Source organism: Meriones unguiculatus, chromosome 4 (assembly GCF_030254825.1).
Source record: "Meriones unguiculatus strain TT.TT164.6M chromosome 4, Bangor_MerUng_6.1, whole genome shotgun sequence".
Classification (NCBI taxonomy): Eukaryota; Metazoa; Chordata; class Mammalia; order Rodentia; family Muridae; genus Meriones; species Meriones unguiculatus.
In genome coordinates, this window is record NC_083352.1 from 137541697 (window position 1) to 137683925 (window position 142229).

Sequence of the window (142229 nt, forward strand, 5' to 3'; positions counted from 1 at the left end):
CCACAAACTGGTAAGTGTCCTTTTGTCGTTGTTCTAACGAAGGTAGCAGATTAAGCGCTGTCAGTGACTCCCCTACTACTTTCTCCTTTGGCTGACATTTAGGGGGACCTCTGTCTGTCTTCCCTTGCACAGTGGAAAGTGCAACAACAATCAGAAACTTCCGAAGACCTTTGTTGACACGCCCCCACTTCAGGATTTCAACACCTGCAACTCAACAGTAACACAGGGCAGCACTCGCCATCTTGGGCTCCCACTGGGAGCAGAGAACAGTTTTGATTGGTTGACCATTGTATTTGTAGCACCCAGGAGTGTGCCTGCATATAAACCTAAAATAGGATGCCTAGCTGGCTGCCAAGGTCTTTCAGACATTAAAATAACAGTTATCCCTAATAATACCAAAGGAAGAAAACACGGGATTATGAAAGGGGATTATGAAATAACATGAGGAAATGAGCTGCTTCCCTTTACCTACAGAGCTCTGCTGACACCAATTACACAGGAAGTTTCTTTAGAGCAGCACAGTCTTCAACGCTCGGCACTCTGTAACTCTATCCAATTCTGCTGGCATCTACCCAGAGATATGCTGACACTCTAAACTGAAAGGCAGTCCTCCAAGACCTTTCTGCCTGCAGACGTGGCCATCGGACACCAGTCAGGTTACTTGTACTTTCGTCCGACCTGACTACCTCGCTTCTCACAGGCGCTGTTTATACAAGTCAGTGAGACATCTGCTTGCCAGTTCACTAAAGTATATCGCTGAGGAATCTTCCAGATCTCAGCACTTACAATTACAATCACCCCAAACAGATGCCTAGCCACCAGTGTAAACACACAGTAACAGCCAAAACAGTATGTCCCCGTGGATCCCAATAACTCTACCACGGGAGGCCTGAGAAATGCAGCATAGCTGAAGCCAGGGCAAGAACCTTAAAATAGCCGTTACGAAGATGACGGAAATCCTTAAAGAGGGAGGAATAAAACAGTTCAAGACCTGAAATGGAAATAGAGCCAATAAAGAAAGCCCAAACTGAGGGAAATATGGAAATGAAAAATTTAGAAACTTAGGCTAAAGAGATGGATGGCTCAGTAGTTAAGAGCACTGTCTGGTCTTTCAGAGGTCCTGAGTTCAGTTCTCAGCAATGACATGGTGGCTCACAACCATCTCTACTGGGATCTGATGCCCTCTTCTGGCATGCAGGTGTGCATGCAGATATACATAAAACAAATCTTCACAAAAAAATTATTGTAAAAAAAATTAGAAATGTGAACAAGAACCTCAGAGCCAAGCCTCATCAACAGAAATAAGAAATGGAAAAGAAAGAGACTCTTCAGGAATTAAAAACAAGACAGAAGAAATAGATAGATACCTAGGTCAAAGAAAATGATAAATCAAAAAAATTCTAGACACAAAACATCCAGAAAATCTGGAACACTATGTAAAGACCAAAACTAAAAATAATAGAGGTAGGAGAAGAAACCCAGGTCAAAAACACAGAAAATCTTCTCAACAAAATCATAGAAGAAAACTTACCTAACCTAAAGAAGGAAGTACCTATCCAAGTATGAGCAGCGTACAGAATATCAAATAGACTGGACCAGAAAAGTAAGTCTCCTTAGCACACAATAATCAAAACACTAAACACAGAGCTTCAAGCAAAAAAGACCAGGTCACATATAAAAGCAGACCTATTAGAATAGCATACTTCTCCCTATCGGGTCTCCTCACCACTGTCTGGATCCTCTTTCTCTGTGTCGTAGTAAGGCCACCTCACCAGGGGGAGGTGATCAAAGAGCAGGCAACCAAGTTCATGTCAGAGGCTACCCTACTCCCCTTACTAGGGACCGCATGAAGACTACATCAGTGCAGGCTACATCCGTCTAGGTTCTCTCCATGCATGGTCTTTGGTTGGAGTATCAGTCTCTGCAGGACCACCCCCCCCCCCCAGCCAGGCCCAGATTTCTTGGCTCTGTTGTTCTCTTTGTGGAGCTCCTGTCCCCTCCAGGTCTTTCTATCTCCCCTTTATTCCATAAAACTCCCTGCGCTCTGCCCAAAGTTTGGCTATGAGTCTCAGATGGTAGGGGAGGAAGACCTCCCCTATCAGGGGGATAGGGGAGGGGCGTAGAGGGGAAGGAGGAGGAAGGGTGGGCTTCTGGGAGGATATGGGGGTGACTCTATCGGAGGCTCCTAGTAGCAGGGGTCATGGAGACAAAAACGAACACCCTCTAACTAGACAGGACTTCTAGTGGAGGGAGGGGAACACCGACTCACCCACAAAAACTCCAACATTGCAATCCTTAACATCTATACACCAAGTTCGTAACAGAAACACTACCAAGCTTAAATCATATATTGACCCTCACACAATGACAATGGGTAAATTCAGTACCCCACTCTCACCAATAGACAGGTCATCTAGACAAAAACTAAACCAAATGTACCTAACATATCTACAGAACATTTCACTTAAACACAAAAGAATATGCCTTGCTAGCAATTCAAGGAACTTTCTCCAAAACTGACCACATACTAAGACATAAGAAAGTCTCAAAAGATACATGAAAATTGAAATAACATCCTGTGTCCTATCTGACCACCACAGACTAATGCTGGATATCAAGTATGGAAACAACAGAAAGCTAACAAACTCCTGGAAACTGAACAACTAACTCACTCCTGGATGAAAACAAAACAAAACAAAACAAAACAAAACAAAAAACGGTCAAGACAGATTAAAAAACTTTAAACTACTTAGAACTGAATTAAAATGAATACACAACATACCCAAACTTATGGGACAAAATAAAGGTGGTCCTAATATGCAAGTTTACAGCACTAAGTACCAGAGACGGCCACCTGCAGCCAGGGGCCCTTCCAGCGGAGGGAGGACTTCCTCATTCAAAGCGGCAGGTGATAGAATGGGAAAATATTTTTATCAGCTACACACCTGATAGAGGGCTAAAAAATAAAATATATAAAGAACTCAAAAAAAAAAAAAAACAACTAGATGTCAGAAAAAGAATCCAATTAAAAATGGGGTATGCAGCTAAACAGAATTTTCAAAAAAAGAAAACTCAAATAGCTGAGAAGCACTCAAGAAATGGTCAACATCCTTAGCCACCAGGGAAATACAAATCAAAACCACTTTGAGATTTCACCTTACACCTTTCAGAATGGCCAAATAAACAATAGCTCGTGCTGGCGAGGCTATGGAGTGAGACACCAGACAGTGCTGGGGGGTGCGGACAGTGCTGGGGGGTGCAGACGACAGTGCTGGGGGGTGCGGACAGTGCTGGGGGGTGCAGACGACAGTGCTGGGGGGTGCGGACAGTGCTGGGGGGTGCAGACAGACAGTGCTGGGGGGTGCAGACGACAGTGCTGGGGGGTGCAGACGACAGTGCTGGGGGGTGCGGACAGACAGTGCTGAGGGTGCGGACAGACAGTGCTGGGGGGTGCAGACGACAGTGCTGGGGGGTGCGGACATGCACTTCCCTGTGGAATCAGAGTGGCGGTTCCTCAATAAGACGGGGCTCCATCCACCTCAGGGTCCGGCATACCACTCCTGAGCATATGCCCAAAAGATGCTTCATTTTACCACACAGACATTTGCTCAATCATCTTCATTGCTGCTCTATTCATGACAGCCAGACATTGGAACAACCTTGATGTCTGTCAACAGATGAATGGATAAAGAAAATGTGGTATATTACTCAACCATTAACAAAATGAAATAATGAGCTTCACAGGTAAATTGATGGAACTAGAAATCATCCATAGGGTGGTAACCCAGGCCCAGAAATACAAATATGGCATATATTTGCTTATAGGAGGATGTTAGCTGTTAAGTCAAAGACAAGCAAGTCACGATCTACAGAACCACAGAGGTTAGGTATAGAGGAACTGGGGGAAGGGACAGATATCCCTAGGGAAGGTAAGTAGAGTTAGTTATCGATAGATGGGAGGGGGACCAAAGCAAGTGGATCAAAGGGGGGTGGGGGAAGGGGATGAAGAAAGTAATATGGAAGAGGGAAAGCTAAAAGCAAGGGCCATTTGAAAGGCTGTATGGAAATCTAATACAGTAGAAGCTTATGAAGGAAATCCAAATGAAACTGCCAAATAACAGGGGAGACAGAGCCCCACCTGGACATCCCTCATCAACAAATGAAGCTTCAGTACCAGGGAAGGATACACTGTTATTGGCCAAAAAGGTCTCACTGGAACTTCCAAACAACCCAGACCATTGCAAAGACCATAGCCTCTCCATAAACTGGTAGCAAGGCTCTATTGATGAAAATAACACCCATTGAACACAAAGAAGCTGAAGTGTGCCTTCACAGAGCCTCCACCCCCAATGGCTGGTGTTTTGGTACAGGAAGGTGCTGTGCGTGCTACTAAAGGAGAAATGTAAAGGCCAACTCATCTGTAAACCCTATAGTCCACCACAGTGTCCCCATGCAAAGTGCGTTCTTGCAGTGGAGGCACGGAGCTTGCAGAAGTAACCAACCCCTCCACGGGATGAACCCATGCCCAGCGCTGCTTAGGTGACCAAGCATCTGACACTGGACAGCCAGGGACCTAAGAGAAAACCAAATACTACTGTCCTACCCCTAATGACATTCTGCTGGACTGGATCACTGTCATGCTCGGCCATCGTCAGAGAAGCTTTCTCCCGCAGCAGAGGGAACAAGCACAGAGCCACAGCCAGACAACATGCACCGAGTTAGACCTCAGGCCTAAGTGGGATGTCGCTGTCAAATCCCTCCCCGAGGGCTCAGGGAGCCCAGAGAAGAGCCCGAGGGGATGAAGGACACCGAGAAAACAAGGCCTTCACAACACAGAAGCACAAGGGCACCGAGGACCTCGCAGACGGAGGGGCCTGTGCAGCCTTGTGGGTCTGCACTGGATGGGGTCCTAGAGCTGAAAATGGAGCGGACTCCAGGGGGTCTCACTGAGGAAAAGACCCTATTCTTTAGGGTGCCTGCATGCCTGGTAGAAGATACACAACAGAAAAAGCAAACTCAACAGCACCACTGCAGGTCCCTTGTCTCCTAACGTCATGTCGGGGCTGTATTTATTGATTGTTTTACTCACTTTTTACCCTTCGGCTTTGCATATATATATAACACTTCCAGCTCCCTGCTTTTACGGCATTCAAGAATGTGTCTTGGGCCTTAGGCAGGGATAGGGTGGAGGGCTCCTTCTGCTTGTTTTTGTCCTACTTCAGTGTGTTTGGTTTTTTTATTGTATTATATTTTGTTATTATCCCTTACATTCTTGTTTGCTTTCTAATAAAGACAGGAGGGGTATTGATCCAGATGGGAGGAGAGGTGGGAGGAACTGTAATCAGAATGTATTGTATGAAAAAAAAACTACTTTCAATAAAAAAAAAAAAAAAGATTGTTCTGGGAGAGAAAGACAGCATTGAGGAAATAAACAAACTGATGAAAAGTAAGGTTATTGATAACTAAACCATTTATATAAGTTATAATAGAATAAGCCATCTAAAAGTGACCCAAATATATGTTATAGTGCTGGTGTTTCAAATCAATGCAGAATTAGTTTTTATCAGTTTGTATGGGGTAGCCTGCTAGAAAAAAAAAAAAATCAAAGTTTTACCTCAAAATTTTTATTAGATTCTAGAGAGGCAAAGATTTAAACATGATAAACTTTAATAAACATACATTAAGTTCAAAGACACAAACAGGTTTAAAGATAAAATGTTAGAAGAAAATATGATAATTCAAAAGTAACAAAGCAGCAAAAATCGTGGAATAGCTATCAGACAAAATATTTTACATTAAGAAAAGGAGGAGAGGAGTAGCTCAGTGGTAGAGCACACACAAGGCCCTGGTCTGACCCCAGTACTGAACAACAGTAACAAGGAGATAGGAGGGCATTTTATAGTGGAGCAATCTCCTAGGCAGCTACAGCTGTTACAAACATAACAACACATACATGAAGGGACAGCTGACCAAGCGAAGAAATGGAAGATGCAACAGTAGAAACTGACCGTTCAGGGCCCCACTTCCAGCAGCAGAGAGGAGGAAACGGAAGACTTTAACACTCCAAGTCACCTAGAGAGAGTAAGATCTATTAAAACATCCCTCCCAACTGCAGAGCTCTGGAAAATGTTCCAGCAGCTCAAAACACTTGATCATATTTTACATGTGTAGGCGTTTTGAGGCCATAAAATGATCTAATATTGCATATTAGCAATGGTTCCAGAACTCTGTGAATATACTAAAATCCACTCAATCTTCTCTTCAAAAGGGAAAATTTATGTTATGTAAATTATAGCGCCATTCAAGCTGTTATAAAAAACTAAGCTGATGGAGCCAATATGAGAGTCCTCACACTTGCTAGGGAAGATGAGTGTTACCTTATTGTTTAAACTTGAACTCTAAGGCTATAGTCAAAGTAAAGGGATGCTGCGACAACAGAGAAGAACGTGTTACTGCCTCACTCCCAGTCTCCTTGATGAGTGTATTGATCCCATGTGACTAGTTCAGGCCAATGAACTGTGAAAATGATATTGGCACTTCTAGGAAGCCAAAGTGATCCAAAGCTATTTATGCTTTCTTAATCTCTCTTTCCCTGCCAAGAATACCTTGGAAACCAAAGGAAACAAGAGCTGTAGTACCAGGCAGAGGGACTGTGGCACCAAAGGAAAAAAAAAATCATTACCCTGATTGGATAGAATGTTTTAGCACAGAGCTATTAGGAATAGCCCAGCGGCTTGCTCGTTGGCATGGATCTACAATCTTGGCACAATGGCTGTGGAGAAAAAGATTGGTAAGTTTAAGATCAGCTTGAGCTACTTCGGAGTTCAAGGACAGCCTGAACTAACTCGAATGCTCTGTCTGAAGAAGACCTAAAGGCTGAGGATTTCCCTGCCCAGCATGTGCTAGGTCCTGGTGTCAAAGCTGAGCATGGGGTGGGAGTGTCTAAAAAAAGGGAAAAAATTTAAAACTACTGTTTAACATCCTAGAATGGGGTAGTCATTTGTAAATACAAATCAGTAGAAGTCATTACTAAGAAAACATGTGTAGATAGAAAAAGTGAGGAAAGCTATACTCTACGAACAGAAATGAGGAGGGAAAAAATATCAGTAACAGATGTGTTCAACACTTTAAAGGTCTGTACTGCTTCAAATCACAACAGAAAAAAAATGTCAATTGAAAACTTAGCCAACAGTTACTTGTGCTGCTATTTATAAAATAGTATAAACTGAACACACACCACTCATTCTCACAGTGATTATGCAAGAGACCTCATGTTTCTTTGCGAAAGGAGGCAGATGGGGCAGACCGGAGGAAAGTGGACAATTGCTGCGATCATAAACTCAGCAACTCTGGCTGCCTGCACAAAACCAAGACAGTCAATGTTCCAGGACATGAGGCCCACCCCTAGCTGGGAGACCGCTTTCTCTAGGGTCTGGTCCACGGTAGGGTGGCCAGGCTCCAGTGGTCAGCCCACACCCATGCACTAATAGCACTCAGTGACAGATAGATAGATAGATAGATAGATAGATAGATAGATAGATAGATAGATAGATATTACACACACAACAACAACAACAAAACTGAGAAGAAGCTGGGAGGAAAACAGTGAAGAGGGAGGGCTGGGAAGAACTGCAGAGAAAGAATGGGGATGAACGTGAGCAAAATATATCATACACATGTCTTAGTGTTTCCACTGCTGCAATGAAATGCGGTGACCAAAACCAGTTGGGGAGGTTTATTCGGTTTACACTTCCACATGTTGCCCACCATCAAAGAAGCCAGGACCGGATCCTGGAGGCAGGAGCTGACGCAGAGGCCAGGGAGGGTGCTGCTTACCTACTCACCCAGCATTGCTCAGCCTGGCTTCTTATAGGACCCAGGAGCGCCAGCCCAGGGCTGGTCCCACCCACAGCAGGCTGAGCCCTCCCCCATCAATCACTGATTAAGAAAATGCCCTCCAGGCTTGCCTACAGCTGGATCTTGAGATTCCTTCCTCTCATAACGTTAGCTGTGTCAAGGTGACATAACACTGTCCAACACAATGCATGTATGAAAGTCTCAAGAAATAAAAATATTTTAAAGAGGTAGCAGACGTTTAAGTAAATATTATGGGAGACTGAAACACCAGTAAGAACATTTAAGTTTTTGCCCTGCTTTTGTTTTCCCTCTTTTTTCTTTTTGTTTTGTTTCAAGGAATTATCATGTGTACTAGCGTTCCCCTCCATGTATGGGATATGCCCATGGAGGGGAAAGGGTGTCACATGCCCTAAAACTGGGGTTACAAAAGGTTGTTAGCTACCCCGTAGATGCTGAGAACTAAACTCAGGTCCTCCAAAAGACCAACAAGTGCTCTTAACCAGCGAGCCATCTCTCCATCTCTTGTTCTCATTTTGTTTTAAATGATTTTGTCTGTTTAGCTATAAATTATAATCTTAAAATTACAAAATTTGGTAAAGCACATAAGATTAGGCCTCAGAAGAGCATAAGTAGGGAATATATTTTTCCACACCAAATAACCAACCACCAAAAAGTAAGACTATATCTCCAGAGTGAATTCCAAGACAGCAAATGCTACACAGTGAAACCCTGTCGCAAAAAACAAACCAAATCAAACCAAAAAAAGTAAGAATTTTCAAAGTTCAACCAAAAACAAACATCATAAAACCCCAAAATATAAAATCCTTTATTAAACAGTAAGTCCCCCCACACCTTGTACCAATGTTGTGATCATTTTCAAAATTCCTCACTTTGTCCTCAGAAAGTCTGCTGGGGACCCAAGGCCACCCTTTTTCGAGATCTTGACCCAAAACAAAGGAGAGGAGTGGGCATGGGCTCAGTGATGGAGCCTAGCATGCACAAGGCTTTGAGTTTGCTTCCTAACACGAAAAAAAAAAAAATGATAAAGCAAATACAGCAAAGAAAAAAAAATAATGTTCTTCATCGCAAAACTACTCAGGCTATCAAGAGAAACACAGACCTGAAATTAAGTAGTAACAGAATGGTAAAAGCACAACCACCTTGAGCCACTTTTCTCACAAATTATGACTATTGTGTCTCATCTTCACCACAGATCCAGGCAAAGTATACCTGAGTGTCACTTTGAAGGAAACGCTGCAATTCAAGATGCTGCAGGAGGCCCACTGTTCCTTCGAGAGGTGGCCGGATCCCACTGCGGAGGCCCACCGTTGGAGAGGAGGAGGAGAGGCAGCAGAAGGGGTCTGCTCACCTCCCTTCAGGGTGAAGTCAATATGCCGCAAATCCTTTTTTTAGTAAGGACTCTCCATCGCTTGGTATTTGCTGTAAACTCAGCCTCCCAGTGTAGAAAACTAATGGTGCCCAAGAGCAACCAAGCAAACTGTTCACTTCCAAATGCTCCATTAAAAAGCCACTTTCTCTAGTTAGGATATCTACAGCTTCTCAACACATAGAATCTTGTGTGTGGAGGGATGACTCAGCAGGCAAGGTGGGCGCCACACAGCCTGGGTGAGGACCTGGGTTTGGATCCCTAGAACCTTGTAAAAGCTGAGTGAGCATGGCAGGCCTCCTGTGGTCTCCGGGAAGCTGACCGGCTACACTAGCCAAATCAGCAAGCTGTGCACACCAGGAAGAGAGCCGGCCTTAACAAATGAGGTGGAGAGCGATGGAGGAGACCCAGAGGCAGCCTCCACCCCACACGCACACGCACACACCCTGAACACACATTAAAAACAAAACAACCACGTCAATACACCTCCTACATATGAACACACACACAAATGTTAACTCTTGGGAATGCCATAGGATTAGCCAATTTAATTTCTGTATACAGTTATCACTTTTTGTTCCTGTGACTCCCTCCCCCTCAAAAAAAAAAAAAAAAAAAAACTTGAGAAAAGCAATTCAACAGAGAAAAGACCGATTTTCCTCTCCTCTCAGGGTTTTAGAGTTTTGGTCCTTGATCAGCCCTCTGAGGTGGAGAGCAGAACACAGCAGCTTGTGGCAAAGGAAAGAGGCCACGGCAAGACATACCCTTCCAAGGTCCTTCCCAGGGCCAGCTCCACAGCACCCCCAGCCAGGCCCCCTCTGCCGGTCTCCTCCTGAGCGGAGGCTGTGAGTCCATCAGTGGGGCCCTGTCACAGCCCTTGTCAAAGCCCCATTACTAACAGCCAAGCCTTCCTGAGATAGTGTGTTTCAGGTTCAAACCGAAACAGAACCTTAACGCCAGTTAACCTGAAGACTTGCAGGAGCAAGTCTCACGCCAAGCAGAAGTGGGCAGAAATTCACGCTTTGGGAAGGTATTCAGAGCCTTCCAGCCTTCCCTCACCTCACACCTGCGGCCTCTGGTGGCTTGGGAAAGACTGAAACCTGCAGGTGCCAACAGGGGCCTGTTCTCACTTCAGCAACATCCCAAGCAGACGGTACATATTGCCAGGTACAAATCGCGGAGAAAGGAAATGGGCTTGGGAAGCAGCAGCCCCGCGGGCTGCGGCTCAGCCAGTACAGCGCCTGTCCGGCATGGTGGGAGAGCGCGTCCTTATCCTCAGCTGTAACGCCAGCCTCGGCACGCCAGAGGATTCAATTCATTCCCACCTATCTACTGAGGTCGAGAACCCGTGCTCCACAAACATCAGTGTGGACCCTGTGCCTCACTAAGCCCTTTCCCGCTGATAAAATGCAGGGCGGGCAAAGGAGAGCCCCAAGAACTTCCCCAGGCTGCTGCCCCATAGAGCAGCGGAAGGCGCCCTCTCTTCCAGGATGGTCCACAGCTTTAGCAGAAAACGGTATGAACCCAGAACTCCACACCTTGGACTCCCAAATTAGTAACTGGGATCAATCCCGGAAAGACAACTTCATGAGAGAGGGGAGCTGGGTTTGGGGTTCACATGCAAACAGGAGTCTGAGTTCTTTCCCAAATTAATCGGCTAAATGTAATCCCAATGCTGCCTAAAAGTTTCGTGATTTTCAGTCTATTTACAAGTTTCTTTGAAAGAGGAAAAATCCAGGAATGATCACAGGGTTGTCTGGAAAGGGTCAGCAGTCCTGAAAGTTACTTTGATTCCCCACACAAAGGCTGTGGTGAGAGCCTGGGTGCTTTTCAGCAACTTTTCCCATGGAGTCCCACTCTCTCCCCTACCCTGGCATCCAGAATATGACCCGGGTCGCCCAGATCTGAGCGAGAACTGTCCCTGCCGAAAGGGAACGCGGCCAGCAACTTTCAACTTCGCTTCTTGAAAAGCCTTGTAACAGAAATGATTTATATTAAGTAAATAAAAATTAATTGGACAGGATCATTAGCAATGAGAAATATTCATTTATCCATCCATTCTTTTTTTTTTTCAATGCAGTTTATTCAGGAACCTTGAACACTTGAACAATCATCTGACCCTGGGGAAAGCCAGCCCACAGCTTAAATAGCCTCTGGGTAGCCAACCCCAGCGTGCCACGTGGGCAATGCAGATAGGTCCACATACATGGAAGCAAGCCAGATCCTCAGCCTTAGCCAAATGTGGAATTGTTCGTGACAGAGAGCACTCACCATCGGGAAGGTGGAAGGTGGAAACCAGCTCCATCTTTAAGGCGCAGCATTCCGCAGCTCTCTACAGTTCCTCCTTTTTGTTTTAGACGCATCAGGCAAGAGTAGAGATCTGATCTCTGATATTAGAAATAAATTGGGACTTTGTACTGATGTTCATTTAGGTGTCATCCACCCAAAGAGCATCAGACACGTCCAATACCTTTTTCTCAGAGGCGGGACCTGGGGCATCAACCCGCATCCTAATAACCAATTTTAGTTATTGATGTAGTATTACTGATCATTTTAAAACACAATGAAAATATTGTGGCTTAATCTAATGAGGGAGCTGGTATTGAATTCTGTATCATTAGTTGCTTATAAGCACATCCGAATCTATGAAGTAAGTGTTGAGGTAACTTTTTAGTATGACATATAAATAGTCATGACCTGAAGACATTCAGTAAACTAGTTTATATTTCATATGTTAGTGGGACAAGAGTGAATATATTGCTATTTATTGGGTTAGCCAATAACTGATCTGGGCACAGCAGGATAATATGTACAATTAATACTTTTAATATTTAAATATAATTGACCATGTCTTTATTTCTTGTGGAGTCATTAGAAAAAAATGGATTGTATGTAAAAAGGTAATAATGTATAATTATCAGAATGCCTGAAGTTTTCACATAGTGTTCGTAACTTGTTATGTTCTAGTAGAGATATAAGTGAAAAAGAGAAAATATTTTTAAAATGACAGTCATTGTAGTTACACAAATAAAATTATTTTTAAGTACAAAAAAAAAAAAAAAAAAGCCTTGTAAACCCATCCGGACTTTCTTTCGCATTAACGGAGCTTTAGATGACTTTGGAAAAAGCCGGGCATTTGCAGGCAGGCGGCAGCAGGCTGGGCACGGGGTGATCTCTTGAGAGCAGGAAGATGTGGACGAGGTGTCCAGTGGCCATCCTGGGGGCTGGAAGCTAGCGAGGGGTAGCCCGGGGAGGGAGACAGGAGGGAGGTGCGGCGGAATCCTAGGGGCAGGACGGTCTTCCGCGGAAACTGGGTGTGCCAGGTTGGGAGAAGCCGGGACCATCCTGGATGAGCCAGGGGCAGGGTTGTGGGGGGCTAAGGGCTCCCGACACCCCTCCTGGGAACCCATGTCTGCAGCAGGTCCCATCCCCGATAGGGACCCTGTGACTGGAGGCGGGCCTCGGAGAGCCTGCTCCTGCTCCTCTTCCACACCTGCGCCCCCAGGAGGGATTTTACCTTACTTTTTGTTTTGGTGTGACACAGGATCTCACAGTACAGCCCAGGCTGGTCTAGAACCCATTATATAGTCCGGCAGCCTTGCGCTATGGCCTCCGCACACCTTAGACTCCTCATTGCTGGAGCAGCTCACACTTGGCTTGTAGTTGGTTCTTAAAGTGTCAAAGCTAATTTTCCCATAGGAAAATAGGTGAGCTCGTTTTTAAATAATCAGAGGTTGAAGAAAACAGCAGTAGTACGTTGAATACGTGACAGTTGTAACAAGTGAGACATATTTGCTTTTCATTCATTCATTCATTCATTCATTCATTCATTCATTCACTGTGAGTATAGTACATACATATTCGAGCTGGAGTGTGTGCCAGAGGAGCTCACTGATTCAGGTAAGCTGGCTGGCCAACACACTCAGGTCTTGCTGGCATGGTAGACTACCCAGAAGCCATCTCTTCAGGCCCTGTTCAGGCTGAGCACTCACACTGTGCTGAAGCAGCTGAGGGGCAGCTCCTGAGGTAAACCTGTGGCTCACCTCTTCGGAGTTGCGGACCACGGTTGGTTGGCTCTGGTGTTCGGGGCTCTATGGTGAGGCAGAGCATCACAAAGGGGAGCTTGCAGGGGACACAGCGCTCATCTCACGGCAACCAGGAAGCAAAGGGTGCCAGGAAGGCGCAGGGGTCCCAGCATGCACTGAGGACCTGCCCCTGGCGACCGCGGCGTCCTCTAGTGCTTACACAGCTCCCGAGAGCGCCATCACCTGGAGAGCAGGCTTCCCCACGCGGTTGGGACGTTTCAGTTACCAACACCGCGCTGGCCCACACCCACCTCTCTCAAGCCGGTCAGAAGCCCTCTCTCCACAAGCCGCAACACGGTGCAAATCAACATGCTGTAACTTCCTCACCACTGTGTGCCGCGCGCATGCATGGCGTGCCGGTCACCCCCTCCCAGCTTCACACGGTTGAGGCTCCAACTCAGAACAACCCATCCTGCCGTGAGGGCCTGCGAGCAAAGCTAAGCAATATTTCTGGGTACCGTTGGTTTGGGCTGTGTCCTTACAACACACAATTCTCAGCTTGCAGCGGAGCTGCAGTCTATCCCAGCCTGCCCCATGGACACTGCTACGAATAAAGACAGGATGAAGGCTGACTCTGGGTGTGTGAACTCCATCCTGAGAACCCTCAAAATGAGCGTTCCCAATGGACCCTGACAACAGCCACCTACCCACTCTCCCCTCTGCCTGTGAGAAGGGTGGGTGCCCAGGGTTGGGACCGGAACTCTCTGGAGCCAAAGCTTCCAGTTCTGTGGCAGCTACCGGCTCAGCACTGCCAGCAGTCTTTCGGTGGGACTTGGCTTTCTCAACCGCAAAGCACAACTACTCTAGTGATCATATCTCAGATTTCAAATGCTAGCGGTCCAGCTTCTCAGTGAAGAATTAATGTCTAAGAAAATGCCTTAAACTCCTCCTGTGTGGAAGATGATTATATTTTTGTGTGAGTCTTGTTTTTGGCACTCAGTGAATTTCATCTAGTATGTATGCCTGCTGATTTGATACAAAAACATTTGCTTCCTATTTTGGGTGTTAGGTATGTGGTTGTGTGAAAGAAAACTATTCTAATTTTTATTTCCTTAATCAGAAATGATTTGCTAGGTAAAGATAAAAATGCTCCATCTTCACCTTATTAAAGCATTTCTAAAGTGCTCTTACACTCAATCCTTGTTTAGATGTTGACAAAGAAGCAAATTAACTGTCTGAGGTCATGTGATTTAGTCTTTGAATAAAAGGAAGCAGGAAAGGGAGAATGTGTCTGGCGAGATGGCTTAGTAGGTACGCGGCCTTGTGGCCTTGGCCAACAGCTTGTGTCTGATTCCTGGATCCTTAAGGCTGGACAAAGCCCCCTCTCCAAGTCGTCCTCTGACCTCCACACCTGAGCTATAGCATTTACACCAGCACACACTTTTATATAAAAATGAATCCAGGTATAGTGGTACAATCCCAGCGGTGGAGGCAGAAGGATCAGGAGTTTAAGGCCATCCTTAACTACAAAGAGATGGTGGCTAGCTTGGGTTACATGACACAATGTCTCAAAAATAAGTAAGACAGTGGTTCACCTAGTACCTGCTTATTAACCAGGCATATAGCATAAGCAGGAGGCGGTTTCATGGAGGGCAATGTCCCCTCCTGTTCAGAAACTGTGCTGTAGTTGCCCACATTCAACTACTGTCTTCACTGGTACTCCGACTTCTGAGGTCACAGTCTACCCTTACTCCAACTGCTCTTAGAATCTGCAGTTAAACATCTGACACAGTTGGGCTCATGTGAACTCCAGCATCTGTATTTGTGCTTTCCCTGTGACACTAGAACTATGCTTAGATCACTGTCAGAGCAGATGGCAAATATTTAGCTGAGGGCCTGAACGTACTTTATGTACAGGCAACAATGTATAAAGGGCAAAGTAAGACAAGTTCAAGGCAGGCTAGGACAAGTGAAAAGAACTTGGGCTGGATTCAAAAGACGGTTGAGCTGAGAGCACTGGGAACCCAGAATGTGGCAGGTAGGCAAATAGGCGGGAACCAAGATTCTGAAAGAGGATGACTGGGCATGTGCTAAGGATATAGTCCTTTCCTTAGTTCTCAGCTCACAGCTGGTTAGGGTGCACAGAGTATGCTAGTATGCTAGTTTTTGCCACTAAGAGCAAAAGCAAACAAAACCCAGGAAAAAAGAACTTCTACGGACAGGCTTATTTTGGCTCTTGGCTTCCAAAGCTTCAGTTGGTGGCGGAATGGTCCCACTGCTTTAGGCAGCCTCACAGAGAAAGGACAAGCAAAAGAGGAAGTTGCTTACCTTGTGCTGTTAGAAACCAAGCCCCAGTGTGCCTTTCAAGAGCACACCTCCAATGACTTTCCGTAAGACCGACCACCTGCCAACAGAACCGTGAAGCCAAGCCTTCAACATATTTGCCTGTGGGGTTCATTCAAGATCCAAAGTCCAGAAAGTGGGGAGGAAAGTGGGAAGAACCTGGGGGTTTGTGGTCTCTTCCTCCAAAAGGCACAGGTGTGATTTATTTTGTCACCTTGACTGGATTCAGAATCACCTAGGAGACACACTTCTTGGCATGGGTTTTCAAAGAAGTGTAAGACAAGGCCCCCCCTTGACACAGGCTGGGTGCAGACTGCACATTTAAAAGAAAACAATGGGGCAGAAAGCAGTGTGCAACAGCACTGACCCTGCTTCTCTCTCTCCACCACAATGGAAAAAGTAAACCATTCCTAAGGTTACTTTTGTCAAGTATTGTTAGAGCAATGAGAAAAGTAACCAATACAATGATGTGATTAACACCCCCTCCCCCACTGAATTCAACTCAGGAAACCTCACTCATCCCTAGTGGGTATGTTCTACCACTGAGCTATGGCCTAAGCACTAAAACTGCTTTGTTCTGCCAAAGAGGTTAAATACTACTGCCTCTGCCACTTATGTGACCTTGCAAAACTCACAACCTCAACACCTGTCTCCTCACCTGAAAAGTGGGGCAACGATACTACCATTTCCCCACTAAGGAATTATACAGATATTTAGGTTGTTTATCAATGGATGAACTTACTGCCTGGCAAGAGCACAATATTCAGAGTTAAATGGCTTTATCAACTGTCTCTGAATCCCTATTCATATAGGGTAATGAAGCTGCTTTGAGAACCATGTGTTTAGCTGGCGTCTTGAGAAGCCATTATAGACTGACTTGGTTATAGACTGCTTTGGTTGGTCCTCCACAGTACTGCCTCTGGCTCCAGAGGCCCATGTGATTCGTAGCTATGACCTATTCATATGGGTAACTTGGGAACTTCTGTAAAACCCAGGACACATTTTTTTAGAACTAGAGACAATGTTATCTTTTTAAGCATGGCCTTATATATAAGACCATCCATACTGAGAATAAAACTCTACTTTATGGCCGGGGGTCTACAGACTGTTCTGTGAATGGAGATGTAGGTCAGTTTTTGGAGAGCTTGCACAAAGCCCTGGGTTCAATCTGCAGTACCACAGAAAACCAGGCATGGTAGTTCTGTCTGTAATCCCAGCATCTGAGAAGTTGAGGCAGGAGATTCAGAAGTTCAAGGGCATTCTCAACTACATAAAAGTTCTGAGGTTAAGGTCAGACTGGAGTACATGGGACACCAACCTCCCCTCAAAATGAGATAAAAAAGAAGAGAAGGAAAGGTAAAGCAGAAGAACCTAAGGTAAATCACAGTGTATTTCTTTACTTCTTTCCAAACTTAGTTATCAGATAAAAATCAAACTTAACTGTAAAGGGCAAAGGACTACCCAAGTTAGAGAGAAAGATGAGTAAGATGGGGGTGGAGGGTGAGCCAAGTGAGTTATCCCTAGCTACAAAAATACCAGAATGCAAATCATTACATGGTACACCACCAACAAACGGTCAAGTAAAGAAAGGTTCAAGAAGCCAGAAAGACAGGAAGGCACCCCTGGCCAACATGAGTCGTCTTGGGCCTGGGGTGAGACTGAATGTTCCTCTCATTTCTTCTTTTTTGTTTTTTGAGACCAGGTTTCTTTGTGTAGCCTTGGCTGTTCCTCTCATTTCAACCTGTCCAGTAGCTACTGACCACTTCCCTGCCTCAGTGTCTGGAAAGATCACGCTGTTGTGGATAACGGCCACCACTATCTTCATCAGGGCTGCTGTGCCCACTTGAAAGCTGGGATTCTAGTCACTCCTCCTTCCTCCCGGCTGTAACTGTGCACCAGCCTGGTTCTCCGGGCTGGTCTTAGGAGCTGGAGTACAGTATGGGAGCTGGTACTTTCAGCAGTGTAGCTGCTCTGGGCCACCCACTATCCTTTAATCCCGATAAACTCCCTGCTCACCAAGCTGGACTTTGGGGGTGGTCTGTTACTGGCGTTTTATCCAGGCTGAGATGTTTCGCATGTCTCCTCAGTAAATGTTCACTCACCACTCAGAAACTCAGAAGGTAAGCCGGGAGCCTCCCCTGAGACTGAGAACCAAACACGTAGTCTTCTATGAAAATCCTCAGGCCACAGATAGACTTGAGTGTTAGAAAGCAGGGCAAGGGCTAACCCCAGGCCACCTGACTCCCTGGCTCCTTTCTTGTGTTTCTAGCCTTTAGTTAACAAAGGCCGCCAAGTTCTCCTATGGAATTTCCCTCTTCCTACTCGCCCAGTCACAGGTAGAGTAGGTACCTGTCCTTGACTCTTTGCCAGGCTGCTTCTGACAAGAGTAATAACGAGCAACCTGAAAACAACGTCCTTACAACAACAGAAACAGGTGGCTTACACCTGCTGCTCTGAGCAGCACTTAAGGGCCTAATGAAATGACTTGCTGAGAACCAGCTGTTCCCAGCACCTATCAGGTAGGGACACACTCTCCTGTGATTCCAGCTCCAGGGAATCCAGTGGCCTCTTCTGGGCTCCATCGGTACCTACACTTACACACTTACACGCATGACTACAGTGGGTACTTGCAAAGCATGATCAAATCTGGACTTAAAAGCCCACATGGCTTATATTTTATTTTGTTAATTAAAAAAAAAAAAAAACACCCCACACTATTTTCATCCAGTCTGCTTGTGTACCGGCCTGACAAGTATACCATCTCGTCACCTTGAGAATGAGCTGTCAGCAACGGAACAGCCAGTCAGAAAGGAACCAGTTAAGGAATCCATGAATGTGTGTGTAGCTCACTGGATTTTCAGGGTCACTTTTCACAAAAGCTCTGGTTTCACTTTGGAAACAGCCCCAATAACACTTCCAGAAAACTAACCTGAACACTCCTAGGAAATGAAACCTGAATGTCAGTAAGTGTACCCTGGGAGCCTCGTTTCCTGAGATACCATGGAATCAAATCTCCAGGCAAAATTATATCAGGTGGTGTCATCTCTGAGAATAAATGCATTAAGAGTAATTCATATGACCTTAACCTAATTTTAATAAACCCATGTTTTACATGTAAAATTACCCTGGGTACCCAACTTTTCCCAAAAGAGTGTATTAGCTGCTGCTTTTTGAGAATTGCTATAAAGCACAGGGCTTAGACGACAAACACTGATCATCCCAGTCTCTGTGGCTCTGCTGGGTGTATTGAACTCAAGAGTCTCATGAGGCTGCAGCCAATGTCAGCAAGGACTGCAGTCTGCTAAGATGTCCCTAGCACCGGAAGACTTGCTTACAGCACACTTCCCTAACATAGCAGTTGGCAAGCACCCCTTGCTTGTGACCCCTAAATCCTCTCCATGGAACTGCCTGGGTAGCCTCAAAATTCAACAGCTGGCTCACCTCAAATGAGTTGAGCAGAGAGACAGAATGAAGGAATACATCTTATGTCTATATTCTATTTGTTTGATGTCTCTCAGATTTGGGGTCCTTAGGAAGAAAACTGAAGTTCCATATCTTCAAGAGAAACATAACAAAGACCATGTGTAGAAATTCAGAATCACCGGAGAGCAAGAGCGCTGGCCTTTTGCTGTTGTGATGCACCCAGGCCCACTGCACTATTTGCTTCTCCTCCCTTCCTTCCCTCTCTTTCCCACACCAGGAGGTGTGATCACACTTCCTTCACTCCCAGACAAAAGCCAACCCAGGGAAAATAGTACTTAGTATTGTATCCATACCTAAGAACTTCATAGTCAGAATGGCAACTGTAACACATGTCTGCAACAGTCAGTCCTTATTATCACTGTTTCCACCTAGTGGATAAAAACATTATGAAATGTTTATTTCAAAGCAGCAAGATGGCTCAGCAGGTAGAAGTGCCTGCCATGAAGTCTGGCAACCTCAGTTGGACATAGGAATCCCTACGGTAAGAGGAGAGAACCAACTCCTGCAAGCTGTCTTCTGACCACAAGTGTGAGGTCCTCTCCAACACAGAATAAGTTTTAAATGTTCACCTCAGGCTGGAAAGCTGGCTCAGCGGTTAAGAGTACTTGCTGCTCTTATGGAGGACGTAGCTTCTGCTCCCAGCATTCATGAGGCTGCTCACAAACACTTTAACTCCAGTTCTAGAGACTCTAACGCCCTCTTCTGGACTCTGCCTGAATGTGGCACACATGTCTACACACAGGCAAAACACTGATACACATAAAAACAAATCAATCTCTTTGAAAATATTTACTTCACAGTTGGTTTCACGCCATACTACAGGCGTCAGGTATACAGGTAGTTTCAATTAATGATCCTAATGAAATTCTTCCTATAGAGCAACTGCCTTTATGTTTTATATCACTCAATTTGCATACATATATACACATACAGCTACTGTATCTGCCTCTGGAATTCTCCAAACCAACACCCCAGAATACTAGTAAGACCCAGGAGATAATCCAATAATCCAGAGTCTAGCAGCCATCAGATGTTATAATTTTCACACACGGAAGCACTATTAAGCCAGAAACTGAAAGAACAGGGCGTCTCAGCTGTTAAACTTTCTGGGTGAGGTGACCCGAGCCCATGGTATGTCCTCGATTAGAAGTAGGTGCTAGCTGCAAAGTACAGGATAATCATGCTACACCCCACAGACAGAGGTTAAACAAGGAGGGCTGAAGGAGCGTAAGGGTCTCCCTTGGAAGGGAAAATGCAATAGATTTCATGGATGGACTGGGGGTAGGTGGAGACGGGAACAGAGAGATCAGGGTTGGGGAGCAGGTGGAGAGAACACTGGAAGAGACAACTGGAACTGGGGGACATCGCAGGGGTGAGGTGGAAACTTAGTGTCACAGACACTCCAAGGAATCTCAAGGACAACACCAGCAAAGACTCCTAGAATGGGGACACGGACCATCCTCTGTAACAAGGCAAGGCCTCAAGTGGAGAGACTGGGACACCAACCCAGCCGCAAAACTTCCAACCTACAGTTTGTCATGCCTGCAGGATGTGCTGGGACGGGAGCCTAGCATAATCAGAGAGAGCAGAGACTTCATCTAGCAACTGAGGGGAACAGACAGTCACAGCCAAATACTCTATGGAGCTGGGGAGGAGGGACTGGAGGAGCCACAGGGGTCAAGGATACCACAGGAATATGACCAACAGAATCAAATGACAGAGACTCAAGCGGGCTCACGGAGATCAGGGGGCCTGTATGGCTCTGACCTAGGTCCTCTGCGTATATGTTATGGTATAGCTTGGTGTTCTTGTGGGAGTCCTAACATGGAAGCCGAAGCTGTCCCTTACTGCCTGCCTTTGGGACCCTTTTCCTCCTATTGAGTTGCCTTGTCCAGCCTTGATGTGACGGTATGTGCCTGCTCTTGTAGCTTGTTACGCTGTGTTTCACTGATGTCCCGAGGCAGCCTGAGTTTTTCTGAGGAGAGGTGGAGGGAAAACTGAAGTCAGGATGTAATATATGAGAGAAGAATAAACAACAGAACATGGAGTCTGGTGCTTGCACATGAGACTCAAAGTGGAGCTGTTAAAATAAAGCTGAATTTTACTCCTGGGTGCTCCCAGGATCTAGTTTCCTCTCCTACCATGAACACAAGTCCTGGAAATCTTCCAATCTTAGTTCCAAGCTTACAGCAGGAGAGCAGAAATGGCAAGAACTGATAACTGTGGGGTGTTGTGGCACCCGGCTTTCCTGGCACCTGGGAAGCAGAGGCAGGGTGAGCTAGCTCTTTGAGTTCTCTACCTGACAGGACCACACAATACTGAGCTAAATCAATGTAAAAATAAACTTGTGCTTTTTTTAAGAAATTGTTTTCCATATGCCATTTAAGAATTTTAAAAATTTGGAAAAACTTTGGACAGGACAATGTAGTTAGTGCTATTCCCACATTAGCTACCTTTCCTGGCACTGTGATAAAACACCTGAGAAGGAAACAAGGGAGGACTATTTGGGGACAGCATCGAGGCAGGGCAAGCTTGGAAGTGAAAGCAGCTGGGGGCTTCTGCAGAGTAGACCTTTCAGATCGGAGCAGGCCAGGAGCAAAGGGACCAGGGTCAGGGTAGGGCCACAAGCACCATAGCTTGCCCCCAGTAACCGCCTTCCTACAGCCAGGCTCTGTCTCCTAAGATCCTGAAAACTCCCCAGTCAGGAGGAGTAGTTCCAACCCAAGCCAGAGTGGGGACATTTCACTGCTTCTGATCCTGAGATGACAAGACAGTGACTTGGATTAGGATAATAGTGCAATAGACCTAAAATTAACCACTGTACAAAAATTTTTACTTCTGTACAATGTTTTCTTCTCTTAAGATAAAGTAATGCAGGAAACCTACACCCTAGAAGTAAAAACATAAGTGGGGTAGAATTCAGACGCTTTTAAAATGAGGCAGGAGGAGCTGGAGAGCCGCTCACTGGTCAGAGCACTGGCTGCTCTTGCAGAGGATCTAGACTTGGCTTCCAGCACCCAGACTTCGTTATCATCCTTAACATCATTCTGGGGATCCAATGCCCTCTGCTGGTCTCTGCAGGTACCAAACATGCACATGGTGCCAACATGCAGGCAAAACACTCATGCACATAAAATAAAACCTTAAAATCAAAACAGCAAACCCAAGAAAAGGAAGATGGAACTGGTAAAGACAGATGCTCAAGTCTAAAACTACACAGTAGCTGTGGACAGCGTACATAAGCTCTGGCCATCTAGACAAGTCAAAAAGAGACAAGCAGCTAGGTATGGTAGTGCATAGGCATGCTTGTAACCCAGCACTAAGGATCTATATGAGTTTGAGTCTAGCCTAGTCTACATAGTGAGTTCCAGGCTACTCATGCCTCCTGAGACCTGTCTCCAAAACCAAACAAAAGAAGTACACCAAATAAGTTTGGTTTCCATGTCGACAGCAGTCACTGTAAAAAGTGTTTTCACTGAACTGCACAAGAACTCTTGAGAACCTAGCAATTTGTCCTCCTCTCATCTTCAGGGCTGTGATCCTCCCACAGAGACAGCAGAAGGCCGGAGGAAGAAAGGTACAGAATGCTGGTATGAGCAATGTTTCCCCACCAAATCATGTATTCACAGATGTACACATATTTCTAGGTTCTCCCTCCCCAAAAGAAAACGTTTTCTTTGCTTTCAGGCTGAATCTGCAAAGATACACAATCACTCTGTAACAGCATCCTTACATGAACAGAAACAATGAGAACTTAGAATACTTACTAAGCAAGGATTATTATTATCAGGTTGCCAGTAAACAGTTTAATGAGCTGCTTCAAACTGTGATAATTTAGATGTAAAAGTTACTCATTTCTGATGAAAATTCTGGAACACATTACAATTGAATAAAATATTTATTACTTTTTCCCCTGCGATATGACATCATTTAGTTTTGCTAGCTCTCCAAAAGACACAGTTGCAGAACCTCTTTCAGCTGGCCTTGCCTGAAAACAAAAATGAAAGATATTATAGATGAGGCTAGCCCAAGGTAACGCCAATCATATATATATTATACGATATATAATATTATATATTATACATATATATTCTGTATAATAAAATATACAATCAACATGAAAAGTTGATCAAAAAGTCAATCAGCAATAGAAAACAAACAGCATCAGCAACACAACCCTCTGAAGTAAGTGATACCTTAGTACCATTACCTGAGAGTCATGGTATTTCCATCCGATCATGTTGTAGATCTGGTACGTGGCAGGTATGGAGCCGTCCTCATTTCCGTACATTTCTAAAAAGACACACGTGGCTAAACTCTGCAAACAATAAGCTGAGGAAAAGTATTAATCTGCTCAAAATTAAAACCCACCTCAAAGAGAAACGGGCACTAGGATGGCTGCAGGACGGGGATTGCCTGACATTATAGAAACAAGCTTTTTGGAAACAGATACAGAGCTATAGGATCTGTGTTTTGAGAGGAAAAACACACACACATATACAAAACCAAAACGCATCAAGTCTGTACCTTATAAGAAGGAAACAGCACTGCAGAACGAATACCACAGCACAAAGGCCTCTGTGACTGCAAGGAGGAAGAGTAGGCGACTCACCTCTGTAAACAGCTGCAGCTGCCAGCATCGTGTCTCGGTGCAGCAGGGCTTTTCTGTTCCAAGAACAGTTGCTCTCACCCATACCTAAAAATAGACACAGGTAGTTTGAGAAAATACTGCAAACCCCTCAGGCAGCTCAGTATCAAGACATGGTACATCTTATCCAACACTCGTATGCACACACAACATACCTCTCTCTCTCCCTTTCTCTCCCTCTCTCTCTCTCTTTCTCTCTCTCTCTCACACACACCCCCACACCCCTAGGCCTGGGTTCAATTCCCAGTACTGTAAAAACAAAACCAAATTAATGTAATATCAAATTAATGTTATATGTCTCCTTACATATACATTTTAACCTATTTGAAAGGCCATGTTCAAGATCATTCGACAAACTAAAAGAATTTTTAAAATGTTGTAATTATTCTAAATATTAAAATTTACTACATGAGCAAGTGTCTCCTACTTACTTTCACTAATCAAGAAATAGTCATCTTCTTCAATAGTTTAAAAATAGTAATCAGGGGCTGGAGAGATGGCTCAGCAGTTAAGTGCACTGGTTGGTTGCTCTTCCAGAGGCCCAGGGTTCAGTTCCCAGCACCCACATGGTGGCTCACAGCCATCCGTAAATCCAGTTCCAGTGAATCTGATACCTTCTTCTGACCTCTGCACACAGCAGGCACATACATGGTAGTGAACATACGTACATGTAAACATGTTAAATAAATAAATCTTTAAAAAAATAGTAATCATTTTAAAATTTATTTAGGTAAAATTTTTAAATTTGTTCCATTGGTTTTATTAAAAGCAGTCAACACGAGGCTGGAGAGATGCCTCAGTTAAGTACATTTGCTGCTTTTCTAAGGACCTGAGTTTGGGTCCCAAAACACACCAGGCAGTGCCCAGCACCCTGGAACTCCAGCTCCGTGGCTCTGACACCCTCTTCTGGCTTCTAGGGCACTGCTTCAGGAAGTAATGAGATTCATTCTACTAATAAACAGTGTATTTTGTGAGTTTGACGGTCCCAATTCATAAAAATTATTAATAGCTATACTCTAGTAAGTTAAAAAAAATGTGAGGAGCTGGAGAGATCGTTCAGTGGTTAACAGCACTGGCTCTTCTTCCAGAGGACCTAGGTTCAATTCTCAGCACCCACATGTCAGTTCACAACTGTCTGTAAACCCTGTACGAAGGGATCTGACACCCTCACTGAGATGTACATGCAGACAAAACACCAATGCAAGTAAATAAATAAATAAATACATAAATGTGGCTGGGTGTGGTGATGCACTTGTGCAATCCCAGCACTTTGGAGTGGAGGCAGAAGGATTGTGATTTCAGGGTCATCCTCAGCAGTGTGAGACCCCTTTTCAAGTACATGAACAAACCAACAAACCAACAAACCAAAAACCTCCAACCAAACAAACAATACCAAAGCAAACAAAAATATTGAGGCCAGTGAGATGGCTCAGTGCTAAGAGCTCACTCACACTGCTCTTCCAGAGGCCCTGGGTTCAATTCCCAGCACCCACCCCAGAGGCTCTCCAGTTGAGGCTCCCCCGCCCTCTTCTGGCCGCTATGTGTATCCACACATGTGCAGCATACACTCAGACAAACTGGCACAAAATAAAAAATTAAAACAAATCCTAAAAAAACCTTTAAAAATGATCCTCCAAACAGTGACTATCAATCACGCAGTGACCAGAAGTAGAGCAGGGTTCACACTGCAACAGTGTGTAGCATTGATCAACACAGCACTTCACTTTCTGCCCAGCTTTCCCTGCCCTGTCCTTACAAGGCTCGTGGAGTAAATACACACGCAGCACATTGACAATGCGCCAGATGGTCTAAAATGTCTTCCATCGTTACTCGCATATTTGAAGTAAGAGTGTGAGGCATGTGTCATCACTGTGGGTCTGACCCAGCTCGGTCACTGAGAATTCCAGAACTGCCGCACCACCAACAGGAACTCTGCGGCCACAGTAGCCCACTCTTCCTCAGGAACACACACTGCCGTACCGGGCTCCCCTTTCCTGTGAAGTGCTGAGGACTGACCCAGACCACAGCTGTGTAACTCAGGGTATGCATGGTTCGACCTTTATTAACCCCAGTTTTTCGTCTTGAAAGTGGACTGCCTTGTTCTGCACTGCTGGGGAAGCTTTACTGATAACCATCAAGTAAAGATGTCTGCCATAGCAGACTCCACCTGAGCTTGGGATAACAGAAAGAGCAGCTAGCTGGTAACTTTAACATTCTCAGTGTTTTCACATTTAATCTTGGCCAAAAGGCTGAGAAGAGATTTCTCACCATCGTTTTTTTGTTTTGTTTTGTTTTTGTTTTACAATAAAGTGTTTATCTGTAGCCTTGGCTGTCTCGGAACTGCTCTGTAAACCAGGCTGGCCTTGAACTCACAGAGATCCACCCACCTGTCTTTGCCTCCCGAGAGCTAGGATTAAAGGCATGAGCCACAATTGCCCGGCTTTCTCACAGTGTTTTTAAGGTTAATTTCAACTGCTTATTAAAACAAACTTTAATATGGGTTACTGAAACAATGCTGAGTATTGCTATAAAAAACTGAACTTACCTTAAAACCACTGTGAGAATGTTGAGAATTCCTCATGTATTCATCAGCTGATACAAAACTTGTTTGTAAAATTAGGTCAATATTCTGGACTTTTTTTCTGTGAATTTATAATGATGGCAGCTAAAATCAGCTACACCTCAACCACTCTACAAACAAACACAACAGAGATAGAGAAAAAAGCCCATAGGGAGGTGCCAACCTTCAGGTTGGCACAGCAGCACCCACAAGCACCCAAGGTCCTCCTCCTTCACTCTCAGACTTTCCCACTGGACAAACAGTGGAGACTTTAGCATACAACTTAAGCTCCTTGCCTCCACTACCTACAACTTGGACAAGTCCCTCACCTCTGTGCCTCAGTTTCCTCTACAGCATGACAGACTGAGCATGCTGGTTACTGTCTTACCTTTCTGTAAACCATGCCTTACAAGAATGCAAACAATGGGCATGTATGCACTCAAACCTCGTCATCTCTGGAAAATGCTCCCCAGACAAACCATACAGCTCCACTGAGAAAACCTCGACGCTTCCGATCTCTACCATTCCCCCTCAGCTGCTTTCTACACACTGAAGCAGCATTACTGCATAGTTCCTCAACACGGAGTAGGATCTACATAACCTCTTACATCTTCACGCCCCACGATCTCAGACACACCGTTCTCCGTGCCGCGACTCAAAACATTCCCTACCCTTCATCCTCCTCGGCAACTCCCTTTAGCTTAGGTTCAGGCTTTTCTGTAGAAGACCCCTGACATCCTAAGCAGATTTAAGGCCAAATCCCCTGTGTCTCTCTCACTTTACAGCTGAGGTTTGTCTGTCTATCTTTGGAGTTCTTTCATCTAGAATATTAGCAACTTGAGATCAGACACTGTATCTACCACTAGCTAATGGTACCACTAGCTACCACAGTAGATACTCTATAAATAGTAAGTGAATAAAGTCCAGCAGTTAACGTTTTTGTCTAGTTTATGGAATAGAAATTTTATAAATTATCTTTATGTAATTCTTCTTAATCCACCTACAGATAAAAGACATTAAAGACTTGATTTCTGTAATAGGCCTCACAGTACAGATAAGAGATCCGTCCAGAGGGTAAGCATTAGGAACTATTCCTCTAACTCTAAGACCTATTTACAACTCCAGGGGACAGGCATTACCTACTCTTGGGAAGCGGCCTGAAGCACCCTTCTGGCAGCTTTAGAACAAAGGTTCTAAAACTTGGGCTAGAAGATGGTTAAAAACCTAAGCAGTGACCTGCCTGAAGACCACGTGTGGCAGTTTGAAGAAAATCACCCCAGAGCCATATCTGAATGCCCTGTGCCCTGTAGAACTCTTAGGAAGGACTAGGAGGTATGGCTTTGCTGGAGGAGGTGTGCCACTTGGGCTTACCTGTAAATCAAGGTAAGAAAACCAGAGCCAGATTCACTGGTATATACCTGCAAGCCCAGCACTCAGGAGGGGGGGAAAGAAGACCTCACTGAGGTTCAGCCTGCAACCAAAGCAAGAACAAGGCTAACCTGAGGTACACAGTCAGACCCTGTTTTGAAAAATCAGTGGTCAGAGATGTAGCTCAGTGATAGAACGCTTGTCTTACATGTGCAAGGCTAAGGGGTTTTATGATCCCTAGAAAACAAACACTTTACACACACACAAGACGAGCAAGCGTTGTTCTAGGGATGAGGGAAGCACCCACACATGGAAAGAAAAAATAAAAGCCTCAGAGAACTGCACAGAGTAATTACTGTATTTTTAGATGAGTGGGCCTTTCCACCTGATAGGTCTAATTGCCTGTTTCTTTCTATTTTCATTCTTGAAATGAATCACGAGTACAGCATTTATTATAGACGAGTACAAAATAAACACTGTATTCGAAGATTTATCACTGGAGCCTAAATGAGAAATAATGAGTTCATCACCATGTCTCAAGGTTTTGGATAAAAGGAATCCATGATTCTATCAGTGTGTTCAGTACTTGAGGAAGTGTTAAAAAAAAAAATGGTTGCTGTGGTTTATCTTCATCATCTTGCGCATACACCTATAACCTACCAATCCTATTTTTCATGATGAAAAGGGAGCACAGTGAAAAGTTCTGGGCTCTGTATATTTCCCTGTGCTAACACGACAGTGTAAGGCCACACTATGAAGAGTGCTAAGCATGTGAACTGTGCCTTGTGAGAAACAGGCAAATAAGAGAAGCAAACGGGCCAGACCCAAATCAGGACCAGACAACAACAAGCAACAAGGCCAGTTAAGAAGCCAGGCCAGGAGACAAAAGTTTGACACCTAATTCTGCCACTCAGATTCAAGCCTTCTCTTTAGCCCCAGTATTTCTTCTCACTTAAAAAAAAAAAAAAAAAAAAAAAAAAAAAAAGGCAGTTATTAAGAGAGGTACTAAAAAAAGCAAGTATAACAATGTTTGTAAACCATGTATCTATGAATAAAAGAACAGGTAAGTACTTTTATAAATTTCATTATTTCAAAACATAAGTCTGAGAGCCAGATAAAGGCTTCCCTAGCTAAGCATAATTCTGTTTCACAGACCCCAACTTTAACTCCTCCAGCAATCAAAAGTGTCTATGCTATTAGAGGGTGTGTGTGTGTGTGTGTGTGTGTGTTGGAAGTCTCAATGGCAGGTATTCATTCTTGTATAAGTCATATTTTCACAGTCGAGAGGCAGGATCTGCATCCCTCTGCTCCCCGGTGTCTTCCTGGCCACTATTCCTCTGCCTGCTGGACACCCTCACCCTGCAGAGGCTTGCTCCACTTAGCCATTACCTGCTGCTCCTGCTTGCTGGCAGACACCAGCCTAGTCAGTGCCCTTTGGCAAGGTTTGGTTCCTGGCTCAGGTTTCCTGGGCACCTCTGGTCCTGCCACCATTTCTGGAAGAAGGGCTTTCGATGTTCCCTTCTCTCTACCTCATATCCTTGAGTCCCATTACTCCACCTCTGCCTCTGCATGTGAGACAGGCCCAAGGAAGTTATCACCTTAACTGCTGTACTTTGAAATGGGTCACCAAGCACCTGGTTCAGACTGCGTAACCCCCCACTTTCAGCGTGATTAATCAGAACTGTTTTTTGACTGTTCTGAGAATGCTCACCTACAGCAGCTTTCACCCAACTTCCAAGATCACTACTTCCTGTTTCTTCCAGGTCACTATTTCAATTATATTTGTGGAGTCATCTTTCACTTTGGTATTTCTGTCATATAAATAACAAAATCCCAAGCCAAACTGACCCAACTTCCTCTGTTTGCTGCCAACTACCTTTGCAAGGTCTGACTGACTTTAATGAACCCTTCAAACTCTTAACTTTTCCCTAGTTATTCACCTTCTTCTCCAGCGAGTATTTCAGTGTTTCTACACAATTCTCATACTTCACACTTCTACATAGTGATACTTCCTCTGTAACAAGAAAAACAGACCCTTGAGCTGGGAACTTCCTGCTAGCAAACAAAAACACCTAGGGCTACTGGGACTATTCTCCCTTCCATCAATATATCTGCCTCTGCGTTCCCTAGTCATCTCTACTGCAGTGATGTGGGACACTCAAATTACTACAAGGGAGTAAGAGGCTCATCAGCAAACACATACAGGTGATCAAAATCTCTAAGCCTGTGCTCAGCAAATGCTTATTTCACAAAGGCCACTGTAACAGGTTGGGGATACAAAAGGAAGAAAGAAATAGCGCATCCTTGAAGACCTTTGTCTGATGCAGATTTTGACCTCAAGCGGGGATGACCATGAGCAGAGACAAATCAGGAGCTCTCTACTGACACCAGGATGACTCTGCAGGTGTGGCAAGTCCCAGGGATGCTAAGAATGAACCCTGAAAACAAGAGCAATTGTAGAGACTTTTGAAGGTCTCAGTGACAAACCTGGTACACCTACATGATGCCACTCACGAAGACAAGTTAAAGCTCTGGATCTGAACTAGTGATAAAGGCCTTCCCAAATTTTGAGCAGGAGACAGCAAACATATATATTGGAAAAAATGTATTACAACACATTAATTTGGGTAGCTCATGCCTGTAACACAAGCTAAGGCAATCTAGCCTGAGTCCAAGGCCAGCCTGGGCCACTCTAAGAACACAATCTCACAAAAACCAAACCCATCCCAGATTCATCTTATGAATTTGGGAGGTAAAATTATCAATATATTTTTGGTAATGGAGATGAAATAGGGAAGGAAGAACAATGTTAAGAGGGTCTGTTACGATTTAAACATGAAAACCCACCACCACCACCAAAAAGCCCCCATGTTTGAAATCTCCGTCTCCATCTAGTGGAGCCATTTCAGAAGACTGAAGAGGTAAGGTGTAACTGAGTAACTGGGGTGCCATACGTCACCTCTGGCTCCCTGCTGTGCTATCTCCAACTGCCTTTCCCTGCCACAGTGCCTTCCATGGTGTGACAGGCTACACGCCTTAAACCCCAAGCCAACAGAAATGTCTCCCTTAAGTTGCTTCTGTTGGATAGTTTGGTCATAAAGACAAAAGTAAGTAATCCAGAGACTTTAGGTTTTGTGCAGAATCTGACTCTCACTTGCCACCAATCCCATCATTCAACTCTACCTCACCGTCCTCTGCCAAACTGCCTTCTTCCAGTTCTGGTCATGTTTTTTTGCAAAAGGCTTTGCATGTGCTATTCTCTTTGCCTGAGACATGCTCCCTCACCTTTTCATCTGGTTAGCTCATCTTAATTTCTTTCGAGCATGGCTCAAATGCCATGTTCTCAAACCAGGCTTCTTTAATCCCCAGACCAACATCTATTCTCAACTAAACCCTCAATCCTAAAACTCAAGCTATCTAAGGTTTGTAATTTGTTAAAAGTATGTGTGAGTGTGTATGTGTAAACACGAGTTCGTGCATTAGGTCTGACATCAACTGCTGCTACCGGAAGGCACTGAAATGTTTCACCACAAACGTGCCCTTCGATGAATTCCTCCTATGTTACTCCAGAAGCAGCCACAGTGCTGCAAGCTTCAATCCCACAGCACTAAACACAATTCTGATTTAACTCCTCTTTGTGGGATCTGCCAGGTGTCCGCCTCCTCCATTTTACACCATCAGCTCTAAGACATCAGCTGCTCTACCATCCCTGGAATAGAGTACACTGTCAAATGCCTCTAAAGTGGAGCCTACACATTATTTAAAATGCCTTACCTTTTAAATCTTCCATCAATTCAAACATTCCAGGATAGTTAACTTGAATTTCATCAGTATCCTATTTTTAAAAGAAAAAGGTAATCGTCATATGACAATCGCAAACAAGTAAAAATCAAGTTTGGAAGGGAGTTATAACTATTTTCCAGAACACTCTGTCATGGATAGGGAGGAAATTTCCTCTGTCAAGAGTCTTACTAGTCATAGGCATGTGCTCACCCGAAGAACTGTCTTGTTTTTTATATTCTTCACAAATGTTAGTTTCTAGAAGTCTAACAACAGTTACTACGTACCAAAACGTAGTAAAATAAAATTAGCCATCACAGCATAAAATTTTATGCTGTGTCTGTCCATCTGTCCATCTATCCATTTATTTATTTGAGACAGGGTCTTACTATGTAGCCTTAGACTACTCTTGAATTCACTATGTAGATCAAGCTGGCCTCAAACTCAATGATCTGCCTACCTCTGCTGAGATTAAGGCCTCTTCTCGGTTTTGTAAAATATTGCTCCAAAGGAGTGTACCATTCTTGGTATTACAAGACCAAGTAAGGCAGGGAGTGGGCAGAGCAAGCTACTGTTCCATCTCCCAACTCTGAATATCCACTTAACACACTGAACTCAGATATAGAACACAGCAGATACTAACCTGGAAAGAAAAGACACTATGTTTCCAACTGTCACCCTGACAGCATGGAGAACTACCTGGGAAGAGTCTCAATGAGGGGCTGTCTGCATCAGGTGTGCCTGTGGGGGCTGTCTTGTGGGAAGACCTGGACCACTAGACAGCACTACTCCCTGGGAGTCGGGTCTTGGATTGTAGAAGAGGGGGAAAAGCGAGCTGAGTAATAAGCATGCATGCACTTATTCTCACTCTGCATGACTTTGTTGCTTCAAGTTCCTACCTGGATAGAGGGCTGAAGTATCAGGTGTCAGAAGGAGACTTCTTTCTACTTCATACCCATATATATCCCTATATATCCATTTTATTATTCCTTTCTGTTATTTTAAGTATGCATTGGTCAGGTTTGTGTGTGTGAGTATGTGAGAGAGAGAGAGAGAGACAGACAGAAACAGAGAAAGAGGTCATATTTGTTACAGGACTGGGAACTGAACTCAAGAGCCTCACACAGGCTAAGCAAGGGTTCTTCTACCACGAAGCTGTATTTCCAGTCTGTGTGTCTTCTTAATAAAACTGTTTCAGTGAGTAATGGATATTAAAATGGTGATGATGGCCATTTAATCTTTACACTGTTTTACATTAACAAACTATTAAAGTGATCCTTACTCAGACACAGTAGTTCAGGTTTAGAATCCATAAATCTGTGAGCAATGGCAAGTTTACAATTTCAAGGTATATTTGAACTACAGCAAGAGTTCAGCCCAGCTTACAGTGAAGGAGACCCTCCCTCGAAACGAAAAGAAAATAATGAAGGGCAGAGTAGCTCGCTACTAATGCCAGAACTCAAGAGAAAGGCAGGTGGATCTCTGAGTTCAAGGACTGGTCTACACAGTGAGCTCCAGAACAGCCAGAATCACAAACTAGAGACACCCCCCTCACACTCACACACACACACACACATACACACACACACACGGTGAGGGGGGTAGGGGTGTCATCATACGTAGCCCTGACTGAGCTAAAATCCATAGAGATGCACTTGTCCATGTCTTCTTAGTTCTGGAGTAAAGGCGTATACCGCCACACACTGCCAAATTTGGGCTTTAAGGACCCGACGTATCACAGACATCTAAACCACACAGCCTACTTTACAGCTGCAGAAAACCATGCATGCTTCATATGATCCAACTCTCCTTTGGTAAGTGAAGCTAAAATAACAACTTTCTCCCAGTGGTCAACTCTGCAGTTATAACTAAGCTATATGAACCTCAAGTCACTCTTCACTATCACCATGAGAACACATCACCCCTCTCCATGTCACCCCCTCCCAGACCCCATCTACAAACTTTGGAGGGTGCACATTCCCATAACTCTTTTCACCCCAATTACAGGCTTATAACAATAATGTGGCAGGTAATTCTGGAAATGAGTGGACTTACAATGGTTATCATACTGTACATAAAGGAATATTAAAATTAAAGCTTTAAACTAGTGGTTTCTTGTCAGTCACATGGATCTCAAGATCTGATGAAAATCACGGACACTTTTCTCTACAAAGCAACAACAAAAACAAACAGTCCTGTACACGGGTTCCAGTGTCACTGGACTCTAAATTTGGTGAGGACTATAGAACTGAAGAACACTATACAGGAATTTGCTCTGCTGACTGCTCTACCCACAGTACCTAGAACAGTGCCACAGCACAGAACTCATCAATAAATGTTTCTTGCAAGACTGAATAAATGACATAGAACAGAAAGATATTTATTGTAGCACTGTTTCTAGTAGCAAAACAACAAAACAAAACAAAAAAACCTGGAACATAAATGTTCAGAGAGTACACATTAAATGAAACCAGGACATATTCACATTAGTGAATACAACATAGACACTATGATGGAAGGCAATTATCTGCTTTCTTTATCAAGGAATTCCAGTCACTTCTAATTATGTTCAGGTATGTTTTATATCTGAAGTGTTTCGAAATCAAAGTAAGTTTATTCAACTCATCTGAGGAGGGTAATAAGTCCTGTATCGGAATTGTGGTTGCAGAGAGGAAGAAGAGAGAGGATTCTTCTAGAAATTTATCCTTGGAAAAGGAGCAGGACAGGGAAAGAGAAAAAGCAGGTATTTCCAACAACAGTTAAGCCACCCCATACTATGGCCATTTAATATTAAGGGTCACCCGAGGTAAAACGCATTATATATATTTTTAAGAGATGCCGAGAACTTAATCACCTCTCCTAAATTCCCTTAAGTAATAGAGACAAGGTAAGGGTTCAAACCATCATTGAAGCCAGGTGTGTATGCCATAATCAAAGCACACTGCAGGGGAAGGCAGAGGAACAGATGAAAGCCCACAGTCACTTCCCTAGCAGCCTAAGGTAGGTGAGGCCCAGACCTGAAAACACATTCCCAAAAAAGTGACTTGTAACCAGTGCTGTACCACATCAGTCTACTCAAAATCTATGTTTTCTACACTTACTGCTTACAGATCCTCTCTATCCCGACTGAAATACAACATGTTCTACCTTGACTAAGCCTAGACGTAGAGAATGTTGTCATTTGTGTCTGCCTGAACTGAGAGGGTCAGTACCACAGATGCCATTATATAGGTACACCTCTTTTCACATCTGTAGTGGTTTATCCCAAATTACGCCTATCTTGGATTTGGAGATTCTGATGGTACAGGATTTTTAAAAAGTCTTCCTCAAATGGGCTGGCAAGATGGCTCAGCAGGTAAAGGCACTGAGTTCAGTCCCTGAAGCCCACACAGAAGGAGAGAACTGACTCCTCAATGCTGTCCTCAGACCGCTACACACAGACCATGGCACAACTTCCTCCCTCATAAATAACAGAATTCAAAGAGACGTCTCTTCATAAACTTTGGAACATTTTCTTGGAGTGACTTATCCTGGAATCTAAAAAGTTTATATTCCTGACCTGTCAGTCAGGTTGTGTTAATGCACACTAAAGATAATAAGGCCCCTCCCCCGAGAAAAAGAAGGGGAAAAAAAGAGAGGAAAATCACACCAAATATTCCAGAATACCATCAACATATGCCGTTTCATACCTGTAAATTTTTTTTAAACAATGCAATTAGTAGGTTCCTTGTGGGTTCCTTGATTCTCCTGATACTCACCACAGTCAGCGTATTGAAGCCAGCTCTTCCAAGCAAATGTCCTAGGTCACTGACAGCAGTGAAAGGAGAGACATGTGGGGAAAATCCTCCCTCCCTTTCTGTTTCTGCTAACTGTAATGAACACCGGAGTTCATAGAGCGTGTCACCTCCAAACATTGCGCCAACAAACACCCCATCTGGTTTTAAGACATAATGAATCTGCAATAAATATAACAAAACTATTCAAGTTTTACAAACAGAAACATCGAAAGAGTAAATGTTTCCAAGTCAAGACTACCAATCTTACTTTGCCAAATTAACCAGAAAGTAAACAGTGTAAGACAAGACATCCTACAATCACTGCTGCATGACGTCCAGCACTTGAGTTTATTCCTATTCCCGGAATCTGGGGAATTGTGAGTTCTTTTGGCTAAAGAAATGCAGTGTAAGCGGCAGCTCACGAGTTTCAGCCTGCTCAGGCCAGTTCTCACACAGTCCCACCTGCTTCCTTCCAGCTGCTCCAGGAGCTCCATCCCCACTCCTTAGCTGCATCATCTCCCTACCATTCAGTGACAAAGACCAACCTACAAGAACTTACCTCAGGCTTGATGAGAGGAACACAGAGGGCAGACACAAACACACGCAAGTTCCTCCCCAGGACAGGCTCACAAGCAATAGAGAAGGAAGTGACAGAGAGTGTGCTTTGTGATGTCAATTTGTTTACCCAGTAATGAAATCTTTCAAAAACATATCAGAAGCATCTCTGTGATCACTATTAAAGTTCTCAAGGACTGTCATTCAATGTAATGTCAAAGAATACCAATGCTATAAATACTCAGTTTCACTCCATTCTCTATCAGCTATGAACAATGAAAAGAGAAAGATTCGCTGATCTGAGGTAATAAACTATCACAGAACAGAAGCGACACAGTTTCTCACCTGCTCAAGTGCTCTCGGAAGGTCATTCACCCAGTGCAAACTGAAATAGAAACGCATATTTGCTCAACCTTGCTTAGTATAATTATCACTATGACAAACCACAAAAAAGTATGAAACTTTGAAGTCTGAAATTATACTGCTTTCTATACTTCCACATCTCTGATCTTTTTGTTTCCATACTTTTGCCTTTTTTAGAATGACAGAGCTGGAACCAGCAAACATTATTTTTTTAATAATCTTTTATTTGCTAATGTGTCTTAAGTTTCCTGTATTCTTTTCATGTTTTGATGGCTCATTTCTTTTCTGTGTATGCAATTCCATTGTCAAGATGTACCACAATTCACCCATTTAGTACAGAAAGACATCTGTGCTGGATAGTTTTATGTCAACTTGACACAAGCTAAAATCATCAGAGAGGAGGAAAGCAATTAAGAAAATGGCTTTGTAAGATTGAGCTGTAGGCAAGCTTGTAGGGCATTTTTAAATTAGTGATCGATGCGGGAGGCCCCAGGCCACAGTGGGTGGTGCCATCCTTCAGTTCTGTAAGAAAGCAGGCTGAGCGGGGCTGAGGGGCACCCCTCCATGACTTGCCCATCCACTCCTGACTCTGGATCCTGCTTGACTTCCTGCCCTCACAGCTTCTTTTTTTTTTTTTTTTTTTCAATGCAGTTTATTCAGGAACCTTGAACAATCATCTGACCCTGGGTAAAGCCAGCCCACTTTAAATAGCCTCTGAGTAGCCAACCTCAGCATGCCACGTGGGCAATGCAGATAGGTCCACATACATGGAAACAAGCCAGATCCTCAGCCTTAGCCAAATGTGGAGCTGTTTGTGACAGAGAGCACTCACCATCGGGAAGGTGGAAGGCAGAAACCAGCTCCATCTTTAAGGTGCGGCATTACGCAGCTCTCTACAGTTCCCCCTTTTTGTTTTGGACGCATCAGGCAAGAGTAGAGGTCTGATCTCTGATATTAGAAATAAATTGGGACTTTGTACTGATGTTCATTTAGGTGTCATCCACCAAAAGAGCATCAGACCTGTCCGATACCTTTTTCTCAGAGGCGGGACCTGGGGCATCAACCCGCATGCAATCAGACATGCTCTTCTCTGGTTCCAAAGCGGCTGACCCTGAGTGCAGTGCTTAGCCTCGCATCCTGAGCGAAACATTTTGGCTTTTTATGGTAGCCAACCATGCTTGGGGAGACTGTCCTGCTTCAATGGCTGTAAAGGCCTGAATGGTCATGGCTGCATTACGCTGTTGTGAGACTCTAATCTTGCATATATACCACAGGCAAACCAAGGTGACCAACACCAGAAGGCCTGCTAACGCTCCCATGCCCGCCCATTCCCTCAGATGATTCATGGCTGCAGCAATCCATGATGATAATCCTGTGGCTAGTCCTGCGTCCACTCTGGTAGAATTTGCCGTAACAATGGCCACTCTCAGCTGCTCCGTCGTAGCTAGTAAATTTACTAGCTGGTTACTCGCATGCCTCGCTGGGTGCCTGTGCCCGTTGATGCCCTCACGCTATGACTTTCTTCAGACAGAAAAGGGATCTTGGAATTACAGCTGCCATTGTTACTGCCATCTCATTGGTGGCAGTTGGAGCTACCACCACGGCATTAGCCAGGAGTCATACTGTGCAGACTGCTCAGACCCTGAATAACCTTTTAGCTAATGTAGCTCATGCCTTAGATGTACAAAAAGGAATTAATGCTCAACTAAAAGGAGGTTTGATGGTGTTCAATCAGAGGATTGACCTCGTGCAGGAGCAAATTGATACCCTATGGCAAATCGCTCAACTTGGCTGTCAATGAAAGTATGCTGGACTTTGAGTCACTAGCATACAACATGAGAATTTTCCCTATGCTGCAAATCTGTCTAAACAATTGTCTAGCTATATTTTAGGTAATTGGACTGGAGAATTTGATACTACGATGGAGCAGCTGAGAGTGGCCATTGTTACGGCAAATTCTACCCTCACAGCTTCTGAGTGAAGGAACAACCCCCCCCCCACCAAGTTGCTTTGGCCATAGTTTTTCATCACAGCTACAGTAACCCTCAGACAATATCTTAGTTGCTTTAAGTTTTATCAATTGTGAACACAGCTGCAGTGGTTATGCGCACTTGCTGTTCTTGCCGAAAACTGAGTTCAGTGTTCAGCATCCAAATGGTGGCTCACTACCACCTGTAACTCCAGTTCTAGGGATCCTACATCAAATTCTGGCCTCCTCGGCCATCAGCCATGCAAATAACATACACACAAGCAAAATACTCACATACATTAAAAAAAAAAGTCTAAAATATTGTTTGAAAGGGTAATTTATTATTCATGTGCATGTTTTCGCATGGTTTTAAGTCTGCCTGTACCATTTTGCATTCCCACCAGCAATGAGTAAGAGTGCCTGCTGCTCTACACCTGGCCAGAATCGGTGCTGTCAGTGTTTGGACTCTGTCTGTTCTAATAGGCAGATAGGACATCCAACATCTCTTAAAGTGGTGGAAAACAAAACAACAAAGCTTTCTAAACTTATGCATAATAAACCTCTTAGATCTTGTGTTTTCTGCTGATCCTGTTTATTCTTTCATGTAAGAGCTTTAGCAAACTGTAGAAACTTGGAAATAAAAAGACAGGACACTACATCTTATTTCCAGTAGGGTGTTCTGAATTTATAATCGTTAAACAGAAGAACCTTACAGTTTATAAATGAAGATAACCAGTTTGTAACTAAAAAGAATTTACACTATCACACTGAAGAACATAGCTCAGTGACAGAGTGCTTGTCTTTAACAGCCGAGACCTCGGTGTCCTTCCAGGGCAGAGTGGGAAGGTGTCACTCACCCCACAACCCACTGCTGTGTGCCTAAGTTAGACGTGCTGAAAACCTCTACTCACACAGGCGTGCGCACTAGTGCGTGCTGCCTGTGCGCGTGCTGTGAAGACCGGAGGTTAGCCTCGTGCACTGTTTCTCAGGTTCTGACCACGCTGTTTTTAAGTAGGGTCTCTTCTCTTACTGGTTTGAAGTAAACTTGAGCTTGTTGCTGACCGGGGAGCCCTAGGAATCTACCTGTCACTGCCTCTCTAGAGCTGGAATTACAAGCATGTGCGGCAGGCCTGCCTTTGATGTGGGCTTTGTGAATCAAGCTTATGTCTTCACGCTTCTGCAGCAAGCCCTTACCAACCAGGGAATCTCTCCAGCCGCTGTAACATACTTTTTAAAAGTACAAATAGGTTACCGACCTTAAGCTGCTAACCACCAGGTCAAACGTGTTTTCTTGGAAGGGAAGGAATTCTTCATCAGCTAATACATTCACAATAGGAATATCTGTTTCCAAGGAATTTCTCTAATGATAAAATAAAAGTTCAACATATTTAAATAATGTTTCAATTACTAGCACAATCATCATTAAACATTGCTAATGTCATATTTACTTAGCAATTTTTATCAAAAAACAAAACGCAAAATGTGACACACAAAAAGCACTCAAGAATCTTTGTTAACTTACACTTAGCTGCTTCAAAAATATATAAAAAATATATATCCACTCACACTAAAACAAATGTCAGGCAACTAAACATTATAATGCAACAAATGAAGCCACAGAGTACTGGATGTAAATATGGGTGAACACTTTCACATTCTTAAGATTTTTTAAAATTTATATAACATGACTAAAAAGTTAAAAACTATAAATGAAAAACTAATTTTAAAATTTCTAAATAGCAATAAACAAGGTAAATGCAAAGTGGGAAAATATTTATTATAATTTTTGAAGGGTTAATGTCTCTAAAATGTAAACTTTTAACAATGACCTAGAAAAAATACACGCAAAAGTTCAAATCAATGAAGGTGACAGGATAGGCATGTCATATATTACTTTAAAAATTCAAAGTTGGGAAATAGCAATGAGCGTCTGGAGAAGCATCTCAGTAGTCGGGAGCTGCTCTTTGCAGAGCTGCTGGAAGGGCCCAATAGCATCTGCAACTCCAGTGTCTAGGGATCGATGCCCCTCTTCTGGTTTCCATAGGCTCCAGACCTGCACGGGGTGCACACACACACAACCAGGCAAAAACACTCATACACACAGAAAACACTCACTCACACACGCAGAAAGACACTGATAAAATCCAATAATCCAGTTATCTATCCACAGCTATTTCACTGAACTAGCTATCAAAGAAAAAAAAAATTAAAAAGGCATTATTGGATGTCGCTTATTGGATTAACAAAAACAAAGGCTGGGCCAGGGTTGCCAAAAAAAAGAAAAAAAGAAAAGAAAAAAGCACTTTAATGTAAAAGCTTCACTCATCTTTCCAGGGACAATCTGGAGATGCATTCTGAACATGAAACATTAATCAATTCTACCAAGAATTTACTCCCAGGCAAAAATAAATAAATCAAGCACCCTTGGCTGCTTTTTGTGACGTTAGCAGCGTGGGTGGCCACCGAGAAAGAAGAAGTGCAGCAGACCTCTAGAAGCTGCTCAGGTAAATCAACCGTATAATGCTCACATACGGAAAGGCTAAGCGCTCATTTAAGAAGAGGCGTACAAGCATAAGAAGTATTCAAACAGAACAGAATGACACTCCATAAAAACATGTTAATGTACTACTGTTCACATGAACCTGGCGATGGAGGCTGTCACGTGTTTATAAAGGTAGGAGACTAAATGTCACAACAGCTAACTGTCTCTGGATAGTCAGATAAGGAATCTCTTTTCTTACTATATTCCCAGCACTACTTGAGTCTTCTTCATGTACATATATTTACAATTACGCTTATATTACATTGTGAAAGAATAAAGAACTAAAAATTAAATCAGGAGATTAGAAATAAACAGTATTAGAAAGACACCTACCAAAGCATGTTCTGCAATGTCTGTTTGGAAGATCTTTCCCACTGTCTCCTGCAACGGGATAATTACAGCATATCAAATAATGCAAAAACATTTATAGCTGCAGTAACAAAGCCCAACAATTACTGAAATTTCCAAAGAAAGCAAGCATACAGCAATTTTTCAGTTTTGTAATATTTTCTGACCAATTCCGGTATGATACACGAGTTTCGTTAGAATACATAACAGCACAGATTTAAATACATGCAGCTAATTACGTTCAACATACATAGCAAAACAGGGAATACAGATGTGAACACCAACATCCCACAATACTCCAATACTTGAACTTTTCTTGGTTTAAGATGCTCAAAGTCTCCATACTCCTGTGACAAAAAACTTGAAAACACACACAGTTAAGGGGCTTCATTTTACCTGTTTCAATGCTCCTTTCTTCTTTCCTAGAGTAAAAGGGTCTGACATCTTGCAGGCATATTTTTTATCTATTTTATTTGGGTTCTTACATCTACCACCCTTCTTCACCCCAAACCTCTCCAACCCCCCAAGACTAAGTTAGAAGGGAAAGAGGATGTAGACCTCTTTGACAACTCAGTCTGTCAGATGACTGGATGGCCCAACATTACAGAGGAATCTTGGGTGGTTGACTATCCAGGCAGCCAGCCGTCTCTGTCATTTCAGTAGTTTTAGAAGCTGCTTGCTCCAAACTCCCTGTTCACTCAGGTAATAGTTATCCTTCTAAGGTCTCTGATAGAGTGGAAGACTCGATAGTTATAATCTTACAGTTTTCCTTATTAAGATTAAAGACATACAAGCTTAAGTTGTTTAGGATCTAAGGAAATGTTTTAGGGTCTAAAGAGATGTTTCCTAGCAAGTCCAGGAAAGCCAAAGCTACACAAGAAACCCTGTCTTGAAAAAAACAAAACAACAACAAAAACCCTGCCTACAATGTCTGTTTCACATTAAAATTTCCCCAGAACCATGCTCTGGCCATCATTACCTCCTCCAACATTTAATGCATGTCTTCTGGGCTCTTTCTCTCACCTAGCAACAGGAATCCTGTTTGGGTCAGCCTGACCAGTCTATCTCTTCATTCACAACACTACTGAGGTCTTCAGGAAACCTCCTCAGTGAGTCTGCTGTGGCTTCCCTTTTCTGTTAGAGAAAGGGCTATCTTCCAGTTCATTCACACTCATTGTTCCCTGCTCACAGCTTAGCAAGAGCAGAGAAATAACAATACTTTGTTAGGCAGGGGAAAGCAGGACAAAGAGGGCAGGACAAAGAGCTGTTTGCTGATTTCCTTGGTGTAGCCTCTCCAACGTGATGGATTTCATGCTACCAACACAAAGCTGCTTGATGCAGGCTTGGTAAGGAAGGTGCAGAGCTGGCTCTCAGACACCAGCTCCAGGACACTACTATGGAGCAAAGAATTAGGCTAATCAATATGATTACCTATCTGTCTCTCACTTGAAAATCGGAACTAAAAGATGTAAAGACAGGGCAAGGATCTCTGAACTACAAAGCTCATACACTGAAGGTTAAAGAGAGGTATGCTATTGGCAGGGCACTATTTTGTAGCCCTTGACAATTTCCATGGTTTAACTATTTCTGCTATAGTTGGTTTCAAGTTATCAACAACGTGCCATTGAACAGAGCTGGGTAAGAGATAACAATGATCAATCATGAGCTGGAAAAAGCTTGTTAATTATATGTAAAAGTAACTTTTATTCACCTGAGTTAATTGTCATCTTGGAAACTCCCGGAAAATCAGGAACAATGATCTAGTAACCACACTGAAAGTCCCCAAGCACTTCACCAATCAAAGGTTAGCTAGATAGACAAAATGCTATTGTTCCCTGGGCATTTCTGTTGGCACACTGTGTGACCCGGACACTCCATGAAGTCCCCCAGATCCCCTAGGTCAGCACCAACCCATCAGTTTATGACAAGCTTGCTTCTGCTAAATGGGAACCAACCATGTGACTACCGAGTTAAAAAATCCCGTTCCTTGCTCAGACCATAAGAAAAACCCAGCTTTGCAGCTGCGCGGGGCTCCTCCCCACTCCACTGCATTAGACGGTGGAACCCCAACTGAAGCCCCAAATAAAGGCTCTTTGTTCTTGCACACGTGGTGGGCCTCCTGGTGTTCTCTGGGGTCTTTGCTATATGGGCATAACACTGACCTCTATGTGCACCAGCATACAAATATACATGTATACACAAACACACACACACACACACTCGCTCCACGAATGCTTGCACATGCACACAATTAGTCAATTTTATTTTTCAAAATTGTTTAAGCTAGTATATAAAAAAATACCTTATTCAAATGTTGTGCTATGTAGCCTCTTCCACATCCCACATCCAGTACAAGGGGAAAATCTCTGGAAAAAAAAGAAGACAAAGAAGACAAGCTTTGCAATACAGTCCATAAAATAAGCAAGCGCTGATTTACTTAAGTAATAACATATAGAGAGAGTCTATGCAGGCCAGTAACTAAGCACAGGCCCTGACACTGAACAATGAAGAGCCAGCCTTGGGGTGGGGATATAGCTCAGCAGTGCAGCAACTACCGAGCATATGTGAGACCCTGGATTCAAGCAAAAAACAAAAAACAAAAAAACCAAACAGGCTTAGATATGGATTTGAAGAACATACTAATGAAGACATCTGAATTCAATCACCCAAAGACTAAAAACAAGCTAAATGTACACTAACATGGAAAAAACTGGGATACAGCTCAGTGGTAGCGCCTGCCTAGCATGCACATGGCCCCAGTTCAAGCTCCACATCGCAGGAAAGCCCAAGGTACAACATGGCCCTCTAACTACGCCCTCTTAAAAATCCTGGTGCAGGAGAGGCAGAGGCAGAAGGATCTCTAGGACTTGCCTGCATAATCAGCAGGCTGCAGGCAGTAGGAGATCCTGTCTCAGAAAATACAGTGAAAAGCAACCAAGGAAGACACCCAATGACAACCTCTGACCTCCACAAGCATAAGTATATATGCACACATGCATGCACACACACACACACACACACACACACACACACACACACACACACGTTCATGAATACAAACGAAAATTAGTAAGACTGTATAACAAAAATTATAAAATATCAATACATAGGCAGAAAAACACTTGATTATGAAGGGACAGTAAGTATTTAAGCTTTAGAATGAGAAAAATATGAGTTCAAATTTTGGACCTGTAATTCACACTAACATGTTACTTGTAAGTGATGCGGCCTTGCTCCCTCGTCTATAAAACGAGAGATGGACCAGGGACAGAGAGCACCTGCTGCTTTTGCAGAAGACCTGGAGTCAGTTCCCACACCCATGCTGGCAGTCACAGCTGCCCGCACCTCTAGCTCCAGGGGTTCTGAGGCTCTCCTCTAGCCTCCGTGGGTACCCGCACGCGTGCACTCAGGCACACACATACACATAAAATAAAAAACAACAAAGTTCTTTCTAGAAAACAGAAAGATTATCGCTTTATTACATGTTTAGCACAGTACAGATGTTTAAGAAAACGAGTTGACTGATTTTAACAGGAGTGGGCCTGAGCTCTCACAAATTATATGAACATCTATGTAGTCTTTCAAGTTATTAGAGCAGAGAGCTGATAACACAAACTACTGTGTCTGCTTGCTTCTCCTCATGATACAAGGACGCGAAACTGTAGGCTTGTGCATGCTCTGCACAAGCGGCTCAGATCCAGGCCTATTAGGTACACTAATAACACAGAGAACATCAACACAAGGACATTTACCAATACTCTGAATAATTTAATTCCAAACACTTAATGTTTAAATTATCCTTTCACATGAGTCATTGTAGACTTGGCTTTAATATTCTCGGCACTGCAGCACTGAGCTTGTAAACTCCAAACTGAAAAGCAAAATTTATTGTTTCATTCATCAAATCACAAATAAACTATAATTTAGGCAAATAATAATAGTATCCTATCTTTTTTTTGTATCCTATCTTTTGTCTTTAAAATAATTCATGACAAAAATGAAATAAGGGGGCCTATTTGCAATTAGGAGGTATTTTTTACCTACAAAATTAAAATAATCCTTTTAATTTATAAAGATATATCTAAAATATTGCTCAAGAGTCTGATTTTATGAAACCTTCCCCACTTTCAACAAATATGATAAATTCACCTCATGTTGGTACAATCCAACAAATGTCACTTAAACAAGTCAACAAAAAGGAGTAATTTACTAATACCAGCCAGCAATTCTAAATAAACGCCGTTATTTGGCTGTAGTCACTACATGACGGCAAGCTTTAATCAAGAAAGCTTTCATGATGCCCAAAACAGCAATATATCCATCAAAATTCTTATCCTACTTCATCAAAGTGCTCTTTCTCAATTCATTCCCTATAAAATTGTCACAAAATCTTTATTACTATTAACAATGCTTAAGATAAAATGGGCAAGGTGTCACCTATACTAACTGGGAAACAAATCTAGGTAGACTTTCTCCTTCACTCAAATGGCAAAAGGTTCTACTGTTCACTTCAGTAAAACCTAAACTTAGGTTTAATAAATCTTAAAATTTCCCATGGAGTCGATTTTCTAGTTCCACATTTTGAGCAATCTCTCCATTACTAAACTCACTCAGGCTTAAAGAAGGCTACAAGTTTTACATTCATACTTAAAAAAAAAAAAATAAGATAATAATGAAGAAAATGTCATTTGCTTTCCCAGACCAAAAAGAAAAAAAAAAAAAAAAAAAAAAGGCTAGCCAGTGTGGTAGAACATACCTATAATCTCAGCATTGAGGAGACTGAGGCAGGAGGAGTGCCATGAGTTGGAAGCCAACCTGGGCTACTTTGAGACCATATCTTAAAAATCTAAATCACCAATCCGAGTAATAAATTTCCCATATTTAACTATTCCACATATAAAGCTCTCATCATTTAATTTCAGGTCTCCGCTCAACAGCTAACCAGGAGCGAAGAAGCATGTCTGGAGTCTCATATACCAAACAGGCTGAGGAAGGAGGATTGTCTAAGACCAGTTCAAAGCAAAGCCTAGATGTTACAGCAAGACTGTTTTCATAAGGGGTGGGAATGGATGGGGGAGACACGGGCAGAGACACTAAGAGATAGAAAGACAAGGAGAGGGGAGTGAGGGAGAAAGAGAAAGAGACTGTATCTTACTACTGTCTCCTACCTGGCTATGTCAAACACACGGTCTGCAATCCTACTTCCAACCTGAAAGATTTCAAGAGTCAGTGAGTTAAATACACATAGTATGTTTAACAGAGAAGTAACATTTTTTCCCCTAACAAACAAAACAAAACCCAGCCCTATGTACACATACTTGGCCTCTGTATTCTATGTGATAAGAAAGAAAAAGAAAGAAAGAAAGAAAGAAAGAAAGAAAGAAAGAAAGAAAGAAAGGAAAAACATTGTGTTGGCTGTCACCTTGACACAAGCCCAGACATATCACTGAGAAAATGTCTTCGTAAGATTAGCCTGTAGGCCAGTCTGTGGGGCATTTTCTTGATTAATGACTGATGTGGGAAGAACCAGCTCATTAGGGATGGTGCCATCCCCGGGGCAGGTGGCCCTGGATCGTGTAAGAAAGCAGGCTGAGCAAGCCGAGAGGACCAACCAGTAAACAGCGTATTCCTCTAGGGCTTTAGTTCCAGTTCCGGGCTCTGGGTTCCTGCCCTGGCTCCCTAAGTAACAAAGCAAAATGTGCGAGTCTAAGATAAATAAACCCTCTTCCTCCAGTAGCTTTTGATCACAGTTTTATCACAACAGAAACCCCAACTGAGATAAATGCAATTGATACATTAGTGTTCACAGACATTAGCATGAGATTATATTAAAGAACTATCAAATCATATTAAAAGTATCCACTTAGCCAAAGATTATTATAAATCAGTACATAAATGATCAAATAGAAACTTACAGCAAACTTCGTGTGACTCCTAAATGAATTAGGGGTTTTTTGTTTGTTTGTTTGTTTTGTTGTCCAAGAAAGGATAACCCAGGCTGGCTTTGAACTCATACAACCCTCTAATCCCCCAGCTTCTGCCGGATCAAAGACATGTGCAACCATTCTCACCCAGTCTACATTAACAGCTTTTTTTTTTTTAAAGTAACCTTTGTAAATTAGTAAACACCAAGTCTGGGAAAGTATAGAGCGCAGCTCCCCAAAACAATATAAAAGAAGTTGTCGGGTAAGTAGCACCTTTCACTGGGCAAGCGTCCTCAGCAAAGTCTACTACTCCACACATTCTACCCAGCGTCTTACAAACATCCCGGAGCCGTCACGGCTACCTGAAAGTTCGTCATACAGTTTTTGTTTTGAGGGGGTGATGGACAAGGGATTATGTATGTCAGTCTTTCCCCTGAGCAGCCCACTTCACCTTTTGCTTACTTTAAAATAATTCTCATATACTTTACTGAATATATTCTAGTTCTACACGTCCACAAGGCTTCTGTCGGGTTGTAATCCAGGTGTTAATATTTAAAAATAATACCAAAACAGAGAGTATATGAAAGAGTTTACTCGGAGGAAGGGACGCAGAAGAGTTAGGGCCTGAGTGCTCATGAGGGCAGAGACAGAGAGGAAGACTGTGGGTGGCGACCAATGATGACATCACAGGTGCCTAAGGAAGCTGGGAATGGGCTAGTGCATCAAGATTTGTGAACTAACACCAGGTGCTTTTTATGAACAGAAAGAAGATACATACTGAAGACTTCTACAGGTCCTTTCGGCCTCAGGAGTTTTGCACTTACATTTTCTTCTTCCCTCGTCCCATCTCCCACCTCAGCTCGACTAATTCCTCACACTCTCTGCCACAGCAGCCATTCTTGACAATCCCAGTCACCAATACCATTTAACTTTTCCTTCTCCATGTTTTAGCTGCAAACACAACACTTGCGCACGTGGGTCTCGCTGCCTGCTCAGCGCTGTCCGGCAAAAGCAGGGATCTTGCTCTGGAACTCAGGCAGTGATGGCGAAGGAATGGCTGCCAGGCACACTACCGAGCCTCCCGCCCTTCTAGGACAACCCTAGCGGCCCAGAAGGGAGACGCTTCTTCTCAAGGTCACCCGGCCCCGCAGTCTCACCTCCTCTCTCAGGTAGTCAAACTTCACGGGCTCGGGCTGCCGGGCGGCCCAGTTCTTCTGCTTCCTCTTCAAACCTCTGTCGAAGATGTTTAGGGCTCTGGGCGAGGCGCCGCCCGAAGGGGGAGCGCCGGAAGCGGCCTCCCTGCGACCGCCGCTCCGCGGGGGCCCCACCAGCCGCGGGCATCGGCGCCAAGCAACGACCCGCCGCAGCATCTCCGGAACCGGCGCCGCGGCAGGACATGGTTTCCACGGTGCGCGTGCGCCGCGGGGACTACGGCGCTCACAGCGATTCAAAATTGTTCCCAGGCGGAAGGTAAAGTAGTTTGGCCCAGTTCGCGTGCCGTCGCGGCAAAGCGTCACGCGAAGGATTGTGGGTGAGCGCTCCATGTGAACGCAGACCGGGATCCGAAAAGAGAAGCGAGCGGGGAGCGTCTCCGTCGGCGTCTCCGCCGGCGAGTTGTGAGTAGCGCGCCGGTTTTCGGCCCCTTGCTGGCCCCATGTCCCCTCCCGGGCCGCCTGGGAGAGCTCAGCCGACAGTGTGGGGTGGCAGAGCGTTCCGGGCCGGCCACCTGGAGCGCCCAGGCCAGCGGCTGGGGGCTGTAGGGATGGGCAGCGCTGGAAGCGAGGCCGGGAGCGTTCGCTCCTCCGAGCGACCCGTTTGTCGAGGCTTCAGTTTCCAGCCGTTGTAAGCACTACCTCCGATGGTGGCGCGAGGCATGTCTATGTCGCTACGTCGTGCAGAGGTTGGGGGGTGCGATCTGAAATGGGTACGCGCCCCGTGGAACGCTCTAGGCTTTCCTCGTTAGAGTAGAGCTTTGAAGTGTTTGAAACAGCACTGGCCTGAGTGGTGGCGGCGCCATCTGCAGCCCCAGAAGTGAAGCAGGTAGTGAGAGACAGAAGTGAGGGGCAGAAGTCTCTCTTACTTGGTCGGTCGGCTTTAATTCTTACAGAGGTATTCGACCTTTTGCAAAGTTTAAATCTAGAGAAACCAAACCATCAGAGACTGTTTACAAGGGAACAGTATCCATAACTTCTTTTGTACGTGTTTTCATGTGTTTATAGCGGATCAGCCTATCTAGAATAAAATATAAGAAAATGACATTTGGGACTGGGTAGATGGCACAGTGGTTAAGAGAATTGGCTTCTGCTCTTCCAGAGGACCTGGGTTCAATTCCCAGCACCCACATGATGGTTGATTACAGTCCAGCCAGTTCTAAGGGATTGGAAGCCCTCTAAAGGCCTCCATGGACACCAGGCACCGAAGTGGCGTGCATACATAACACCTATACACATAAAAATAGTTATTGAAGTGACAGCCGGGCGTGGCGGTGCACGCCTGTAATCCCAGCGCAGGAGGTAGAGGCGGAGGCCAGCCTGGTCTACAAAGTGAGTCCAGGACAGCCAGGGCTTCACAGAGAAACCCTGTCTCGAAAAAACAAAAGGAGGGGGCGGGGAGAGACATTTGTTGACTGTAGTGAAACTCCAGTTTGGTTCTTGATACATGGTAGAATTTACAGGAAGAACTCTGAGATAAATCTAATTTGATCCACACACACCGCCATTAGTTAGGAGACAGTTTTATAGAACTAGAAGCTGTTGCGGATATGAAGTAATTATTAACAAAGAGAATGGAACAAAACTATGAAAAGAAATGAGACCCACTGAGATTGCAGAATATCTGTGTGTGTGTGTGTGTGTGTGTGTGTGTTGCATATGCAGTTGCTCACACTAGCCCACATGCCCATGCACACGTGTGCTCATGTATTGGATGCTTGCATATGGGGCCAGAGTTTGAGGCTGGGTGGCTCCTCAGTTGCTCTTCACCTTATTTTTTAAGGCAGGATCTCTCATTGTAACCTGAAGCCCCTCAGGTAAGCCAGACTGGATGACCATTTTCTCTGCCTACCCTAGCTGCCCAGCGCTGGGATGCCAGGTGTGCCGGGTTTTGGTGTGTGTTCTAGAGGAGCAAATCTGGCTTATACTTGTGCAGCAAACACATCAATGACTGAGCCTTCTTCCCAGCATTGCTCTTTGTTTTCTTGAAACAGAGTCTCACTATGTAGCCCAGACTGACCACCAATTCCCTATGTAACTATGTAAGTTCTGGCCTCAAACTCATGATAATCATGACTCCGCCTTCGCAGTCCTGATTTTACATATGTGTGGCTCCGTCCACCAAGAGTAATCTTTTAATTGATGGCAAACACAAGCTAGAAATATAAAATTTCTGAGCGCAGCCAGTTACTAAACATTGCCCTTCACAATGCCAAGGGGTTCTGTTTGGTTTACCTCAAATTTATCTCAAGTGATCTGTAATGGAAGGATTATGGTTTTCTGTGGTTTTTTTTTTCTTTTTTATATTTAACCCAGAATAGGTTAGGTAGCTGAAATTAAGTATAAGTTGCCTTTATTTTATGTACATTTAGAGTGTGTGTGCATACATGTATGCACAGTAAACAAATATGTTTTTTTACATTTTAATTGTATTATTAACCATTCATCATTGTAATATTCTTTTCTATAGTATTTAGTTTCTCTGGATATTTCTTCATTAAGACTTTTAAAATGTCATCCAAACAAGAAATAATGGAAGACCAACGGTTCAGGCGGGTTTCAAAGGATCCCAGATTTTGGGAAATGCCAGAAAAGGACCGAAAAGTCAAAATTGACAAGAGGTTTCGAGCCATGTTTCATGACAAGAAGTTTAAATTGAACTATGCTGTTGATAAAAGAGGGCGCCCTATCAGCCACAGCACCACCGAGGACCTGAAACGCTTCTATGACCTGTCAGACTCTGCTTCTGACCTCTCTGATGAGGAGAGCGAAGTACTGAGCCAGAAGAAAGTAAAGCAGAAAAAAAGCCAGACTACAGAAGAAGTAAAGTCAAAAACGCTGATTGAAAAGAAGAAGAAAGAAACCAAGAAAACTGAACAAAAGGATCCTATAAATAAAAATGACTTAGATAATTCTGAAAAAAAGAAAATGAAAAACACATGTAAGTCCCAGAAGATAGATTCAGAAATAAGTCCCAAGAAGGATAGTGAAGAATTTCTACAAAGTACAAAAAAGAAAAGGAACACCGCCAACCTTAGTGCAGACACTTTGCCCAAAGGAAAAGTAAAGACCAAAGATTCCAGTACCTCTGAAATTGTGACATCTCCAACAGTCAGTTCTAAGGCAAAAAGAGAAAAGCAATCAGGTTGGTTGAGAGTACTGATTCTTTTATATTATACTATTTTACTGTCATCTTTTAAAAAGTAGGTAATTGTTGGTAGTATGTTGAAAAGGATCAGATGTTTATTTTAAAATATAAAGCTCTGGAAGAAAATGATTCCCTGTTTTGGTATCAAAAGACAAACATGAACGCTTGGGTGAACAACTGTGGTTTGTAGTGAGTAATGCTGAGAGCTGCTGTTATATAGGAAGAGATGTTTTTGAAGGTGAGTTGAGGTGGGTACTCACTCATTAGTTCATTCAGCTACTGAGTGACGACTGCTGTAAGGCTAGTCCCCTCGCTTAGGGTTATTGCTCACCTACAATAGGGTGACTTTGCAACTGAGAAAGCTCATGTGCGCTGAACACACAGACATAGTGCTCTGGAGTTTATAGCTTGGTAAGAGGATGGCACTTTTTTTTTTTAAGATTTATTTATCGTTTATACAACATTCTGCCTGCACACCAAACCTTACTGTAGATGGTTATGAGCTGCCATGTGGTTGCTAGGAATTGAACTCAGGACCTTTGGAAGAACAGCGAGTGTTGTTAACCTCTGAGCCATCTCTCCAGCTCCATGGATGGCACTTTTAAGTGAAGCAACATAATGACTTCCCTTGAGCAAGCTGCAGAGTACATGACTAGAATGGAGTTTGATTTGGTTTCAGCTCTTCTTTCCCTTCTGTAGATTTCGCAGATGACAATAGTCAGACAACCACCTGCTGAACTTTGTGTGATGACCATGGTCTAGTGGTACTAGCAATACATAGTAATGAACTTCCTAGTAGTGGCTTTAAAAAGTAAAAATAAGCAGATTAAATAATTTGTATCCAGATTTCATCTCTGTGTAATTAATGATAACAAATTTATATTTTTATATTCTATTTTTATTTAGTATTAATCTCAAGTTGAAAGAGTCATATTTCAAGTGCTAAATTGTCTCTTTTGACTGTTAACTACCCTATTGAATGGCATAGATCTAAAGTAGAAAAAGTCACACCTGTAATATAACATATTGTAACAAGAAGGGCCATAAATGAAATTGAAAATATTCAGAAGTGGTAACCCAAAATGTAATCAAAAATTCCTAAGGGTTACATAATTTGTATTGGATTGGAAGGGGAGGGAGGATTAGGTTTGAGGACCAAAGAACTTTTTGAGCAAACTTAGGATTGGGTGTGTTTAGAAAGATCAGTAGTCCCACTCCGTTGGATAGTAGTCTTGAAGAGGTTTGCAGTTTTAAACTGAATAATCTGCAAGGTCTTCCTCCTGCATCCTCGTGTGCTAAGAAGTTTGTGTAATGCCTGGACTAAGAAGATGAGTCACAAGGACCAGGAGTTCCAGGTCATCCTCAGCTGCATAGTGATCTCCAGGCCAGTGTGAGACCCTGTTTTAAGTTTTAAAAGATGACTTAGCAGGTAAAGGTGCTTGCTGCTCAAGCCCTGCCGCCTGAGTTTGGTCCTTATCCATGCAAATGAGGAAGGAGAGAACCACCTTCACACATGCACTGTGGCATGAGTGCCTCCGCCCTGCCCCTTATACACAAATACATCATGCACAGACAGGCAAACAAAAAAAAAAATTAGGCTTTTTTTGCATATGTTATGCAAGTAAAAAAAGAGGGCATTGGATCCCCTGGAACTGGAGTTACAGGTGGTTGTAAACCACCATGTGGGTGTTGAGAATCAAACCCAGATCCTCTGCAATAGTAACAAATGGTCATAACCCACTAAGCCATCTTGCCAGCCTCCGTGTAGACAAGTTTTAATGGCTCAGTTTGACCCATTAAATCATAGCTTCATTAATCAATAATTTTTCTTTGTTTATGAGCTCATCAAAGGCATGAAATCTTATAAATTCCCTCTTTTGCTTTCCCTTAGTTCAATGTTTTATACATTGTAGGCAATAAGTATTAGATTAACGAATAGATATAAAAACAAATTACATTCTTCATCTTAAATTTTAAAATTTACTTTTCATTCTCCAAACCAGAGTCTCTTGAGTAACTGAAACAGGAATACAATCTTAAATATAGTGTACAGTTTGTAAGGTAATCCACACACAAGGAGGTGATTGCTTTAAACGTAGTTTGGGTGTCCAGAACTCGTCTAAAACAAAGTCTTTTCATCAAATTAGCTCTTTTCCAGTGTTGCATGTTTACCTGTCTGGCCAGGTAGCCAGCTGTGTCTGTAAGTCAGGAAACTGGGGCTCACTGACACTTCTAAACCTGCTGTTCCCTGTACCAAATAGTCATGTCACTGTACTTAATCCTACTGCATCAGCTTTGTACTGCCTTCCTGTTATGTTAGAATACTGCACTGTCCCTCTGCTTTTAGCATCTTGCCCATGCTGCTGACATCCTTGATGTGGGAATCTGGTAGTGTCCTCCTTTTGGAAACAGAGCAGCGGCAGAGCCCATCCCCCTCCATCATACTTCCTTGTTAACTCCTCACATCTGTTTGTTACTTGACTCCTTTCAGTTACAGCACACATGTGGTTGCTGCTCTTTCTATAATTCACAGATCTTTCCTACTGTTTGGAAGAAATTACCTTCATGAGTTATCTCACTTTGATTACTTAACTCCTCTTCCTCCTTTAGTTAGCTGCTGAGTAACCACACTCTTGGAAACTTAGTGCTTTAGAGTAGTTTCATTATGTGCATATTGATCTGATCGTTTATTCCATTATTGTCCCCTGTCCATTCAACTGCAAATTAATTGAAATCATTGAATCATTGATAACTTTTTGCCAACAGTTGTGTATTAAACACCTAGCACAAAGTAGATATTACACAAATGATTAAATGAGTATATAAATGCACTTACATGTTATGATTTCACTTCAGTAACGATTTAGCATGAATTTTACTGAACTTATATTCCTTTTTCTGTTTTATAAAAGTTATATTTTTACTGGCTCTAATGTCAGTAATTTGGATTTGATTTAATTCAGCATGCATACCTCCTTTCTCCCCCAATATGCTGTAGTGGTTCCAGGCATAATGGCAAAAGACAGTGATGGTAAAATGCTTGACAAAGAAGCCCTGCAAGAGGATGCAGACAGTACTAGTGAAATGGGAAGTGATGAGGAATCTGAAGATGAAATCACAAGTGATGGTAGAACTTCAGCTGATGATGATGAAAATGAAGATGAGGAAGAAGAAGATGAAGATAGTGAGGAGGAGGAAGAGGATGAAAGTGACAGTGGTCCTGATCTTGCAAGGGGTAAAGGAAATATAGAAACTAGTTCTGAAGATGAAGATGATTTGGCAGATTTATTTCCAGAAGAACCTGGTTTTGAGCATGCTTGGAGGGAATTAGATAAAGATGCTCCTCGAGCTGATGAGGTAACATTTGCAATAATATTGTTTGTGAATAACAGTACAGTTAGCTTTTATGGGTGGTAGGGCTGCTGTCATTAAATAAAATAGGAAGGAACTGGAGGGCTAATGCATCGCTGGAATTCTTGGCCAGCATGTATAGGCTAGTGTGGGGCATGGTAGCACACACCTGTAGCATCACTTAGGAAGCAAGAAGATTGCTGTAAGTTTAAGGTCAACCTGGAATACGTAGTGAGTTCTAAGCCAACATGGATTATAAACCTGCTCAGTAAAACAAGTCTCAGAAAAGAAAACTAAATAGGAAGAAAACATTAAAGATAAATTGAGAAAGGTTTATTGGTAAAATGTTTGTGAGTCTTATTTCTTGTCGATTGAACCCAGGCTATCTGCCAGGTAAGATCTCTACCAGTGAGTCATATTTCTAGACCCTGGCAGTATTCATGAGTAAGATTAAAAGATCGAGGGGGTGGTGGCACACGCTTTTAATCCCAGCACTTGGGAGGTAGAAGCAGGCAGATCTCGGTGGGTTCAAAGCCAGCCTTGTCTACAAGTGACAGCCAGCGCTCTTGTTACACAGAAAACCACTGTTGGGGGATTAAAACGTCCTGAGACCTGGAGATAAACTCAGTGGTACAGCATTGCTTAGCACATGCCCACCCCTAAGTTTAGTCCCAGCACTAGAAGGATTCAGCAGCTGGAAATGGAGCCACTGTGTATAGATTAAATGTGTATCTAAGCAGATGAAATGGGAAAGAAGTGCTTTCCTTTTTTCTTTTTTTTGGGGGGGGTAAGAGAAGCGTCTCTTTTTTAATTCTGTTTTTAAATTAATTGTAAAGATAGCATGTAAAATGTGATGTATTTGCTGCAGCATTTTTATACATACATGCCAGTGTACTTTGCTCCTACTCTGCCCTCTCCGTCTTTCCTGCCCTGCTCTTGCACATCCTTTCCTCACCCCACAGAGTTCCTCCTTCTGCTTTTGTATCACATGTATTCTTCATTCTCTTTTCCTCCACTCCCTTCAGATCTCTCCCTTCACTCTCAGACCCTTTCTAATTTCATGATGTATATACATCAGTTTATATCTGAATTTAGCAGGCTGGGGAGAGGCTTCAGTCCATAAAGTGCTTGCTGTGCAAACATAAGGACCTGAGTTTCAGTCAGAAAAAATTATTAGAATCCTTAAGGTTCATTGGCCAGCCAGTCTAACCAACTAGTGAGCTCCACATTTAGTGAGAGACCTTGTCTTTAAAAAATAACATGGAGCCAGGGGTAGCAGTGCGCATTTGTATCCCCACACTTGGAAGGCAGAGGCAACAGGACCTCTCTGCGTTCACGGCCAGCCTGGTCCACATAGGGAGCTCCAGGACAGCTAGAGTTACATAGTGAGAAACCGTGTCTTTAAAAAGAAAAATAACGTTGAGAGATTGAGGAAGACACATCAGTGTCAAACTCTGTGAGTTAGTTATGCAGTAGCTTATAAGTACACATATATACGAAAAATTTAAAAATTTTAAAACCTAGCACAAAAGAAAGCACGAAGTATATGTCTTTTGAGGCTGCTATATCTCATTTAACACAGTTTCTAATACCATCTTTTTTTATCTACAAGGGGCATAATTTCATTTTTATTTTTTCCTTTATTTACACTTGTGCTGTGTGTGTGTGTGTGTGTGTGTGTGTATGTGTGTGTGTAGGCCATAGATAGGCATCAGGTGTCTTCCTCAATTGTTTGCTACCTTATTTGTTAAGACAGGGTCTCTCACTGAAGCCAAAGGTCAGTGATTCAGCTAAACTGACTGACCAGCAAGCCTGAGAGCTACTTCTGTCTGTGCCTCCTGAACACCAGGGTTATATAGGCATACTCAACTTTTTAAAATTTCATTTGGGTGCTAGGATCTGAACTCCAGTTTCAGGCTTAGAAAGAAAACACTATGAATTGAGCCATCATCATTCTAGTCATCTGAGTAGGTTTTTGTTTTATCTTTGTTTTTAATGTTTCTAGTGAGCATGTATTAATTATACGTAATAACGGGTTCATTATGACATGCTCATTACCTGTGTATAATGCATTTTGATCACTTCCATTTCTACCTTTATCTTCTTCCCAGTCCCACTTCCTCTTGGGTCATAGACCCTAAGAGGAAGCTACAGCAAGCTGCTTTGCTGAACGGATATGCTGTACCTGCTGAGTTGCCTCCAAGATATTAAGTTTTTTCCCATAAATTAGTGCTGCTGTCAGCTTTATCAGAGGAACTTCTTTTTGCACTAAGCAGCACAACTACAAAGACTCAACTGGTCAAATGTTGAGAATAAGTGACTTGATTGCCCAGATATAAAGAGAACATTTCTCACACCTACACTAGCGCACACCTTCCTTCTGCATGTCTTGAAGAACATTCTAGGAGGCAGGATAGAAGGTCTAAGAGTTGGGTAGAGCCTTTAGAAACCTTTGAGTATATGATCATGTTGCTGAAAATGGGGATAGTTTGACTTCCTCCTTTCTTGTATACATCTCTTAAGTCAGTGGTTTTCAGCTTCTAATGCTGCAGCCCTTGAATACAGCTCCTCATGTTTTGGTGACCCCCAACCATAAAATTATTTCTTTGCTACTTACTTCATAAATATAATTTTGCTACTGTTGTGAGTTATAATGTCAATATCTGATATGCAACCTCTGCAAAAGTGTCACTCAATCCCAGAGAGGTTGTGACCCGCAGGTAGAGAACCACTGCCTGAAGTAGTGTTGTGCATCAGAGTAGAGAAACTGGACACCGTTGTCTTCCTGATTGTAGGTTTTTAGTATTTTCTTTCTGCAGTTCCGAAATCATCTGTGTTACTTAACCGATTTAACACGTAAAGAGAGCTTCCCATGAGACAAACAATAGTAAAACCACAACAAATAAGCACTATCTCCAAACTATTTTTTGGAGTTTTGAACCAGAGTGAGTCATACACTGATGTCTTAAACAAAACAGTTTGAAGACAGTCTATCACTGTGGCGTGAGGAAATAGGTTATCCCAGAGCATTTCCTTACTGCGCAGTAAGAACACAAATATAAGCTCCAGGAGAAATAAGCATAAAAATTTAACGTATTATAAATTACTTATGTAAAAATTCTGGCTGGGCATGACAGCTGAAATCCCAGTACTACAGAGGAAGAGGCAGGAGGATTACAGCAAGTTAAGGCCAGCCAAGTCTTCAAAGGTTCTATGACAAAGATCAACATAAATTCATGATAAAATCTCTAAAGAACTAGGAATAGAAGGAAGAATTCTCAACATAATTAAATCTATATATGACAAATGTGCACACAACATTGTACTAACTGGGGAAAAATTAAAAATGATACAGATCCCAGCATTTGGGAGGCACAAGCAGGTGGATCTCTGTGAGTTGAAGGCCAGTCTGGTTTGCATATTTAATTCCAAGACAGCCCTAGAGCTAGCTATATAGTGAGACCCTGTTGAGAGAGAGAGAAAATACAGTTTCTGCAATTTTTAATAATACTTTAACTTTCGCAGATTACACACCGACTAGCCGTTTGCAACATGGACTGGGATAGATTAAAGGCAAAAGATTTGCTGGCTCTGTTCAACTCATTTAAGCCCAAAGGAGGAGTTGTATTTTCTGTAAAGGTGAGAATGGATTTCATTTAAAGTAAATATTTCTAGGTGCTTTAACTTAAATCTTAGTTTCTAATTAAACTGACTTTAATTTTCCTCATATAAAAATATTTCATTAACCTAGAAATTGTCAAATATAATTGAATATGAAACTGGTGTAATAGGTCTTAAAAAGGAGAAGCAAATTTTCTTCTTTGTGTTTTGGTTTTGTGTGTGTCATGGAATTTAGAGGACCCCTTTCAAGACTAGATCATTTTCTTCCACCATGGATTCTGGAGATGGAATACAGGCTGTTGATGATGTTCTAGTTGTGATTGTGCTCTGACCTAAATTACTTATTTTCAAGGAAATTCTTCAGGATGATTTCTCTTTGTATAGTTAGAAATTAGTCTGCTTTCCTGAAGTAAATTTGAAATGGTTGTTTATTGAGCTGAGTCATGACTCTTGATGTCTTAGTTTTGATAGGGCTGCATGTTCTGTGAAAAAAAATATGAATTATATCTGTCTTATTTTTGTGTTCAGATCTATCCTTCAGAGTTTGGAAAGGAGAGGATGAAGGAAGAGCAAGTTCAAGGACCAGTAGAGTTACTGAGCATTCCTGAGGATGCCCCTGAAAAGGACTGGTACTGAGCATCTAGACTATAAAACTAACCCTAGTAAAGTCATGTCTTTAATTCAGAATCCATTCCCATAATAGGACTGAAGCTTGCACTCACACTAACACGTAGGGTTTGGACAGCTTGATCATTGATAATAGTTGGCGGCACATTATGCCAACAGGTTTTTTTTTTTATATGCTGAGAAATAATGATTGCAGTATTTGAAAAAAAGAACAATTCATGATTGTCTTCATTGCTGTAAATTAATTTTGTTTTCATCTTCATAGTATATTTTTTTCTTAGTTGAGTGTTAAATAGAAAAATAAAGGAATAAAAGTGGTTTTATGTTACAGAAAACAGCATAGGTACTTGTAAACCACTAGGTGGAGCTGTATGTGCACTTACAAAAGTGGTCCTTCACTTGATGGCAACAAGTAGCCGAGAAAGACCTTTAAGGAGCTGATTATAGTTAAGTGAAATAAAGCTTATAAAGTTCAAATCCTAGGCCAGCGAGATGGTTGTCATCTGATTTGACAATCAAAGGACCTGAACTCAATCCCCAGCGCCTACGTGGTAGAAAGAGGAAACTAACTCTTGGGAAAGTTGTTTTCTGACCTCCATCTGTACACCATGGCACACATGTGCTTACAGCTACACAAACACACACTTACCACAAGTAGATAAATACAAAAATTGTTCATTCTGGAACAAACATTTTTCAGGATGCGGCATTAGAGTTAACTTCTCACAAGCATATTTTAAAGATATTTCTGTGTATGTCTGCGTGTGGATTTGTGTACATAGTACAGCTGCCTCTTCAGGCCAGAGGGGATTGTGAGTCCTTCAGTGTGGGTCCAGGAACCAAACTTCGGTCTTCTAAAGAGCAGTATGTGCCATCGACCACAGTGCCGTGTCTCCCTCCCAGCCATGTTTTAAAGACAGTGTCTTATCCAGAAGTTTACCTGGGATATTTACGTGTGATCGCAAAATACATAAAAACAAAAATGGTGAATGTAAAAAGTTAGGATTATGCATAAGTACACGTAACCTGCACAGCTTCTTCACTTGACATTAATTCCAAATACTTAAAACTACACCTTAACTAGGCATGGTGGTGCACGCTTTTAATCCCAGCACTTGGGAGGCAGAGGCAGGCAGATCTCTGAGTTCAAGATCAGCCTGGTCTACAAAGTAAGTTCCAGAACAACCAGGGTGGTTGTATAGAAAAACCCTGTCTTGAAGAAAAAATAAAACACAAAAAGCTACACCTTTTTAGAGTAGTTAACTGACCTTAAGTAGTCAGTGTCCATAGATATGAAATCAGTAGGGAAAAATGACTTGGAACAAGAGCCAGCTTAGAATTTTTGAATTGGTTATGTTTCATTGTTGCCACTATAGGAGTTGAAGGCAGTCTTTGTACATTTATTTTTGGTGGGGAGCTTCCTGTGTTCTTGTGTACATTTGTTTGATTTAGTATTCCCCGTTAGGGCCTCGAGAGAGAAGCTTAGAGACTACCAGTTTAAACGGTTGAAGTACTACTATGCAGTAGTGGACTGCGATTCTCCGGAAACAGCGAGCAAGATTTATGAGGATTGTGACGGCCTGGAGTTTGAAAGCAGTTGTTCTTTCATAGACTTAAGGTAATTCAGTTTACAGCGGAACACTGACGCTTAGGTTGCAGCAAGGGCGTAAGCAGTACAATATCTGAACGAGCAGTACTCTCTTGCGCTCTAGAAAACAAGAAAAACCAATAATAACTGACGGAAAATAATTTATGAGCCATTTTCATTATTTAGAAATAATTCTTTGAAAAAACTTTTTTAAAGGTTATTTATTTGTGTGTGTGAGAGAGAGATCCCCTGGAATTGGACTTGTAGATGGTGGTGAACCACCAGATAGGTGCTAGGAATCAAACCTGGGTCCTGGGCATGAGCCAGCAGGTGCTCTTAACTGCTAAGCCATCTCTCTACCACCCCTTCCAACAATTCTTGATAAAGTAGGTATTTTATGTGTGTGGGGAAATAATCTCCCATGCAAATTATAAAACCTGATTATAATAACCATAGGGTTATTTACCTTTACTTTTCATCCCATTTTCCCTGATGCCTAAAACTTGTCAGTCACCATGACTGATTTACATGGAAAGGTTAGTCATTTGTAAAATGGAATTTTTGTCTAAAACTAGTCTGTTTTTTGTTTGTTTGTCTTTTGAGACAGGGTTTCTCTGTGTATCCTTGGCTGTCCTGGACTTGACTTGATTTTGTAGGCCAGGGTGGCCTTGAACTCAGAGATCTTGCCTGCCTCTGCTTCCCTGAGTGCGAAGATTAAAGCTGTGCACCACCATGCCCAGCTGGCTAAGACTATTCTTAATCAGCCTTAAACTTTTATTTATTTTCAGCGAGCCTTCATGTTTGTGATACAGTATTAATTCTGTTTGATTTTAGGGCTCTACGGTGAGCTAATAGCTTTTACTGCATCTGGGTTTTGTAAGCTGGCTTACATTAACTAGTTTCTAATGCAAACTCTGTCTATATAGGATTCTCTCAAATTTAATGAAATTTCAGATATACTTTATAAATTTTAGAGAAGTTATGCCAAGGTTGTTTCTAGCCTTTTAGAATTTTTATTACGTTTGTATTGTATAGAAACTTTTATATAGTGTATAAACTATAATTAGCGAAAAAAATGATCTCTGGTAATCACTACTTTTTAGGTTTGAATGAATTTTTCTTTTTTTGTTTTTAGGTTTATACCAGATGACATTACTTTTGATGATGAGCCGAAGGATGTGGCATCAGAAGTTGATCTAACAGCATATAAGCCAAAGTATTTCACATCTGCTGCAATGGGAACATCAACGGTATCTCTTAACTCTGAAAATGTGTAGATGGACCAAGCATGGTGGCATGTGCCTATAATCCCAGCACTTGGGAAGTTGAGCAGGGTACGAGGAGCTCAAGCGTCACAGCCTGGGGTACATGAAAGCCAGTATTAAAAAAAGAAAAATTAAATGGGTGTTTAGACTCCTGCTTTTAGCAACACTAGAATTAGATAGTATTCTGACTGTTCGTGCGTTGGATACTGTACTGTTGGCACATGTTTTTCAGAGTGTCCTCTTGTCTTCAAGCCTCAGTCAGTCTGCTAATGTTTTGTTTTGTTTTTCCTCTACTACTTTACCCACTGTTAGCTAGATTCTCTGGGCCTGCGGTTGTATCTCAGTGTTAGAACACTCGTCCAGCATGTGTGGAGGCCTGCGCTTTATCTTAGTTCTTTGATTAGGCAGTGCGTTAGCTATTAAGATTCTAAGGAATAAAAGAAGGACGTAGCTTTACCTCAGATGTTAGCTACACAAAACTATTGACCATTTGAAATAGGGCATTTACTGCAGATGTGATTTTTAAAAGTTTTGTCAACAAAAGAAGTAGAATAATTCAGGACAAGTATAGTTTTCATATTGATAACAGGAAGCCAGATTACTGTGTGTTGCAAAAGTTTGTTACTTAGCTAGATGACTTCTTCTCTCATCCCAGGTCTTTGCCTGCAGCAGTACCCTCCAACACCACACTGGCTTCACTGCCTTTCCTGCGTCATAGAGCAAGCCACTATCTCTGTCAAATGCTGTGCTGCGGTAGGCTGTTCTGGGATTGGTTAGTGACCAAGTGTGGCAAGACACCAGAGTAAATGGGTTCTGAAAGATCCAGCCACACTATGTTGTTTTCAGTACTTCGGTACTTAACGTTGGCAGCGTGTCTGCAGCCAGTCTGCACCGACGGGACCTGTTCCACTTACGGCAACCATCTGGTCATTATCAGAGTAGGGCAACGGAATCCTGTAGTGAAGCGTCTAAGAGAGCGGCAAGGAGTTATTAGGATCGGGTGGTGAATTTGGTGCTTATCTTGTCCTAATACGGAAAATTTGGACTAGACAGAAAAAAACCCCTCCCAGGACCCTTTCACAAGGTACTGAATAGAGCAGTGGTTCTCAGCCTCTGTGTGGTGACTCCTTTAGACATCAGAAGACCCTTTCACAGGGGTCACCTAAGACTTTCAGAAAACACATTTATATTACAATTTCATAACAGTAACAAAATTGTAGTTATGAACTTGCCACAGAAAAAATTGTAAGGTTACCACAACGTGAGGAACTGTATTAAAGGGTCGCAGCACTAGGAAGGTGGAGAACCAGTAGAATACGGGACAGGAGCCCGTCTTCCTCAGTGATATTATCAATGAACTTACTTGGTATAGAGTTTTGCTGTGCTTCTAATCATGAAAACCTTTGTCATCAGTGACTCTTAGTCTTTTTAGGAAAATGGCATCTGTTGAGATTACTAACAGATTTCATGTAGTCCTTGAGTCTACTGTCATTTTGGTGCTTCAGATGAAAATTATGTTCTCACTGGTTCCTAATAGGATTGACCTTTTCTAGCATATTTTCTTATTTTTTTCCCATGATAGTTAATCTCTTTGTTCATACTCAGTAATGTAGTATCATCCATGTAGCTGAGAACCAGGGGGAGGGTAAAAGTAGACACATGTGATTCTCTGTCTACAAATAGGGTACCATTTATTATTCATGTATTTTTTTAACATGCCCATGTATGAATTTTCTATGTACCTTGTAACTTTTTCTTTTGAGGCATGATCTCATTATGTAACTCTCAGTGTAGACCAGGCTAGCCTCAAACTCAGAGAGATCTATCTATCTGTGCCTTTGCTTGCAAGTGCTAGGATTAAAGGCGCACACCACCATGCCAAGCATGCTTTTTAACTTAACACTGAACATGGCAGTTAACATTACAGTGTGATTTAACAAGTATGAATTTACCTCTGTGCTGTTGTCTGTTGGTTTATATTCATTCCTGTATTCAAGGTGGAGATCACTTGGGATGAGACTGATCATGAAAGAATCACAACCCTTAACAGGAAATTTAAAAAGGAAGAGCTTTTGGACATGGACTTTCAGGCCTACTTAGCTTCCTCTAGTGAGGATGAAGATGAGGTGGAAGACGCCCCACAAGGTACTTGCTAGTCCTTTTCTTGAGTGGTTAATAGAACATGTCTTGGGTGAACTTAAAAAGATCCCCAAACTGACTGCATACCATATTCATGTGCATAGAATTACGTGCATGAATACGCATAGATACATGTTTGAAGGACTGGCAGAATGCCCACTGGGTGCAAGTGTGTGTGGTACAAACCTGGTGACCTGACTTTGACCCCCAGAACCCGTGATGGAAGAACTGGCTCACCAGTGGTTGTCCTCCGACCACCACATGTATGCGTTAGCCATACGCAATAGCAGTAGTAGCAGGGGCAGCAGCAATAAAGTTTAAAAACATCCTAAAATTTAAAGTCTGTCTAAGTAAAAATGCCTAGCCTGTCAAACTTGTAAATATGTAAAGTGCTGTTACACACCCCCAACTTTATTGCTAATTAATTAGTTTTGAGACAGTCTCTCTGTGTAGACTTGGCTTACCTTGAAGTCACAGAACACAAGTCTGCCTGCCTCTGCTGCCAAGTTCTGTGATTTGATTGTAGGCATTGACCACTACACCCATGTTTTGCATTGCTGGCGATTGGGCCCGGGTTTTTGTGAATGCTAGGCAAGGATTCCACTAAGATACGTCCTCACCCCCGCTGTGGGAATCCTAAATAACTCTTGTACTTTATTGTGTATTGCTTAGGATGTAACACTGTCTTATTTTCCTTGTTTTACACTTCCCAGACTTCCATAGCTCTTTCTTTCTAAATCTCTTTCCTTCAGCTTTAATTTAAGCCTTGTTAAAATGCCCGTAGTAAGAATGATCTACTATCAAAACTCTCTTAAGGTTGGTTTGTCTGAAAATGCCAGAAAATTTTGTTTTGCTTGCAAATCTAAATTGGATTCTCAAAGGCTTCCCTGAATCCACACTGATAATAACACTCCGTTTACTTTCTTACTTGATTGGTGGAAGCTATCTTGGATTTAATTCATAAAGTGTTAACCTTTTTTTAGTATTGGTGTTCTCAGTAATTTGATTTTTCACTAGTCATTTGATTTTTCTCCTGTCCTTCTAGAACCCTGTTTAAATATGCATTAGCTCTTCCACTGTATCTTCTCATTTTAGACATTTTTGTTTTTCGAAACAGGGTTTCTCTGTGTAGTCCAAGCTGTCCTGGAACTCATAGAGATCCACTTTCCTTTGCCTCAAGTGCAAAGGTGCACTCCACCATGCCGGCTCTCTCTAGATGTTTTGATTTGGAGCTTTGTATGTATAAGGCGCACTCTGCCTCTAAGGCACATCCTCAGCACATTCCAGTTCTCTTGTATCTTTATCATTTTCCCGTGTGCTTCATTCTGGATGTCTTCTTCTGTTGACACATCTTCTAGTTTCAAAGTGTCATTTCAGTAGTGTGCACTCTGCTAAGGTCTGTCATCTAGTGAGTTCTTTACCTTGGTGGCTGTTTCACTTTTAGAAGTATCTATTTTTCACATCAACAATCCCTTTTTGTCGTTTACTCTCTTGAGTTTGAGATTTGTCTGGCACTCCCTCCGGACCTCTGCTTAATTCCAGAGACTAGTTGAACTTCTTCTGTGGACTTGAACTTGTGTCCTGGTCCTTGATAGTTCTGGTCCTTCAGTTCACAGCTGCGGATCAGGAGCTAAGTGCTCAGAAACAATACAGACCTTAAACACTGGGGATCATCCTTGTGATAGTATATTGTATTATATTATTATTTAAACATTTGTTTATTCGTGGATTTGACATATTTGAGTGTTTTGTCTTCATGCATGCCTGAAGAGGGAATCAAATCCCATTACAGATGGGTTGGGAGCTACCATGTGGTTGCTGGGAATTGAGCTCAGGACCTTTGGAAGAGCACTCAGGTGCTCTTAACTGCTGAGCCGTCTCTCCAGCCCCATGATATTACATTTTCTATTCTTGATTTTGACATGATAATTCTTCATTAACTTGTCAGTTCTTTCAAACTTTAATTTCATTTTCTAATCCCTTTGAAACTTTTATAAAAACTTTAAAAATAGTATATCCAACTTAATCTTCTCAGTAAAAAGTTTGATATAGTAGAAGCAATAATTGCCAGCTGTATCTTTATTTTAGAAATTTTGATGAGGGCTGAAGAGATGGCTCAGAGGTTAAGAGCATCGGCTACTCTTCCAGAGGTCCCAAGTTCAATTCCCAGCAACCACATGATGGTTCATAACCATCTATAATGAGATCTGGTGCCCTTCTGGAATGCAGACAGAACACTGACTAATTAATTAATTAATTGATTAATTAATGATGGCTGTGTACTTGTTAAATTGATCATTCTATTTGTTTAAAAATAACTAATTTTGTAAACTGTAATACCAATTTTTCTTCATCATTTAGTTATTTGGTTTTGATTTTTTATGAGTCTCTGTCACTCTGCTTGTGTGAGTGTGTGGTATAGATGTGTGTGTGCAGTTATGTACACATGTGCTGTGGAGGTCACCATTTAGTATCTTCAGTTAGTTTTTTGAGACAGGGTCTCTTCCGCTCTCACGGAACATGGAGCTCCCTAATTGGCTAAGCTGGCTGGTCACCAAACCTCAAATCCGTTTTGTCTCTGTTTCTCAAGTGCTGGGATTGGAGGCTTGCCCAGCTTTTATTTAAACGTTAAGGCCGTATGTTTGCATGACAGACACTCTGAGACCAACTGAGCTGTGCTCAGCCCTAAAAGTATTGTCAGTGCAATGTGAGATTTTTTTCCATTTGCTTGCTTGTTTGTTTGTTTCGGCTGTTCAAGGGATTCAACTGGTCCACAGCTATAGCCCTTCAGCTTTTGTGTGATATTATCTGCCTTCACATCTTTGTTGTTTTTATCTAATAGAATTAGCAAACATTAACAACTGTGAGTTCAGTGACAAAAAGTGAAAAACCAGAAATGTTAAACATAGATATAACTACTTTAAATCAGCAAGAAAGAACATCTTTATTTATAGTTTAACTTTTTTCTTAGTGTTTGCCCTTTACATGATGTGTTATTTCTATAACCTAGTGTCATATGAAATAATACATAAGTACTTTTCTACTTTTAACATGGGCCTAATATTTTAACATTAAGCCTTGACTTTCTTAGATTCTGAATGGTGTGTTGTTTTTTTGTTTTGTTTTGTTTTGTTTTGTTTTTATATTACTGAAAGTAGTGCCTTACCCTTTTAAGTTTGCCATAAAATACTATTTTGCAGTTACCAGTTTAGGGAAAGGAAAACTGTGTTTAATAGCTACTGTTTATTTGTATATCTTACATACTGATAAAGCCATGTAATTACATAAGTGTTTCATACTCTAGAAAAGTGTAGTTTTCAGGCTGGTGGGATGGCTCAGTGGGTAGAGGCTCTTGCTGTCAGGCCTGATGGTCTGAATTTGGTCCCTGGGTCCCACCCACACAGGGAAGGAGAGAAGCAATGCCTCAGAGTTTTTATGGCACATGTATACATACAATAAATAAATGTAATGAAGCTTTAATAAAGAGCATATGTAATTTGCAGTGGTGCTTGTATTGGATATGAAAGACTATACATTTTTAAGGCTATGGTGGCTGGTGCTTATTAATCCGTCTGATGAATCTGAAGGTTTTTTTTTCTTAATGTACATAGTATAGCCTCTCACAGACCTTTATAGCCTTTCCCTTGTAAATCAAAAGGATGGCTTTGTCTTCATCTACTGTAGGTATAGGAAAGAAATTTATATGTCTGTATGGACATTATGTACTTTTCTGAAAATTCTCAATAGCTTTTTGTTCGTTTTTGTTTTTTTACTGGGTCCATGTTTTTCAAATGGGCTTTGTTTGTTTTTGAAAAATGGAACTAAATTTTATTCTTTTTTATTACACTTATAGTGTGAGTGAGTGTGTGTGTATACATATATTGAGTATGAGTGTGGAAATTAGAGAAGAGCTTGAAGGAGTCAGTTGTTTTTTCCTACCATGTGGGTTCTGGGGATCAGAGTCAGTCACCATGCTTGACAGCAGGTATCTGTCCTCTCTGAGCCATTTCACTCATCCTGGAATTATTTTACTTTATTTCATTTTATTTTATATATATGGGTGTTTTGCCTGCTTGTCTGTGTGCTGTTTGAGCAAACCTAGTGCCTATAAAAGCCAGAAAAGGGCATCTCTTCAAGATCCCTTGGATCTTGAATTATGGATGGCTTCTGAGCTGTCATATGGGCACAGGGAATTGAACCCAGGTCCTCTGGAAGAGGAGCCAGTGCTGTTATCCATTGAGCCATTTCTTTACCCACCCAGCCCCCATTTAAAATTTTAAAACAATTAACAATAGGGCAGCTTCTATCAGGAAATAAGTATTAACATCAGAAAGTAAGCCGTAATTTTTCATTATATTTAATATCTTGTACTAAATCGACTTACTCTCTTGGATATGGCTCAGTGGTAGAGTTTTTGCCAAGCTTCATAAAGCACTATGGTTAACCTTCAGTATTGTAAAATAGGAAGAAAAATCCTTAGACTCTGTTGGTTCCAAATCTTGACTTTACCACATAGTGACATAGCAGAGGTCAAGTTTTCTTAGCTCTCTGCTCCTTTCTTTGTGTAGTTGTGAAGTAAGAATTATAATAGTAGCTGGCTCATGGAATGATTGAAATGATGTCTGTAAAGTATTTAACATAGTATCTGGTATAGTGTATTTTAATTCTTAAAACTAAAGATTAATGTCTTTCAGTCTGAAATATGCCAATTATGTTCTCTTTCAAAAGCATGCCTTTTTCTCCTGTATTTTAATTGATTACAAACTTGCCTTAATCTGTAACTTAGTGGCTGTGATAGCTACATTAGTATTTTTGAGTACTAAATGTTCCTGATTGTTGTTTGTAAGAATAGCTTACTGTTTGAATTTATTTTTGAAAAATCTTAAGTACTATTAAGACATTCATAAAATAGTGTCCTTGAATTAAAAAAACAGACCTACATGAGTTATCCCACATTTTAGAGCTTCAGAAAGTACAATTTTAGTACTGGAAAAAATCAATTTAAAGTAAGCCATCAGAGACTTACCACTAGAATTTCAACCTGGAAGGAGCTTGCTTCTAATTATGTTTTCAGAAGTAAGCTTTTAATAGAATGAAATACATTGCCATTTCGTTAATGTGTTCCTCATGTTTTCTCCATTGCATGATGGGACATAGAACAGAATTCCATCTAACATTATTATTGTGGCACAAAGCACAAGCAAAACAAAACAATGAGTTTCGGCTGTGGGTGGAAATGTAAAAGTGTGATGGATGATGGGAAGAATGCCCACAGCCATTTTGTGTTCATTAGAAAGAACAATAATTGTTAAATATGTACTTACGATGTCTTCCCTGGCCTGTCCCCTGCTTTGAAGACGTAAGAGCAAGGTGTGAACACTGACAATCTGTAGCTCCAGGCTTACATCGCAGTTCAGTGGCCCACAGGTTACAGAGACAGGAACTCGAGCCTCGCTGCCTCACTTTCAGCCCTCCTCTACTGGAGATGTTTAATGAATTTAATAAGTTTGTATGTTTTACGTTAAAACCCAGTTTTCTAGTTTATGTTACTGACTTGAAGAATTTACATTGAAACTGTAGAACAAACTTCCTTTATGGGTTGATTTTTCTCTGATACACGTTGCCAGTGAGTTTTATACTGTTTCTTCACGTTTTAATTTTTATGAAACTAGAATTTAGAAATAATCAGTTACCTTTCCACACAGCAAAATTAATTTAATTGATGAACAACACTCTAGGAGTAAATGTGCTTATTCACAATCCAGTGGAAAGGACTGCCAGTGTAATCGGGTGTCAGATTTATATTCTAAACAGCTTCCTTCGCCTCTTCTCTGTGGCCCGAGAGGCCAATCCCATGTGCCGAATCTAGCAAAGTTCAGCCTCCTTTTGTTGAACAGAATATTTTCAAAGCCGCTGTGCTGGTGACGGAGGACAGAGAAGGAACTAAAGTGTACCCTAGTGCTCTTGCAGTTTCACAGAAGGGAATTTTATGTTGTGTCTGACAATGGCTTTGTTGTGTCTGGGTCTTACTGAGTACAGGACCAAAGTCTTTGCTTTCATTTTTACAAGTTGAAGTTGTGTTCCGTGGTTGCAGTATTTCTTTAACACGACGTTGTAGCAGTGTCCTGAAGAGAGCATGAGAGCTAAACAGTAAAGTGGGAAAATAATTGTTTCTCTCTATTAAATGAGATTGATTAATTTGCTTGTTTGTTTTAGGTGAGGATGGAGTCAATGTAGGAGAAGATGGCAAAACAAAGAAAAGCCAGAAGGATGATGAAGAACAAATTGCTAAGTATAGACAGCTCTTGCAGGTTATTCAAGAAAAAGAAAAGAAAGGAAAAGAAAATGATATGGAAATGGAGATCAAGTGGGTTCCAGGTAAGAATTAGATATTAAAGGTCAGGTTTGCTTCTGAATGCATTTAGCTGCAATAATAAAGCAAACTTTTAAAAAAGCTATTTTCCAGAAATAAAATTTCTAGTAAGGAAATGGTATTTAATTCACTTCAGAATTAACATTTTTGCTATTTTTCCATTTTTTTAAAATTTTTGTATACAGTACACTTTGATCATATATATTCTTTCCCCTCTCCCTACCCCCCAGATCCTCCCACCCCATACCCACTCAAACCTCATGTTCTCTCTCAAAAAAAAGAAAAATGTTTAAAAAGATGAAAAAACAAACTCAAAAGAAAATAAAGAACATGCACATACACACACATAATAAAACTAAGTACACAGAAAACCAGTGGCCTCTCTTGTGTAATGGCTACTCCTGGGCACAGGGCCTGCCCCAGCTTCTTCTGGCTGATGTACCCAGTGCCATTCTCTTAGAGAAAACTGATTTTCCCTCTCCCGGTAGGTGTCATGCAAATATCTTCTTGATTGGGGCTGGGCTGTGTCTACTGCCCCTTCTCAGGGCCGAGGTCTGCTGTGAACCTGTTGCTCTTGTTCTGTCGTGGTCTCTGTGAGCGCTTACGTGTGTCAGTCCTATTTCTGGGAATGCTGTTTCTCTGGAGCCTTCTGGCTGTTAAACTCTTTCTACCTCTTTTTACCTATATATTCCCTGAGCGTTGGGGTGGGGAGTGGGGGGCCATCATTTTATACTCTTTCCAGCTTATATTTTATTAGTTTGTTGGGTGTACTAACTACAGGTTTTTCCTGTCCAGTTATAAGCATAGCCCTTTCCTAGGTCTGATTCCTCTATTTAGAATATTGAGGGGCTGGAGAGGTGGCTCAGAGGCTAAGAGCACTGGCTGTTCTTCCTAGAGGTCCTGAGTTCAATTCCCAGCACCCACATGGTGGCTCACAACCATCTATAGTGAGATCTGGTCCCTCTTCTGGTGTACAGGCAGAACACTATAAATAATAAATAAATAAATCTTAAAAAAAAATGTTTAAAAAAAAAACCAAAAAAAAAAAAAAAAGAATATTGAAAGTTGAAACCAAGTATTATTACAATTCTTTTCCAAGGCTATAGTTCTCAAGTGATCCCTTTTCTTGTCACCATTATTGTTTCTTCATTTATAAGGTTTCACTAATATAAAATGTGTTATTAAGTGTTCCATGTCAATCTTGCTTGAGTTAAAAAATGTGGCCTAGTAGAATAGTACCATGCAAATTTTAAAAGGTCAAACCTAGGAGCTGGAGAAATGGCTCAGTGATTAAGAGCCTTGTCTGCTCTTAATCCCAAAGGACCCAGGTTCAATTCCCAGCATCCACATGGCAGCTCACAACTGTGTGTAATGCCAATTCCAAGGGATCTGGCACCTTCACAATAATGCTTCACACTAATAAAATTAAATTAAATTAAATTTTTAAAATAAAAGTCAAGCCTAAAGGTAGGTTAAAGCTAGCATAAACAAGGATTGTCCCATACAGTATATATTTACACACATACACACCAATAGTTAGACATATCTGCATGTACTTTGCAAGTAGAAATGCTCACAGCCCGCTGCTATTTACATATAATTAGTCTCTCACTGTTTCTACTGTTCATTCCAGTAGCTCCTACATATACAAATACAGGAGCTGTCATTTGCAGGTAACTTGTATACATCATCTTGTATACTTAAAATCATATCTAAATGACAAAGGCCATGGAAACAGTTGTCATAGTAAATACATATTTTTGATAGTGACAAACAATATATGTGTTCAGTGCAGGTACAGTTTCAGGATTTTTTTTTAATAGTTTTTATTGAAGTTGGTGGATATAGAATCCATGGATACAAAATTTAGCCCCTGTTTTAGTGATGAATTTTGATCTGTGATTTTCTTGAAATATCCTTGCTAATAGAGTAGGAGACCTCATGAAGTTAATTAGGAGCTATACCTCTTAGTGTGTTTTTATCTTGACTTTTGCTTTGTGGAAGGAATGCTAATATTAGCTAAAGTTTTGGTTTTATTTTGTTTTTAATATAAAATGAAGGGGTTGGGGGTTTAGCTCAGTGGTAGAGCGTTCAAGCGCAAGGCCCTGGGTTTGGTCCTCAGCTCTGGAAAAAAAAAAAAAAAGACAAAATAATATAAAATGAAAAATTATCACCCATAATTCTACCACCCTGACTCAGCTATGGCTTGGGTAAGTTCTAGTTCCATTTGTCATTTCTCTGTTGTCAAATGTTTAACCATATTTCTAATCTTTCAGTGCAGTGGATTGTGGCATTAAGAGAAACAGGACAGTTTCCAAAGCCACAAATTGGTCCTTTCTAAGGGCTCTTGGCTTTCATCACTAGCCAATACCTGGCTTGTGTTTTTTTTAGGTTTTTTTAATTTTAAAAAACAACAGTCTGTTTTTAACAGTCTTCCCATCCCCCGTCCCCTTTAGAAGGCCAGTGAAGAGCATCCATGCCAGAGCAAGAGTCAGATGCTGGCAGTCAAGCTCACACTAATCAGCTGTCCGCCTTGCCTTCCTCTTCACACATGCTGGGGTCAGCCTGTGGTTGTCTCAAACCTACATCAGAAGGATCAGTACTAAACCCAGGTGCCAGGTGTCACAACCTTCCTAATGCTGCACCCCTTTAATACGGTTCCTCGTATTGGAGTGACCCCAACCATAAAATTACCACATTGCTACTTCATAACTGTAATTTTGATATTGCTGTGAACTGTAATATAAATATGTGATATGCAGGATATCTAATAGGCGAAAAGATTATAAACCACTGGTCTAAGATGTTATACAGAATCTATATCTTTTTTCACAGCTTGAGCTATTTTTTGTAGAGTAGCTTCCCAAAATAGAAGTACCAGCAGGGGACATGGGCACTTTCTGTGTGTTTCTTGAGGTTGCTGTCAGATTTCTTTTCCAAAATGTCACATCAATTTATAGTTTCTTCAACAGTCAGTACGTTTCACATTTTTCTGAATAGAGTGATGTTGATTTCCTTAGAGAATTGAATACATCAACTTAAATTTTTTTTAAACTATACTGACATTTATAAATATTCAAACTGTGTGTGTGTGTACATACATGTGTGTGCTTCTGTGTAAAGGTAGGTGGTTTGTGAAGATCACAGAACAACTTTCAAGAGTCATTTTTCCTCTTTCCAGCATGAGGCTTCTTAGAATCAAACTCAGGTTGTCATGTCTGGGGACAAGTACCTTTATCTACTTAGCCATCTTGCCAGCCCAATCTGTATTTTTGAAGGCTTCTGATAGGGTGTTTTTACTGTGAATGCTTGTTGTATACATATACATATATATGTGAGTGTGATTGTGAAAGGGGTTTTTTACATATATGTGCTATGTGAGGTAATAGAGCTACTTTTGTTCAACATCGGTTTACAAATTTGAAGAGTAGGATTAATAATACTTAGTTTTGAGGCATTTGTGAAGGTATGTTTCATGTCATATGTATTTTGATAGATTTATCTTAAGAAAATACAGGTTTTTGTAACAATTATTATAAACCTGTGTGCTTCTGTGATATACTTGAGTAAATGAGAAAGGCCCGGGAGAGTATGTGTCATTCACTGGTTCTTCTGGGGCTTCCATCTCAAATATTAAACTCTTGAGAAGAATAAGTAATCTTACTTATACTTGTTTGAGTTGAAGGAAACTTGCTGCTACTTAAACTTCTGCCTCTTTACATTGAGTATAGTCACTAAAGTGTAAGGACCAAGTGAAATAGATAGCAGGCTCCAGTCATAGAAACCCAGTATCCATGGACTTGACTAAGGTAAACTACTCTTTCTATTGATACTTACTTACTATGAAAATGTGGTAATTCAATATTACTAATTAAGACTATGTAGGAACATTAATTAGAAGACTCTTGAAAAATCTGTAATTCCTTAGTTTTGTCTTTGTGACATAGCATCTTCTACTGGATACTGTGTAAAGTTCCTGTCTGACTCTCCAATGAGTTAATCAGTGAGTGTGCCTCCTGCTGTCTCACCCCAAGAGAGCAGTTCCCCTTTCTTCCTGCCTTGGGCGGTAGAGTGGGGTTACAGCTCATTTTCACCACTTTGTCTTGCCTCCACTTTTCTTTTGTTTGTTTGTTTGTTTGTGTGTTTGTGTGTTTTGTTTTTGGTGGTGGTGGTGGTTTTTCAAGACAGGGTTTCTCTGTGTGGCCTTAGCTATCCTGGAACACATTGTGCAGACCAGACTGGCCTTGAACCCAGAGATTCACCTGCCTCGGCCTCCAAGCGCAGGGATGGAAGGAGTGCGCCACCACTGCCACCCACTTGTCAGAGCAGTGAGCCCATTTTCTTACGTCTGCTCCCCGTCTCTCATTGGTCTGTTCTTTTGCTGTTTTCCATCGGGAAGCTTACATAGACATCAGAGACAACATACATGGCTGTTGAATTATTCATTGTTTATTCAGAAACAGTGTGTTGAACGAGTTGTATATTCCTTTTGTTAGGTAGCCTTGATCCAAACATTTAATTTTCTGGCATCTTAAAACCTGTTCACTATTTATTTTTGGCTATATCTCTATTTCCATTTATTGCCAATGTACTCATTATTTGAAATACATTCACAAAATGTTTTTTGCTTAAAGCTTTTTAAAAAGCCAGATGTTTTAATTTTGAGTTGAAGGCCATGGATGTCACTCAGTGATAGAGCACTTGACTGGTAGACCCTGGCTAAGTCTCTAGTGACACCCGGGGGGGCAGGGTTAAGGAAGGAGTTAGAAGGTGGGATGGAGCTCAAGGGCTGAGCACTTGTCTAAATGAATTCCCAAGTTTATCCTCAGAAGCACAACACTAAAAAAAAATCTCCAAATGCCATGCTGAAAACAAGTAGCCTTAGGCAGAAAAAAGAAAGTTGAGTTGAGGAGAGCATCAAACGGAAGGCCTGCGCTTAAAAATGAGCTAAAGTACTTTGCAATTTGCCTCCTTGTCTGGTGATAGAAAAGAAAGTCTATGTGATAACTGCAGAGTCACACAGCTGTTAGGTGATTAGACTTTCGGCCTGATCATCCAGTTAATAGGGTGGCTTTGTAAAGTAATAAACTGAAACTTCATCCTATGTGAAGACTATCGGGGTTGTTTGTGGACTGTGCAATAAAAATGAAACGCAGAAGCTACAGTGATGGCTCAGCAGTTAAGAATGTTGACTGGTCTTGCAGGAGACCTAGGCTTGGTTCCCAGCACCCAGACTGGCTCACAACTGTCTAACTCCAGTTCCTGTGGATCTGCCACCTCTCCTGGGGCTCCTGCCCAAATGTGATGCACACCCACACAAGCACACACATATACAGAGTAAACAGTTTTTAAAATGAGAGGCAGATAGGATTGTCTAAAAGTGGTTCTAACACATTTTCTCTATAGAGTTGCTAGTCACTTTTTTAGTTTTCTAGATTATTGAAAAACTATGTTAGTGAAAACTGAGGATACGTTTCATGCTAGTTATATTACATTTTGGGTTTTGTTTCTTTCATATTTTTCTAGTATTTATCATAAGATTTGAGGTTGAGTTTTTTTTTTTAAGAGTCTTAATTTCTTTAGACTCTAATACAATTACTTTACTTTCCCCTTGTCTTTCCAAACCCTCCCATATGCCCTGCCTTTCTCTCTTTCAAAATCATGGCCTCCATTTTCAGTAATTGTTATGTGTGTGTGTGTGTGTGTGTGTGTGTGTGTGTGTGTGTGTGTTATAGTGACAAATGGGTATAATGACAAATATTGAGAATGTAGTTAGTAGCTGGCTTAGTAAAGTGTGGTTGTAGGTTCTCAAAAATACATGAGCTCACTAGCCCTGGATAGTTGTCTAGGTTTCCAATATCAGATTTGATTTCTCTCTAGTTGAGTTAGGTTTTTGTTGGTGGTGGTGGTGTTAAGATCTTTATTTATTTGTATTTTTATGTGTATTGGTGGGGTTTGTGGTAACAAAAATGAATAGTGATGAAAGATGCTGCTCTTGACAGAACTGTTCTTTGAGCTCGCTCTGCTGGTGAGGCTGTGAGTGTTGCAGGTTGGAGGGGGAGGAGCAGCCCCCGCTATGGTGGATATCCTAGGCCAGTCCACCTCGTAGCCCTGCTCCTGGAAGAAGGAAACTTACTGTCAGTGTATGTTAGGGTGCCAGTTCAGAAGGTGCTGCATCATTGGGTGCCTGGCTTTTAAGGTGTGTTTACTGCCTGTGCCAAATTAGATGGCTGTGACACAGCTGATGTGGTAGTTTTGCTTATTTTTAACTCTTTTTGGAATTCCTTGAATACTGTAGTCCCGACTAGTATCTTTCATCAGCTGAAAATCCCTCTGCCATCTTCCTCTTAAAGTCCTGGGTTCTCTTTATCTTTTCTGGTTTCTCTTCTAAAACTCATGTTTGATATGTGTTACTTTCTTACTTTGCATCTGATAACTAACTTCCATGCTTCTGAATCTGCACAGCTTGCTGGGTAGTTTCTTCAGTTCTACTTTTATTTCTTAATTCTTTCTGGTGTATGCATTTTAACTTGGACACTGACTTGATGTTTTATCTCCAGGAGTTGCTTTTTTCTTTTATCCTCCAAACCTGTCTCATCCTTCTGATAATCTAATCTTTTCATTTCCTCTTTTGCCTTTTTATGTGCTGATTTTCTATTTTGTATCTCAATTTCCAAGTCCATGGTCTATGTACGGGGTTTTGTTTCTACTTACTCTAGGGACTTGAATTGGGATCTTCTTGTCTTGGATCTTTCATTTCTTACAGGAACTTAGGATCAGAGAACCTTCCTTCAGAGAGTATTTGTCACGTGCCTGGGGGCATTTCTACTCCAAGACCTATCAAATTTTTGAATTGCTGTATTTGGGACCACACAAGTAGTGTGAATTCTAGCCACAAGTGCATGGGTTTGTGGGCTTGTGGTTACAAAGCCTCAGAGGGGAACTATATTTTTACTCCCCCTGATCCATGTGCTCCCCCTGAACTGTAGGGGGAGGGTCATCATCCCTGGGGCCACATTTGAGGATCTTGGGACCTCCCACCGTGATCAGACTACAAACTCTGTCTCCCGCCTCCTTGGCTGGCCGCATATAACAACCCAAAATCCAAACTAGACCATATTAGCTTAGTGTATCCCCAAGGAAAACTCCCTGCTTCTGAACTAGTTTAATACTTCTATTTGAGCTTCCTTTTTGAGACTTGACTCAAGAGTTCTCTTTGTTTCCGTATATCTTAGGCACTTGTGCAAAAGATTTTATTTATTTTCTACCTTGCCTATAAGTACATAAAAGTAACAATAGAACAAATAATTTCTAAGTTAGCAGAATGGCCTTCCTAGACTTGGCCAGAAGTTAGTCTGCTAATATGAGGACAGCTTGGTAGTCTGTTAGTGTGATGACAAACTGCTTAAACGGCAAGAAAAACACACAAATAAACTTGAGACAAATATGAGAAACAACATTGCCCTAATGAGGCCCACATGTCTTGTATTTGCAGTCATTGTTGTGAGAACATTGAACTCTAAGAAGCAGGCGTAGGGGACAGTTGGATGTGTGGTGAGTTAGTACCCGGGAGGTGGAATCCATCTCTTTAAGGGAACCTGAAGGGGATAGTAAGTTAGAGAAAGATAACTCGAGGTCTAGACAAATGTAAAGCTTTTCTAACAGTGAAATAAGTTTAGGTAATAACAGCAAAAAGTAATGTCTATTCAGTGGTTACTTTGAACATACCTTTCATGGATATTTATTAAATGTTTGGAAAGATACAAAGTTATGTGAATAGAAATTTCCAGTCTGCGCATCTTTCTTAGACTAATCCTTACTGTCCTCATTTTAGCTCTGTTTTCACATAGTAGATGTGGATTCTAACAATATTGAGTACAACCAGAGAACATTTGTTGACTCTGGCTGATTGACAGCTTTAGCCATTTGTTATTGTTACTGACACTAGTTTTTACTTTACTTCAGTTCCGTGTGTTATTCCTAGTCGGTGGGACAGACTGGAATCGCTTTCCTTTCACTTGCTTTCTCATTCTATAGACATTTATAAGACGTGTGCTGGATGCCAGGACTCTCACTAGCTACTAATTTGGCCCCTTATTATATAAGTGAGTGTGTCCCTCCGTGTCCTCACACCTTCAGGAGTAATGTGTTAGTTGGACATGGAGCCTTGATGGCAGTGTTACTCAGGACGTGGATGGTGATTTTCCTCTATAAAGCCCAGGACTCAGAATGAGTTCATTTGGAATTTGGTGTTAGTGATGGTGGTTAGTAACATTTTAAAGCTTTTGGAATTGAGTGCTACATAGTCTGATTTACAAGATTGATCTGTGTTCATAAGTATTCCCCATGAGTCCTAAGCCATACTGAAGTGAAAAGTGCCAGCCTCGACCTATATGAGGACTCTTAAAACACGAATTTGTTTAAATAAACAAATGCTGTTTAATAATAGGACATACTTGAGTTGTTTAAAATCGTTGTATCCTGTCCCTTGAATACTTTCAAATATTACATGTGGGTAAGGTCAGGAGGAATGTATATTCTTCTTGAAGATTTTGTAAAAATATTTATGAGTCTTTTTATATGCACAGAAACTGCCAAAATAATTCAGAATAGATTGTGCTTATTAAATAATTATTGTTATATTGAGTCATCTGCAGTTGTGGTTAGCTTTAGAAGGGGCTTTACCCTTATTTGTGGAATTACTGATATCTTTAATTTGGCAACCTATGAGTATATGCTTAAAGTTGGGTTTTTTTATTTAAAAAAAATTGTACAAAACTAAAAGCAGTTATAGTGAAGTTGTTTTTCAAATCACATCATGGCTTCTCTTAAGTGAGGCTAAACTGACTCTGAAGAATGTTCTTGTGCGTTTGCCAAGAGACTTCTGGGATGGGCATATTTTTAAGGACTTAGAACATAAACAACTGTGATCTGTGGCAGGAGGATTTAAATGACCTCATGATGACAATGAGAACAAAGCATTTTTAAGTTATCGTGGTGGTGTGTTAACTCATTGCAATGTGTTTGTCATTCTTCTATTTTGGTATATTAAGTGAGAGCCAGGCACAAAAAAACTACAGAAAGACTTGAGCTTAAGATATTATTTCTTTATTGCTAGAAACAAACTAAGTTCCAGAGAAGTATTATTTCCCAAGGATAATTTTGCATGAATTTTTTTAGAACTAGTGTCCACACAAACCACTTTGAGACAGAAGCCATTGAGACCTTAAAGTTTTGATTCATTTTCTGTTGGAAATAATATGTTCTAAATACTAAAGATCAAACACTTGGCAGGAAATATGAATCCCTCCTTCAAAACAGATCAAGACAGACGTGTTTATCAAGTACTTACTGTGTATTGGGACTATGCTAACTGTAATGAATGTGAGAGAGCGTGACTTCATGCTGTTTTTGTGTGCAGAGCTGCCACATGCAGGTGAAGCTGAAAAGGCTGTATAGTAAATAATAAGCGTTATTTATGTACATGTTAAAGTGCCAGATGAAATGGACCTCAGTTACATGATGCAAATAACCACGTAATACCCTTTCGTGCACCCGGCCCGTCATGTGGCTCTTGCCTTTATTCCCAGCTCTTGGGAGGCAGAGGCCGGTGGGTCTTTATGAGTCCACATGATTTCCAGGTCAGACCTTGTCTCACGACAATAAGTAGAAAAGTTTTAAAGCTTTCACTATCATCTAATAATAATACGCTTTGAGATTTGAAATTAAACTGATTGTATGCTGACCTGCATGCATTGTATGTGTTATGCTGTCTTGTTAAATGAAAACTTGTTATCAGAATTTTCTGCCTTCTCCATATGATGCTCTCACCTTACATTCCCTAGGTATATTACCATTTCATTTGAAGATCTGTATATGACTTTGTATCACTCACATTTCTCCTGAAAACTGTTTATTAATGTGAAGTGTTTTTCTCATAAGAATGTATCTTGCCGGGCACTGTGGCATGTGCCTAGAATCCCAGCTCCCAGGGAGGCAGAGGCAGGCAGATTTCTGTGAGTTTGAGGCCAGCCTGGTCTACAAAGCGAGGACAGGACAGCCAAAGTATGTGTATGAGTGTTTTGTTTGCTTGTATATTTATGCATCCAGGCCATCCCTGGTGCCTAAGGAAAACAGAAAGAGGGCATTGGGTCCCCTGGAACTGGAGTTTCAGGTTGTTTTGAGCCACTATGTGGGTGCTGGGAATCAAACCTGAGTCCTGTGTTCTTAACTGCTGAGCCATTTCTCCAACCCCAGATACATTTTTTAATGAAAGATTGTATTGCTAGTTTGGCATCTAACAAATCAGAGCTCCTACCGTCAGTATGTCATAAAAAGAAACTTGACAGTACGCGTAATTTAACTTAGCACTTTTCTAAGGCCTAGAAATGTGGAGGTTAAGTCTGCCTGCCAGCCAGGAAATGGACCTAAGAGCTCACCTGTTTCAAACTGGCCCTGAGGGCCCATTGCCTAAAAGCACTGTTGTGGTAGTTCTATATTTTTGGATGTCTACCAGGTGTTTTGAAAGGAGAAAGTGCATTTGGGGCGGGGGTGCATACATCTAATCCCTGCCAGATCATATTGCATACTGGGACCAAATATGAGTTGAGTGAGTAGATAAAGGAGAGGGTAACGCCTAAAGATGGCCAAGGTTCTCACTGCTACCAGAGTAGAGAATATGTAACTACTTCTTTGTTGTCTTTGAAGATAATAGTATTTATTTATTCATCTGTTTTTGTTAGAAATTTTTGGAGGACACAGTTGGAGATGGAGCTTTAAATATTTATATGACACAAAATCCATCTTTTAAAAATAGCAAATGGCTGGGCATTGTGGCACACACTTTAATCCAGTTTGTCAGGGCCAGGAGGGTCACAGGTTCAAGGCTTGTCTGGCCTACATAGTAAGTTGGGATCCAGCCCTGTCTCCTTACAAACAAAGTAAAATGTAACAGTGAATGGAATGTTTCAAAATGGTCATTTTAATAAAGAGGTGATAAATCTAGTTCATCTTCCGAAATACATTCAAAATGCTGTAAATGCAAAAACAGCCCTGGCAATGATTCTGACTTAGTGCCAACTACATTTTTAAAGTGCTAGTTTAATGATAGTAAAGGACATATAAGTCAAGAGCAGAAATAAGCTCTTAACAAAAAGCTTTAGAGGTGAACCATGAAAGCACAGCATTGGAAGAACCAAGCTATGTAAAGTAGAGCTGGTGGCCCTTCAGATCTTAACTCCAAAGCCTTGTAGAAGGCTTCAGCAGTGACTCAAGGATTTGTTCTTCAGGTTTTGTTAGTCACTTACAGTGCCCAGGGAACACAGGCTTTCATGTGGGTGACAGGGAAAACTAGAGGTGATTTTGCTTAATGAGTTAGTAGTTGTAGCCTGAAATTTTGTTCTAGAATTTTCTTCACCAAAAGGCAGAGAAGCGAGAATTCTTTTTTGTTGTTGTTGTTTTGGTTTTTTCTAATGGTCTTTTTTTATTTTAATTTTTATTAATTACACTTTATTCACTTTGTATCTCCCCATAAATGCCTCCGACCTCCCCTCCTAATCTCATCATCCCTCCCCCTTCTCCACTGATAGGGGAGGTCCTCCTCTCCTTCCTTCTGATCCTAGTCTATTAGGCCTCATCAAGAGTGGCTCCATTGTCTTCTTCTGTGGCCTGGTAAGGCTGCTCCCCCCTTAGGGGGGGTGATCAAAGAGCAGGCCAATCAGTTCATGTCAGAGGCAGTCCCTGTTCCCATTACTATGGAACCCATTTGGATACTGAACTGCCATGGGCTACATCTGTGCAGGGGTTCTAGGTTATCTCCATGCATGGTACTTGGTTGGAGTATGAGTCTCTGGAAGGACCCCCTGTGCATGGAATCGAAGCGAGAATTTTTAAGAGGCTTGAAACAAATTTAGAGAGAGGAAAATTAGACCTAAGTTAAAATTTGGGTTTCTTTTTCCTTTTTTAAAATTTTGTTTTGTTTACTTGTTGTGATTTGTTTGTTATATAGCCCATTTGGACTTAAACTCAACAATCTCCCCTAACCTTGAATACTGAGACTGTAAGTGTGTAACTACCATGTCTGACTAATAATCGTTTATCATTAATAATGAACAATATAGCAAATGGCTAAATTGGTTGATGTGTTTTGATTTTCTTTGGCTAGATGTATCTCTCTTTCTCGCAGGGTTTATCAAAGTTAGTTACCCAGCATTTGTGGTCATGGGATATTGCAGGTATCTACTGTTGCATAGACCTACTTACATAAATTATGTTTGTTCTCTTGCTTTTTAAGCTTTCAGCTGATGAGAGATACACCATTTTAAACTAAACTGTTTGGATTTTGTTTCTTTTCTAGGTCTTAAGGAAAGTGCAGAAGAGATGGTCAAAAACAAGTTGGAAGGAAAGGATAAACTGACTCCTTGGGAACAATTTTTAGAAAAAAAGAAAGAGAAGAAAAGACTGAAAAAGAAACAGAAGGTATCCATGCTAGTTGACAGGTGCTCACTGCATAGCAGCTTCCTGTCGGAAGGTGCTTCACACCACTGTTACCTCAGAGTGCTGTGTCCCTGTGACAGAGTCTCACCACAGAGCCCACGCTCCTCTCCCCAGGCCTGGGATTGTAGGTTTCAACCAACACACCCATCTGCCATGAAATAATTTTTGGACTTTTACTGTAATAAAGTGGGAAAGTAGGATTTTAAAACAACCCTATCCCCTTGATATGTTACCTCTTTCAGCAGCTTTCTTCACAACTTAGATAGACAGATAAATATATTAATAGAATAATTCCACACATGATGAAGCAAGCAATTTCTGGGAAGGTTTCCTAAGTGAGTCTGTATGGGAATGGGAAAGTAGTCATTCTGAGACTCTAAACAGCATTCTGTAAGCTTTGGACTTCCCTTATGCTTTCCCTTTTCTTTTTTTCTGGTTTTTGTTTTTGTTTGTTCGAGACAGGGCTTCTCTCTGGCTGTGCTGGAACTCTTTAGACAAGGCTTACTCTAACTGCAGGATCCTCCCCCTCTGCCTCCTGACTGCTGGGGTAAAGGTGTGCGCCGCCACCTGGGGTTTTTTATTTTCCCCTTCCTCTTCTTCCATCTCATCCCCTTCCCATTCAAACTCATGGCCTCTTATTCACTATTGTTCTTACAGATATATGTGAATAATACATACATACAACATGCTGAATCCTGTTTAATGTTGCAAATATATGTTTTCAGAGCAAACCACATATTTGGTAACCATTTGAGGTGTTCCTCTCTAGGAAGGACTAAATCTTCCTCTGTGAGAAATTTTTGATTGCTTGTAGCTCTTCGTCTCCCCATTGTGCCCTGTGGGATTTCAAAATCTGTTTGGAATGTCAGCACAGTGGCATGTCATTGTTCAGGGGCCCACACTGCTGAGACTTCATGGGTGCAGCTTCCCTGTGGTACCCAGAAGACAGTCTTCTGCTTACCTCACTCAGTATCATAGTTTCTTCACAGTTGAAGAGTATTCCCTAGACTATATGTCACTACGTCTTTATTATTCATTCATCAGGTAAAAGGTATTTAGGTTGCTTCCGATTCATTGCTGTCGCGACTAGAGCAGCAGTGAACATTGCCAAGCAAGTGTCTGTGGAGTAGGATGTTGGGCATATACCAAGGAGCAGTAGTGTAGCTGAGTCATGTCGTAGATTAGTTTCAACTTTTCAAGACTTCTCCATACTTATTACCAAAGTGGCTACGCCAGATTGCAATCCCACCAACAGTAAATGAGGACCCACTGTTCCCCACATCCTCTCTCCAGAATCTTTTGTCACTTTTTTTGTTGATCTTCATCATTCTGGCTGGTGGAAGATTTAAAACTCAGGTGTTTTGATTTGCATTTCCCTAACTGCTAAGGATGATTGGTATGGGGGTGGGGGGTGTTTTGCTTTGTTTGTTAGCTACTTTTATTTCTTTTGACTCTGTTCTTTTGACTATTCTGAATGGAAATCACCTCTCATATGTTTACCTGCAAGGATTCCTTCCCATCCTGTGGGCTTCCTCTTTACTCAACTGATTATTTCTTTAGCTGTGGAGACGCTTTTTAGTTTTATGAAGTCCTGTTTGTCAGTTGTTGGCCTTAATTGCTAAGCAAATGGAGTCCTCTTCAGAAAGTCCTTCCCTATACACGTACCATGTAGGATACTGCCCATGTTTTCCTCCGTCCATTTCACTTGGGAGTGGAGTGTGTCCATGATCTCTGTCTCTTTGTGTTGTTCGCAGTATATAGAACAGCTCTTGATTTATGTACGTTGATTCTGGTTCCTGCCACTTTCCTAAATTTTTTTTATATGAAAGAGGTTTATTGGATGGTGATGGAGAGAGAGAGAGAGAGGATAGAGGGAAGAGGGGGTACCCTCACAGAGAAAGGGGAGAGAGCAGGAATGAGAGAATAAGAGGGGAAGAGGGCCCCTAATTTTTTTTTATCATTTCTAGATGTTTTGGAGTAGAATTTTGGGGCTCTCTTATATATAATATTATGCCATCTAAAATTGGGGTATTTTGACTTCTTTTCCTTATTTGTGATCCTTTAATTTCCTTCTCTTGCCTTGTTGCTCCAGCTAGTGCCTCAAGCACAGTAATGGAAAGGAGTGGAAATGGTGGACAGTCTTCTTCCTTGCTTCAAGTTGTTCATTTAGGAAGGTGTTGGTTGTGGGTTTAACACTTACGGCTTTTATTATGCTAAGGTTTATTCCCTCCAGTACTACTCTCTCTTGAACTTTTATTATGATGGCTGGATTTTTGTTAAGGCTTTTTCAGCATGTACTGATCATGTCATTTTTCTTTATGTGATTTGTTATATGTATTAGCTTGCATATGTTGCACCATCCTTACATCTGTAGAATAAAGCCAACTTGGTCATGGGGAGTGATCTCTCTGTCTCTCTCTCTCTCTGTCTATCTGTCTCTCTCTTTCTCTTTTAAGATTTAATTATTTTATGTATGTGAGTACTCTGTCTGCATGTGCACCCTGCATGCCAGAAGAGGGTATCAGATCCCATTATAGATGGCTGTGCGCTACCATGTGGTTGCTGGGAATTGAAGAGAGCCATCTCTCCAACCCCTGAGTAATCTTTTTGATATGTCTGTCTTCAGCTTGCAAGTATTTTATTGAGAATTTCTTTTTAATCCATGTTCATCAGGGATCTTGGCCTTTTCTGTTGTGTCTTTACCTGATTTGATATTCAAATGATGTTGTCATGCATCATAGTAGAGTTTGAGAGTACTTCTGTTTCTAAAATTCTTCAAAAATATAAGAAAATTGGCTTATCTTTGAAAATCTTTGAAAGTGTGAATTCATCTGGGCCTGGGCTCTTTTTTAAAAAACAACTCTTATTATTACTTTTTTAAATTCATTTGTTATGAGTCTGTTTAGATTGTTGTAACTTTGGTAGTTTGGATAACTAGAAGTTCATTCATTTCTTTTTAGATTTTCCAATTTAATGGCATATGGGTTTTTTAATTATTCTTTTATAATATTCTGAATTTCTTTTTATGTCTGTTGTAATATTTTCCTGTTTATTTTTTATTTTGTTAACTTAGATCCTCTTCATTCTTTTGGTCTTTTGGTTAGTTAGTCCAAGGCTCTGTCAACCTTGTTTATCTTCTCATAGAACTAGCTCTTAGATATGTTGATTCTTGCATTGTTTTCATTGTTTAGATTTCGCTAGTTTCTGCTCTGATTTTTATTATGTCTTGCCATCTACTGGATTTGTTATCATTTTTCCAAAATTTTTAGTTGCATCATTAAGTCATTTATTTGTGCTTTTTATAATTTTGTAATGTAGGCAGTTAGGGCTATAAATCTTCCTTGCAGGACTGCTTTTAATGTCTCCCAGAGATTTTGTTGCGTTGTGGCTTTCTTTTAGTTCCAGGAAATTTTTTTCTTTCTTGTTTTCTTCTTTGAATTCATTCGTTTTCAGTAATGAGCTGTTTAATCCCCACGAGTGTGTGTACTTTCTGGAGATTTGTTTGGTATTGATTCTAGCATTTATTTCACTATGGTCAGGTAGAATACATGGAATTATTTGGTTTTTCTGAATTTGTTAAGAATTGTTATGATATGAATTGAATGATATGGTCTCTTATAGAGAAGCTTTCATGGGCTACTGAATGGAATGCTTTTTTTTTTTTCTTTTTTTGGGGGGAGGGGTCTTTGGGTAGATATCTGTTAAGTCCATTGGATTATTTATTTTTCATGTCTATGTTTATTTTTTGTCTAGATGACCTGTGTTTTGGAGGAAATGGGGTATTGAAGTCACCTACTATTAGTGGATTGATATTAATCTGCTTTTAATTATAGTACACATGAAATTGAGTGCACCAATTACATCGTTGTTAAGATAGTGTCTTCTTGCTTAACTCTTCCCGTGATTAAAATGAGGTGTCCTTCATCTCTCCTCACCATGGCAGACGGCTTTGCTGAGTATAGTCGTCTAGGCGGGTGCCCATGTAGACGTCAGAGTGCGTTGCTCCTCTGGCTTTCAGAGTTACCCCTGGGAAATCAGCTCTTATTCTGATGGGTTTTCCTTTTTATGTGACTTGAGAGTTTCGTCTTGGATTTTCCGTGCTCTGCTCTCTCTAAATGTTTAAGTATGATATGCTGTGGGAGGTTTACTTACGGTCTTATCTACTTGGTAACAGCTGTGCTTCTTAGATCATCTGAGTGTATCTTTCCTTAGGTTGAACATTTCGTTCTATGATCCTTTTGAATATCTTGTCTGTGCCATTGACTGGGGATTATGCCTATAATCCAAAGAATTGGTCTTTTCATGAGTCCAACAACTCCTTTTCTGTGTTTTCTTTTGTGTTTCTGGATTGTATGTATATATATATATATATATATATATATATATTATTTGCTTGTCTTTGCTTCCCCTAGTTTGTCTTTAGGTTCTGATAGTTTATCATATATTTGATCAGTGTCACTTGCAAGGCATTCCTCTGAGTTTTCTGTTAAGTTTTCAATGCCTCATTTAGGCTTGGGATCTCTTCAGTATTCCTCTCTTCTCTCTCTCTCCCCCTCCCCCTCTCCTCCCTCTCTTTCTTTTTGTTTTGTTTTGTTTTGCTTTGTTTTGTTGAGACAGGGTTTCTTTGTGTAGCCCTTGCCTGTCCTGGACAGTTTATGACCATGCTGGCCTCAAACTCACAAAGAGTACCTGCCTCTGCCTCCCTGAGCGCTAGGATTACAGGGGTGTGCCACCATGCTGGGCTAGTATTTCTGTCTCTGTTGAGTGCCTTTCTCAAATCCTGTATTCTCTTTGTCATGTCATTTCACCCTAGGCATTTCCTTGCGCACCACTCAGCCATTTTATTCTCCTTGAGTTCTTTGATTTTAGATGGTTCTGTTCTGTATCCTGGAGTTCATCTAGGTAACACTCGCTGGAGAACTTTCTTATAGGACTAGTGGATTTGGGAGGACATACTGTCTTAACCTCTCGTAGTAGTTGTGCAATGAAAGCTAGAAGTGTGGGCTTCTTGTATTGGTCATGTATCTGATATGGACACAGCAGGCCAGGCTGATACCTAGGAGTTAGGACAGGCATGAGTGGGGCCCTGGATGTCACTAAGCCTGGGAATTAGGGAGGGTGCAGTCACAGCGGGGTCAGGGGATTAACCGGACTGAGCCAAGCCACATGATGTGTGGCCTAGCTGGGCCTGGAGGCTGGATCTGGCACAAACAGGTATGGGACCAGAGTTGGGAGGGATTGTGCCATGTACCAGTGTCTCCTCACCACCTGGGTTTGGCTCCTGAGTCTGGCAAGTGCCAGAGGGAGAAAGAGCACCCAAGAGAAGATCTGGACTTCCTAACAACATTTAAAATACATATACTAAGTAATTGCTGTGTTCTAGACTTGTATCTGCAACAGACTTGATGGCATCTCATGCCTTTTGGCTCCTCAGTCCCCTTAAGGCTCAGTGGATCATTTTGCATCTAAGATGAATATATTCTAAGCATATTTATTAAAATGACAGAGATGTTTTAGATTCTTGGAAATAAACCCTGTCTGGTTAGTCTAAACTCAGTTCAGATGTTTTTTGTATTATGGTCTTATTTGTTAACTAAATACAACAATGCAATGTAGGCAGTCTGTTCACATTAGGGAAATTTTGGCTTTCAAATTTATCAGTAGACTGATAGTTTACAGCGGTAGACCACAGATAAAACGAAGTCTTTTGTTTTGTTTTGTTTTAGAAGCAGGATCTCAGTAGATGGCCTTGGTTTGCTTGGACTTGCTATGTAGACCAGGCTGGCCTCAAACAGAGATCCATCTGCCTCTGCCTCATCAATGCTAGAATTAAAAATGATTTAAAGTCACCTTGCTTGGCCTTAAATTTTTTTTCTAATTGTGTGTGTGTGTGTGTGTGTGTGTGTGTGTAAGTGTATGTGCATATTTGTGTGTGTGCAGGTGCACAAATAGGCCGTTAGAAGCCCGAACTGTGTGTTAGTTCCTTTGAGACTGGAGCTAAAGCTGGTTGTGAGCCACTTGACATGGGTCCTGGTATCAGAACTTTGGTTTTTATGACAAAATAGTGATTGCATTAACCACTGGGTCATCTCCCCAGTCCAAGATCATTTTTTAAACAGAATATGTGAACAGAGCATTAATCTATATATTTTAAAATGTTATGATAGAAAAGCCATTTCCCTTAACAAGCAAATAGATTGTTGTAAATTTCTGAAGTAACCTCTGTGCGACTTTTAGTTACTGCTACTCATTGCTGTCTCTCACCTTTAAGGCTCTTGCTGAAGAAGCAAGTGAAGCAAGTGAAGATGAGCTTCCTTCTGATGTTGATTTGAATGATCCCTACTTTGCTGAAGAAGTTAAGAAAATAGGTAAGCCAGCCTGTATTTGTGATTTTCAGCTGGAATCCACAGAAAAAAAAGTTATGATATAATACAGACTAGCAATTCTCTTAAAATTGCTAGAATTTGGATAGCTCCATTGATGGTTTATAACCAACTGTCTTGTAGATTCAATCATAAATCATATTGAGGAGTAAACGTGCCCCTGTACATAGAAGCTGCAAAGGGATTTCATCATAAAATACTTTTTAAGAGTTAACCTTACTTTTACCTATGTGTATGACTGCTCTGCTTCTGTGTTTGTGCACCACATCCATGCAATGTCTGAGGAAGCCAGAGAGCATGGCAGAACACCTGGAACTAGAGTGACAGAAGTTTGTGAGCTGCCATATAGGTGCTGGGAGCCTAACCTGGGTCCTGTACAAGAGCAATAAATACTTTTGACTGCTGAGCCATCTCTACAGCTCCCTCATTAGGAGGCTTTTTAATAGCAATTTAATGGAGCTTTTTTCTGGAAATTACCTTTATAGCTAACCAAATGGGCTCTAAAAGAATAATGGAATTTAGAAGGAAGAATAGTCTCTTTACATAATACTTCTAATCCATGTCTCTCTCTTTGCAAAGGCAAATGAAAATTAAAAGTGAAATGTATTTGTCGTGGCATGTATATAATTTTCAAATGTATACATGGAATATAGTATAGCCTTTTCTGTTCAAATACACAAAAGCATCTATGCTTAATGTTTAATTCCTTCTGCACTTAGCCTTGTTAAATGCAGTTAAAAATCAGCTTTTCTCATAGCTCCCTTTTCTTCAGATCCTTAAAGTAACATGTCTTACTTCCCGTATCCATGTTGTTCATACCACATCTGCTTTCCAGATGCCTTCATTCTTACCTTTGGGTATATGTGAGTGTTTGGAAAGGTAGACGCCATACTTGGGCAGGTCAGTGCAGAAACCACTGTAACTGTTTCCAGTTGCTGTTGTGAGCTTTGCCTGCCCCTTCTTTTTTGCCACACACATGAGCTTCCAAAGGCTTGCTCTTGAAACAGCTCCAAGCTGGCATTGTAAAGAGAAGTACTTTATGAAGTTTCCCTGCTTCTTCTCCCTCCCGACCAGTGGGCCAGACAGTTTTCAACAGGAAAATCAGAATTACTTAAAATTATCTCCTGGTTGCTATAGCCTCTTAGCACTGACGTGTTATTGATGAAAAGGAGATTAAGTCGAATAAATTCTATTATAGGATATGAGATTCATAGGAGTTGGAAAGGGAAATGGAAACCTAGCATATTTGCTTTCTGTCATACCTGTGTGATCATTTCTAACAGATGATGAATTTTAGCCTTATCCTCTGGCTAAAACAAAGTTTATAATGAAGAGATGTGAAACATTGAAGTTTCCTTGTTCTGTGTCCAAAGTGTTGCATTTGACAAATGTAATCTGGTCGGACTTCAGAACTCGGAGCAGGATTCAAAGAATAACCAAGATAGTTCATTGGCATGGGGTAGCTGATTCCTGTACATAAGTAAAAAAAAGGTTGTATCTTTTAAAGTGTGTGCCTTCAGATGTAAGGGTTAGCAGTGGGTTCTTTTTTCCTCCCAAAACTGGTTAGACAAATAAAAAGTTATTTTTAAGGGGAACTGGATGTTAGCTCAATTTTATTGTCTTGTTTGCTTGGGCTTTTTTTTTCCTTTGATTGTGATATAAAGTAATTCAGGTGGCCTAAATTGATATATGAACATATCACTATAAAATTGCCTTTATTGTTAATTTCAAGATATATCTCCTAGAAGTAAAACACAGTTGTTACTTAAGAATATATATCTAGTTTCCAAAAATAGTCAAAACATAATGATTAGAAATATGTGTGAGCAGGACCGTGGGATGCGAAGGTGAGCGTAAGTGTATCACAGCCTGCCTGGGCACCCTGAAGTGCTAAACTCACGCACCTCACGAAATTGCATCAGCTTTCAGTATAGGAAAGAATTGACTTCACTGACTGATACCACATGTGGTGTTTGGGTTGGATTAGGAGCCACTATAAGCACCAGAGATTTGTTACAGTTTTTCTTCCCTAAAATGCAAACTTGTTATCAAGAAAGTTATGAGAGTTGAAAATATACTTAATTTCTTTTAGAAATGAAATAACTGAAAAAGTCTCCTTATTGCTCATTTCTACCTTTTTTGGTGCTGTGGGTGGAAAGAAAGCCCTTGTGCATACTAGGCAAGACTTGACTGCTGACCTATACCCCAGCCCTAATTCTGTAAACTCTAGAGGATTTTGCTGTTGAAAAAGTACTACTAAAGTACATCCCTGTTTTAAAAACAGAAAATGTGTTCTTTGTCTTGCCATCTTTTTAAGTATTTTATAAACCACAATGAAAGTCAACTATATTATTTATACCCATTTGACTCATTCAGCCAGTGTGTTATCTCCTACGGCATACTGGGTTTATGCTAATTTACAAGTGACTTTGCACCCTGTCCTCAAATCCATTTTCAAGTCACTTTATAGTTGAATATATGGAAGATAATAGATTGCCCAGGGACAGTTGGTAGCTGATAGAATCTGAATCCTAATGTACTTCTACAAGGATGTTGTAAAGAAGAGAGGCAGAGCCAGTATTCCCAGGAATAAAAGCTAGGTATGAAAACAGTGCTGTTTTTGTTGTTTTGTTTTTTAAGCAAACCCACAACCTATCACCCTAAAGAAAGAACAAGTGATCTTAGACCAAAAAAGGGAGTGGGGGACTTAGCATTCCCCATCTGCCCTGTACCAAGACCTCACCTAGGCCCCAAGGAAGGCCCTATCTGTCTGTCCCCTAAAAAGCGCTCGACTAAACTAGAAGCTTTCTATGCCACAAGTCTCAGACACTAGAAGTGATGTAACATAGAACTTCCATGCAGATAGTTCTTTTATAGACTTTGTTTTATAGCACATCTTTTTCCATAGATATATCATTAAGCTTTTTGCTTAATATAACCAAAACAGGTACATTTAGTCAGTGAAAAGGCACAAGCAAAAGTAGCCAAGAAATGAAGGAATGAGGAGAGATTTATTACCTGTAGCATGTTAGTACCACCCAGAAGCTTTCCCAAAGCAGTGCTCCCTTCAATATGAGGATGTTACTCAGGGAGCCTACACATTCGTGGAGGTAGGCATATTCCTTTGCATGCTCAGTTACGGAATACACCACTGAGCATGCCCAGTTTAAAGTCTTGCTTAGTTCAAGATTGTAGAACTTGTTTAAGTGGGAGCTGACACAATGGCTCTGTGGGTAGAAGTGCTGTCACCTGTGAACCTGAGTCTCACCTGAAGAAAACCCACAGCAGTTGGAGGAACTCATTTCTCAAAAGACGTCTTCTGGCAACACAAACTGAACTGTGACAGTCTTGCACACGTGTCCCTGCACGAGTGCACAGAATGACGTTTGAGAAGGGTTGAAATCAGGAATATTTTCACAAGTTCAGCCTGAATCAGGAAGTTTGTAGATAGGAATATCTCTGGGCATGATCAGTTTTCTCCATGATGTTTTATTTTTTTTAATTAAATTTTTATTTTTTTATATTAGTTACAGTTTATTTACTTTGTACCCCAGCTATAGCCCCCCCCCATCTCCTCCTTGCCCCTCTCTAAGTCCACTGATAGGGGAGGTCCTCCTCCCTTCCATCTGACCCTAGCTTACCAGGTATCTTCAGGACTGGCTGCAATGTCCTCCTCTGTGGCCTAGCAAGGCTGCTCCTCCCTTGGGGAGGGGGGTGGATCAAAGAGCCTGCCATTGAGTTCATATCAGAGACAGTCCCTGTCCATGATGTTTTAACTGACCAAAAAAAAAAAAAAAGATAATTTGAAAGCCGTTGATATAGGTATAACACTTACTTCAATTTGTTTTTTCTAACTATAAAACTCTAACATTTGGGACTGGAGAAATGGCTCAGCAAATAAGAGCACTGTCTGCTCTTCTAAAGGCTGAAGCCACATGGTGGCTCACAGCCACCTATACTGGGACTGATGCCCTCTTCTGGCATGCAAGTGCACATGCAGCTAGAACACTCATGTCTGTAAAATAAATCTTAAAAATATATTTTGCTTTGTTCAGTTTTTGAAACAGAATCTCACTGTGTACCCAGGCTTGTCCTGATGCTGACATTTCAGGCATGTGTGACCAGGACTGTCTTAAGAGACATTGGTTCCTACTTGCTGGGAGATTTGTGATGCCCACCTTTAATCACAGGCAGAGGCAGGCAGATCTCAGTGAGTTCAAAGCCACCTTGGTCTACAAAGTGAATCCAGGATAGTCAAGGCTACACAGAGAAACGCTGTCTCAAAAAAAAAAAAGATTAAGTGTGTCCTTTCATGGATCCCCCAGAAATGGAGTTATGGCTACCATGTGGGTGCTGTGAACTGAATTCAGGGTCTTCTTCAAAAACAAGTTTTCTCAACCACTGATCCATCCTTCCAGCATCTTAATTGTTGTTACCATAGAGGACTTTGGGGGATGTTAGTTACATAGCTACTGTAATAAAACATCATGTCCAAGGCAACTCACAGAAGAGAAGACTTGATTTTGGTTTATGGTTCCAGACAGTTAGAGCCCATACCATAATGGCCCATAATGGTGGAGGCAGCAGGCATTATGTCAGAAGCTGAGGGCTCACACCGCACTAGCCAGCTCCCACAGCACCGCCAGCCGGAGACCTAGAACCCCAGCGCCTAGGCCTGTGGAGGACATCTCTCATTCAACTGCTGCAGGGGGCATGCTCGTTTTTCTGTTTGGAGACACAGTCTCGTAGCTCTGGTTGGCTTCTAACTCCCTGAGTAGCTAAGGATGCCTTTTTACTTCCACTTCCCGGTGCTTGCGTTGCGGTGTTCCGTTGCTTCCTGAGTGCGTTGCACCGCCATACCTGGTTTTATGCTGTGTTGAGGGTCCAGAGCTCCGTGCATGCGACAAGCACTTCACCGTCGGGCTGTATCCCAGCCCAAGCTTGTTGGTTTCTACTCAGTGGAACAAAAGCAGCTGTTCAGAAGATGGTGGGTGTGCCACAGTCCACAGAGAGCCAGGGTTGCAGTAGCATTCTGAGCTAACAGAACGTTAAAACTGATCTTTCACACTTCATCACCCTGAATCCATATACCCTTGAAGTTCTCACACTCGTACACAAGAAAGAAGATTCGTAGCGTCAGCATGATTGCTAAGGAACTTAGGACATACATGTGTCAGACAATAGTGGAATTAATTTCCGGCATCTGCAGCACTGTGTGTGAAGCAGGAGCTGTGTTCTTGCAGTTCACTAGCACACCGAGCCCCTGAAATAACCCTACCGGTAGCTGCCACTGCTAACTGCCCTGTTTGGGGCTGGAGAGAAGGCTCGGTGCTGTTAGCACTCTTTTTCCTTTCTTTGCAGAGAATTCTTACAGTTCTCAGCACACACGTGGCCGCTCAACCGTATGGTAGTTCCAGAGATTCTGCTGCCCTCTTCTGGCCTCCATAGGTACCAGGCATGCACTTGGCATACACACATATGTGCAGTCTATAGCTCAGAGGGTAAAAGTGCTTACCGCCACACCCAAGACCGGAGTTTGATCCTCGGGGCCCTCACGATGGAAGGAGAGGAGCAACTCCCCACAAGTTTTTTGACCCTCACACTTGATGTGGCATGTACACACACTCATACAAATACACCAAAATAGCCTGGTGCGGTGGCACACACCTGTCGTCCCAGCACTCAGGGAGGCAGAGGCGGGTGGAGCTCTGTGAGTTCAAGGCCAGCCTGGTCTACAAAGAGAGTTAGAGGACAGCCAGGGCTACACAAACCCTGTCTCAAAAACCCAAAGCAAAAACCAAAAAACTGTTTTACAGACAAGGGTATAACCCAATTCTCTTTTTCTAGGATAAAGCAAATTGTTCATTCTTCTGAATAATCTATGGGTTTTATGTGTGGTTTTATTTGTTTGTTTGTTTTTGGTTTTGTTTTTTGTTTTGTTTTGTTTTTTAGGGGGGTTGGGTTTTTCTTCACTGCAAAAGGACTAAACTGATTTCAGAACATAGTTTAGTGATTCTCTTTAGCTACAGGTTTTGCTTTGCTTCTGAGATGATCTCACTATATATCATACTTAGAACTCATAACTCTTTTTCCTCTGCCATCTGAGTGCTAGAATGACAAAAATACTGAGTTGCTTCCCAGAAGGCGTGTGTATTTTATACCCATGGCCACCTTTCCGTGTTGTGGTTTTCCTTGTAGTTTTGACATTTATTGTTAAGACTATTCCTACATATTTGTATGTTATTGTGTTTTGTTTATAGTATAAACAAAGTTTTGTTGTTGCTCTTGTCATCTTAACCCTCCTTTGTTGGTTTGTTATATCAGGTACAAAGAAAAAATCAATGAAATCAGCAAAAGACAGTGCATCTTCAGAGGAAGAAACTGAACTAGAAAAGCAAAAGGTAGAGCATGGTCATTGTTCCGTGTTTATCAGTGATTGATAATGTACAAGTGAAATTGTGTGGGTCACGTGAGTTTTCAGTGTCTCTAATTTTTAAACTGATTCTTCAAGTGGATTTTGTAAATCCATTATAAGATACATATTTTAGCCACATAGTCTTTAAGTGTTATCTTTACCAAACACTGTTTCTGCGGCTATTATAAAGTTAGAGTTTCTCAAGCCCATAGGATAGCCCTTTATAACAGGAGATTTTTTTTCATTCGTGCCCTATAGTTTAACTAAAAAAGAAAATATGTTATTAAAACCTCAAAATAGTGTTTCCATGTCCTTTGATTCTGTTTGAATCTAACTTGTACTATACTTTCTGTTATAGATTGTTAGATGCTAATTTCTCATTTCTTATTAGTGAGTATAAATTTCATGTACAATGTTAAGTCTGGATTAGAAGTGTAATGATGGTTATGCATAACCCAGTGATCCCAGAGATCCAAAGTCACATGTACTCCCCATGTGGCTCTGCAGATGAGCCTGACTTGCCACCTAAACACCAGGCTTTTACAGATAGATTGTACACTTCTAGTTACTTAGAGATCTATTCATGGAACAGGGCTCTGTAAGGAAGTCATGTATAAGTATCCATGATGGAAGGAAAGGAATTTAAAGCATCTTGTGTGTAATAGAGGAGGGTGTGCAAAGGTCAGGAGCATGCCTGTATGTTTTCTCTAGAGCTTGTGGTTGTTTAGCTGATTCTGGAGGGGTGTCTTTAATCTCATGGTCAGTAGAAACAGAATGCTTGGTCTCAGAAGTGAAAGCTGAGTCTGCCTCAGGAAAGAACATTAGTATTGAAAATGCAAGGAAAAAGCGAGCAGAAGAATTTTTTCTAATTGCTGAAGTATGCATCTGGAAACTGTAATTTGTATCAAAAAGTAAATTTCATGTTATTATTTAAAAAGAACAGTGTGAAAATGAAATGTATTTGACAGACCCGGGGCCCTTGTTCCTTTTGCCAGGATACTCTACAGGAATGGAAGTCTGTCTTTTGAATAAAGGCTATTTCCTCCTTCCCTGTAGCTAATGCTCATACCACAGCCTGGAATGAACCTAAGCTGTGTGTCTTGGGCCTCTTCCTATTCTCCATTCATGAGGATGAGCAAGTCTCGGAATAGCAATAAGGAAAACTCAGCTGTACATTTGCATTTTTGTTTGTTTTTCTCTCCATAGGCTGAAATGGCTTTGCTTGTAATGGACGAGGAAGAGGATAGTAAGAAGCATTTCAATTATGACAAGATTGTGGAGCACCAGAATCTGAGCAAAAAGAAGAAGAAACGGCTTATGAAAAAGAAGGAGTTACTTGAGGATGACTTTGAGGTAACCGTCAGCACAAGTATGATTACCTTCTTGAAGCTGAATCTGAAGTCAGCTGTTGACATAGAAAGTAGGCAGGAAGCTATCCGCAAAAAGCCCTTCTCAAGGCCACACAGTGCCAGCTCATCCAGAGTGGATCCCACCCCTGTTCTCTGGGGAGCGCTAGATGAGATAGTTACCTGAAATCAGGTAGTCATGTTACAGAGACCTCTATAGCCTTTAAGAGCGACAGCCAGAAGCCGGGTGCTCGTGGCGTGCGGGCTCGGCTGAGCATAAGGGCTGGCGTGTCCTTGGGCTCACTCGCTGTGTGCAGTGGCCAGCATGGTGGCCAGGCTTTTCTAATTTCTGTGTATACTGTTGCTGTCAGTCATCAGCTTTCTTCTGATGCGGAGTGTGTGGTCCTGAAGGCCGTATGCGTGAGTTTGGAGCCTGCCACAGAAAACTTTCAAATAGCCGCTAAGATTACTTAAGTTTGCGTTAGTGAATTTGGAATAGAAGATGGGTGGGTTCTGAATTTGGTCAAAGTGGAGGGAAGGACATAAACTCCTTTATAGCTTGTAGGTGGATTGCAAGGTCACTATTGCTCCACTTTTTCATATACACTTCTGCCCCCATGAAGTTTCTGATAAATTGGTTTTCTCATGAAGAAAGTAAAGAATAATTTCCTATTATGAGCTTTACCTTCACATATAAATAATCATGTACAAAATAGTTTTCATGGAGCTGGCGCCATGGCTCAGCGGGTAGCAGCATTTGCCACCAACCCTGACAGCCTAACTTCAGTGGAAGAAGAGAACCAGCCCCTCGCGTGCCCTTTCACCTCTCCATACCACACAAATTAATGATCTTTTTAATTTTTTTTTCATGAGATCTGTGGAGACAACTCAGTGGTAGAGAACTTACTGAGCCGTGGTGGGACCCGAGTATGCATCCCAGCTCTGTAAAAGCTAGGAGCAGGGTACATCTGTGACCCCAGTGCTGCAGGAGGGCACAGGGGAGCTCCGGGCGGACAGGCTGGTCCAGGCGCTCCAGCTCCAGCTCGAGAAACTCTCAAAAGGCAAATAGAGAGCATTAGGGAGGACACCTGACGCCAGCCTCTGGCACCTGCAGGCACAGCCCCGTACATGCACATGCACACTCAGAGGCCTCGTGTCTGTTGACATCACTGTAGCTAAGGAACTCAGGGTTTTCTTTGTCGTTCACTGCTCAGCCCGGCTGGACTGAAGGGTACACTCTTCAGGGTAGAACCATACAGCTTTTTGTAAAAACAAAGGATAAACTTAGGGCTTAAATCTTACCAAGTCTTGGACTCAAGTGGATTTCTTTTATTTTTGTCTTTTCCCCTGTAGTCCAGGGTGATTGAACCTGGAGTTTCAGGCAGGTTTGGGCAAGCACCCTAGCACTGAGCAGTATCTGCAGCTCCCATTTTACATTCTATTTTGAAACAGGGTTTTGGCATGCTGAGTCAGCCTTCAGAGCAGCTGGGATTACTGCCCCATGCTACCAACCTAGCTGTTGGCTACTTTTTCTTGACACCATGTTTTAAATTTCTTAAAATGTACTCAGAATGCAGTGACTTAAACTCCAGGCAGTTAGACAGTGTCCTAATTGACATATGCCTGATGGACAGAAGTCAGTCTTATGCTAAGCAAGAAGTGGGAAGCCCTGCCTCGGGCACCACTCCTCTAGTCAAAGTCATTACCCAGGCTGGAGACCACAGTACACACGTGGGCCACCATTCTTCCCTTTCAAATACATCGGCGTACCCTGCATGTTGTCATTAAAGGGCAGGCCTTAAAATTCCAGGGAGTCTGCCAGGGGCATGGTGGCTCATGCCTATAATCCCAGTTCTCAGGAGGCCAAGGCCAAGAGGATCCTGTGTTCAAAAGCAGCAGGTTCCTGTGCAGCCTAGACTTAAAAGACAGACTTTATCTCAAGTAACAAACCAACTGGACCTTTGAGATTGTAGAGGATGGCCCTGAGGCCTCAGTGCACAGCGTGCGCTTGTGTTCTGATGACCAATAGCGCTTGGCCTTTCTTTACGTGTCTGTCTCTTTGAATTTGCAGGTAAATGTTAGTGATGCACGGTTTCAGGCAATGTATACTTCACACCTGTTCAACTTGGATCCCTCTGATCCGAATTTCAAGAAAACAAAAGCTATGGAAAAAATCCTTGAGGAGAAAGCCCGGCAGCGGGAGCAGAAAGACCTGCTTCCTCAGGCAGTAGAGAGAGCGCAGCCGGACACAGGAAAGCCAGCACAGAAGCAGCAGCAGCAGCAGCAGCAGCAGCAGCAGCAGCAGCAGCAGCAGCGCCTGGATCCCGCCTTGTCCATGCTGATTAAATCTGTGAAAAAGAAAACAGAGCAGTTCCAAGCCAGGAAAAGGCAGAAGGTCAAATGACTGGGCACGGCCTCTGTCACCTCCTTAAGGACACAGAAATGATGGAAGGGACACTGGGAATAAAGCCACTTTTCTAGAATATGAAAGGTATCTTTCTCTGACCACTGTAAAGCTGCTCTTCGCGGCTGGAGCGGTGGCTCGACAGTAGAGACTGGGCTTTTGCAGACCGTCTGGCTTTGGCTCTCAGCACCCGCATGGCAGCTCACAACCATACGTAATTCCAGTTCTGTGCGATCCAGTGCCCTCTCCTGGCCTCCATGGGCATGGTGTGCCCATATAGTGCATACACAGACATAATTGCAGGCAAAATATTCACACACATCAAATTTAAAAATAAAGTTAGAAAAGATGTTCCCCTTACATAATTGTTCTGCCGAATTGTAAATAGTTCATATTTTATACCGTGTATTTCCACAGAATTATCAATATAATTACAAAAATTATAGAATTTTTAAAATTTATATTGTATGAAGTTCATTTCCTACAAGGACAAAGTTACTCTTAATTTAGCTTCCTACAAGACTGCTTAGATTCTTGTAAAATAGTGTCAGCTTTTCTCTGTACAGATTAAAAACAAACTGAAAATATGTATATGTAGTGCCTTAAGTCTCTGAAGGCAGGGGACAAATCTAAGTAGTTATAAAATAACTTATTTTCACCAGGTCTGGTGGCACACACCTTTAATCCGAGGCAGAGGCAGGTGGATCTCTGTGAGTTCAAGGCCAGCCAGGGCTACACAGAGAAGCCCGGTGTTGAAAAATCAAATAATAATAATAATAATTTATTTTTCTAGTGTAAAGGACGGAAGCTGTGAACTTTTTTTCGTGCTTAGTAGTTCGCATGTAGAACTAATTTATGAATAAATGTGCAAGATGTTTTTACTAGTTTGTATAGCATTGGTTTGTTTCATTGTATGAACTTCAAGCAGACGACTCTGGAAAAAAAATATCTGAAAGTATGGCTTCAAGTCTTATAGAAGACAGTTGTGTGGAAAAGCAGCTTCATTTTTACATTGCCCACAATTACATTTGAAATGTTCGTGGACTCTGCAGTTTTCCTGTTTCCTCCTGTCCTGTAGGTTTTTAGAATGTTTTAGAAGGGTGGGTATGCTGGTATGAAGTTTCTGAAGTTAAAGGACATCTTCAAGACTAGTACCCTCAGACTTGCCCCTGGTCTAGCTCTTATGAACTGTTATCTGATCCCTCACATAGGACTGGATGTGCTGTGTTGAAAGAAAGAAAGAAAAGAAAAGAAGGCTGGAGCAATTAAACACACAGCCCCTTCTAAAAGGGAGTACAAATTTTCCAGGGTTTTGTTTAATAAAAATTTTCCATCTCTAATATAAAAACCAAAGCTTACCAAGAAAAAAAAAATTTAGAATCAAAGCTCAGAGCAATATCAAGATCATGGCACTTTAAACAGTTTCTGAAATAGGAAGGAAAAAATGGCGCCTGTTAGATAAATGTCTGGTTATAATGGAGAGCAATAGCGGCTTCAAGCGGGATTGCCTTTGTGAGAGAACACCCAGCCGGGCTCTCCCCAGATAGTGCTCAACCTGTGAACTCCCCAGTGCTGACAACCAGGATGACAGTTATGACCTACTCCATGCTTCTCCAGGAAACTGGTTACTTTTTTGTTTGTTTTGTTTTTGAGATGGGGTTTCTCTGTGTAGCCTTGGCTGTCCTGGACTCTGTAGACGGGACGGCCTGGACCTCAGATCTGCCTGTGTCTGCCTCCCCATGTGCAGTGTACCACTGCAACGGGCTAACTTTTGTTACTTCTAATTCAGGTCACGTACAGGCTCTAGTTGGTTTGGTTTTTCTTCAGGGGTAGGTAATGAACCGCAGCCCGTATGAGCTAGGCCAGTGCTCTCCCTCCAAGCTACATTACAATGCTTGGTTTGCTGAGGCGGGGTCTTGCTGTGTAGCTCAGGCTGGCTTTCAACTCAAATCTTCCTCTGCCTCTTCGAGTTAGATTGCAGGGCAGAGCCACCCTTCTAGATTTGATGCAGGAAAAGTGAAGTCTTTGTGTTCAAAGAACTTTCCTCTTGTCTTGGGACCTTTCACTTGAGGGCTGGGAAGCCAGACACTAGATCACGTAAAACTTCCCCTAAGGCAGTGCCTTCCAGAGTTCTCATCTGGTGGATTCAAAGAATGAAGCTGATGGAACATAGAGGCGAGTTACAAGTTGGATCCATAGGCGGGAACTCTAGAGACGGAAAGCAGAACTCTTGGCCAGCTAGAGTTCCATGAGCTATCGCCGAGCTAGTCTGGGGTGTGGAGAGGGCAGACAGTGGGGCGAGGCATGAGGAGGTGGCCCATCTATCGGGTTGGCCCACACGCGAGGCGTCCAGGCATCTGAGTTGGCACATCCTCACCTTCAGCATCCAGGCACGATTAGGAGATAACACTGGACCAAGGACAGGAACTTTAGGCAGTCCTGGCCTTCGCAGACAATGAACTGCTCCTTGGGATCCCTGCTCTGCCTACCACCAGTCTCTACCCCAAGTTCTCAGCCGTTTCGTTGGTATGTTTGTTGGTTGGTTGTCTTTTCTTTGAGAACCCCTTATCTCTTCAGTTACTGCTTACACTGCAAAGGCTCCGTGACTAGTGAAGTGAGAAGCTGAATGAACACATGGGCCTCCTTTTCTAATCTCTTTTGTTTTGTTGTTTGAGACAATGTTTCTCTGTAGCCCTGGCTGTCCTGGAACTCACTTTGTAGACCAGGCTGGCCTCCAACTCAGAGATCCTCCTACCTCTGCCTCCTGAGTGCTAGGATTAAAGACACATCACCCAGCTTCTGGTTTCTCTCCTCAAAAAGTGAAACAGAAGACAAAGGTGTGGCACACAAAGCCTGGGGAGGTGGTGGCTCACACCTTTAATCCCAGCAGAGGCAGAGACCTGCCAGTCTCTGGAGTTCAAGGTCAGCCTCGTGTACAGAGTTCCAGAACAGCCCAGGGCTACATAGGGAAACCCTGTCTGGGGAGGAGAGCAGTTACATCTACCCTCACACTTGACAGTAAAATACTTCCTAAAACGACCAAGCCAAAGATAGCCACGCTCACCACCCTTCAGTGCTCGCACCCTTCAGTGCAATACAAGAAGTTCTAGCCTCTGAAATCAGAAAAGCACACAGATGGGAAAGAAAAAGTCCCGTTTAAAGATGACATGGTGTTATCCACATAGAAAATACCAAAGAGCCCACAAGAAGCAATTACATTTGTGTAGACTAAATATTATAACATAATACATGTGATATATAATTACAGTATAATAATATAATAAAATATAGACTCTATAAAATGGTTTGGTAATTTAAACATACATGCAATTACCATTCACCTAGTCAGTTGCACTCCTGAGTATTTGTGAAAAGTAGAAATGTTTTTGGTGTAAAAAGTCTCAGAGCTGGGAATGTCCCTCAGTTGGTAGAGCTGGTTACAGAGAATGCTTGAATCCTGGCTTCAGTCTGCAGCACTTAAGGCTGGGAGTGAGGGCACCAGCCTCGTCTCCGCACTGGAGGATCCTCGGTTACACCGCAGAGGAAGAGAGCTCAAGGTCATCCTCAGCCTTCCTCGGTTACCCTGCCCTCTGCGTCTGTTGCTGTGGTGGAACAGGACCGAATGCAATGGAGGAAGGGATTGCTCCACTCCCCCTTCCACATCTCCGTCCACCGCAGAGGAAGCCAGGGCAGGAATCGAGGCAGGCCTGTGGAGGAGTGCTGCACACCGGCTTGCTCCCCACCGCCTGTCCAGCTTTTTTATTCAGCCCAGGACCATCTACCCAGGGATGGCGCCACTCAGAGCGGGCTAGAATGACTTATTAATCGAGAAAATGCTGCACAGATTTGCCTACAGGCCGATCCGATGGAAACATTTTCTTAACTGAGATTCCTTCTTCCCGGATAACCCTACCTTGCTGACACACGTTAACCAAAACCTACTAAGTGTAGTCCCCTAACCCATGAGTGAAGTCCCCAAAGACTATATTTCTAGGTGGAAAAGAGGGGGAGGAGGGCATCTTCCATGGAATATTTATTCTCTCCATAATCCACAGTTAATAGAATCACTTAATTAGGCATAGTGTTCTGCACCTTTCTCCTGATTCCGTTCCACCACACCCTCTTTTTAAAGAAGCCCTTAGTGGGCAGGCTGACCTCCATGCGGACATGCTCCAGCCTCTGTCTTAATACAGAGTTTCCCCTAGGTGAGTACTCATTTACCCAACTTTCTCCTCCAGTTGTGGAAGCAAAGGAAAGCTTCTCTGGGATCTTTCAGCCCACACACTGGTTAATCTTGCCTCTGGCCTCCTTCCTTCCTCGCATCCCGTTGTGTGGAATGCAAGTATAATAGCTACAGCTTCTGAAACCATCTTGGATCCTAAAGACAAAACCTGTTTTTGCTGTCTGAGGGTAAGAAAGTAGCAGACTGGAAGTAACTGGGAATGTAGAAGGCATTGCAGAGCCAGCCACCATGTCATCCGTGGCTTGATGGGGGAGTAAAGGTCAAAGTTTAGCACTAAAAGAAAGCGAGCAGATGTGGCGGCACATACCTTTAATCACTCGGGAGGTACTGTCGGGCAGCTCTCGGGCAGCTCTTGGAGTGTGAGTCCAGCCGGTGAAATAGTGAGTTCCAGGGCAGTCGGGGGCTGCACCATGACACTGGTGCGGCCAAGAGAACCATCGTGTTCCTCAGGTCACGACTGCTTCTCTTTCATCTTTATCCCGTTTAGTACAAAGACCAGCACAGCAGCAGCTTTAGAACCTTTGTGGCCCTTATTGCCCAGTTATTTTTTTTATTTTTTATTTTTTCTGAAGCAGGGTTTCACATAGGCTACAGCATCCTGAGCCTCTGAGCCTCCTGCTTCTGCCTCCCAACTCCTGGAGGCACACTCCTGATCCACCATGCTCAGGACCTGCGGCACTGGTAAAGCACACACTAGGCAAACCTGTGCTAACTGAGCTACGCCCAACCCCACTGCTCCATGTTCTTAAAGCAACCTTTTCCATTTCATAGTGCTCAAAGTGTCTGCAACCTGCACTTGCTGGAACAGAATGCTTAGGAACTGAGGTTTCCAGATGTCTGGATGTGGACATGAGTCAGGGGAAGTGAGACAAACTCCCCTCAAAAGCAGCTGGGACGCTGGTGTGCTGGTGTGCCCAGCATTCTGGCTCCAAACTGTTCTCAGCCCCTCTGTTCACATCATCACCTTCCTCCAAGCATCTGTGAAGGCACACGGGAAACTAAGAAGTATGTGACTCCACGCCGAGCCGTAGGGTGGGTTCTACGTCACCTCAAACCTGCCAAGCTGTGGAGGCAAAATCTCTTCAGGCTGTGACAGTGCCAGCGCAAACAGACCAGCTCAAGTGTGCTGGGGAGACTGGGAAGCGGCTGCGTGGGGCTAGGGAACTGCTTCCATTAGTCTTCAAAAGTAATAAAAAATTCCCCGTTACTGTGTGTCCTTTTGTCTTGCATAGATGTCATATTTTTCTTGAAAAAAAAAAAATGTGAACTTAATTATCAGAATCTTTTCTCTTGCACCAGTAAGAAAGAATGTAACTTGTCATACTGCAGAGAGTTCATCTGAGGCTGTGGTGGTGACTCGTGACTGTAATCCCAAATCCCAAAAGGCTCAGGCAGGATTGCCATGAGCTCCTTGGTTACAGAGGGACACCTTGTCTAAAAAAAATAGTACATTACATTTTGTGGGAAATTATCAAATTAAGAAGAAAACATACTTTATTTATCTTTTGGCTTTTAAGTTGCTCTATGTTACCTAGGCTGAAATTGAATTTTTGGTCTCACACCATCTTCCTGCCTCAGCTCCCTTAATATCTGTGACCACAGGCATGTGGGACTATGCCTACCTGAAAACAGGTCAAAAACAGCAACTCGTTAAGTAAGTAAAACTCTGAAAATAATTACTGATTCCATGTGTTCCTCCGTGTGAACAGAAAAGCCAGCCTTTACATTCTGCAACAATTGCAGGGTTCTATTGGAGAACAAAAAATATCAAAGGCACACAGGAAATGCCCTCCAGATTTCTTTGTATGCCAATGAATCTCGGCTTCCCTATCCATTGCCTTAGGAATGTAGCACATTAAGCAAACCAACAATGTTAGTCTATTTCCAATTGTTAAGAGAATACCTGAAGCCAAAAACTTTTTTAAAAAAGTGTATTAATCACAGATTTGGAGGGTGAAAATCCAAGATCAGAGGAGGGCAGCTCAGGTCTGTAATCTTAGTACTTGGAGGTGATGGCAAGACGATCAGGAGTTCAAAATCAGCCTCAGTTATATAGCAAATTCAAGGCCAGACTGAGCTACAATTTTTTTTAAAAGGAAGTCCAAGGTCAAGTGGCTTTGTCCACTCAGCCTCTGGGAGCCCCTTTGCTTGGGCCACATGATGGAGAAAAAGAAAAGCAGAGGACTGAAAGTTTGTAAAAGAGATGGAGGACATGGGGTGGCCTTACTTCCAGGAGAGCTACAGAAACTCTGGCTGAAGACCAGAACTAACCTCTTCAGCTGGTAGTGCCCACACCAACCTCATTACCTCCATCTTTGATTTTCTCTCTTTACAGTCAACACCGTCACACTTAGAAACAGCTTCCAGGATGTGAACCAACACAGGACTCACACAAACCATGTACAAACCACAGAACCAACTCAAACTAGCTTAAGAAAAAGTCACAAGAACCAAGCAAGACTTTAGTCCCAGCATTTGGGTGTCAGAGGCAGGTGGATCTCTCTGAGTTTCAAGGGCAGGCTGGTCTACATAGTGAGTTCCAGCCGGAGCTGAGATCCTGTCTGAAAAGAAAAAAAGAGGAAGTCACAAGATGTGAGAATGATGGAGTCTCTTAGCCCACAGTGCAAAGTCAGGAATAAACGAATAAATTGTTGTGAGGAAAGGCCATCGGCCATCCTGATGTCATTCAGATGCTCTGCTCAGAGCATGTTCTCTTTAGCCCAGTGGATTCAAGATGATGAGAAAACCAACCACGGTTTTCACTGAGTTCTAAGGCCAGATTTTCTGTTACTAAAGAATTGTTTCCTTCCATTTAAGATTCAAAATGACTTTTTTGTTGGTTTTTTTTTGAAACAGGGTTTCAAAAAACCCTGGTGTAGCCCTGGCTGTCCTACAACTAGCTCTGTAGACCAGGCTGCCTCAAACTCACCGAAATCCACCTGCCTCTGCCTCCCAAGTGCGGGGATTAAAGACGTGTGCCACCACTGCCTGGCTCAAGACAGTTTTTGAGGGGCTAGAGACATGGCTCAGCAGTTAGGAGAACTTGCTGTTCTCACAGGGGACCTAAGCTCAGCTCCCGGTGCCCATGGGCTAACTCACGACCTTCCACAGCACATAGGTGCTGCAAACTCAAGACACGCAGGCCCAGAACCCATGCACACGAAATAAATGAATCTGAAGTGTTGAAAGAATAAATTTTGAATTTTCACCTTGATGTCATTAAGATAAAACAACGCTACACAAACAAGCTAATATTGTCCACAATATATTAAGAACTAAATAAGTTTACTTGCATTACATATCAGTCAGTAGTATTTATTTTACTTCATTTTTGTTTTGTTTTGTTTTGTTTTTGAGACAGAGGTTCTCTGTGTAGCCTTTGCTGTTCTGGAATTGCTTTGTAGACCAGGCTGTCCTCAAACTCACAGAGATTCTCCTGCCTCTGCCTCCCCAAGTGCTGAGATTACAGCGCGCACCCAGCTTCAATAGTATTTTTAAGGCCATTTCACACTATTATTTAATGACTTAGGAATAACAACCTGGAAGCATTTAAAACAACTAAGTGTCTAATATCTTTAATGTCTTTAAAAAAAAAAAAAGAAGTATAATGTTAAATCCATTGACGGAGAAGCATTTCTATCATCTCTGTCTAGACAATGCTTTTCTGTTCAAGATCTTGGAAGACCTATTTGCTTGGAAACCTGTTTTAAAGCTTTGTCTTGAGGACAGGCAGCTGAATTCTACCACACAGATTTCCAGAGAGGAATTCTGGCAAGCAAACAGGTGGTGGAGAAATGAAGAGGAAGAGGAGCCAAGGGATTTATTCCCTGTAAAGTGAGGCAGAAGAAGAGACAAAAGGGGTTTGTGCAGGGAAGGTTGTCCAGCAGGAGGAGAGCTGGCGCCAGGGTCAGGAGGGCGGGAGAGCTGGTCCTGTGGGGTGGCACAGGGCTGCTGGTGGGCTGATGAGGGCAGCTATACTCAGGCCCAGATCCAGGGCTTTGGGTTGGCCCTCCCCAACATCTACCCCATCCATGAACTGCTGGAGCTCATGAAAGAGCTGATCCTATAGATCCAAAGTTGCAGGGTGTCCATGACACAGGACAACAGCAGGGTATCTGAAAGGACTCCCCATGAGGATCCAGTATTGATGGTGTAGCCAAACCCAGAGGCCTTGAACCAGATCAATGACTCGTTGCATTGAACATTTGCAAGTAGAGATGTGTAGACAAAAGGATATACTGTGGGACACACTGTGACACACTGCAGCCTCCAAGATGAGATGTTTTTGGGGGCCAGGGAATGTTGCCAGGGCAAAGGGCAGATACAAAAGGAGATGTGGTGTGAGATTGTGATACATGATTCGAAATTCACAAAGAATCAATAAAAAGGTAAAACAATAACAACAAAGCGATGACTTAGTTTAATCTTCCAGACTCACAAAACTAGAATCATGCTTCACCCAGCTCATCGCGTTTCTCTTTCTTGTGTATGTAGAGAGCAGGGCTAAGAGTGCTGCTTCTTCACTAAAGATCCTAGTCTACTCAAATTCCGCCCATTCTAGGATGGGGAAAGGAAATTAGTATTTATTAACTGTCTACTAAGTGAGCCTTGGGAATTTTGTTTTGTTTTTGTTTTTTGAGTCAGACTATCTCTGTGTAGCCTTGGCTGTCCTGGACTCACTTTGTAGACCAGGCTGGCCTCGAACTCACAGAGATCCGCCTGCCTCTGCCTCCACCTCCCTGAGTGCTGGCATGACATGCGTGGGCCCCCAAGCCCGGCTGGGAATTTGTTTTTATTTATTGAGTATCTGTCCAGTGGCTCCTGAGATAGAGAAGCCGGCAGTGAGCCAGGCTGGGAAGTCATTGAGGAAGCTTTGGTCTGTAATGTCCCCCTAAAGCCTTCCGTCGAAGGTTGATTGCTGCTGGAGGTAATAAACCCTTTAGAAGGTGAGAACTGAGAAGGTTACATCATTGGAGGAGTTCCTGTGAAGGAGATATTGGACACAAGTGCTGCATTATCATAGGCCCAAAGTATTGAGGAAAGAGATGAAACCTTTGAAACCATGAGCGGAAAGTAAAGCTTTGCTCCCTCTAACTCTGTTATCTCTGGAATGTTGTGATGGCAATGGACAGCTATGTGCAGGGTCACACAGGAACTCAGGCCAAGGCCGCTGCCGATGTGCTCGAAAACAGACATTCAGAAAATCAAGCATCAAAGAGAAGCAAGATGGGAAGCATGATGGCTCGATGGAAGGCGAGCTTAGTCCTGTGTACCGCCTGGTGGAGGCAGAAAACCACCTCTGACACACTGTCCTCCAGCCTCGCACTCGGGCTGTGACACCCACACCCACACAAATATAAAAATGGAGGTAAGTTTGTTCAGTTGTTTGTGACAGGGCCTCACTGAGTTCAGCTGACAGGGATTTGTCTGCCTCTGTCTCCAAAGTGCTGAGATTGAAGGCATGCACCACCGTGCCCAGCCTAACACACATAATTTGAAAAGGGTCAGGGCAGAGGGAGAAAGCATGAAGGAGATGCCTACATTGCCTATAATCCCAGCTCGTGGAAAATGCAGGGATAATGTGGTAAGACTTTGACCATGACCATGGCAACTCTTTCTTTCTTTCTTTCTGGGGATAGGACACAGGACCTCACACATGCTAAGCACACCCTGTGTCACTGCCAAACCCAAATCCCACATTTCAGTCACACGAGCCTCAATGACATAGTCCTTACGGCGTAGAGGTGGAGACATCGGAGCCAGCCGAGTAACTCAGAAAGACCTTCGCTTCCTCTCTTGGCCCACACAGCAACTTTCATGAAGCAAAGCATTTAACAGGTGCTGGCTTACAGTGTCAGGGGGGTAGCCCGTTACTGTCATGGCCAGAAACATGGTAGCACACAGGCAGACATGGTGCTGGAGAGGTAACTGAGAGTCCTACATCTGGATCCAGAGGCAGCAGGAAGAGACTGAGAAACACTAGGTCTGGCTTGCGCTTCTGAGACCTGGAAGCCCAACCCCAGTGACATTCTTTCTCCAACAAGGCCCACCTATGCTAACAAGGCCACACCTCCCAATAGCCCCAGTTCCTATGGGCTTATGGGGCTATTTTTATTCAAATCATCACATTCCACTCCCTGGCCCACCCTGGCTTATAGCTACATCATAATGCAAACTGCATTTAGTCCAACTTCAAAAGTCCCTATAGTCAATAATCATCTCAATACTGTTTAAAAGACTAAAGTCCAAAGTCTCTTCTGCGATTTGTAATCCTTGTAAAATCAAAATGAAAAATCGGATCACATACTTCCAAAGTACAATGACCCAGGGTGTAGATTACTGTTAGAGAAGGGAGGCAAGGGAGCATAGGGAAGAGATACTGGACCAATGCAAGACTGAAAACCAGCTGGGCAAATTCCAAACTCGGCATCTCCATGTCTGATGCCAAAGTGCTCTTCACACTTCCAACTCCTCTCAACTTGGCTGACTGCAAAGCATTTCTTTCTCTTGGGCTGGTTCTACTCCCTGTTAGCAGCTTTTCTTGGCAAAGCCCAAGGGCTCTGGCATCTCCAACATTTTGGGGTCTCCAAGACAATCCAGGCTTCACCTTTGCAGCTTCGCATAATGACCTCTCTAGGCCTCCATGTAAGGACATCCCTGACACATGCCTGGCCTCAGTGGCTTTCTTTAGCTACCCAAGGGAGATTCCATACCCCCTTCCCATAACCGGACCCCAGGGTCATGCTTCCTTCGATAACCCTATACTGACTCCAACAAGGCCAGTCCCTGTGGGCCTGTAGGGCCATTTTTATTCAAATTACCATAGGTTCATACATTTGAATGCTTGGTCCCCATTTGATGGAACTCCTTGAGAAGAACAAGGAGGTGTGGCCTTATTGGAGATGTGTACTGGAGTGGGCTTCGAGGTATCAAAATCCTCATGCTGGTGGATCACATGTCATCTCTCAGCTACTGCTCCAGCACTGTGCCTGCCTGGCTGGCTCCAGCCGAGGTCTCTGAGATGATACAGGCTGTTCGGACTGACTCACAACTCGATGGCTTTGCCCTAGGTAACTGGCCTTTGAGGGAGGATTAAGGGAGATTCCCGGGAAACAAACACTCCTTTGCAGGATCTGCTCTTCTGGTAAACTGAAACCCACATTTAGGCTTCTGTTTGCCTGCCCAGCAAAGTCCTCCGTATAGGACATTGCCATCAGCACTGCTATTTGTTGGGTGGCCACTTTGGACCTAACAAAGAGCACTTCAGTTGCTTGCATTCTGTAGCTACAGGCACAAACCTGCACACCTCAGGCTGCTGAGCTCATAAGAAAAGCATGCAGGACTGAAACCAGGACTTAGGCTGATGCAGAACAAACACATCTTTAAAATGAGAAACAATTTGACCAGAAGACAGGTGCGGGTCCATAAAGCAGAGCTGAAGCTTGCCTAGGAAAATGAAACCTCTGTCTGCTTTTCTGGACCTCGTTATTCTAACCTCATTATTCTAATTAGCTTATCTCATTAGGTATACACTCTCTGCTTGGAAAGTGCAGGTGCCTGGCTCCCAATGTCTCATTGTTTGGCTTAGCACTAGGTCTCGCTTTAGAAAACAAAACTTGTTTTTCACAGTGTGGACCTCTCGAGCTGTTTGGTTAAAGATGGTAGTTGAAAGTTGTCGACGCAAAGGTAGGAAGTGTTACTATCTGTTACCATTCCCCGGGGCACTGGGGAATCTAAACTTCCTGTTGGGTTGAATTTTTGCACTTGATGTACAAAATGTACACGGCACAAGGAAACATTATGCAGGGTAAACTATTTACTAAATTTCTCTGGAGGCACTGGCATTTTTTCCACAGGAACATTTTTATTCTGCCTTAAAAAACATCAAACTGCTTTAAAATAAAATAAAAACCAAAGCCATGTATTTGTAATAACTTTGAAAAATAAGTAAGGTAAGCACTTTTCCTCCCAGTTTGCCAGTGTGGAAACCTGATACTCAGAGAAATTATGTAACTTTTTCAGACTGAACAAATAGTTCACGGATTAAAAGCTCTGAGACGACCTGACACTCCCCACTATCCGCCAAAGCACGGTGAGGTCTCCCAAACGACATTCAAGCGAGCAGGGTCCAGACTATTCCAGTCTCCCGGCTGCTATGTCTCAATCAACCGTGTTCATTTCCCAGCATGGTGTGATTCAACAACGTAACATGACCCAAACCTAACATCAGTCAGTACAAACTCGTCTGAGCCCGTGGCGACACCGACCATCCATCCATTGGCTTTCCTAGCTCCACATCAACCATACGTACATGTCTGATGAATCAAATCTTATCAAGCAACAAAATGTCTATCAAATGCGTTTTAAAAAATATTGCTGACAGTATCTTGAATGCTTCCAGAAACATACAGGATTATAGAACAGCTACTTGCTCAGATCCCTTTGGATTATTCCCGTTGTTCTTGTTGCATTATAGTTAGAGCTCTGGCTGCTGGTTGCGCCGTCTTTTATGACATGTAAACTAAAATCATATTCTCGTTGGCAAATTGCTCACACCATCAGAACAAAGACTTGGCTGGGGAAGAGAAACCGACACCTACTCTCTCTACTGGAGGGCAGAACAATGGGGCAAGGCCATGCTAGCAGCTTAAACTGTCATTGTCGCCTTGCACAAGCTGAGCATTCGTGAGACGGATCCCACTCTGCTCCACCGTTGACTTAAGCTGCCGACGGTTTTGCTTCTTTTGTTCCTCTTGCTCCGCTTAGTAACTCTGTCTCTAAACAGCAAACTCAACCGTCCTAATTAGCAGTAATTGTCTACTCAACACAATCTATAGCCACCTGAGGAAGGGTCTTCATTTGGGATGGCCAGAAAGAGCTCAGATCTGGTCTGTCTTCTCACTGAATAGGAAAGCCACGGACTTCAAGATCAAAACAAGCCAGAGGCCTGCTGCTCTTTAAAGATGAGTTGTTGGCAGCTGCGTTCAGGTTTCCCCCAGCAGAAATGAGACACGGTGTCCTTTTGAAGAAGTGTGTGTGGTAGAGGATTTAACCAAGCAAACCAGAGGCAGTTCCTAGAAGCCCTTTGAAAAGAGAACACTGACATTCCTCTAACCACAAGAGATGAAAGGGGGATGACGGGAAGGGGATGGTGAGAGTGAAGAGCATGAGTGACCGGCCGCAGGCCTCTGAGCTGATGGGTACTAAAATGATTACCTGTTGGTTAGGGAAGACCTGCTCGTCAGACTTCTAATTCAGAGTACCCTGCACCTCTCTTCGCTCTGGCTTGCGCTAAAGCTTCTGGGTCCAGACCCTGCTATGATTTTCCTGTTGTGGTGGTAAAACACAGCTCAGGAATGTTCTCTGTTTAGCTGAGCTCATTCCAGTAGTCTAAAAATGTTTCAATTTATTATTCAAGTTTCCTTGGGCATAGTGGAGCCTTGAACATCAGAGAATTTTACTTGGTCTTGTTTCAAAAAGTATTCTTAATGAGGAAGGTGTTTTCTATAGATTCAAAAGACCACACTTTCAAAGATGTTTAAAAGTTTCATAGTCAATATTCTTTCAAGTTGACAAAAATCCAATCTAAAATAGCAGGAGCACAGAGGAATTTACTCTTGGATGTGAGAAGTCTAAGATTGAGTGTGCTTCAGCTGAGAGTTTATTTTAAGCCGTCAAAGGACATTAAGATTTCATTCAGAAAGGCAAACAGGATGGACATCGGAAGAGGGAGAAAACAGGTAACAAGACAGGAGCCTACAACAGAGGGCCTCTGAAAGACTCTGTCCAGCAGGGTATCAAAGCAGATGCTGAGACTCATAGCCAAACTTTGGGCAGAGTGCAGGGAATCTTATGAAAGAAAGGGGAGATGAAAGACCTGGAGTGGACAGGAGTTCCACAAGGAGAACAACAGAACCAAACAATCTGGCCACGCCACAGGTATCTTTTCTGAGACTGATACTCCAACCAAGGACCATGCATGGAGGTAACCTAGAACCCCTGTAAGGATGTAGCCAATGGCAGCTCAGTCTCCAAGTGGGTTCCTTAGTAAGGGGAACAGGAGCTCTCTCTGTCATGAACTCAGTGGCTGGCTCTTTGATCACCTCCCACTGAAGGGGAAGCAGCCTTCCCAGGCCACAAAGGAAGACAATGCAGCCAGTCCTGAAGAGACCTGATAGGCTAGGGTCAGATAGAAGGGGAGGAAGACCTCCCCTATCAGTGGACTGGGGAAGGGGCATGGGAGGAGAAGAGCGAGGGAGGGAGGGCAGCATTTGGAAGGGATGAGGAAGGGGGCTACAAAGTGAATAAATTGTAATAAATAAATAAATAGAGAAAATGTAAAAAATAAAAATAAAAAAGATTTCATGAGCATGGCCTTGCAAAATGGCTCAGCAGATAAAAGGTCATGTCACACTGACGATTCAAGTTGGATCACCAGAACCCAGGTAAAAATCTGGATGTGGTGGTACACATCTGGGATTCCTGCATTCCTAAGGCCAGATGGAAGTGGGAGGCAGGAGAGTCACTCCAGAGTCTGGTTTGGCTAGCCTGCAGTTAGAAATAAGGGAGACCCTGCCACAGTGAGGTGGAAAGAATCAGCTTCTGAAAAGTTGTCCTCTCACCTTAACACCTATTTTACGGCAAACACACACATGCTCACACAAAACAAACAATAAATATTTCACAAGCCCTGATACATGTATCTTCACACCTATTGCAACGATGCTCACAATAGACAAAAGCTGAAAACACTGGCAGATATATCCACACATGAATGACTAAACAAGCTAAACAGTGAAATAGTATATGGTCATAGAAGAAAAGAATCACGAATTCATGGCACAAAATGAATAAACATCGTGCCAAATTAAGTAAACCACATTCGACAGGAGAAGCGTTTTATGCATGTGTGTTTGTGTGTGCGTGTGTGATATTCTTTTTCATTAGTTCACTCTCTTATCTAGTACACCCTGACAGTTTCCCTCCCTCCCTCATCCCCACAGCCTCCTTTCCCCTCCACCCACTCCCTTCCCATTCACTCCTTCTCTGTTTCCCTGCAGAAAAAGGCAAGCCTCCCAGGGACTTCATGTTAAGGCTGAAGAGGCAACCTTCAAGGGTCCCCAAAGCAGGCAAAAGTGTCAGAAACAGCCCCAGCCCTCTGTTAGGAGTCCACAAACACCAAGCTGCACAGCTAAAACGTACATGCGAAGGGCCGAGGTTAGACCCATGCAGGCTTGCTGGTTGTCAGTTCAGCCTCAGTGAGCCCCCGGGGGTCCAGGTCTGCTGATTCTGTGGATTTTCCTGTGGTTTCCTTGACCCCTCTAGTCCTACAGTCCTTCCACCCTCTTTTCTGCAGGATTCCCCAGACTCTGCCTAACATTTGGCTGTGGGTTTCTTTTAATTTTGAGAAACCAGGTAAGTGTTGAGATTAAGAAAACAATATCCCCCAAATACGATGCCTTAATGTGTTTGTTGTAGTTTGCTTTCTATTGCTATGACTTACATCATGATCCAACACAACACAACTTGGGTGGGAAAGAGTTTATTTCCGTTTACAGTTCCATGTCACACTCTTCAGAAATGCAAGGAGGAATCTGGAGGGAGGAACTGGAGCAGAGACAGCGGAGGATCACTGGTTACCGGCAGGCTTCCGCTCTCTCTCAAGCACAAGTACGTGTGCACACACACAAATCTAAAATAAGTAAATAAAATAATCTTTTAAAATCCCCAAAATTACTGAGTAAGTTATCTACAAGGTAATTTTTTGACTCTTAGATATATTCATCTTTTCTAACCCGTAAATATAACCTCCACCCACTCACCTCCCTCTGCTGGACAAAGAAACACTATCAAGATACAGATTTCATGGGGTTTCTGAATAACACACTCTAGGGATTTTCCCAGTTCTTGTTAAATGCGTGTGTCATTTCTTATTAAACTGTTGTGGAGAAAGGGCTACTAAGCAGGAAGTCAGAGGTCTGGGGCCCACTGCTATCAAATTGCCTGGTTCTGCCTCTTTCTGCAGTGCAGATGAGGATCTTAAGTCCATTTCTTGGTTTGAGTTATCCAAAGTTCTTGGGCCTGATTTTAATATATCCATGTGCTTCTACACTCCCATTTTACTCCAATAAATTTACAGAACAGAACTCTTTTCCCCCAAATCAGTCACTTAGTCTATGCAGCGAGTGGTACTGGACTCCCAAAGGATGCCCTTTGACCTCCACACTCACACTATGGCAGTATGTGACCTTACCCCCAACACATGTTATGTATGCACACATACACCACCTATACTCACATACATTTTTAAAAATGAAGAAAAGAAAGAAAGAACTTGAATAAAAGAGGAACTGACTTCTTGGATCAACCCATCCTACAGGACTGTTACTTAGCCTAGGTGATCCTGGGGAGAGAGAGGGAGCATTCCTTCGAATCCGAATCTGCAGCTTTGGTCTTCTATGCCTCTGTGAATAATGTTGGAAACTGAGGCGAAGCAGCAAACACAATGTGAGTTATGCTGTGGCTCGATGTGCCTGCTCTGAATTGTAGTCCATGTGATAACATAAGATCAACAGTCTGAATTTGACTTTCAAGTGGGAAGAGGCCGGGAGGTATTTGGCACTCTTCTGAGAAATTTCACTCAGTTTTCAGCTAGCTTGTCATCATCTTCAATAGTGGAGGCAGCAGTGAAACCATAACTATCCCAAGTGCTAGGACTTTGAATTTGGACTTTTAGACACATGAAAAGTAAATTTCTAAACTTTAGAGGTCACTCTGTTGCAAGTGTTTAATTACAGTAAAAGAAACAGACAAATAAATCACAACCAGCCAGGCAGTGGTGGCACATGCAGCACTCAGCACTCAGGAGGCAGAGGCAGACAGCTCTCTGAGTCTGAGGCCAGGCTGGTCTGCAGAGTGAGTTCCAGGACAACCAAGGCTACACAGAAAAACAAAAACAACAGCAGAAGAGGAAGGAAGGAAGGAAGGAAGGAAGGAAGGAAGGAAGGAAGGAAGGAAGAAAGAAAGAAAAAGAAATCACGACAATTCATTGCCTTAAGTCGACACTCAATGCATGGTTCAGAGGAAAAATGGCAGAATGAAAGCAGGGTGGAAGAAAATTTCCCAAAGACATTGCAAGGCACAGGCCACGGTCACGATGACCGTTGAGGCCACCAGCACAGAAAACAACTGTATTCGAAGCAAGCCCCCACAGTCCGCCCCTGCTTCTTCTGCTCTGCGTATGAATGTAATGCCCTAACAACCCTGCACGGTGTTGCTGACAGGATCAGTGGAGGCCACAGTCTGACAGGATTCTGGGGAGGGTTCTCCATTTCCTTTTTGTCCTAGAGTTGTACTTATTGCTGGGTCTGATGTCAAGCGCAGTTAGTTCTTAGACTCATGCTCGGCTCATTAGGGATCATCTCACTTGTCACCTTCCCTTATAAAAGAGCTGCTCTGAGCCATAGTAAACATGTTTTGACCCCAACCATCTCCACATGACTATGTCACTGCGTGGACACACACTCATCGGCATTCACACTGAAGTTGAGGGTGCAGTGGATTCTAAAACGAGCCCTCACGTTCAGCTGGGTAAGTAAGAGGGCGTGGTTAGAGATGCTTTGTCCTTTCATGGATAAAACACATTTAAAAGGACGTGCTGAGCATTATCTTAAAAACAAACATAAAGAGCTAGGCAATATTACACATGAGCTGAGATGCCATCATGGTGTTTGTGTGGTAAATGACCTTGATAACAAGTTCCAGATACTTCAATCAAAACTCAGCAATGTCTCATTCCCTCACACATCATAGACTTGTCTATCAGGTAGTCCAAAGCTGGGGTTTTCCTCATGTCGGTTCACATAGAAACAGCCTGACACAGGAATCTGAGGGAGTCTGTTCTGGATGAGGCCGAGGGAAGCACTGATGAAAGAGCAGGAAGGAGGACAGGACGGGGAAGCGGTCTCAAACCTGCTGACAGACAGTCAGGACACCATCATGACAGCTTCAGCTACTGAGGTACTCCCAGGGGGCAGCAGAGGGCTCAGCAGGAACAGGGTGGCAGTTGCTGTGTGACTGCTCTAGTTTAATCTTGAATGTTATCACATATATGTGTATCTGGGGAGGGCATGAACTCCATGCTCTGTGTGCACATATGTAGGGTAGAAGCCAGTTCTGGAGTCAGTTCTCTCTTTCATCCCTCACCTGGGTTCTGGGGGTCACACTCAGATCATCAAGTTTTCGTGGCTGGTGTTGTTACTCAGGAGCCAGTTGACAGCCCTGACTGTTGATATTAATTTTCACTGTGACAGGATGTAGAGTCACTTGAGAGATGGCCCTCTGGGCGAAGGGCCTCCGGACATACTTGTCTGCCTTGATGGTGCTGATCGAGAGGGTTGACCCATCTCCATCCTGGGCAAGGCTGCTCCCTCTGCACAGGATCCCGAGTTGTGTGAAACGGAGAGAGGGAGCTGGCCAGCAGCATGCGCTCACTGCTGTCTGTTCCTCATTACGGACGGACGTATGAAAGCTGCTTCAAGCTTCCCACCTGATGTTAAAACTAGCCCTTTCTTCTCTAAGTGGCTGGTTGCAGTGTTTTAGCGTGGCAACTGGAGAAGCGACTATGGTAGGGCCGGATGCAAGTCAGAGCACCTAACTACAGTCAGAGAATCTGCTCTGGTGATTCGTCTGCAAAGGCAACCACCTTGGCAGAACCGCCCAAAGGCCCAGCATTGTATCTTCTCTATGCGAGGGGGGCAGGGCTGCAGTTATACTGTTTCTGCTCGGGAAGCAGGTTGAGAGGTGTTTGGTGGGTTTTCAGGTCTTGCACAGCAGTTGTCAATCTGTGGGTGGGGACCCCCACAGGGTCACATGTCACGTGGCCTCACATCAGATCTTTACCTTGTGATTCATAACAGCAGCAAAACTATAATTATGAAGTAACAGCAAAATAGCTTGATGGTTGGGGTCGCCACAATATGAGGAGTTGTGTTACAGGCTCACAGCCTTAGAAGTTTGACGAACATTGATGTCGTGGTATGCCAGAATTTTTAGACTTTTTTTCTAAGTGCATAGTCTTTTATTTAAAATCCAGTTCAAGCTGGCATACGCCTACACACAAAAGGAGAAACATATTGTCCTCTCTAGCTGGAAAGGCCAAGAGTCAGTCTTCAGGCTAAGTGAGATCCAGGAATTCAAATCACGATGGCAGTTAGCCGGGCCACTTTCATCTGCATACATTTATCCATTAAATTAACAAATATTTATTTCAAGAAACTAAGTCCAAGAAATGCTTAATTAAAAACGTTTTGAACAACAAAACTCAACTGGAAAGATGATTTACCTATGAGCAAGTTGTAAGCTAATGTTTTTAAATTTTACAATACTGAGCATTGAAGAGAGGGTCTCACATGCTGCTCTACGAATGAGCTACATCCACAGCAATCATTTAAAATAGATATTAGTGAGAAAACTGTCGTGGGCCCTACAGAATTCTACCAATGAAATACCACATATGCAGCAACTCTCCCATGAGTCATTTATTGGGGAGTGTCCTTGAATTAAAAGATATAGTAAGGATTGGGTGCAGAGTATTGCAATGTGAGGTTCATTATAAATCTGGCCAACCTGTGGGGAGATCAGAAACCAGAATGGCCTTTCAGACTTTGTCTGGATCCTCCCCCAGCCATGGACCTTTTTCCTCTACAGTCACAGGATGTGGTACTGTCTGCAGTATTTTAGTTTGCTTCACATTGCTAAAACAAAATCCGAAGGCTGGTGGCCTCCAAGGGCCGTCCCTCTACCTGCCTAATGCCTGTGTTCCTCTTCTCCTCACGGCACCACACTGGGCACCAGGGTTCCAACACACAAACCTTTCCAGTACCAACCACATGAAAAACCACAGCACAGGCTGACCTCTGACCTCCAACCTCGGGTGAGACATCCCCCAAAGCAGAGTCAACCCTCAAAGCACAAATGACTCAGTAGAAAAGTTTCAGAGCTTCAGGTCTCCATGTAACTGCCAACTTGACATTTCTGTCATTTCAAAGGCTGTGAAGAGATTGAAAGCCGAGAATAAGGGCAGAGAGAACAAGGTGATGATGGCCAGAGTGAGGTCACAGAGGGACAGAGCAGAGGTACCAAAGGTGGTGTCAGCCCACTTTGTACTTTCGCCAGGGGCTGGCCTTTCTGTAAGCAGCTCTCTGAACAATCAAGTCCAGCCCTTCAGACCCTGGGCTCACCTACTGTCTCCTACTCAGTCTCTCCTCCCTGACCAATGTGTTCCTCAAGTTTCACACACTTGAGTGGGTGTTTTCTTTTCCTTGTCCTTTGAAAGTTGATTTTCCTCCTCTTCTTTTTCTTTTATTACAGAGCTCAGTGTTTATGAAAAGGCCTTTAGGAATTAATTCAAGACCAGTGTAATTTAAAGAGCCCAGAGCCAAAAGACTTTGGAAGAAAATGTTTCAGGCTTCGAAGCACAGATGGCAGCCAACGCCTTGAACTCTTGAGGTTTTCTGGACAGTAAAAGCCTGGAACACTGGAATAAGACTTTCTTCTCTCTCTCCTTTCTTTGTCTACCGTCTTTTGTTGGTCAGCTATTGAAATAGAGATTTAATATTTGATCTCCAAAATTACAGTTTATCTCCAAAAGTTTAGCAAAAGGAAAAACAAGGAGAAAAGCAGCAGACAAGAGAAACTGCACATTTGTACCCTGGAAGGACTGTGAGGTTCAGAGCCAAGAGGCTTGGGTTTCTAGTTCCAACTGTGCCACTGAAGGTATCTGTGAGACTTTGGATGGGGAACTGATGTTTTCTTGGCCCCTGCTATCAAAGGATAAAATCTGGGCTTGTGTCTTTCCCCACTGGCCTTCATTCCACCTTCTTTTTGTTTTAAAACTGTGAATCAGTGTTTCCCCTGTTTCTGCAGCATCCTGTCATACATTTATCCCATGAGACCAGGTGTGCTCTGTTCCTGGGGGTAAATTCATGCAGCTAGAATGACTGTCTTATGTATGTTTTAAGATAGGTTCTCATATAGCCAAGGCTAGCTTTGAACTCCTGATCCTAACGTGTTCACCTCCTGAGAGCTGAGACTATATCCAAGTGATGTTCTGACGACTTAAAAGTAATGCAGTTTCTTTCTTCTAACGCCAGCCCTCTGTTATTCTTGTGGTTGTAACCCATTTATTGATTATGTTGAAGCCAACATGTGCTCCCGCATGGAGTAACTCCCAAATGTCACAAGGCCTATTGAAGGAGCCTGTCGGATGCTAACAGATTTACCATTTTGATGCTTGAGATTCAGCTCTGGAATATAGCAGGATTCTTCCAATTGCAAATCTTCTTATAAATTTAACTCAAAACAGACCCAATCAGAAGAGGAGTTTGGGCTAGGAATATGGTTAGTATGCTGGTCTAGGAATGTGGTTAGGATGCTTGTCCAGCACGTACGAAGCCCGTGTTTGGTCCCCGGCAGCATGTGGGATGGTGCGGAAGCAGACACCAGTGACCACGGCGCTAGAGAGGTGGGGCAGAAGAATCACAAGGCCACGGTCATCCTGGGCTATGCAACAAGTTTGGAGCCGGCCTGGGATACACAATAGCCAGTTTCAAAAACCAAACCGAATAAAACAAACTCCCAGGAGCCTATTGCCTTACTAGGATTTACAGTGTCTCAAGGATGTCTCTTCAGGTTCAGCTTGACCAAGGAGTGCAAGTCACGAAATTCACATCTTTGCATATCCAGCCTGGCACTCTTTTCAGTGTGGACTTGCTACTTACAAAACCAAATGTCTGTTGAACACCTGCAATGCATTTTTAAAAATCAGGATTGGCTTTCTGATTCTAGACTTGCGCCATACTTAATCAAACGGAATGTGTTCCTACTTCCCATGTACTGTTATGAGCACACCGTACAGTGAGCAACGCCTTGTTCTTGGAACACTGACTAAACACAGCTGTGCTAAAAATCCGGGGAGCTCAGACTTCTGTTCACACAAATGTTAACAAGGCACTTGCAGAGAAAGGGCTCAGGGCACCAGATGAGCAGTGTGTGCTATGGTAAAAGTCAGTGAAATTGATGGGTTGAAGTGGGTAGAAAGCCAAGAGAAGTGGTCGAATTTGGATATTCGATGACAGGAATATTAGAGTAGGAAGGTGATGGCAAAGAGAGGAGTCCAGGTTAACGTCCTGATTTCTGGTCAAAATAAATGGGTTAGCAGTGGGGCCGCACAGGGACACAGAAGGAAGAGCACTGGAAACGCATGCTTTGGACATGGGCTGCCAAGACCTGTTTCGACATGCTAAATCGTGACAGCAATTATCAGCCAATGGAGCTGACCGCAGGCTTGGACATGCACAGCTGCCCTTTAAGAGAGAAGTCCAGGAGACTGGAGAGCTGGCCCAGGGGTTAAGAGCGCTGGCCCTTCCCGGAGACCGAGGATTGACTCTTAGTGCCCACAGGGCATATAACATTTATCTGTAACTATGGGCCCAGGAGATTAGACACCTTCTTGTGAACACAGCATACAAGCAGGCAAAAACATGTATGCCTAGGAATAAACATATAGATGCTTAGTATATATTACACATAATGTATTTTATTAAATAATATAATTAAATATAATACATTAATAATATAATTCCTAACAACTATATAACTATAATACATTATATATTATATAATTATTAATGGTTATGTATGACATGTATTTACATATTATATTTATTAATTGGATAGAATAATTATGATTAAATATAATATTATTAAATAATACAAATATGTTATGTATTCCATGTAATATATTATATATTTTAAATATATATTAACAACAGAAAGCTTTAGGCTAAAACCTTTAGTATAAAGAGTGTTTGCCCCAAAGCCTAATTTGATTGGTTGATTGATTGATTTTGAGACAGGGTTTCACTCTATAGTTCTGACTTGCCTTGAACTAACTAAATAAAGCTGTCTGGACTTGAACTCACAGAGATCTGCCTGCCTTTGTCTCCCGGGTGCTGGGATTAAAGGTGTGCTCTACCTCACCCAACCACTGAAACATACTTCTTCTGCGTAGATGTTTATCCCTCCAGTCCAAAGGAATGCAAATGTTTAGAATTCTGATCTGTCCTCATTGCTGGGGTCACTGCTCTAGCTACCCTGTTGTCCAGGAAATCCCTTACCTGTGAAGGAAATAAGAATCCAATTTTATCACACGCCTCTCCCCCAGCATGCATTTGCTCACAAATAGAGAACTATTTCAGAATTCCAATCAGAGGCATGTGTAAGAGAGAGGCTTTTTTCAGACGTTTTTGTTACTGTGGGCCCAGGCATATGGTGGCCAGAGGCCATTCTACGGACTTGGTTCTTCTCTACGTTTATGCTTACATGGCTCTGTGGGTAACACTCAGGACACTGGGCCTTACGTAGCAAGTTCTTTACCCACCTAGGCATTTTATTGGCCCCCAGAGAGAGACTATTCTTTAAGAATAAATTCTCAAACTGAAAGACAGTCAACTAAAAGTCCTTATTTATGAACGTATTAAATTTTCAAAAGTTTTTTTAATTTAAAAAAGACATACCACAAAATAACTGGCTCGAATAACTGGCTTGACAGCCAACCAATAGCTGTCAAGGACATGAAAACCCAGGAATTAAGTCACTGTCTGAAATAGAGTCTGATGTGATATTATGACGTAACACAGGGTTCATATGGATAAGACAGAAGATTAATTTTGATCATTGATATGCAGCCTATTATAAGAATTCTTTCTGCGGCTGTGATAAATACCATGACCAAAAACAACTTAGGGGAGGAAAGGGTTTATTTGGCTCATACCAGGTCACAGCTATTGAGCGAATAAGGAAGGAACCCAAGCAGAAAACATGGAGGAATGCTGCTTACTGGCTTGCTCCTTCCGGCTTTCGCAGAGCCTTTCTCTTACAGTGCAGGCACACCTGCCTAGGGATGCTGCTGCCCACAGCGCACTGGGCCATCCACATCAGCCGTCAATCAGGACTATCCCTTACAGACATGCCTCAGGCCAGTTCGATCTGAGCAACTTTTAGCTAAGGGTCTCTATTACCCTAAGTTGTGTCAAGTTGACAAGAAAAACTTACCAGCTCAGCATGTAAGTTGTCAACCTTTGAGAAGTTAAAAAATATAAAGGCACATTGTACTGGCTGGTTTTGAGTCATCTGAGAGAAAGGCGCCTCAGTTGAGGAAATGTCCCCAGGAGATCCAGCTCTAAGGCATTTTCTCAATTAGTGATCAATGCGGGATCGCCTTTCGGGGGCTGGTGTCCTGGGTTCTATGAGAAGGCAAGCAGAGCAAGCCATGTGAAGCAAGCCCATGAGCAGCACCCTCCATGGCCTCTGCATCAGCTCCTGCCTTCAGGTCCTGCCCTGTTTGAGTTCCTGTCCTTTGGTGATGAACAGCAACGTGGAAGTGGAAGCTAAATAATCCCTTTCCTCCCCAACTTGCATTTTGGCCATTTTGTCGCAGCAGCAATAGAAACCCTAACTACGACACACATGGATACTGTTTTTACAAGCTGGAATTCATTTCAAAGTGTAAATTGTTATGATTGATGTATTTATTATGTGTACAATGTTCTGCCTGCATGTGTGCCTGCATGCCAGCAGAGGGCACCAGATCTCACTGTAAATGGTTATGAGCCACCATGTGGTTGCTGGAAATTGAACTCAGGAACTTGGGATGAACAGCCAGTGTTCTCTGAGCCGTCTTTCCAGCCTGAAGTGTAAATATTTTATTCTTCATATTTTAACATTTATTTTTAATTATGCTCATATGATTGAGGTGCACATATGTGAGTGTGGGAGCTCATGAGGTCCAGGAGAGGGTGCTGGGTCCCCTGGAACTGGAGTTACAGGCAGTTGTGCTTCCTGACGTAAATGCTGGGAAATGGAATTGGATCTTCTGGAAGAGCAGCAAGTGCTCTAAAGTAAGAGCTTTTAATTTAAAAGAATCAAATACATATTTTCAGTGGCTCTGTGCTAGCATGTTGATTAGAATTTCCCTTGCCATCTCATTTCATGAGGACAGGGAGGGTGTTGGTCTCCAGAACTTTCCTGGCAATCTTTTAATTTTCAAGCTTCAGAATTCACAGATCTGTCCTGGAAGATACCAGGCTACAGCCAAGTCTGTTTCTTCCATGATGTCTTATTAAGTGTATCTGACCTGGCCTCAGAAGAATGGAAAAAATGTTTTGGTTTGAGAGTAAGACAGATGTCAGTCCAGAAATGTAAAAGCAGGCAGTTGTTCAAAGAGGACTTTTGCTCTCAGATTGGATAGCAAAAGGATTTGACAGGGAAATGCAGAAAAGACTCATCCGAAAGGCTTGTCTTGGCATCCAAGAGTGGACTGGGAGCCAGCACTCAGGCGGGTGAGCCTGGAAAATACATTCTGTGGAAAAGGATGATTCACTCACCAATAATAATAATGATAAATACTGCTGACAACGAACTGGTAGTTAGCAAATGGAAAATAAACCCAAGCCACATATCCTAAGTCCTTTAGAAATAAGGTCAGAACACATTATCTTTAAAAAAAAAAAAAGAAGAACATTTTTAGTAGCTCCTGACCCTGGAATTCATGGGTTGTGTGTGTGTGTGTGTGTGTGTGTGTGCGCACACTAGTGTGTGTGAAATGAGGTACGTGTTCTCTTTTTTAGAGGAAATCTAATTACTTCCTGCTGAATTCACATGGCGATTGCTACAAAAGGCGTCAGAGAAGCACTTCACAGCGTATTCATTTCTCTAAGTACAAAGAATCATATTAAGTTTTATTTTTTAGAATCATCAACTGTGATTCTGATTCATACTCTGTAATTGGAAACGGCCAGGACCAATTCTGGGAAGTGAGCTCGATCAAAAGTAGGGATTTGGAAACTTGCTTGGAGATTTCAAATCCCAGAATGAGACCCAGGCCGGGCTTGAGAACCCCACTCTCAGGACATTTTAGGGGAGAAGGAGTAAAGTTCTGTATACATGTGCTCAGATCTATTTGCTCTTTAAATTTGACTTCTGTATGTTTACTTTCTATTAGTTTTACATACACTGTATTTTGATGACATTTTCCCCTTCCCCAATTCTTCCCAGATCCTTCCCACTTCCCTATGTACCCAACTTTGTTTTTCTCTCTTCCTCTTTCAGTACAAAGCAACCAACCAAACAAATAAAACAAAACAAATAATAAGAAACAAAACCAAAAATAACAAAAATCTCCACCAAAACACAGATACAAAAATCAAAACAGGCAAAAGGTAAGGGAACAAGGCAAGGGTGAAAAAAAAAAATGCCCAATCTAATAAAAATGAAACAAAAAGTCCACAAAAAATGTTTTTGTTGGTCAACTAATCCTGGGTGTGGGGCCTGTTTTGGAGTGTAGTTGATATGCCCAGTGACACTCCATTGGAGAAAAGTGATTTCCCTTTGTCCTGGGTATCAGGTGCAGACAGCGTGGTCAGGGGTGGGCCCCATATCTACTTCCTCCTCTCAGTTTGGGCTTGAACTTGTGCAACACTTGTGCACACTGCCACTGCCTCGGTAAGTTCAGGTGTGTGTCACTCTTGTTGGGTTTGGAAGACACTTTCCTTGGAGCCAACCATCAGCTTAGCCCTTACAATCTTCCATACGGGTATCTGAGCCTTCAGGGGAGGGGTTTGTTGGAGACACCACATTTAGATCTAAATGCTCCAATACCTCACACTCATTGAACACTGTCCAGTTGTGTGTCTGTTAGCTCCTTCTACTGCAGGAGAAGCTTGAATGAGGGCTGAGCGAGGCTCTGGCCTTCGGGGGCAGCAGTGTGTGTTTAGGAGTCACTCTACCCTGTTTCTTTAGCAGAAATGCAGAGAGTATGAGGGTTTCCCCTTAGACCCATGACGGACGTAGTCTTAGGTTCGCCATTTTATTGCTGTTAGGTTTGAGCAACATCTCATGGAGTGGACCTTAAATACAAAAGGGGAGTTGTCTGCTTCCGTAACATCGTTCTGCTCTTACACCAGCAGAGCCCACAGGCAGGCTGTTGTAGGTCACTGGGCGTGTTTGCGGCTGGGTGATTTGAGTGATTACCTTCTGCTCTGGGAACATGCAATGTACTTCCCAGTACCATGAACACTAGTCACTAGGCTTCCCGTGGTTGATGACACATTTAAGTACTGTCTTCAGCAATAGGGCCTTACCATCAGGTTGTGGAGAACAATCAATATCCTTGGCAGTAGGCTGTGATGTGTGAGGGGCTCCAGGGCACCTTTGGCCTATGACTCAACAAGATGTAATGCATTCCTAGCATTGGACATTTCCCTGGTGTGGTAAAATGTTTAACTGGGGCATTGTCTCTGTGACCTTCTGTTTCTTGTAAGAGACTGGCCTTGAACTCCTTATCCTCCTTCACTCACCTAGAAACTGCTAAGATACAGGCATGCGTGACAACACCTGCTATCCTGGATTTCTACAACAGAGTCAAGCATCCTGTCAGAAACAAGGTCACCTCTGGCTATCTCTTTCTACTGGGAGACATTCTCTGCAGTTTCTTCTTTCCTCTTTGGCCACCCCTTCTTTTTTCTTTTCTTTTCTTTTTTTTTCATGTCCATAAGCACATCCTCCTTCATCTCCACTTCTTCACAAAATTAACTATAGAGTTTCATTTTGCCTGATTCTGAGGAATAAAAAAAAAAAAAAAAGAAGACTAGCAGTAAGCATTAAAGTGTTTCTCCTGAGCTGGTGAGATAGCTCACCAGATCAAAGTGTTTCCTGGGCAAGCTTCTCTACCTAAATTTGATCTCTGGAACCCCTGGTGGAAGAAGAGAACATAGCGCCAAGAGTTGTTCTTTGACCTCTGCAGGTGTGTCATGGTGTGCAAATACATGAGCACACACACAACTATAGCAAAAAAGGAAGTTTGTTGTTGTTTTTTTAAAGTTGTGAGGCAGTGAGACGGCTCGGCAAGGTGAAGTGCTTCCTGTGCAAGCCTGATGACCAGAACTGCATCAGGCGGAAGGAGAGAACTGACTTCTGGGAGTTGTGCACACACACACACACAACTTTAGAAAAAGTAGTCTTCCTCATTTGAGTGTTTCTGGACTTTCCAACCATAACTTCAGCTTCTATTCAGGGTTTAGTGGTGGAGACAAAATCATAATCATTTGCTTATGCTCTTCTGGCCAACACAGATTTCCATCATGATCCTTCCCGTACGTAAGTCCAAGCTCCATCTGGCTGCCTTGATCCTTACTTCATACTCCACAAGATTTGGAATGGTTGGATTATTTTTCCCAATTTCAGCTGCTTAGAATAGGATTTATATGTTAAAGTTTTTCCAGTGTCTCTGAATAAAATAACTAGTCTCTAGTTGCGATGGAAGGGATATGCCAACTCATCCTAGCAGCAATTAAACCCTGAGCCTGGCTGGTGGTGCTCAGGTTCTCTCCTCAGCACGCAGACAAGCATGTAACAAACTGGAAGCTAACAGTTCCCCAAGTCTTCTTCAGCCTGCCCCGTTTACGGACGCAGCTCACGTGTCTAGTGTGCGTTAGACAGACCCATACAGACTGACTCCTAACCACAGGACCCCAAAGGCTTCCTGGGCTGGCGATTTTATGTCAACTTGACACAGGCCAGACTCATCTGAGAGGAGGGACCCCAGCTGAGAAAATGCCCCCATTACATTAGGCTGTGGGCAAACCTGTAGATCATTTTCTTAATTAGTGATGGATGTGGGAGGGATCGGCTCTTTGTGCCTGGGGTGATCCCTGGGCTGGGTCCCAAAAGAGAGCAGCAAGCCATGGGAAACAAGCAGGTAAGCAGCACCCTCCACCCCTCTGCATCAGCTCCTGCTTCCTGGGTGAGTTCCTGCCCTGACTTCCTTCACAAACAGTGATGAGGAAGTGTAAGCTGAATAAACACTTTCCTGCCCTGACTCCTTCACAATGAGTGATGAGGAAGTGTAAGCTGAATAAACACTTTCCTCCCGAACTTGCTTCGGTCATGGTGTTTCTTCACAGCAATAGAAACCCGATCTAAGACACATCTTCTCTCCTCTCTGCACACCCTACCATCCACAAAACAAAAGCCTGTTTATTATTGCTCCCCTAACCATGATATTATCCCCATTTTCAACCCTAATGCAAAGCATACTCAAAATCACTCACACAGTTTAAAGAGTCTGAAAAAGCATTAAAACCAGAGTTTGTCAAATGGATCTTAAACAAGCACAAATAATATACTAAATCTATTAATGGGGAAAGCAGACAACATGAAAGATAAGACGGATAATATAAGCAAAGAGATGCAAATTTTAAGAAGAAAAACTTCTAGAGATCAAAAATACAATAACGGGAGTTAAGGATGCCTCTGATGGGCTCACTGCAGACTGAATGATGCTTGCTGAAGTAACAGTGTCTTAATTTAAGGTTGTTTACACAAGCCTCTAAAATAAGAGTGCAGTTGGATAGGAAGGAGAAAAGACTCCTACTTTCTACAGCACAGGAAGGTAATTGCAGCTGATGATGAGCAATGACATAGCTCAAAAGAGTTAAGAGGATTTTGATGACATAACAAAGAAAAGGTGAAAGCTCAGGGGTGATGGATGTGCCAGTTCCCTGACCCACTAGTGTGCTGAAATGCCACACAGTACCCATGGTGATGCACAATTACTGTGCATTAAATAAAAGTAGAAGAAAATTCCTAAACTGTAACTACAGCTGGGCAGGTAAGACAAATCTTAAGACATTTAGGAAGCAGAAATAGAAGGGTCAGAAGTTCAAGGAGAGCTTAGCAAACTTACACAGCAAATTTGATGCCAGCCTAAGCCATGTAATATCCCATTTCAAAAAACTAAAACCAAAATCTAGTACACGTAGCTCAGGCTGGCCTCATACCCATGACAAACATCCTGCTTCAGCCTCCAACGGATTACACTTGGCTCCATGTTTTTCTTATTCTTCATGGAGGGTTACTCAAGACACCAGTCCACTCAGTATGACAATGACAACAATGCACTTGGTTGTGTATAAGGAAGCAATAACACAATGTTACAAGTATTTACAAGACAGGAATTGGGGATATTTTAATACTATAAGCTATTTATACACAGAGAAATAAAGAATTATGTGATATGGACTTGGATTAGTTATGAATGCATACTTCCTACTCTAGAGAAATCATTTGTTTTAAAGTCTATGAATGCATGTTATGTGAGAAGAGAAAATAGACTTGTTTTTTTTTTTTTAATTGAAATTACAATGTAGGGAAAGAATAGGAACTACAAACAGGAGAAGAATGGACAAGGGCAGCAAGCAGAAAACAGTAGCTATTACCCCAGTGAGAGTTCTGTCACTTTAACCTGTGTCTGCATGCACCATCAAAAGACAAACACGGTCAACCAAAACCTCAGACCCAGGAACCTGCTGCCCGAATGCATTCTGAATATAAAGACATATACAGTAAGTGAGGACAGTGTTTAAAAATTATTATTTATTACAATTTATTCACTTTGTATACCGGCTGTAGCCCTTCCCTTAATCCCTCCCAGCCCTGCCCTCCCTTCCTTATATCCTCCCATGCCCCTCACCAGTCCACTGATAGGCGAGGTCCTCCTCCCCTTCCATCTGACCCTAGCCTATCAGGTCTCATCAGGAGTGGCTGCATTGTCCTCTTCTATGGCCTGGCAAGGTTGCTCCCACCTCAGGGGGAGGTGATCCAAGAGAGGACACTAAGTGAAGACAGTTTTTCTTTTTGGGTTTGGGTTTGTTTGTTTTTGGTTTGGTTTTAGTTTTTTGAGACAGGGTTTCTCTCTATAGCCTTGGCTGTTCTAGACTTGCTTTGTAGGCCAGGCTGGCCTTGAACTCACAGAGATCCACCTGCCTTTGCCTTCCGAGTGCTGGGATTATAGGCATGCACCATCACCACCACCCAGCTAGTGAGGACAGTACAGAGAAAGCTACACCAGGATCACACTAGTCACAAAATAGAGCCTTAACTCACACAGCCAGGACCTGTCAGGAGAGTTATCAGGGAGGAAGAGGGATGGTGCACACTGATAGAGAATCCTCAGAAGACATAATTATATTCTTTCTTAAAGTTTATTTTTTAGATTTATTTATTTTATGTAAGTGTTTTTCCTGATGTATCCTTTTTGCCCCGCGTGTGTGCCTAGTACCCAGGGAGGTTGGAAGAGGACATTGTATCTTCTGGAACTGGAGTTACAGATGGTTATGAGCCACCACATGGGTGCTGAAAATCAGACTCAGATCCTCTGCAAGGATAACAAGTGCTCTTAACAGATGATCATCTCCCAGCCTTCACCCTCCTTTTTTAAAAGCAGTGTTTCATGTAGCCCAGGCTGGCCCAGAACTTACTGTGTAGCCCCAGGGTAACCTTGAACTTAGAGTCTTTGATTATGTGCCACCATGCTCATTGTCTGTGGTACTGGAGACTGAACTCAGGTCTTTGTGCATAAGAGGTAGCATTCCCCCCAAACGAGCTACACCCTTAGCTCCAACAACCTTTAATGCGTATGCAGGCAATGGATATACATGAGCTCTACTCTGCTAGAGCACCTAGAGACTAGACAGATTCTCTATTGTAGCAGACTTCTCAATACCCCTCTCTCAAAAAGAGAGAAAAGGTCAAAAGCTTTTTTTTTTAACCTGGAAACGTCATCAGTCCCTACAAGAAGCTTGTATCTATAGGTGACTTTGTCAAACAACACTAACACATTCTACTCATGCTCAGATAGGAAATCCATGACAGAGACAGTCTAAACCATAAAATATGTCTTACCAAATTTCAAAGAATAGAAATTAGATAATTACCAGTCTCAGACCAAAGCGGAATTAAATTAGATGCCCAAAACAGAAAGACAGAATTTCTTGCCAGCAAAGCCTGGTGTATTTAGTGAGTACACAACACGCTTCTGAAAACACGTGGATCAAGGCCAAACCTCAAAAACATTTAAACCAAGTGAAAATACAACTTAACGAATTTGTGGAGTGTAGTGAGAGCAGTGTGTAGAGGGCAAGCTATAGCAATCAATGAATACTTCAGAAGAGGAGAAAGCTCAAAGGTCAGCCACAAAATCTTCCACATCAGTGAATTAAAGCAAAAGCAGTAATATTCATATCAGTCCAGAGCAGCCACTAACAATACATGGTTTACATTTCATTTTTATTATATTTTTGTTTTTATTTGACTTCTTGACTGATTGAGAAGATGAGTACACCAATATGTATTTGGAATACATGCCAATCTATTTGATACTTTTCTTTCTTTTCAAGATGCAGCTTCTCTGTTTAACAGATCTAAACTTGTTTTGTGGATCAGCCTGGCCTCCAATCAACGGAGAGCTCCCTGAATCTGCCTTGGGAGTGCCTGGACTAAAGGCCTGCAGCCTCCCTGTCCAGCGACACTTCTTTTCGTATGCTGATTCTTTGAGAGACAGGGTTTCAAGCTCAAGCTGGCCTTGAACTCTCTCGGTAGCTGAGAATGGCCTTAAACTCCTGATCCTTCTGCCTCCACTTCCCAAGTTTTAAGATCACAAGCCAGCATCTCCACATCCTACCCTGACACCTATCCTCTTACTTCCTATTCCCTTTCTCAGGGCTCTAAATATGAGCCATTGCTATGACTCTTAGATATACACATTGCAGAGGAATCATTCCCTAAACTCTGGATTCCTGTTTCACAGTGCCTGGCTCTCACTCTGCTCAGAAGCCTATTATTAAAATGAAACATAACATAACGTGGTAGATAACAGTGATTGTCAACTTGACCGGATTTAGAATCACCTAGGATAATACAAACCTCTGTGTGACTGTGATGGAGTTTCTAGATTAGGCCAATTTACACTCAGTGGTTAGTTCCACAAGGCTGGGATCCCGAACAAAAAAAAAAAAAAAAAGGAGAAAGTGATCTGAGAATCAGCATTCATCTCTTTCTGCTTGCTCACCGTGTAAAGAATGTAATCAATGGCCTCCCATTCTTTCTTGCATATCTTTCCCACTGTTAAAAAACAAAAATAGGCAGGGCCGGATGGTGCATGCCTGAAAAATCCCAGCACTCTGGGAGGCAGAGGCAGGTGGATCACTGTGAGTTCAAGGTCAGCCTGGTCTACAAAGCAAGTCTAGTGCTCTGTCTAAAGTTTGGCTGTGAGTCTCTGCATCTGCTTTGATCTCCTGCTGGGTAGAGTCTTTTAAAGGGCATCTATGTTAGGCTCCTGTCCTGTTCCCTCTCTTCTACCACTTCTGGTGTGTATGCTGTTTTCCCTTCTGAATGAGAATGAAGCATCTTCCCTAGGATCCTCCTTGTTTAGCTTCTTTAGGAGTATAGATTTTAGTATGTTTATTCTATATTATATTGCTAATATCCACTTATAAGTGAGTATACACCCTGTGTGTCTTTCTGCTTCTGGGATACCTCACTCAGGATGATCTTTTCTAATTCCATCTATTTGCCTGCAAATTTCATGATTTCCTTGTTTTTAATATCTGAGAAGTATTCCATTGTGTAAATGTACCACACTTTTTCTGTATCAATTCTTCGGTTGAGAGATATCTAGGTTGTTTCCAGATTCTGGCTATTACGAATAGAGCTGCTATGAACATAGTTGAGCAAATGTCCTTGTTATACAGCTGAGCATCTTTCAGATATATATATGCCCAAGAGTGGTATAGCTGAGTCTTGAGGTTATGAAAGAAGGGGGAGATAGAGGGACCCGTAGGGAACAGGAGCCCCAGAAGGAGACCAACAAAACAAAAAGAAAGAAAGAAAGAAAGAAAGAAAGAAAGAAAGAAAGAAAGAAAACAAACAAACCTGGGCCCAGGGAGACTACAGAGACTGAGGACATGGTCCAACCAAGGACCATGCATAGAGAGGACCTAGACCCCCTCCTTAGATGTAGCCCATAGACAGCTTAGTCTCCATGTGGGTTCCCTAGTAAGGGGAGAAGAGACAGTCTGACATAAACTTCGTTGCCTGCTCCTTGATCACTTCTCCCTGGTGGGAGAACCCAGCCAGCCCACAGAAGAAGAGGATCCAGGCAGTCCCGATGGAACCTGATAGGCTAGGGTCAGACAGTAGGGAAGGAGGAATTCCCCTATCAGTGGACTAGGGGAGATGGATAGGGGAGGAAGAGGGAGGGAGCTACAGCAGGGATACAAAGTGAATAAGTTGTAAAATAATAATAACAACAATAATAATAATAAAAGGAAGAGTACTATAAATTATCTTCTCTGAAAAAACAAAACAAACCAACCAACCAAACAAACAAACAAAAAAAAAAACCAAGATAGTCCAGGACAGCCAATGCTACACAGAGAAACCCTGTCTTGAAAAACAAACAAACAAACAAAACAATACAAAAAGCAATCAAGTAATCAAACAATCAACAAATAAATTAAACAAACAAGCCACCAAACCCCCCCCCAAAAAAAAACCAAAAATAGTCCCACTGTTGTAACAAGGAACACTGTTGTAACAAGCAAAGTGAAAGTGAAAATAGGCAATCGTTTTTGCAAAAAGGGTGCACCAAGACCCAAAGCCGACTAGAAGGAACGCAGCAGCTAAGGTGGCACGCTTCTTTGATACTTGAAGCAAATGGCAACTGTCTCTCCTTTCACTGGTGGGAGGTTGACCTCACAGTCCCAAGCGATCAGTTACAGCGAGAGGGAGAAGGCTCAGGAAACAAGAGTACCCGCTGAGCTAACTGCTTTTGATTAAAAACAAAAACAAACAAAAACCTGTTTCTCCCTTCAACATGATGAACTGTACCCTCAAACTATGAGCCCAAACAAACCCTTCCTCCCTTGAACTGTTTTTGGTTAGGCGTTTTAGCAAAGCAACCAAGACAGGCAGCCAAGACACCTTGCTATCTCTCTTTAACACATACAAATATTCTGCCCATAGTCTTTTACATTTCAATAATTTAAAATGTCATCATTTGAAGCTGTAGAAACGGTCAGTGGTTAAGAGCAATCTCCATTACAGAGTGTGCTCACAACCGTCTGTAACTCAAGCCAGGCACAGTGGCACATACACACTAGTAATCCCAGCACTTGGGGAGTGGATCTCTGTGAGTTCGAGGCCAGCCTGGTCTACAAAGTGAGTTCAGGACAGCCAAGGCTACACAGAGAAACTCATAAATAGAGAGCTCATAAATAGATAAATAAATGTAAAAAATTGTTTAAAAGATCATTTGGTCAGTAACCTTAATTCTATCTGAAACCATAATTTCCTTTAACCATTTGATCATAAGTGTTCCTGAAGATCACTGTGATAAAGACTTGTTCTCCCAGGGTGGCAGTAATGGAAGACAGTCGAGGCTCTGATGGCAAGCTAGAAAGTCATTAAATTATTAGAGGACATGTACTCTGTTGTTTTATAAAACTAAAATCTCAGTCATTCAATTTTACCGATGAAGACTCAGGAGTAATGCTGGGGTAAAACTCTGCTCACTCTGAGAGGCAGAGAAAGCACCCAGCTGACCTTCCTCCTCAGCCAATGTCCCAGAAGGAAAAAAAAAAAACCTTCCTACTCAGCTCAGGTCTCAGCAGGAAAAAGCCCTTCCTCCTCCTTGCTGTCTTAAATACCCTCAACTCAACGTCCCTTCTTTTTGTTTACTCTCTGTCAACTCTCCCTCTTGACCTATGGTTGACTTTATAGCTCTTGTTTACAGAAAGCTTTTGGGTTTAAGGTATGTGCTAGGGCTGAACTATACCACAATCACCTGTCTACAATAAACAGAAAGTTCTTGGATTAAAGGTGTGTGCTAGGTCAGAGCCATACCACAACTAGAAACAGGTTTTCCCAATACACAATCTCAGGGTTCACAATGGGATAAAATATCCTGCAACAGTACTCAAAGAGGATGGAGGGGCCCCATAACATCTGTCTTAGTTATGGTTTCTGTTGCTCCAACAAAACACTATGACAAAAAAGCAAGTCGGGGTTGAAAGGGTTTATTTAACTTATACTTCCATATTTATCACCGAAGTCAGGACAGGAACTCAAGCAGGACAGGAAACTCCAGGCAGGAGCTGATGCAGGGGCTGTAAAGGGGTGCTTTTTACTGGCTTGCTTCCCATGGCTTGCTCAGCCTGCCTTCTTACAGAGCCAGGACCACCAGCCTAGGGATGGTACCACCACCACCCAAAATGGGCTGGGCCCTCCCCCATTGCTCACTAATTAAGAAAGTGCCTTATAGCCAGATCTTATGGAGGCATTTTCTCAACTGAGGCTCTGTCCTTTCTCTCTGACAACTCTAGCTTGTGTCAAGTTGACGTAAAACCAGACAGTACAACTGATCCCATATCAACTTGACACACAAATACATCACTATTAAGCCACAACCCTTCCCTTCTTACTCATCCCAAAGATCCCACATTAAAAACATAAATAATTTTAAAAGTCCCACAGTCAGGCTGGAGAGATGGCTCAGCGGTTAAGAGCACTGTCTGCTCTTCCAGAGGTCCTGAGTTCAATTCCCAGCAACCACATGGTGGCTTACAACCATATGTACCTTCTAGTGCCCTCTTCTGGCCTGCAGGAACACATGCAGATAGAGCACCAATATGCATAAAATAAATAAATAAAATCTAAAAAAGAAAAATCCCACAGTCTTTACAAATCCAAGTACATTGAAATCTCAGTCCTTTTAAAACAGGCAATCTCTTTTTAAAAATCCAAAATCTTTAAAAATTCAAAGTCCCTCAACTGTGGGTTCTGTAAAAATAAAAAATAAATCAAATACTTTCTTACCTCAAGTGGAAAAAAAAAACAGGGCTGGAGAGATGTGTTAGCGGTTAAAAGTACTGGCTGTTCTTCCAAAGGACCTGTGTTCAATTCCCAGTACCCACATGGCAGCTCACAACTGTCCATGGATCCAGTTGCAGGGGCTCTGACCCCCGCCCCCAACACACACACACACAAGCAGGTGATGTACACAAAATAAAAATAAATTAAAAAAATTAAATTACAGAGAGGAAAAAAATCAGGGCACAGTCACAATCAAATCAAAGCAAAACCAAACTCTGTCCACCATGTGTAATCTCCTCTTGATCTGGGTTCCTCCAAAGGGCTTAAGTCACTTTCCTGACTCTGTCCTCTGTATCTGTAGCACACACTGCTTGTTTTCTCTGCTTTGGCTGGCTTTGCTCCACTGCTGCTGCTGCTGCTGTTCTTGGTAGTCATCCACAGAACTGGTATCCCCAAAACTCTTGGGGTGCTTGATGCAGCTGGGCAACACTTTTACCAATAGCCTCTGATGGTTTCTCTTTGTGCTGCCAAGCTTCAATTCTCCTCATGACCCCGTCATTCCTGGACCGTCAACTGCCACAGAGGCTGCACCTTCACTAATGGCCTCTCCTGGCTTCTCACAGTGCCAAGCCTTCTTTACTCTCCATGACCCCTTCATGTTCAAGGGTGACTCTTACACATGACCAAGTCTGGCTCCCAGCACAAAGTGCAACCTTGGCCACCTTTGGAACAAACTTCTCTGTGCTCCCAGGAAACACTTCCCAGATTTCACCTCAGTGATCCTGGAGTCTTGAAAAGCATTGCTAATTTCTCAGCTCCAGCTGACCAGCATCACTTATCACTTGTTCCAGTAATGCGAAGGTTTCATTCAGTGGTGCTGGCCTCCTGTGAATCGTGACTGACTCTTCAGCCCCAGCTGACCACATGGTTAGGTCTGTCGCAGCAGTGGCCCTCTAAGTTGGTACCAACTTGTCTTAGTTAGGCTTTCTATTGCTGCAACAACACAACATGACCAAAAAGCAAGCTGGGGAGGAAAGGGTTTATTCAGCTTATACTCCCACTTTGCCGTTCATCACCAAAGGAAGTCAGGACAGGACCTCAAGCAGGGCAGGAAACGCCGGCAGGAGCCGAAGGAGAGGCTGTGGAGGGCTGCTGCTGCTTACTGGCTTGCTTCACATAGCTTTCTTGGCATGCCAGGACCACCAGCCCAGGGGTGGCGCCACCCACCATGGGCTAGACCCTCTCCTATTGATCAATAATTTAAAAAATGCCTTATAGCCAGAACTTACGCGATGTTTTCTCAGCCGAGGCCCCTTTTCTCTGATGACTGTAGCTGTGTCAACTTGACACACAACCAGCCAGCGTACTGTCTCCTTAACACATGCTTCTTGGTCATGGATTGAGTGTTTTGCCACATGTTCCCTGTAGCACATGCTGTCTTACAGACCAGCCGACCATAGGGTGAAACCTCTGAATTATGAGCCAAAACCTTTTTCTCTTTGAAACTGAGTATTTTGCACATCTGTCATAGTGATGAAAATTTGAGTAAACTAGCCACATTATAATATAAGTTCTGGGGATAGAGACAGAGAAATCTTTGGGAGATTATTATTCTGTATACTGCACAAGACATCTGAATCAGAGTTAAGTTTTTGTTTGCTTTTTTAAGAAATGAGTTCTACTCATGGGCTTGCTCTTAGATCACCCCCACCTGAGGAGGGAGCAGCCTTACCACTCCACAGAGGAAGACAAAGAAGCCAGTCCTGATGAGACCTGATAGACTAGGGTCAGGTGGAAGGGGAGGATACAAAGTGGGATACAAAGTGAATAAACTGTAACTAATAAAATAAAATTAAAAAATGAGTTCTAAAAAAGGGAGGCTCCTTTTATCTCTGTTTCTCACTAGCAATTCAAAGTGTTCCTCAACCATGGATGTAAAGGCAAGAAAAGCTACTGATTAGAAACTGGATGGTGTCCCTAGTTAATACTTGGTAGATTGTTTTCTATTATTCAAATACAGAATGAGAACAGAGGTGCTTTTCCGGGCAGCCTTCCATAGGGGTATTTAGGACCCTCCTGAGGCAGATGAAATGACTTCCTAAAACAGTCTCCTGTTATTGTGTTTTTTTTATGATCAAACTATAGCTAAGTAATAGAAGTAAAAATAGAATAATATTAACAACTGAAAATGTTTGAGTTTGTCAGTGAGTGGCATTTTTTCATCTGTTTTAATTAGTTTGGATGATTAATGTAACTTTCCAATTGATATTTATTAGTTTTCCTTCTTTTCCGGCTTCCCAAGTGCTGCCACTGGTAAGGCTCTCATTTAGATTTCCAAATTAACCTTAGCAAAAGACAACATGGGCCCTGTGTTCAAGACACTGCCTTTTCCACTTGCCTTGAGATCTATGTTTCTCTAGCACACAGTAGGCCTTCAAAAGTATTCCTTGATTAGGAGATTATGTTAAACATCTGCCAGATGAGCAGATCAGAGCAGATGACTGTCACCTCAGATCTCACACGGAGGAGAGCCACATCCTAAGATGAGTACTGTGTGTTAAGGACACTGTGCTAAGGAAGCACTTTTGAGAGAATCAGATGGGGGAGAAAATGCAGGGAAGAGGTAGAATACAGCAAGGGGACAGTTTGCCTCCAAAGGAGTCCACAACGGTTCTGTAGAGTCAACATGAGCCTCCATCAAAAGATAAAAAATAAAAAGCCTAAGCACTACCAAATGTAATGAAAAACATCTCCCTGGACAACAAGAACTCAATAAATTCCCATTAGAATATGCACAAAAATTCCATACTTAGACACATCTTAGGCATACCAATGAAAAACCGAGAAACCATGAATGCAGTAACAGAAAAATAGTTCTCAGGCCAATTGAAGCCAAAGAAAAGCAACAGTTGATTTCTTTTTCAAAGGAAAAAAGAAGGGCTGGAGAAATGGCTCAGTACTTAACCACGTATTATTATTCAGAAAGGACTCAAGTTCAGCTCCTAGACCCCATGTCACACAGCCCACAACTGTCTGCCTGAAACTCTAGCTCCATGAGTTTAGACACCTCTGGCTTCCAAGGTTACTTTCCTCCCCCCCACCCAACCCCCCACCAAACATACACACACACACACACACACACACACACACAACTTAAAATAAAGGGGAAAAAAAAGCGCCAAAACTTGGAGTTTAGAGTATGGTGGGAAAATGTAAAAATAACCTACTAAAAATAATCATCTTTCAAAACTAAAACCAAAATAGACATCATTAGATAGAAACAATGACATCAGACAGTAATTCAAAGAAACAAAGAACACCAATAATGGCAATTTTGAAAGTTAGTTATAAATGATGCTATGATTTTAAATAGTTCTCTTAACAACCTTATTAAATTAAGTTTATATTAGCATATATTAATTATACATAGAGTTTCACTGTGACATTTTCCTACATGTATGTAATGTATTTTGATCATATTTCTAAACCATATGCCTCCAAATTTGTGCCTTCCTGAGAATAAGAGCTGGATATTTATATTTCAGTTCCCCTGGTTGCCTGAAGCCTCTTATGGCCACCAACCCCCTGCTGGGAGGGTGCTACAACTGTCAGCAACTTTCAGGCACCAACCAGTAAGTGGGCAAAATAGCCCTACAAGCTCAGGAATGAATGTCACAGGCACTGGCTGTTAAAAACAAAAGCACAGAAGCCAAGTGAGGAAATCACACACACACACACACACACACACACACACACACACACACATCATTTGGCTCATAAAGGTCCCTGAAAGGTCCATGTACTAAGCCTTGGTTCTCATTCCATGGCTGTGTTGGGAGGTAAGGGACCATTCAGATGTGGTCTAGGAAGGACATTAGCTCACAAAGGTTGCAGTCTCCAACTGGATAGAGTCCCTGGTCAGTTGCCCTTTTCCCTTCACACACGGCCATGCTCCTGCTGTGTTGTATTGTGCCACCACATGTCCAAAGCAATGGTCCAAACTTTGAAAGATCATGAACCAAAACAAACCTTTCTTATTTTTAAGTTGATTTGTCTCAGGTATTGGCATGATAATTAGAAGCTAAACAGGAAAGTGATGGATCCGAGAAGATCTAGGTAGAACATAACAGCGCCCAACACAGTTTCTTCCACATTCTAAGAACTGTTATTATAAAAATACAGTGTGCCAATGTTTGTATAAGCAGAAGTCACATTCTGAGAATCCAGAGAGATACTATTGTACTTTAAGTAATTTGTTTTTCATAAATATGACTTGGCTCCCAAGAAATAATTTTTCTTGTGTCAAATAGGGATTTATATGGTCAAATCACATACAATTTCTATTTTTAAATTCTGTTTAATTGCTTCTAGGAATGTTTTGGATTGTCCTAGTCCAATTGTGCTCTACTTGTAGATGAACTACAAAAAAAGCTCAGTTGACCACAGACTCAATCCAAACATTCTCCAGATCAGCTATGGTATTAATTTGGTTGAATATTGATGTTTTGGGTATTATTCATGGCATGGTTTTAAAAACTATAAAACTAAAACTTGGAGCATGTGTTCTGTAGTTCATGACTAAAGGAAAAGCTGACTGAAAAGAGGGGCCTATCTCACGATCTTGAAATCACAGAGGGCAGAATGGTCCTTCGGAAGACGAAGGCATTTCACTTACATAACTGTAAATTAATCTGGTTTCTACTGAGGGTAGGTCAAAAAGGCACTTGAAAGCAATGCAATGTGTTGGTTTTGGACCATTTTAATGTTAAAACACATATTTAAACCATTTACACAAGATAAACTAACAGTTATTTGGCCCTCAGCCTGCCAATTATGATGTTAAAAGAGAAGCATAGGAAACCACTGGTTGTTTTGGATGAAACCTGAGCCTGTTTTCTGGACTTGGCGTCAGTGAGAGATCAGCACACTCCTGTTTAGGGCCTGCTTGTTTCTGCAGGCCTCTGGGGCTTCTGTGTGTCCAAACTGCTCTTAGAGTTATTTGTCTTTGTCTAGAGAGCAACTGGCAAAATCATTGAAGTGCTACTTCCAAAAATCACAATCAGGATATAGGGATTCAGTTTACCAAAAAACTTCACTGATTTTTAAACATGCCACAAGGCTACTGATGATGTTAGTGATGATCATGAGGAAGAGAAGGTGAGAGGTACTTTGCCAGGCTTCTTTCTGTCCTGAGAGCTCCCTGGGACTTTTCATTTTTTCTTCCCAAATCTTCTTCTTCCTCCAGGTCTTGACATGATGTTTCTCTTCATCTTTCTCTACTGAGACATTCTCCGAATGTCCCATCTTCTATGAGATCTTCCTTGGCATAGTCCAATATTTTTTCTGACATGGTATGTTTTACAACACTCCTTTTTATTTTCTTCCTCATACTTGTTAGTAACAATTTCTTTCTTAGACACTTATTAGCCACTGACTGTGGCTCTCCTCTAGCTTTCTTACTATCATTTAGGACTGACTGCTGGCTCAGCCCTGCTGTTTCTATCTCTAATAGTACCAGGGACCTCATACATACTTGAGGACAAGCCAGATTGCCCATGTAAGCTTCAACCACATACCACAACGCCTATGAAGAGAATTGGTTCCAAATGAGCTTTAAAAAGTATGATAGGTTTATGACTGCGAACATGAACGGCTAAGTTGATAGACACATCACCCAGCAAGTGCCCTTAACTTTAGATGTAAAGTATTACCATGTGCATGGTCCGGTGGCTCATAAGCTGGAAACTCCGTCCCAGTGAACAATCCTGAGAGGGGGTAGGTCGTGGCGACTCAGCCTTAGCGCTGTCGTTTTGGTGGTATGTTACTGGGGGATTATATTCCCGATAAAAACCGTGAGTTCATTTTTCTCCTCCTCCCTCACCCCTCTGCCTTCCTTCTTTAGACAGGGTCTCACCATGTAGTC

General features: G+C 42.4%; 2 protein-coding genes across 6 annotated transcripts; one reads left to right on the top strand and one right to left on the bottom strand.

Moving 5' to 3' along the window:
• Nucleotides 1-22974: 22974 nt before the first annotated feature.
• Nucleotides 22975-48355, bottom strand: Ndufaf5 (NADH:ubiquinone oxidoreductase complex assembly factor 5). 4 transcript variants are annotated; one of them, XM_021642557.2, is made up of 11 exons: nt 48086-48349; nt 46173-46213; nt 43307-43370; nt 40990-41037; nt 39371-39474; nt 36128-36167; nt 35210-35407; nt 31446-31506; nt 23708-23791; nt 23306-23388; nt 22975-23083 (listed from the first exon to the last, which is right to left on the bottom strand). In XM_021642557.2, exons 1-11 carry the CDS (start codon nt 48296-48298, stop codon nt 22997-22999), a joined length of 1023 nt encoding a protein of 340 aa, XP_021498232.1. In that variant the 5' UTR covers nt 48299-48349; the 3' UTR covers nt 22975-22996. The 4 variants fall into 4 exon arrangements, with proteins under 4 accessions (XP_021498232.1, XP_021498234.1, XP_060239164.1 ...); XM_060383181.1 differs by lacking the exons at nt 22975-23083; nt 23306-23388; nt 23708-23791 and adding an exon at nt 29585-29685 and having other exon boundaries at nt 48086-48355; XM_021642558.2 differs by lacking the exons at nt 22975-23083; nt 23306-23388; nt 23708-23791 and adding an exon at nt 29991-30109 and having other exon boundaries at nt 48086-48355.
• A 52-nt stretch (nt 48356-48407) lies between these two features.
• On the top strand, nt 48408-100178 carry Esf1 (ESF1 nucleolar pre-rRNA processing protein homolog). Of its 2 annotated transcripts, none has more exons than XM_021642563.2 (14): nt 48408-48544; nt 50610-51284; nt 54286-54644; nt 58164-58277; nt 58788-58888; nt 60352-60504; nt 61610-61724; nt 63737-63884; nt 70095-70256; nt 82607-82728; nt 89018-89114; nt 95454-95530; nt 96751-96897; nt 98962-100178. In XM_021642563.2, exons 2-14 carry the CDS (start codon nt 50651-50653, stop codon nt 99292-99294), a joined length of 2562 nt encoding a protein of 853 aa, XP_021498238.1. In that variant the 5' UTR covers nt 48408-48544; nt 50610-50650; the 3' UTR covers nt 99295-100178. The 2 variants fall into 2 exon arrangements, with proteins under 2 accessions (XP_021498238.1, XP_060239163.1); XM_060383180.1 differs by lacking the exon at nt 48408-48544 and adding an exon at nt 48624-48770.
• The last annotated feature ends 42051 nt before the right edge of the window (nt 100179-142229 follow it).

Coding starts and splice junctions, on each gene's coding strand:
- Ndufaf5 (XM_021642557.2), bottom strand. CDS start 48,298: ATGCTGCGGCGGGTCGTTGCTTGGCGCCGATGCCCGCGGCTGGTGGGG. Junction 35,408..36,127: donor TTCCGAGAGCACTTGAGCAG/GTGAGAAACTGT, acceptor TATTTATTGCAG/ATTCATTATGTCTTAAAACC. Junction 23,084..23,305: donor GGAAATACCATGACTCTCAG/GTAATGGTACTA, acceptor TTTTGTTTTCAG/GCAAGGCCAGCTGAAAGAGG.
- Esf1 (XM_021642563.2), top strand. CDS start 50,651: ATGTCATCCAAACAAGAAATAATGGAAGACCAACGGTTCAGGCGGGTT. Junction 51,285..54,285: donor AAAAAGAGAAAAGCAATCAG/GTTGGTTGAGAG, acceptor AATATGCTGTAG/TGGTTCCAGGCATAATGGCA. Junction 96,898..98,961: donor TACTTGAGGATGACTTTGAG/GTAACCGTCAGC, acceptor TTGAATTTGCAG/GTAAATGTTAGTGATGCACG.